This window comes from Gossypium hirsutum, chromosome A11 (genome assembly GCF_007990345.1).
Source record: "Gossypium hirsutum isolate 1008001.06 chromosome A11, Gossypium_hirsutum_v2.1, whole genome shotgun sequence".
NCBI classification, from domain to species: domain Eukaryota; kingdom Viridiplantae; phylum Streptophyta; class Magnoliopsida; order Malvales; family Malvaceae; genus Gossypium; species Gossypium hirsutum.
In genome coordinates, this window is record NC_053434.1 from 8840646 (window position 1) to 8963982 (window position 123337).

The 123337-nt window shown below is 32.3% G+C and overlaps 9 protein-coding genes across 17 annotated transcripts; 4 read left to right on the forward strand and 5 right to left on the reverse strand.

Moving 5' to 3' along the window:
* Positions 1 to 15768: 15768 nt before the first annotated feature.
* LOC107922943 (AT-rich interactive domain-containing protein 2) lies at positions 15769 to 21930 on the reverse strand. 3 transcript variants are annotated; one of them, XR_005904809.1, is made up of 3 exons: positions 21688 to 21920; positions 18876 to 19049; positions 15769 to 16003 (listed from the first exon to the last, which is right to left on the reverse strand). XR_005904809.1 is itself a non-coding variant. In XM_041080950.1 (2 exons), the coding sequence occupies exon 2, from the start codon at positions 19035 to 19037 to the stop codon at positions 18027 to 18029; it is 1011 nt and encodes a 336-aa protein (XP_040936884.1). In that variant the 5' UTR covers positions 19038 to 19049; positions 21688 to 21926; the 3' UTR covers positions 15980 to 18026. The 3 variants fall into 3 exon arrangements, 1 of the variants encoding a protein (XP_040936884.1); XR_001691475.2 differs by lacking the exon at positions 18876 to 19049 and having other exon boundaries at positions 21688 to 21930; XM_041080950.1 differs by having other exon boundaries at positions 15980 to 19049; positions 21688 to 21926.
* Positions 21931 to 26512: 4582 nt separating this feature from the next.
* LOC121209719 (probable E3 ubiquitin-protein ligase RHB1A) lies at positions 26513 to 30396 on the reverse strand. Its single transcript, XM_041080951.1, has 5 exons — positions 30103 to 30396; positions 28907 to 29026; positions 27739 to 28102; positions 27462 to 27571; positions 26513 to 27115 (listed from the first exon to the last, which is right to left on the reverse strand). The coding sequence occupies exons 2-5, from the start codon at positions 28967 to 28969 to the stop codon at positions 27083 to 27085; spliced, it is 570 nt and encodes a 189-aa protein (XP_040936885.1). The 5' UTR covers positions 28970 to 29026; positions 30103 to 30396; the 3' UTR covers positions 26513 to 27082.
* A 1017-nt stretch (positions 30397 to 31413) lies between these two features.
* LOC107923912 (pentatricopeptide repeat-containing protein At2g46050, mitochondrial) lies at positions 31414 to 33643 on the forward strand. Of its 4 annotated transcripts, none has more exons than XM_041080954.1 (2): positions 31414 to 32843; positions 32936 to 33643. In XM_041080954.1, the coding sequence occupies exons 1-2, from the start codon at positions 31579 to 31581 to the stop codon at positions 32946 to 32948; spliced, it is 1278 nt and encodes a 425-aa protein (XP_040936888.1). In that variant the 5' UTR covers positions 31414 to 31578; the 3' UTR covers positions 32949 to 33643. The 4 variants fall into 4 exon arrangements, with proteins under 4 accessions (XP_040936888.1, XP_040936889.1, XP_016709590.2 ...); XM_041080955.1 differs by having other exon boundaries at positions 31414 to 32729; XM_016854101.2 differs by having other exon boundaries at positions 31414 to 32729; positions 32975 to 33116.
* LOC107923914 (calmodulin-binding receptor-like cytoplasmic kinase 2) lies at positions 31935 to 38964 on the forward strand. 3 transcript variants are annotated; one of them, XM_016854103.2, is made up of 7 exons: positions 35460 to 35786; positions 36301 to 36521; positions 36617 to 36785; positions 36871 to 36960; positions 37052 to 37353; positions 37451 to 37721; positions 38461 to 38964. In XM_016854103.2, the coding sequence occupies exons 1-6, from the start codon at positions 35540 to 35542 to the stop codon at positions 37712 to 37714; spliced, it is 1293 nt and encodes a 430-aa protein (XP_016709592.1). In that variant the 5' UTR covers positions 35460 to 35539; the 3' UTR covers positions 37715 to 37721; positions 38461 to 38964. The 3 variants fall into 3 exon arrangements, with proteins under 3 accessions (XP_016709593.1, XP_016709592.1, XP_016709591.1); XM_016854102.2 differs by lacking the exon at positions 38461 to 38964 and adding an exon at positions 38043 to 38206; XM_016854104.2 differs by lacking the exon at positions 38461 to 38964 and having other exon boundaries at positions 31935 to 35786; positions 37451 to 37936.
* On the reverse strand, positions 37984 to 44144 carry LOC121203030 (uncharacterized). Of its 2 annotated transcripts, none has more exons than XM_041080952.1 (14): positions 43733 to 44144; positions 43123 to 43181; positions 42870 to 42972; positions 42657 to 42760; positions 42344 to 42412; positions 41599 to 42192; positions 40455 to 40984; positions 40231 to 40295; positions 39933 to 40012; positions 39641 to 39745; positions 39327 to 39466; positions 39107 to 39235; positions 38584 to 38733; positions 37984 to 38502 (listed from the first exon to the last, which is right to left on the reverse strand). In XM_041080952.1, the coding sequence occupies exons 1-14, from the start codon at positions 43914 to 43916 to the stop codon at positions 38364 to 38366; spliced, it is 2451 nt and encodes an 816-aa protein (XP_040936886.1). In that variant the 5' UTR covers positions 43917 to 44144; the 3' UTR covers positions 37984 to 38363. The 2 variants fall into 2 exon arrangements, with proteins under 2 accessions (XP_040936886.1, XP_040936887.1); XM_041080953.1 differs by having other exon boundaries at positions 40231 to 40277; positions 43733 to 44104.
* Positions 44145 to 45915: 1771 nt separating this feature from the next.
* On the forward strand, positions 45916 to 54264 carry LOC121209720 (syntaxin-71). Its single transcript, XM_041080956.1, has 9 exons — positions 45916 to 46367; positions 46495 to 46620; positions 46746 to 46914; positions 47004 to 47089; positions 47317 to 47385; positions 47485 to 47529; positions 53189 to 53251; positions 53331 to 53407; positions 53916 to 54264. The coding sequence occupies exons 1-9, from the start codon at positions 46212 to 46214 to the stop codon at positions 53926 to 53928; spliced, it is 804 nt and encodes a 267-aa protein (XP_040936890.1). The 5' UTR covers positions 45916 to 46211; the 3' UTR covers positions 53929 to 54264.
* Positions 54265 to 68320: 14056 nt separating this feature from the next.
* Positions 68321 to 70362, forward strand: LOC107923139 (46 kDa FK506-binding nuclear protein). Its single transcript, XM_016853353.2, has 3 exons — positions 68321 to 68799; positions 69146 to 69210; positions 69415 to 70362. Exons 1-3 carry the CDS (start codon positions 68650 to 68652, stop codon positions 69977 to 69979), a joined length of 780 nt encoding a protein of 259 aa, XP_016708842.1. The 5' UTR covers positions 68321 to 68649; the 3' UTR covers positions 69980 to 70362.
* Positions 70363 to 72480: 2118 nt separating this feature from the next.
* On the reverse strand, positions 72481 to 73521 carry LOC121209721 (brassinosteroid-responsive RING protein 1). The gene has a single exon (XM_041080957.1). The coding sequence runs from the start codon at positions 73154 to 73156 to the stop codon at positions 72650 to 72652; it is 507 nt and encodes a 168-aa protein (XP_040936891.1). The 5' UTR covers positions 73157 to 73521; the 3' UTR covers positions 72481 to 72649.
* A 35028-nt stretch (positions 73522 to 108549) lies between these two features.
* Positions 108550 to 112782, reverse strand: LOC107923096 (ferric reduction oxidase 2). Its single transcript, XM_016853305.2, has 8 exons — positions 112415 to 112782; positions 112219 to 112321; positions 111930 to 112121; positions 111589 to 111823; positions 110185 to 110512; positions 109838 to 110075; positions 109050 to 109753; positions 108550 to 108931 (listed from the first exon to the last, which is right to left on the reverse strand). Exons 1-8 carry the CDS (start codon positions 112572 to 112574, stop codon positions 108792 to 108794), a joined length of 2100 nt encoding a protein of 699 aa, XP_016708794.2. The 5' UTR covers positions 112575 to 112782; the 3' UTR covers positions 108550 to 108791.
* Positions 112783 to 123337: the final 10555 nt, after the last annotated feature.

Below are 123337 nucleotides of genomic sequence, written 5' to 3' on the forward strand. Positions count from 1 at the left end.
ACTCTCGAACCGGTTTTCTATTTTCGCAGACCAAAATCGTCGTTTTGAAAATTTTATTTATTTATTAAAAACGTCCGTATTTTGAGGTGATCCAATCACACCCTATTAAAAACGATTGGTGGCGACTCCCAACTTTTCGTTTTCAAAAGTCGATTTCCCGTTTTCAAAAAAATGGTTTCGAAAGCTTGGCGACTCCACTGGGGACATCAGAGAGTCAAGCTGTAAATTGATTGTTTTTTGCCTTTTTGTCAAAAATTGGAAATTTGGTTTTTAAATCTACGATCCTCTCATTACATTTTTTGTGTCTTTATCAGATTTTATCATGTGGGTTTTACTTTATTTGTCGAGTCTTTCGATATATTCTTGCATCATATTGCATGACCGTTGTGGTCGCACCTTTTAATTGGGAGTGAGGAACTATGCCTTCGTGAGGTTTTCACCTTTGCATGGGCTAGGGGATCGCTTCCGGGATACATCCATACCTATGTCTTCATGAGGTTTTCACCTCCGCATGGCCATAGAGAAATGTATCCCCCTGAACCGAACTTGGTCCATATGAGCCTATAATGAGTGAGTATTGAGGAATCTGTTGGTTCAGGTACCCCTTTCTTTAGAACTGAACCACATATAGTAAACCCTAGGAGCCTACCCTAGTTAGGGCTACGTCAAACCTTAGTGGTTACCCATATAGGTGTTCTAGGTTGTTTATTTCTCCTGTACTAACGTGTTTCATTTTGTTTATGTTTGCATCACATTGCATAGCATTTTCATCATAAAAAGGAGGTGTCGATTCACGGTTCGGTTACTAATAGAAAGTTTTGCCATGGAGAGTGAATTCCTTGATAAAGTGGAGAATAATGTGGTTATCCGGAAATGGTCAGAGAGCACACGATCAGAAAAGGGCGACAGAATTGGAGAAGGCACTACACCAGCATCGTAGCCGCAACTCGGTAATGGAATTTAGCGTCAAGCCATATATGTAATCCACTTTATGTAAAAGATTTTATTTTCAGTAAAGTTTTCTAAATGGAATTGAATCAGAGTCGACGTCTTCTTTTGCATTCATCTCATGCATTTGTATTACATCACATCATATGCATTAATTAAAAAAAGAACCCTATTAACTAGAGGTTATTTCTAGTTACCCTGGAACATTGCTATTACACTCGAAGAAAGACAAAAGTCATGGATCAGAGGTTGGAAAAATTAGAACAGATGTAAAAGGAAATACAAGAGCAGCTGTATTTACAGATGCAGGAACAGTTCGCCAGGATCCAACAAGAAATAAGGGATCAGATGCTAGAATCTCAGATAAGCATACTAGAATCTCAGAACAACATGATAAGTCAGTTGATAGCTGTTTAGGGGAGGGTCTGACAAAGGAAAAGGCCCAATGGTTGATACTGGGAATGACAACGAAGACTCTGCTTGTCTTACAAGCTTTGCCCCAATGAACATGCAAGCCTAGCCACCAAGGGTGTCTGTTAGCGTTAAACCCCTGTATCAAACCGGCACTTCAGCACCGGTAAATTTCTCAATAGGTTCAATTTCATACCCTGGAGACCATCCTGTAACCCTCGATGTCCCCGACTTCGAAGATGCAGCAGAAGAGGAAAAAGCAAAAGCTGAGCTCTCAAAACAGTTTGAAGATCGATGCAAATGGTTGAAGGAGAAGTTCAAAGCATTGGAAAGCGCTGATTACCAATGCGGAGTGGATGCTAAGGAATTGAGTTTGGTCCCAGATTTGGTACTCCCTCTAAAGTTCAAGATGACAGGGTTCGAAAGATACAACAGGATCAACTGCCCCGAGGCCCATATTACAATGTTCTGTCGAAGAATGACAGGATATGTCAACAACGACCAATTGTTGATTCACTATTTTCAAGATAGTTTGACTGGGGCCGCGACTAAATTGTACAATCAATTGAGTCGGGCTCAAGTCAAATCATGGAAGGACTTAGCACAGGCCTTCATGAAGCAGTATGGTCATATAATGGATATAGCGCCCGACAGGATTACACTCCAGAATGGAGAAGAAATCAAGCGAAAGTTTTCACCAGTACGCTCAAATGTGGAGGGAGGTCACTACACAAGTCCAACCACCGTTGCTAGAAAAAAAAACCATGCACTTCATCAATACCTTGAAGGCACCTTTCATCAATCACACGTTGGGGAGCGCAACTAAGAGCTTCGCAGATATAGTGATGTCTGGTGAAATGATTGAGAATGCAATAAGGTGCGAAAAAATAGAGGCTAGAGAAAGCACGAGGGGGTCAGCTCTGAAGAAGAGAGAAAATGAAGTAAGTAATGTGAGCTCAAGATATTCAAAGCCTTTCATTGTTAATCAATCGAGAACGGTAGTCACAGGCCAGCAAGTTGTACCAAGGCAGGAGCTCAGCACAAAGAGAAATATGGAGATGATACAGTTTACCTCTATCCCAGTGACATATAAGGAGCTATACAAAAGATTATTTGATGCACATGTTGTAGCACCGTTCTACTCAAAAGCCGTGCAACCTCCATACCCTAAGTGGTACAATGAAAACGCCCAATGCGAATACCACGCGAGAATCACGGGGCAGTCGATAGAAAATTGCATCCCTTTTAAGAAGTTAATCGAAAGGCTTGTTGAAATGGGTATTATGAAGTTCGACAACAGGTGTGGCGTAGAAAATCTATTACCCAACCATGTTGATGAGGGGGTAAACGCAATAATCAATGATGCGGAGAAAAGAATTTGACAGGTATTCACCTTTGCATACTTGGGAGTGTTTTAAATGATGGGACGGTGGAAGAGATCCCTGTAATTTTTTAGGACTAATCTAGAGACATATTCAAAACACATTTGTTGCTTTAAGCCTAGAGGCAATAAGAATCCTTTTGTGAAATAGGCTTATGTCTAGCGTGTAACGACCCGAATTTTACCGTTACCGAAAAAGTGTATTTTCGGGTCTCCATTTCTGAAAAATGGATTCGTAAATATTTATTAAAAATATTTACGAAGTCAATTGAGTGGTTAATTAGAGTTTAATTAAGTAAATTTAGTTCAATTAAGAGTATTTAGGAAAAATGACTAAATTGAATAAAGGATGAAAGTTGAATTGTAGAATAAAAGAAAATGAAGAGGACCAAAATGGCAATTATGCCATTTGTCCTAAGTGAGGCGGCATAAACATAAAAATCTGAGATTTTTTATGTGTTAAAAAATATATATTAAATTAGTATTATATTATAGTATATTATATTATATATTATATTAAATAAATAAGTAAAGAAACATAAGAAACAGAATGAAAGCAAACGAAACAGAGAAGAAACAGGGGAGAAAGAAAGAAAGAAAAAGAAAAAGGAAAATTTGGGTTTCAAGGCTCAAAGTTTAATTTGGTAAGTGAATTAAGTCATTTCTTCTTAAATTTTGATGTTTTAGAAGCTTTAGAACAAAGTTTTGATGAAATTAAGTTGATATTTTGAGAGTTTATAGATTTTCAAGTATAGTTCATGTTGAATAAAATAGTGAATTAAGGGTTTAATTGAGTAAATTTCAAGCTAGAATTGATAATAGGATCAAATTGTAAAGTAAGTTATAAGTTTTATGTTGTAGGGACTAAATTGATGAAAATTTGAAATTAGGAAAGTATGCTGGAAATTTAATATTTAAATGAGAGTATGGATGAAATTTGAATAGAAATAAAGTATGAATTAAGATAGAAAAGTAAGTTATATGTTGGTTAATTCTGCATGATATGGTGATAAATTATAAGCAGAAGTATAATATGTTGCAAGATCAAGATGATGAAATGTTTTGTTGAATCAGAGAAGATTGAGCTAATTGTCTATTGTGATATTGAACATGCCAACACAGATATATGCCGGAAAGGGGTCATGGTATTTACCTTGTTTATGTATTGAATATTAAAATATTTAAGTTAAGGTTTAAATCAGTGGCAATAGTGCAAGAGAATTCTAATGTGTTTCCAGAAGAGTTACCCGGACTACTGTTGATTTAAGAAGTTGAATGTGCTATAGATTTTGTAACTGAAATGATAGTGAAAAATATATTTGAAATCAGAGGTTTTCTAAAACTAGTCGGTTATTATAGAAAGATGTGGATTTGGAATGATCTGATAGACGTTAGCAAGGTTCTGATTAGTTGAAAGCTCTGTTAACTGAAGCACTAGTTCTGGTTCAGTCTAAAATCCGATAAAGAAACTTGTGGTTTACAGGGATAGCAGTGTTTTGGTGCAAAAAAAATAAAAAATGAAGTAATGGTTTATGTTACGAAATGTTAGAATCACATGGGAAGAATTATTTGATACCTGATTCGGAAGTGGTAGTTATTGTTCTTGTATTAAAAGATCATGATATGATAATTAATTATCATCCGAAAAGACAATGAATGTATGTATATTCAAGTTGAAAGCTTTGTTTTGTGTTATGAGCTATGAACATCTGACTGTTATCATTTGAAGATGGTTCAATTTTGGTAGAGATAAAAAAATTAAACCGACTTCTTTACAGCAGATTTGCGAAGCTCAGAAATGTGGTAATGAGTTATCGATTAAATGGATATAGTATACAGATTTCTGATTAAACATTTCAGATTGGATATGATGGTTGTTTGCTATTTAGAAATAAAAGCTGAACAGAGAGATTCAGAACTTATACAGGAGAATTTGCATGAAATTATAGTAGTACTATGTCTATGCATTTTGGAAGAATAAGATGTACAGTGATTTGAGGAAGATGTGTTGAAGACTGGGAAAGAAAAGTAGTACTTTGAAATTGTATATCAATGTTTATATCAGATACAGATATCTTCAGAACTGTTACAGCTAGAAAGGATATCAAAATGGAAGTAGGATATAATTTCTATGGGTTTGAATTGGAATTATCTCGATCTTTGAAAAAGAAAGACGGTATTTGAGTAATCATCGAAGGTATGGTGAAGCTTGTATATTCTATTCTAGTATGAATAAGTTTCTTACTCAATAATTGTTTGAAATCTAGGTTTCTGAGATTATCAGATTACATGGTATGGTGGTTTCTATTATTTCTGATTGAGATACGTGGTTTATACTCTGATTATAGAACAAGTACAAGAAGTTCTGGGTGCGTAATAATAGTTTTCAACACTGTATGAAGTTCTGAATAATGATTGATGTAAAACTGCATGGGATTTGATTAAATACAGTGAGAAAATGAATATGCAGAGTTGTTTAATTCTGAAATTGAAGAAAAGTGGAAGTGATTCGAGATAGATTGAAAGTAATTTTGACAGATAAGAATCATATGTGGACTTGAAACGTTGGGATATTGAGTATTTAATTAGTGATATGATATTTCTTAAAGATCCACCTTGGAAGAAAATTTTAAAGATCAGGTTGAAAAAGAAATTGAGTTCTTGTTCTGTTGGGCTATGTGAAGTTGTAGAAAAGTCAAATTGGTAAAATATTACTTGGTTTTGCTTCTAAAGTTACAGAAAGTTTATGATAATTTTTCATGATTTGAAGCTCAGAAGATTATAGAGATCAAATCTCTTGCATGTTATACCGACAAAGGATATTGAGATTTGATGTAATCTATAGTATGAAAAAGAGCCGGTTGAGATACTAGCCCGAGCGGTAATGTCATAATATTGAAGAAGCAATATGAGAACCGAGAGGAACAGCGAGATCTTTGTACTTATACCCCCACCTCTCTCAGGTAAATTTCGAGGACGAAATTATAAAAGGGGGGAGAATTGTAACGACCCGAATTTTACAGTTACCGAAAAAGTGTATTTTCGAGTCTCCGTTTCTGAAAAATGGATTCGTAAATATTTATTAAAAATATTTACGAAGTCAATTGAGTGGTTAATTAGAGTTTAATTAAGTAAATTTAGTTCAATTAAGAGTAATTAGGAAAAATGACTAAATTGATTAAAGGATGAAAGTTGAATTGTAGAATAAAAGAAAATGAAGAGGACCAAAATGGCAATTATGCCATTTGTCCTAAGTGAGGCGGCATAAACATAAAAATCTGAGATTTTTTATGTGTTAAAATATATATATTAAATTAGTATTATATTATAGTATATTATATTATATATTATATTATACAAATAAGTAAAGAAACATAAGAAACAGAATGAAAGCAAACGAAACAGAGAAGAAACAGGGGAGAAAGAAAGAAAGAAAAAGAAAAAGAAAAATTTGGGTTTCAAGGCTCAAAGTTTAATTTGGTAAGTCAATTAAGTCATTTCTTCTTAAATTTTGATGTTTTAGAAGCTTTAGAACAAAGTTTTGATGAAATTATGTTGATATTTTGAGAGTTTATAGATTTTCAAGTATAGTTCATGTTGAATAAAATAGTGAATTAAGGGTTTAATTGAGTAAATTTCAAGCTAGAATTGATAATAGGATCAAATTGTAAAGTAAGTTATAAGTTTTATGTTGTAGGGACTAAATTGATGAAATTTTGAAATTAGGAAAGTATGCTGGAAATTTAATATTTAAATGAGAGTATGGATGAAATTTGAATAGAAATAAAGTATGAATTAAGATAGAAAAGTAAGTGAATTTAGTTAGAATTAAATTGAAATTAAAGTAAATCAACATTTTGTACTAAGACTATTTTGGACAGCAGCAGTAGTCTAAGTTTGAAAAATCACCAAAAATTGTAGAAATTGAATTAGAGGATGAATAAAATATGAAATTAAATATTATTGAGTCTATTTTCATTAGAAAGCAACGAGAATGTTATCCGAGTTCTGTACTGTGAGATAATTAATTTTTAGTGAAGAAGAGACGAAACTGTCAGACAGCAGAATAGGGGTGAATTTAAAGAATAAACTGTACTTAATGGCTAAACCAAAAATTCTGAAAATTTTATTGTAAGAAGATTTGTGAGTCTATTTTCAGGAAAAATTAGCGGATCTTAATTTAGAATTCTATAACTCAAGATATGAATTAGTAATGTATTAATGATTATAAATTGTATTAATTTCGTAGTCAATGTGGTACCAGAAATCTCGGCTAAGAAAGGACAAGACAAAGTCAACGGGAGTTAGCTCGAAAATTACGATTTGTATTTCTATAATCCGAACCTAATACTTAATTGTTGAATTTATTTCTTAATATGTATATTAAGTGTTTTGAAGTAAGAATTATTGTGTTTTGCAAATGAAATGGATTGCTATAGTATGTGATGAAATTATTGAATTTATATTGATTGAATTGGCGTATATATATAGATATATATATTGAATATTGAATATATATTGATTATTTGAATTGAATTGAAATATAAATTGTTTGAAAATTTTAAATATGAGATTTGTGATATTTGGATATTTGTTATTGAAAAGTGAATTGAATTGTATTGAATTATGAATTTATGTGATTAATTAAAATGTGTATTGATTGAAAAAAATTGAAAGTGAATTGAATATCCTATTAACAGTATCGGACTGAGTCGGATATAGTTGGCATGCCATAGGATTGGAAGTGTTCAGGGATTCTTCGACCTCGAGTCGATGAGACACTGGGTGTCACTATATTTCTTCGGATAGATTCGATGAGCTACTGGGTACCAACTTTACTTCGGCTAGGCCGATGAGACACTGGGTGTCAAATATTGCTTCGAACTATCCGATGAAGCACTGGGTGCCATATTGGTGTGTTTGGTTGGATCCGTGTATCCGCCAAGGTCCGAGTCTTGTTAATAGGGGTAAATAAGTGAAAAGCTAAGTCGAGTGAATTTGATTGATTGAGCTATTGGAATGAAATGAGAAATTGAATTGAGAATTGAAATTGAGATATGAGATTGAAAACATGAACCAAAAGGATCATGAAATGAGTGAAGTTCAAATGGATGATGATTGATGTTAGAATGAATTAAAATGGTATATTGTTAAGAAATAAAGTGTGAAAACAAGTGAATTGTGAATATATTGTATAGAATTTATACGGTAAGTAAATGAAAAGAATTGAACAAATATGTTATTGTGTTTGTTATATGACTTGTATAGAATTTATATGGTAAGTAATTGAAAATTTATCTATAAAACAAATAAATGAATACTTATAATTGTTATTGTGATTTTAAGTTTAATTGTTATATTATTAAGTGTTCGGATTATGGAAATACCACTGAGTATACCATACTCAGCGTACGGTTTGTTTCCGTGCGCAGGTTTAGTAAAGATAGAACGTTGAATCAGTATCCCAGTTCGATCCCGAATTCATTAAGGTAAACTGTGTTAATTATTGGTAATGGCATGTACCTAGGATGTTTTATAAGAGTCATTTAGGTTGTAGATGTACTCATGAAATGAGTAAATTATGGTTGGCAACGGTATGTAGTATGAATTTTGAAATTTACTAAAAATTCGTAGTGATTCTAAATTAGTCCCGAATTGAATTTACTGTTCATATTGGACCGCGATGGCCCATTAAAGGGACGACATCTTAAAACTAGGATGTGTGTAAATATTTATTTTAATTAATGACCGAAATTGGACTGTAATGACTGGTAATGTCTCGTAACCCTGTTTCGATGACGGTATAGGGTTAGGGGGCGTTACATTTAGTGGTATCAGAGCTATTCAGGTTTAGCCGATTCTCGGTCTAAATCGAACTCGGAATTGAGTCTAGGGGTACATGCCATAATTGAGTCGAAATTGAGTTGGGATCGGATGCTGATATATTTGTTTGGTACTGTTTTATAGTAAAAATGTTAGACAAAAATATCGATGGTATTGATTATGAAATGTATACTGGAGACGAATAGTCTCGTGAATTAGATGAAAACTGAATCAACAACACTGGGTATAAACTCAATGGGTAATTAATTACTGAATAATGACTGATGAAATAATAGAAAAAAAATGATACATAATTATTTAGAATTATAACTGATGTTTTTCAGTGAATAGAAGAAATTGTATTTGTTATGATATCTACCCCTCCTGTTTCTCAATCGGTTCCCGAAGTGCTTCAAGGTATAGAGCTTGTCTGAACGGGTAAGTTATCTGCTGTTAATGATCTGGACATGTATATATATGGTGTGGATGAATTGAGAATTACAGTTGAGAATGATCTTGAAAGAAACTGAAACCTGGTTAGAGAATATTATCGGGATTGTAAATGAATTGTTCTGTTCACCGATTAAATGTTAGAAGGGTATGATATTTCTGTTAAAAGATTTAGGTTATCAGTGGTAGAAAAATTGATTATGTTGTGATTAAGAAAGGGTTATTTGGAAATTTTCTGAGATGAGTTCTGAAAGAAAGATATATATATATCAGTCAGAGATTTCTTGATCAAAAACGTACAGAATTCTTGAAGCTTAAACAGGATCATATAACTGCAACTGTGTATGAAGGGAATTTGTTTGATTAAATAAATATATCAGAGGGTATATTCCGATAGAAACTGTAAGGTACAAATGGTTTGAAGATGGTTTAAAAGAAGATAAAAAGTTGAGGAATGTAGAATAAAGAGTGGCATATGTGATTAGATATGATTCTTCTGATTATTATCTTAGTGATTGCTTGAAGAAAATTGAAAAAGACATTATTCAGAGTTCAAGACCGAGTAATGTAGTTAACAGAGGTAGGTTACCCTGTAATCTCAGAAATACGAGTGAAAGCCGAAGTGTGACAAATGACTTCACTGTAAAATCTGGAGAATGAACATCAGCCAGGGTATATGTTAATTGTATATAAGAAGATATTTCTCTACCGGATGTCATTACAGGTACTTTCTTCTTTATCGACACTAATATGATTATTTTAAATTGATCTTGGTTTGACTGTTCCTATGATTACATAAGTTCAGTATCTATTAAAGATTTGCCTGTTGGGTTTGCTGAAATTTTTGGGTTGAAGCATTAAATTTTTCAGATTAGTATTTATGGGCTGATAAGATCTGCAGGAACTGTTTGATAATGATACTACTATTTTCTGAACGATTTGATGTTCTTACTGTTTGATATAATCTCAATAATGGAATGGTTAATTCTGCATGATATGGTGGTAAATTATAAGCAGAAGTATAATATGTTGCAAGATCAAGATGATGAAATGTTTTGTTGAATCAGAGAAGATTGAGCTAATTGTCTATTGTGATATTGAACATGCCAACACAGATATATGCCGGAAAGGGGTCATGGTATTTACATTGTTTATGTATTGAATATTAAAATATTTAAGTTAAGGTTTAAATCAGTGGCAATAGTGCAAGAGAATTCTAATGTGTTTCCAGAAGAGTTACCCGAACTACTGTTGATTGAAGAAGTTGAATGTGCTATAGAATTTGTAACTGAAATGATAGTGAAAAATATATTTGAAATCAGAGGTTTTCTAAAACTAGTCGGTTATTATAGAAAGATGTGGAATTGGAATGATCTGATAGACGTTAGCAAGGTTCTGATCAGTTGAAAGCTCTGTTAACTGAAGCACTAGTTCTGGTTCAGTCTGAAATCCGATAAAGAAACTTGTGGTTTACAGGGATAGCAGTGTTTTGATGCAAAAAAAATAAAAAATGAAGTAATGGTTTATGTTACGAAATGTTAGAATCACATGGGAAGAATTATTTGATACCTGATTCGGAAGTGGTAGTTATTGTTCTTGTATTAAAAGATCACGATATGATAATTAATTATCATCCGAAAAGACAATGAATGTATGTATATTCAAGTTGAAAGCTTTGTTTTGTGTTATGAGCTATGAACATCTGACTGTTATCATTTGAAGATGGTTCAATTTTGGTAGAGATAAAAAAATTAAACCGACTTCTTTACAGCAGATTTGCGAAGCTCAGAAATGTGGTAATGAGTTATCGATTAAATGGATATAGTATACAGATTTCTGATTAAACATTTCAGATTGGATATGATGGTTGTTTGCTATTTAGAAATAAAAGCTGAACAGAGAGATTCAGAACTTATACAGGAGAATTTGCATGAAATTATAGTAGTACTATGTCTATGCATTTTGGAAGAATAAGATGTACAGTGATTTGAGGAAGATGTGTTGAAGACTGGGAAAAAAAGTAGTACTTTGAAATTGTATATAAATGTTTATATCAGATACAGATATCTTCAGAACTGTTACAGCTAGAAAGGATATCAAAATGGAAGTGGGATATAATTTCTATGGGTTTGAATTGGAATTATCTCGATCTTTGAAAAAGAAAGACGGTATTTGAGTAATCATCGAAGGTATGGTGAAGCTTGTATATTCTATTCTAGTATGAATAAGTTTCTTACTCAATAATTGTTTGAAATCTAGGTTTCTGAGATTATCAGATTACATGGTATGGTGGTTTCTATTATTTCTGATTGAGATACGTGGTTTATACTCTGATTATAGAACAAGTACAAGAAGTTCTGGGTGCGTAATAATAGTTTTCAACACTGTATGAAGTTCTGAATAATGATTGATGTAAAACTGCATGGGATTTGATTAAATACAGTGAGAAAATGAATATGCAGAGTTGTTTAATTCTGAAATTGAAGAAAAGTGGAAGTGATTCGAGATAGATTGAAAGTAATTTTGACAGATAAGAATCATATGTGGACTTGAAACGTTGGGATATTGAGTATTTAATTAGTGATATGATATTTCTTAAAGATCCACCTTGGAAGAAAATTTTAAAGATCAGGTTGAAAAAGAAATTGAGTTCTTGTTCTGTTGGGCTATGTGAAGTTGTAGAAAAGTCAAATTGGTAAAATATTGCTTGGTTTTGCTTCTAAAGTTACAGAAAGTTTATGATAATTTTTCATGATTTGAAGCTCAGAAGATTATAGAGATCAAATCTCTTGCATGTTATACCGACAAAGGATATTGAGATTTGATGTAATCTATAGTATGAAAAAGAGCCGGTTGAGATACTAGCCCGAGCGGTAATGTCATAATATTGAAGAAGCAATATGAGAACCGAGAGGAACAGCGAGATCTTTGTACTTATACCCCCACCTCTCTCAGGTAAATTTCGAGAACGAAATTATAAAAGGGGGAGAATTGTAACGACCCGAATTTTACCGTTACCGAAAAAGTGTATTTTCGGGTCTCCGTTTCTGAAAAATGGATTCGTAAATATTTATTAAAAATATTTACGAAGTCAATTGAGTGGTTAATTAGAGTTTAATTAAGTAAATTTAGTTCAATTAAGAGTAATTAGGAAAAATGACTAAATTGAATAAAGGATGAAAGTTGAATTGTAGAATAAAAGAAAATGAAGAGGACCAAAATGGCAATTATGCCATTTGTCCTAAGTGAGGCGGCATAAACATAAAAATCTGATATTTTTTATGTGTTAAAATATATATATTAAATTAGTATTATATTATAGTATATTATATTATATATTATATTATATAAATAAGTAAAGAAACGTAAGAAACAGAATGAAAGCAAACGAAACAGAGAAGAAACAGGGGAGAAAGAAAGAAAGAAAAAGAAAAAGGAAAATTTGGGTTTCAAGGCTCAAAGTTTAATTTGGTAAGTGAATTAAGTCATTTCTTCTTAAATTTTGATGTTTTAGAAGCTTTAGAACAAAGTTTTGATGAAATTAAGTTGATATTTTGAGAGTTTATAGATTTTCAAGTATAGTTCATGTTGAATAAAATAGTGAATTAAGGGTTTAATTGAGTAAATTTCAAGCTAGAATTGATAATAGGATCAAATTGTAAAGTAGGTTATAAGTTTTATGTTGTAGGGACTAAATTGATGAAATTTTGAAATTAGGAAAGTATGCTGGAAATTTAATATTTAAATGAGAGTATGGATGAAATTTGAATAGAAATAAAGTATGAATTAAGATAGAAAAGTAAGTGAATTTAGTTAGAATTAAATTAAAATTAAAGTAAATCAATATTTTGTACTAAGACTATTTTGGACAGCAGCAGTAGTCTAAGTTTTAAAAATCACCAAAAATTGTAGAAATTGAATTAGAGGATGAATAAAATATGAAATTAAATATTATTGAGTCTATTTTCATTAGAAAGCAACGAGAATGTTATCCGAGTTCTGTACTGTGAGATAATTAATTTTTAGTGAAGAAGAGACGAAACTGTCAGACAGCAGAATAGGGGTGAATTTAAAGAATAAACTATACTTAATGGCTAAACCAAAAATTCTGAAAATTTTATTGTAAGAATATTTGTTAGTCTATTTTCAGGAAAAATTAGCGGATCTTAATTTAGAATTCTATAACTCAAGATATGAATTAGTAATGTATTAATGATTATAAATTGTATTAATTTCGTAGTCAATGTGGTACCAGAAATCTCGGCTAAGAAATGACAAGACAAAGTCAACGGGAGTTAGCTCGAAAATTACGGTTTGTATTTCTATAATCCGAACCTAATACTTGATTGTTGAATTTATTTCTTAATATGTATATTAAGTGTTTTGAAGTAAGAATTATTGTGTTTTGCATATGAAATGGATTGATATAGTATGTGATGAAATTATTGAATTTATATTGATTGAATTGGCGTATATATATAGATATATATATTGAATATTGAATATATATTGATTATTTGAATTGAATTGAAATATAAATTGTTTGAAAATTTTAAATATGAGATTTGTGATATTTGGATATTTATTATTGAAAAGTGAATTGAATTGTATTGAATTATGAATTTATGTGATTATTTAAAATGTGTATTGATTGAAAAAAATTGAAAGTGAATTGAATACCCTATTAACAGTATCGGACTGAGTCGGATATAGTTGGCATGCCATAGGATTGGAAGTGTTCAGGGATTCTTCGACCTCGAGTCGATGAGACACTGGGTGTCACTATATTTCTTCGGATAGATTCGATGAGGTACTGGGTACCAACTTTACTTCGGCTAGGCCGATGAGACACTGGGTGTCAAATATTGCTTCGAACTATCCGATGAGGCACTGGGTGCCATATTGGTGTGTTTGGTTGGATCCGTGTATCCGCCAAGGTCCGAGTCTTGTTAATAGGGGTAAATAAGTGAAAAGCTAAGTCGAGTGAATTTAATTGATTGAGCTATTGGAATGAAATGAGAAATTGAATTGAGAATTGAAATTGAGATATGAGATTGAAAACATGAACCAAAAGGATCATGAAATGAGTGAAGTTCAAATGGATGATGATTGATGTTAGAATGAATTAAAATGGTATATTGTTAAGAAATAAAGTGTGAAAACAAGTGAATTGTGAATATATTGTATAGAATTTATACGGTAAGTAAATGAAAAGAATTGAACAAATATGTTATTGTGTTTGTTATATGACTTGTATAGAATTTATATGGTAAGTAATTGAAAATTTATCTATAAAACAAATAAATGAATACTTATAATTGTTATTGTGATTTTAAGTTTAATTGTTATATTATTAAGTGTTCGGATTATGGAAATACCACTGAGTATACCATACTCAGCGTACGGTTTGTTTCCGTGCGCAGGTTTAGTAAAGATAGAACGTTGAATCAGCATCCCAGTTCGATCCCGAATTCATTAAGGTAAAGTGTGTTAATTATTGGTAATGACATGTACCTAGGATGTTTTATGAGAGTCATTTAGGTTGTAGATGTACTCATGAAATGAGTAAATTATGGTTGGCAACGGTATGTAGTATGAATTTTGAAATTTACTAAAAATTCGTAGTGATTCTAAATTAGTCCCGAATTGAAGTTACTGTTCATATTGGACCGCGATGGCCCATTAAAGGGACGACATCTTAAAACTAGGATGTGTGTAAATATTTATTTTAATTAATGACCGAAATTGGACTGTACTGACTGGTAATGTCTTGTAACCCTGTTCCAATGACGGTATAGGGTTAGGGGGCGTTACATAGCGTCTTTATTTTAATGAAATACATTCTTTTGTTTCTTATTTCAAACATCTGTTCTTTACTATTTATTCATGATCATACCACACGAGTAAATATTCTTGGTTTCTCTTGTTCTTCAAATTTTCTTTCATCCTTATAACAGGTCTCTAGATATCAATGATATGAGTGACACTGTTGCTAACTTAGAATCTCCTGATCTGTTGATGAAGGTGAACAAGATGATGTTGAAAAGAATCAGTGAAACCCATAATCTTCTTCTATATGGGGCATGTGTGCCGTTAGGCTAATTTCGCCAAAAGCCTCTGACGAGTATAGATTTTCCCTTAACCGATGTTTTGTCCCATTAGGTTTTCCTAGTAAGATTTTAATGAGGCAACATATTATATATATTATAGATATGTGTACTCTTTTTCATTCACTAGGATTTTTTTTCCATATGATTTTTACCCTAGTAAGATTTAACGAGACACATTATCTACAAATAGACATTCAATGAGGAGTGTTATGAATATTTTAAGTGGATGTCTATCAAGATTTAGATAAGTTTTGATATACTTTAAATTCTAATAGTAATTAGAAGTAGAGTTCTATTTCATTTATACTTTTTATATTTATAATTATAAATTTTAAAAAAAAGCATTGTAAATTATTCAAATCGATCAATAAAATACGCTCTCTATTTGCCTCTGTTTTTCATTTTATAATAGAAACATCAAAATAAATTGCATGAGAAAAGAGAGAAAGAAACACTCCTTCTGCCCCTATTGAATATCCTTTATTCTTTTACCCTATCTAACTTCAAGTTCTTAATATAGGAAACAAAAATTTTGAAATTTTATTTTCCCTTTTTTTAATGCAATTTACTTTTATCTTTATTGTTGTGCATTAAATACGACAAAGAAATCACATTAGATTTACTCGAGGAGATAGAAACAATGAATTAGAACTTAAAGAAAATCTTAAATTAAGGTGAGAAAATGTTAATTAGATCATCATCAAAAGGATTTATGTTCAACCAAAACACTTAAACATCAACATTAAAAAAGTTGTTCATTGTTGTTGCTCCTCCTTCGTAGATTTGTTGTATTTTTACATTTGTTTCTTGTATACTTGCATGGCTTCATTTGCTTTCGTATTCCTCTCATTTTTTCATCGATCTCAATAACTAGAGCATGCTGGCAAAAAAAACACACAAAAAAAAAATCACACTATTGCTAGCAAAGGGGAACGTTGGCACAAAAAAACAATTTTTTTTAAAATTTTGAACCAGTATCAGCCACTTAAACACTAACACCTATTAAAATATTATTTTTTCTTAAAGCATGGAATATCATATTTTTTAAAGACATTTCAAAAATATACATACAAATGTCGAAGAATACAATGTTGGCACCAAAAACTATTTTTTGTTAAAGGGGACAATTGTTAGGGCATGATGAGCACCAAAGTGCTTTGTAGATTTCAAATCATTTTCATAAATAATAAAATTTTCCGAATCACTTTTGAAAAAAAGCCTGGTCAAACTCTAGTAAAATCATCACTAACATCATTTCCCCTCCACTCTTTATCACGTGTTTAGACACCAAAGTCAACACTTAATTCATTAATTCATTTAACACAATGGTACAATCCTTTTGTTGGGGCCATGATTCTCTTAAACGAGGATTACACCTCTATAGGTGGGAGAAAATATGTAGACCTATGCAACTCGGTGGTCTCAAAATTCACTATTCTCAGACAATGAATGAAACCTTTTTAGCCAAGGAAGCAAGCATGGTGAAGGCTTACTAATCTACGAGGTTTTATGCAGAGGACCAATGGTGGAGCTAAGGGGCTGGCAAGGGCCCCAACCCTCCAAAAATGAAAAATTTTACATTTAAATCCTTTATAATTTATAAAATTTTAAATTAGTAATGATAAATTTACACTTTATCCTCTAAAAAATGATAAAATTTTGATTTAATCCGTCAGAAAACATAAAGATATAGACTATTAAAATGAGAAAATTGTATTTTTACTATCATAAAAATATACAATTTAATCCTTTTGGCAAAATGCTGCACGAAGCAAAACATTTTGCAAGTATTAGCCAAATCAACTGATTCTTGAACTTGGAAGAGTATCTTGTAAGGACGAGACATGCGAGGCTTGGATATTCAAATATAGAATGAAGATATTATCTATTTCCTTCCAATTAAATAAAAAATAATACAAAAGATAACGAACATTAACAACATATGCTCGCTATGCCATGTTGAGCAGGAAACTATAGGCCATCTATTTCGTGCATGCATATTTGCACTTGCAACCTAATTTGGGTCAAATCATGGCATACGAGTTGATAGAGTTATCATTCCACAATACATGGAATGGGTCATACAGTGGTTACTAAACTAGACTGCCAACAAAATGAACTGGATCTTGTGAAGAAAAAAGTTATCATAATCCGACAAATATGGGAGCACATAAATAAGGATTGTTTCTCTAGTGAACAATCGGATCCCATCAAAGTATTAAAATGTTTGACTTATTTATAAAATTAATTTTTATACATATTTTAAATAGTTAATATAAATAAGAGTATTTTGATAACTTTCACTTCCAAATACAAAAGTTAAAAACACCTAATTTCAAGCTTTTGCATTTGGGTGAAAAAATACTTTTCAACTACAATTTTAATCCTAAAAGCCAAGTGTTCTTCATTACTTCTATGGTGAAAAAACACTTTTGGAATCCCAAACACAATAAAGAATATTGCCTCAATAGGCAACTTCCTGGTTTGGTTCTAAGCACCTTTGAACAACAAAAACCCTTTTATTTAGCATTGCTTTTGCTATTAAAAAGTACTTATTAACAACCAAAAACAATGCTAACCGCACCTTTGGGACTACTTAGGAATAGATTGAAAAATTGTTTTAATAAGCACCTAGCTCTTTTGTTTGGCTCTAAAATGCACTTGATGGAAAAGAAAAACCTTTTGATAAGCATTGCTTTTACCGTCAAAAAGTACTTTTGAGCAACTAAAAGCAATGTTAAACACACACTAAAAGGCATAAATTTTCATTTAAAAGCTTAATGAAGAAAAATATGACAAAAATACATATGAAGTTTACAAGTAATGAAAAAAGACATGACATAGAGAAAGAGCGCTTGAAAACAAAAAAGCATGGACCAAAAATCTTCAAAAGCATCTAACTACTAGAGATAAAAGGTGTGATCAATTTTTCGATTCTTCCTTTTTAAGTTGTTGCATAAAACAAAATCTTCACCATTAGAAGATCTGTTTCCAGATATCTCTTTAAACAAACTTCCACTTTTCCATCTTTTGTCAAAGTGCTCCGTACTAAATTGAGGAAGAGCATCTTTTGACTTCTTTTGTAACTTCCTTAAAGGAATTAAGATGGAAGTGTAAGATTTAGGCCCAATGCCTTTACCAATTGATTCTGGTCCTAATTCAACTTCCTCATCATCGTGGGTAATGCTATTGGGAGCGATTCGATTCTGGTATGCTCTATGTTGTAAAAGAAAGGCATTGAAATAATAGCAAACAAGTTCTTCCCTACTTTTGTCATAAAAATGCTTGTATATCTCATCCCAAAAACATTTTCCTAATGGAGGATTCGACTTCACTATTGATGAAAACATATCTTTTTCTTTCTCATTCCAACCAAATGCAACTTCTTCACCCATCTTATCAAATTTCCATTGGTTGAAAGCTAGTCCCAACTCGCGCTTTACTTCCAACCTTTTCTCAGCAACATGAAATTTTACACATTGTAGAGAATTTTGAATTTGACAAGCACATGAATCTTGTCTTCCTTTTCCAATTCGGTCCATTTCAATCAAAAAACTATTTTCCTTTTTTTCCAATGGCCAAATAAGAGTCCCCAACCATTTCGCATCACTTTCTAAAGCTACCCCAGTCCACTCTAGTACTTTAGCTTGAAAAAGTGGCCCAATAGGAACTTGTATGTCAACATTATAATTGAACATTAGACTTGAAGTTGTAAAGTCACTACATTCACGCAATTTTTTGTCAACACTTACTATAGAATTGTCCAAGTGGCTATGATTCCCAAAAGAAGAAGATTGTGACCAATCAAGACCCTTTGATGCCATTTTCCCTAAATGGAGTTGCTTCATGCTACTCGACCTTTCTTTGAGATTATACCTAAATTTAGGGTGATCATTATACATGCTTGAATGCATCTTCTGATTTTTCTACAAAGTGTGAACATCAAGCAATCATTATAACATAAATAAGAAAGGAAAAGAATTAAAACACATAACAAAAGTATCAAAAAGTAAATGATGTTTATGGAACAAATAATAGTACAATACATAACCAATAAGAAATTATAAGTAAAGTTTCAAGATTATCTTACTTCTTAAGCTAAGATATGTTAGAAGTAGTAAAGCACAAAACATTTTACTTGCATTTTAATCATTACGACAGCTACAATAAACTTGATTAAAATAAAAATTACTCATTTGAGCAAACAGATTCTGATATTAACACTAGAGTTGCATAGGCTTAACATAGTTAATATAGACTTATCCCTTGATTTAAGGACATAAAGTAGAATAAGATGTTGCAATTGAATATATATGCCTACCAATTGGATTGGATAGAACTTGCAAGATCATTTTTCTACAAAAAACAATCTCTCAAAACAATAAAACCTATTTCCAAAGTTTTTCACTTCCAAGACTTCCACTTTAACCCCTCAGATATTTAACCAACCCTAAGGTTACATGAATCATTTGCCATCCCAATAACCTAATTAAGCATTCCTCATGATGAATCTCATTTCGTCTTATGCAATGATATTTTTTCATTTATGTTATTCAAATCCATAATCATAACATCATCAATATCATCACTCTTGATACATATTTTACATTCAAGACATTCCTCTAAAAGTGTATCTTTATACTTATCAACATCAATGCACTTTTGTCACCAGATGAACCAACCATCACATTGTTTAAATCCTCATCATTATGCAATTTTTAACTTTTCAACTTCATCAATATGCTTAGCTTTTTCACCTTTTACACATTTCTTTCTACATGGCAATATTCCATATCCTTGTTATCTGGTTCCAATAAAAAAAATACCCCTTAACCTTACCTTCCAAATCCAAACCATTGAAACTCATTTCAATATACGAGTCATTGCTTTAAACAATTCTCTCCAACCATCTCTCTAATGAAACTAAGTACTTACTATAAACCAACTTAACTAAGATATTATATCTAAACCCAACCCAAGCTATTTAGCAACCAACTTCCATAAACCACTTTCCTAAGCAGATTGCATCCCCCTTTCTCTTACAACCAAGAAAACTTAAACAAATCCACAAGTTATCCATCTCCAAGCATCGGAGGAAGAGGCCAAAAATAACCTTGGGCACATGTCTCCTTTGAAAACAACATTGAGGAACTTATTAACCTATAACCTAAGGTTATTAGATTCAGATTTCAAAAAATAAACCATTGAAATGGATTCAAGGATAATCAAATAACCAATTGGGTCAAGCTTTTGTGGATAATTCTTGCAAACCAGTAAAGACCCATCAACCCTCATTGGCCATCCTCTCATGGATTTCAAATTCAAAACTTAAAAACAAACAATTATATAATCTTTCATTCTTCGACATAACAAATAATGAAGACCGGAGACCAAATTGATAAACAATTAAAATAAGTATAGAAAAACTTATTGCTTCATTTCAAACTTTAGATTTATGTTAAATATATCTTATTCTTTTTCTAATTCTACATGATGGTCGGAAAGCACAAATTTATCCCTTATATTATAAGAATTATCTCTTAATTCAATTATTTTGTATTTTTGTGTTGTGTTATATAATTTTTTTCATGCTCTAGTGAAATTCAAGATATCATTTTCACATGTAATTGTGGTTTTTTTTTAATTTGTTGTAGTTTAATTATTTTTCTATATTGTATTTGTATAATTATGTTATAAAAAAAATGTTGTGTCGCCTATCATCGCATTTGTATATTTTTTTTGTCTTTAAAGTAATATATATTTATATAAATTTTAATATTTTTTATATAGATTTTCACTTCTATTAATGACATTAATTTTTTTTTGTTGTTGTTGTTGTGTTTAGTTTATTGAATATTGGCTTAATACATCACAAATTAAATAAAAAGGTAAAGATTTGATGTAAATCCAAACCCAAATCATAAGCTTGACCTTAAAATTTTCAATTCTCCCAAACAAACAATTTTGATTCCATAAATTTAAAAATTACAAATCTAAATTCAAATTTAACCTTCTAAACACACAAGAGAACCGATTAAATATATGAGTTTTGCATTTTAGAAAATGGATTTTGGGCAAGAAAGGCTATAGTAATTGAAAATTAAAAGGAAAATCTTTTCATTTTGTCCCTGCCAGAAAGTTTTTTTAGGCGCCAAAATTAATAATAAACTACAGGTAAAGTTAAATCCTAAGGTTTCCATCTACGAACTTCTATTTCAAAAAAATAATTTAAATCTTAGAAACAAGATAATTTATATGATAAATGCATTTAAGTATAAGCTTTTACGATTATTTTTAAGATTCCTAATTTTGTTAAATGTTTATTTAGTCATCAATTCAAAATTCCAATCAATAATCATAAATTTGAAATTCATAATTTTGAAATATATAATCTTTTTGAATCTTAATTAATTCATATATGCACGCGAGTTAAGCAAATAGAATCAAAATCCAAAATTTTAAATTGTTGTTCTCTGCGACTAAACATTCATAGATAATTCCAATGGGTTTTTCTTTTCAATTTTTATACTAAGAATAAAAAAGAGAGAGAAAAGAAAAACATACCTTTTTAATAATTTTTTACTGTGTAATAGAATGAGGTTTTGATGAGACTCTATTTGCCTCTCAGAATTTCCTTGTCTTTTCTCTTCTCGACCGTACCTTTTGTTCTTGCCTTAAATAATTACTTATTTTAGGGTTTCTTTTAAGCCCCTTCTTGTTTCCCACTCTCTTTTTGATGGGCTCTTTGCAAGAGAGATTTCCAAGAACAAATATAAAAGAGAAGGAAAATGTTTTTCTAGGGTTTCAAACTATACCCCAAACCCTCCAATTTATACTAGTTGGCATGATGGGTTAACTTAGGTTATTTATTAACCATGGTTGATAAATATTAGGGTATTATAGGGATAGTTTAATTATTTATGAGATGTTGGATTATGACATGTTGGAAAAACGGCTTTCGAAAATGAACAGAAAATAAGTTAGAAAACTATGAGTTTTAATTTTTTTTCCAAAAATAATAATTTTGTTGTGATATATAAAATAATAAACACTTAATCAAAATTGTACCTTTTCAATTCAATTTCTCTATATACGCTTCGACTGAGTAGTCTTATGAAATAATTTATGTAAGAACTAATAATCCAAGTCTCTCTTTAAATATGGAGAGATCAGAGAGTTCAACTATAATCAAATTTAATTAGTTTAATATTAAATTAAATTTAATATTAAGATAATTATTTTAATATTAAATTAATAAAATACTATCAGGATAAGTATTAAATAAATTTAATATTCAATTATTAAAATAATATTATTTTTTGATTAGTTCATCTAAAATCAAATTATCCGATAGAGTTCTAGTAGGAGTGTGATTATTCCACTGCTCAATCGCTGAAAAATTGACACCGCCAACCATCCATCGGCCACCAAATTGCCACTGTCGCGATCGTCAATATTGTCATGCTTGATGGTGTAGGCACGACACCTTGAGTCGGTTTGGCTGCTGTCAGTTTGATCTGAGCCAGTGACGGCCTGACCGGTCTGAGCCAACCATCGGTTGGACCATCGATTTGATTTCACATACCGATCCCGATTCGACCAGTTTTGGGTCTCAGTATCTATTTTTTGTTCTTGTTTCCAATATTTGATCTCAAGTCCAATTTTCAAATTCAATTACTTATTGGGTTAATTGTCTAACTTAAAATTTAATTTTCAAAAATATCATGTTTATTTTAATTAATATGATTAGTTTGATTTACTTAATTTAATTTTGTTTTTGATCAAAATTAATTCTTCCAAAAATCACTAAGATTTTCCAAAAATTTTTTTTAAAAATTATTAAATTAAATTTCTAGTTGAACAATTCTCACGACCGTCCAATTTAATTCCACATCAAATAAATTATTCAATTAAATTATTTCCAAAGTCGTAGAATTCTATTATGATTCAAATAAATTCGATCGAGTTTTTGTTGAGCTAGTAGAGAGACTAATCAAACATATACAATTAAGCTCTAGTAATTGCAATTATGTCTAAAAGCATTGTTATGATAATTCACAATTTATTTAATCATGAAATCAGTCCACAAGAAGTACCATGATTGACTCCTTATTTTATACTATTTATGAAAACAATTCACCCAACTACTTTGTCCAATGACCTCGTCATGTGTGTTTTACCATTATATGGTACTATTGATTCCTTTTAGTCAAATTTGTTCACTCAATACAATCACATTCTCTTTCACTATAACAATTGTATCTTCTTAATGATTAATATAATCACTATCAAAAAATGACTGTGATAAATTGCTTGTTTGAGAATAAATAACCCGTGACCATGTTCCATATTTATTAATCCACACAATGTCAATGAGAGGATATCATTAACTTTTTAATCGAGCTATGAATTCCATTGTTGCTAGAAAAATCATGTCATACACAAGTCGTGTACCCAATATATCGGCTATAGGCTTGATCATCTTTAGAGAATAAGCCTCCACTTATATCAAAGCACATGAGTTACATACGCATGGTCAGTGGCGAAGTCAGGATTTAGGTAAATCGTACCATGAACGTCAGCACCATAAATGTCACAAGTGAATTAATTTACAAACGGATTCAGAATTAATTTAACTTGGATTCAGCCCAATATATTATTCTTCCAATGAGTATATTTATGTCTCTACCTGTGGAGTCAACTGCTCTGATAATCAAGACTAGCCATCTCCTCAATTGGAATTGTAGATGACATAATAATCCTTCTAAGTATTTGAATAAACGCTCCCTTTGATTCTTTTACGAGATTACGGACTTGTTTAGATTATCTACTAAAATAAATTATCTTTCTCGCAATATAAATGTTCTTACAGTACCACTCATAATCAATTTGAACTTGAAAATCAATGAGGTAATATTTGTTTGTGACAATTTTGCTATGTATGCAAAACTTGAAAGACAAAATCACAAAAGATATAACAATGAAATGTGAAATTAGCTTTATTTATTTATCATTTAAATACATAGAAAATAATTACATGTTTACTACAATATGGTACATTTCCCAACATGAGATCCATTCAATGTAAACGAAAAATGATCATGCAAAAAATATATTTATATCAAAATTTATGTAAAAGATAAATAAAGTTTTTGTTGAAATAATAAGGTTGAGACTTTGAAAAGTTACAAAATAATCATCTAGTTGGTTAATGGAAAGATGACGTGATAACTTTTAAATTGGCATGACTGTAACTTTAGCCCTTAATATTTATACACTGTGTCAATTTAGTTTTGATTCTAAAATAATTAACTTTCAACATTTACACTTTTTTTTAGAATCAATATTAAATTGACACAGTGTATGAATATTGAGAGTTAAAATTGTTATTATTTCAACTTTAAAAACTTTTGCATCATCTTTCCATTAACCATTTAACGGTTAGTGATAAAAAAAATCGACATGTTGAGTGGTTATTTTGTAACTTTTTATAGTTAAGTGACAAAAAAAGAAGAAGAATAAATTTACTAATATGTTTGGTAACTACCAGCATAGTTTATGCAAAATTATAATGTTCTAAATTTAAATTTCACCGTATATTATTTTTAGTTTAAGTTTATTTTTATAAAATATAGGGAAAAAAATAGACATGACAATAATTGTTATTTTGTAAAAAAAATTAATTTTTTAGTCGTTTCTCAATTGAGTTGGTATTTAATTCACTCGTGATGCCAATTTAGATACGAACAAAAGTATAGTATGAAATAACAATATGCATACTCGCCATGTAAGAAAAACATAAAAATAATATAAAAATAAGGAAAATAAAAAAGACAAGCTTAATTAATAATTACTTTTTTTAACATTAATCTCATTATAGTATATTATTATATTTGTTCTTTTTTATACAATGCCTAGAACTATTTATAGCTCATCCCCAACCCCAACCCTTAAATAGGAGAATAACATATTTCAGCACACTCGAACCTATATCCTCTGGCAACAATGCCGATGTCAATAAAAGCTAAGACTCAATTGACAATTAATGATTACTTTTAAAATAACTAATGACTGTTAATAGAGATATAAAAAGCATAATTTCAAAATTTGCCTTTAATGTTTGTATCTTTTGTCAATTTGGCCATTATTCTTTTTTAGGATAAATATCAAAATTATACATTAACTTTAATTTGGAGCAATCATACACATGAAACTTAAAATGTGATTCATATGTATACATGAAACTTTGATTTTGATTTAATTGTACACATTTAAAGAAATAAGTACATACATTTATTTTTATATTGGATTAATATTATTGTTTGTGTATACGTAAAATGGTGCTATTTTGATAATATTGTTAGTGATTTATAAAAATTGGATCAAATTAAAAATTCATGTATAAAATCGTACAAAATCAATATATATAATATTACACATTTGATCAAAATTCATGTATAACTTTATATTTATCTTTTTTTCAATCTAAATTTCACCTTTAACATTTTGAAAAGAGTTGAATCTAATCAATAATCTTTCAGGAAAATTCCACTATATCAACGAATACGTTCAATCACTACACCGCAAGCCAAATATTGAGTAAGGGTCTCCAAAGAGAGGAGCATTTACTTCCAACAATAATGGTCTCTGGACAGTATCTCAAACATTATACTTCTTTCTTAAAATACGGACCCAAAAAGCATCCACATTGGTAAGGTATTAAACCCAAGTTTGAGTAGGGAAACTTTGTTTTGTTATTGTTTTTTCTTTAGCCCAAGACTACTAGTATCAAGCGGCATACAACAATTTTCCTAATTAATCAAAAGCAAACTTTCTATTTCCTGAACCCCAAAAGTCTCGTGCTAGTTCCTTGATTTCATTGTATATATTTGGTAGACAATTTGGTAATGATGATAATCACTCCACTCTTAGATATAGACGGGCATTAATGCTCGTTTCTGGAGGAGTCTGGTTTGGGGAACTGGAATTTTTACTGGGCCATGAGACTGTTCTACTGTCCTTGGTACTTCGGCCTGATGGCCTTTGAATGAATTCTCTTTTCGACAGAAAGAAAAAAAAAATGAGAACATTTGAGCTTCTTCTACTGGGCCGATTCATGCTAAGACTCCAACCTTTTTCAGCGTCTATTTGATAGTAAATGATAACATTTGATTCTATCTAAAAAGAGGAAGAAAAGGAGAAAAAAGAGAGAACAGTTGAGGTATAACTTGCATGGTATATTCTGCCAGCACTGTCTGCAATAATAACACCAGGCTCTTTCTTGAGCAAGTAGTTATAGGATTGTGGGGGCACAAAGGTAACAAGCAAAACAGGCTCCCAATAGGAAAAACACAGGTACAGGAATAAAGACTAGAGAATTCGCTTGATCTAAAATTCTAAATTCATGTGAAGTGTACATTTCTATTAAAACATTGAACATCCTCCATCATAAATCCATTTAAATAGGAAAAGCATATACATATTTACAATGCCATTGCAAAAGAGAGGTAGCATAAAGCATTCAATTTCAAAATAAAACAAAAAAAGAGGAGGAGATGACAGAAAATATGAACAAGTAGAATCATTCTGTTCTGCAAACAAAGCTCCATAGAAATTGATTCTGATCGCTTCAATTACCTCGTAGCTTACACTATCCTTCCCCCCGCTGATCTAAAAGCTAACACAATATTCAACCATATAGAAGAGGAGCATCACATCCCAAGTTGCGCTATAACACTCTGTCAACTTGATTCTTTGCTCTAATAAGTCACAAACTTGAAGAATTGATGAAAATATTCACAGCATAAATACATGCAGCCTTTTACGTATCAAAGGTAAAATTCAATCTTCCAGGTAACACAGTCTGACCAGCTGCAGAAAAAACTAATATATATCGGCAGCATCCTGAGTGGAAAGCTTTACTCTCAAACAACAACGAAATTCCATCTTGAATCAAGAGTTACTGATCAAAAGTCTGCTCGAATATCATTTCCTGTAATATTAAAATAGTACAACATATCACTAGTTTGTAGACATAGTCGTAAACATATATCTGCAAGGTTATGCAAAGTGCAGGATTTGACATAGGGAATTAGAAGACTGCAGATCTGTGAGAGTTACTATTAAAATACTACACTATAATTTCCTTTTCTTTTCCTGCACCATCCACGAGATAGACAAAATTTGAATTCATTTGTTGGCAGACTAAATTGCATCCAACAAGCATGACTGTAAGCCTTGTCCCAAATTAATCTCTCTACAAGACCATAACCAGGCTAATCTTATGCAGGTAATCAACTATTAGTCTAAAGTCGATAGGAATCTGAAAGAGGCAAAACCTGAGCGCATATAGGGCAGGTGTCACTTCTTTCCATCCATTCCAAAATGCAAGATAGGTGAAAATGATGTTCACATTTTGTTGAAAGTTTTGGATTCTCTGCGTCATACTCTGCATGCCCAAGTACCATAGACAAGCCATCACTTATGAGCTGCTAAAGATATTAAATTAACAAGGGAATTGGGATTGTTTTCAACATAAGTGATCAGGTTGCAGAAAACATGGCTTTTAGAGCTTACACTAGCAATTAATGCATCTGGCAATAAGAATAGACCTACCTTCAAGACAAATAGGACAGGCATCCTCTTCCTCTGTTGCTGATTTCTTAGATTCAATTAAGTTTGTGACCTCTGGTTTTCTTGGCGAAAGAAGCAAAGAACTAGACTGTGTTCTGGAGTCTGACTCCTCAAGATCTTCAAATGTAGGCAGGGTCTCAAAACTTCCCCCACTGACAGTTTCCCTGAAAGACTCTGAATCAGCTGAATGTGGACATCCAAAGACCACATCATATGGCAAAGGTGCTGGAGGTGCCCTAAATGTATCAGGTACTTCTAGATCCAAATTAACCAGAACAGCAGTCATTGCAGAGGCTGATCCACGATGAGGTGTTAAAGACTCATTCTCTTCCAAAGCTGGTGGACACTGTGGAAAGGGATTTTAAAATTCAAAGAATAATACATAAAAGACAGGGATTCTCAAGAACCCTTTTATCAAGGTAGCAGCTAAAGGGATATCTCCACCTAAAGAAATTAGAAATCACCAGGTAAGCTACTATATTAGCACAATGGCCAAAACAAACAACACAAGGGCTTCATCCTTCACCCACATATAAACACTCAATCTCCCGTTAAGTTTTTTATGGTGTACTTGGCGGAGATTCTCATGTTAGGAGAATCGATAGATTCATATACCCAACCTCTAGTTTTGTTTTCCCTTTTGCTATTCATCAATATTAAAAAGAAAGAAAGAAATAGCAAAATACAATGAAGAATCAGAGACTAGCTGAAGCAGGAAATCACAATAAAAACAGTCTCCACAAATCTGAGCATGCATACAAACAGATATCTCTATTCAGATGATTAAAGAAGACCCTGGGGTCAGTAAAAAGTTCCAACATTAATCAGATAAAAAATTTCAGTTGCAGATCACAGGTTCTACAACTGGTTCAAGTGAAAGAAGGAACAAAAGGGATTAAAAAGAATGTCAATTTCATGGAATAACCAATTACAAAAAGAGTGAACTAATGGCATTAAAAATATTCTTCTTTTCATTCTCATTTGCTTCTTCCTTTCCATTCGTTTTCCAACCTGTTATTGTGGATTATTGTGAGTGAATACTCCCAATATTCCAAACAAACATGCTCCATTTCTTAAGTATGAAATAAGAAAAAATCCTATATGATAATAAAGGCATTAGACATATTCATAAGATGAGCATATTACTAACATAATAATATACAGGTGTCCCATGCAGATGAGGTTTCCGGGAAGAACAACAGCAGCCTCCCATATCCCACAGTTATCTTTGTTATCCACTCAAAGCAAATGTAGTTTGGTGCATTTTCCCCTGTTATTCGACATCAAAGGACAAGTAGAATATAATAGTTTCAAACACAAGGAGAGGGAAAAAACCAACTTACAAGCTGGGAAAAAACATGTAACATGCTAGAAAATAGCATCAAGCTTTGACAAGCATGAACAAACAAAGTAAATAAATCCTTACTAATCATGCTAAACAGAATTGGGAATATAAAAAAATAAATCATCCCCATATATAGACAACTTATATACAAATACACTAAAACATTAATAAGACCATGATCATAATGAGGCTCAGTATAAAACTTCATAAATATGTTGTCAAGGTGATTATCTTTCTTTCTAGAAAGAACAAAGCCGTAGACTAAGTTATCTGACAAATATAATACGCAGATCATGCTGAGAAGTAAAATACTTGAGACATCATCATTTCAATACATACCAATTCTTCGTTTAGTTGGGGATAACAAGTTAACAGCTTCTGGTGTATACATTACAACCATACAGCTCAAAACGATAGGTGTATCCACAAGCACACCATGCACGACTAAAGAAGGAAAACAAAATATAAGAAATGATGACATGCATACAGAGCATGACTTAAGTGGCCATGTCATCCAAAGTGTTTAGCCTTTGAAAGGAATTTCTTTTTATGAATAAGCTGGAAAATGAGATCCAACCGCTTAGAGCCCCACATGCTCTGATTATCCAAAAATGGAATATAAAAAGCCTTGAAAATCCCCCAAAAGCAGACACTAAAGAACTCAAATTAGCAAATTTCATACTTTTGAAATCTTCTATAAAGGCAATCCAACTTATAACTATAGAAGCTAACACCGAAACCTTAAAGTTAAACTTACATCGCAATACAGTTCATATTAAAAAATCCGAGATTAATCAATGATTAACTGGAATACCAACAAACGATGAAACTATCCATATAATAATGAAAAAAAACTGGAAGTCATACCAATTTCATAAACCCTAATTTGAGAAATATGGAAGAGACAAGGGGGAAAGTGACATGTATCCGAAAGGAAAAAGTTTTAATGAACAAAAATAAAGTTAAACGATTAAGGGGAAAAAAAGAAGAGAATATTTTACCTTTTGAAGCGGCGGCGGAGAGAAAGAGGCGAAGAATTTCCAGCCAAAAATTCCAACTTGGAAGCGTTTATAAGAAATTGAAGAAGAGATCTCTTTCTGAGGGGAAAAAAAAAGAAGAAGAAAAAAACACTTACGGTTTTTCTTCTTCTTTTTATTTTTTCTTGTATTTTAATTTTTGTCTGTAGTTATGTAGTTACTTCGACAGTCTGCGCTGCACTTAGCTCTCTTTCATGATTTTTTTTTTTTAATTGGGTGCAATGATTTCATTGGCGGCAATACCGCACAAAGATTTTCTTTCTAACGTAAATTAAGCCAAATCCGGGGTTATTATACTGGAATGAATTTCATGATCACTAAGGAAAAAGAAAAAACCTTTGCTAAATTTAATGAAAATTATAAATTTTCTTTATTCGATATATATATACATACAACATTTCTAATTTGACTAAATAATATTTTTACAGAAGCTTCTTAACATAAATTAATTATTATTTAAAACAAAATACTTGTTAAAATAAAGATTTTTAACATAAACTAAATAATCCAACATTTTTAATACTTAACAAAAACTTTTTTAAAACTTCCTAAAAATTCAGCATTTTTGCTAAGAAGTATTTTTGAGATAAAAATATTACTCAATAATATATTTTTTAAATTTTTCAAATGTACTTACTAAAAAAAAGGTATTTTAAATTTTAATTGATTTTTGACTAAAGACATTTTCGAGAAACAATATTAAACTTTCAATACAGATTATGAGTACATTAATATCAATTCAATTTTAAAAAAATTATTATAAATGCATTATATTTTTCAATAATTCTATTAATTTTGATACAGATCAAGTTAAATTGATAAATTTAAAATTTTTTATTATACAAGTATTTGATAAGAGTTTAAGTTATAATTTTAAAAAATAATTTTAATTTTTAATTAAATAACTTCAAAAAAATGGATGAATTAAATTGAGATATTTATGTTTCTTTGGAGTGGGTTTCAACCTTTGTATTATTGTATATATTTAGATATAATTTTTTCCTCAAAGGGTAATTTTTAGAGAAAGAAAATCTGTTATAGGGTATGAATACTTTTTTTAAAATAATAAAAAACATAAAATTTAATCAATTTAGGGTAAGTAAAAATAGTGATAGCTATGAGATCAGATATTATAGTGATATTATAATAATACTGTAATGTGATATAAAAATTAAATTAAACGCATCACACTGCACACAATCGCCAATCTAAATTCACTCAACATTAATTAATTGTATATAATAGCTAAAGCAAAATATGGTGAAGGAAATAAAGAGAAATTGTATAAATTGCAAGTCCATCACACCGTCTAAATATCACCAAATTTGTTTTAAGAAAAATTTTAATAATTATAGTTTATTCGGCTAAATTTCTACCGTTCATTTCATTCTATGTCGGCTTTGGTCTCGTATAACGGTCTTCCCCGCAGTCTCTGATCCTATGCATTCGGAATGCGGTACTCCTTTGATCTCCACCGTCCATTTCATTCTATGTCGGCTTTGGTCTCGTATAACGGTCTTCCCCGCAGTCTCTGATTCTATGCATTCGAAATGCGGTACTCCTTTGATCTCCACCGTCCATTTCAAACGACAGTTATCTTCTTCACCGACATTCCCTCGAGAAACTACCCAATTACGCGCGCTGAAGCTGAAACCCAATCCATCTCTCTCGTTGAGTACACTCGGAAACACGGTGTCGGCGCTGCAACCCGGGTTGACCGGCTTCTACCCCCACGCCCTTAAAGTCTCAGCCAAATTGGGTCTCCTTAAGGAAGGGAAACAACTCCATTCACGCATGATAAAACTAGGGTTCAATAATGTACTGCCTCTGCAGACTCAAATGCTTAATTTATACGTTAAATGCAAACAATTTTCCGACGCGGAGAAATTGTTCGATCAAATGCGTGTTCGAAACTTGGTGACGTGGAACACTATGATTTGTAAGTCGAATCTTTGTTTGGGTTTTTCTTATTTCAAGAAAATGTTGATAAACAAGGTAGGTTTTGATCATATAACTTTGAATACTTTGCTCCATGCTTCCTCTGAGGTAAAGGGCGTTGTTTTTGGTAGAGAATTGCATTGCTTTATAGTGAAATGTGGGTTTTTGTATGATTCTTTTGTGAGCAGTGCTCTTGTTCATTTATATGGGGAATGTGGTCTGGTTGAAGAAGCGAGGTGGGTTTTCGATCAAGTATTTTGTAGAGATTTGGTGTTGTGGAATGTGATGGTTTCTTGTTATGCTTTGAATTCTTTAACAAAAGAGGCTTTTGTGGTTTTCGATTTGATGAAGAAGGAAGGTGTTAAAGGGGATGGTTATACGTTTTGTTCTTTGCTTAAATCTTGCTGTATCTGGGGATTTTATGAACTTGGAAGGCAGGTTCATGGTCTCATCATTAAACTTTGTTTTGATTTAGATGTTCCTGTGGCGAGTGCACTTGTCGATATGTACATAACGAATGGCAATTTGTATGATGCTCAGAAAGCCTTTGATGGAATGACGGCTAGAAATGTTGTGTCTTGGAACACTCTGATCGTGGGTTATGCACAGAGGGGAGATATGGAGAAGGTTATGGAGCTTCTTAGAGAAATGAGGTTACAAAATTTCTGTCCAGATGAATTAACTATGGCTAGCATATTTCAATCTTGTGGTGTTTCATCCAGCTCTGCTGAATTGTTGCAAGTCCACACTTATGTGATTAAAAATGGGTTTGAGTCCTTTTTATCTGTTACAAATGCTTTAATACATGCGTACTCCAAGTGTGGTAACATTGATGTTGCATTACAATATTTTGTTTCAGTTTCAGAGCCTGATCTTGTTACTTGGACATCGATTATAGGTGCTTATTCGTTCCTTGGTCATTCAAAAGGAAGTGTTATAGCTTTTGAGGAAATGTTAGTTGCTGGTGTAAAGCCAGATCAAATTGCCTTTCTTGCTATTCTTTCCGCATGTAGCCATGGGGGGCTAGTAAATGAGGGGCTTCATTATTTCAATATAATGATGAATGACTATCGAATTATTCCAGATTCAAAGCACTATACTTGCCTCGTTGATCTGCTTGGTCGAGCTGGCCTTCTCAATGAGGCTTTTAGTTTTATAACATCTCATCCCGTTGCATGTACACCAGACACCTTGGGAGCATTCACTGGGGCATGTAGCATGCATGGCAACATAACATTGGCCAAGTGGGCCGCAGAAAAGCTTGTTGTCTTGGAGCCTTACAAACCTGTAAATTATACTCTTATCTCTAACATATATGCCTCTAAAGGAAGATGGTTAGATGTGGAACGTGTTAGGAAAATGATGACAGACTATTGTGATTACAAAATTCCTGGTTGTAGCTGGGTGTAACTTGCTGCTCATGTTAATGTGTTTGTCTCAAGTGATAATCTCACCTGAAACTTTGGACATGTAACCAATATTACCTGTTCCAATGAAGCAGGAATATAACACATCAGCTGGTCAGGACATGTGCCTCAGCAATATTATGACTGTGCTCTTTAAATAATTCTCTTGTTGTTTCTAGTAAGGATTTGCCTGCTCTAACTGAACCTGCATGCCCCATTAACCCTGAGGTAAGTCTTTTGATAATGAGTAAAACTCTTACTATGGTATGATTTCGAATAATCTATCTTGAAGTGCATTTTATATAGCATTTTTTTATCCAATTGATGAACAATTTTATGCTGATTGGTAGATGTCAATAGCTTTTTTGTGATGATGGAATTGAATGAATACATCTCTTTAACTTCTTTTAAATGTTTTAGTAATAACAATAGGTCTAATACTAGTCTATTTAAGTGTCCTCTAAGCTGATTGGAAGGTTTGCTTGAAAGTCTGGCAACTTTGAAGTAACTATAGAACTTTGTCAATTTTCTCTCCATCTATACCACAAATCATTGGTTTAAACCCACACAATTTTTATTCTCACTGCACTTGATAGTTGATTGACTTCTAATCTAAGGGCATATGCAATTACTCCTAGTGGAATCTAGGGAGAACACTTTCCTCTTCTACGTTGTATGTTGATGAATGAGGAAGCATTGCTGCTTGCAAATGGGTATGGAAACTATATTATCGAATTTATCATATCCTAGACTGTTGTGGTTGTTGGTTTTTTAATTTAATAATAAATATATATATTTAATTCACATGGTAAAAGTGTGGTGTATAAATGGCTAGAGGGGTGCCTGAAGAGCTTTACGGTCTCCATCCAGAAAATGAAGTGTAAGGGTGGAGCATTAGAGGACATCTGGTGAGATCTATTTGTTGAGCTTCAAAGAACCAGGAAGATTTGAGGCCAGTTTCATAAATGCCTGATTCCACTGCTATTACCATCTAGTCTCGGACATCAAGATCCATTTCGATTAACATGCGACTCTTTCCGAATTTACAAAATCTGTTTGAACCAGTCCACAGTTGGATGAGAATGGTTGTTCTTGATGTTGCTTGTGTTATATGTTGTCTTATATCTGCAGACATGAAGTGGATCCATCAATGTTAATCCGGGTTTTAAGTAGTGGGGGAGTTTGAGCTAACTTGTCAAGTACCAGCCCTATTTTTGTTCAGACGTTGCTGTTTTCAGGTAGTAGTAGCTTGCAAGAAAGCATCCCTGTTGGAACCTACCCTTATACTTGATTTTGTAGTTAATTTGATTCAGACATTTGAATTGATCAAATCAAGTGTAGCTTAGGTTAGAGCCAAGTTCCCCTTTTTGGCCGTTCCCTTTCTTTGTTTTATTTGGCCTTTGACTATGACCATAGAAAATACTCTTCCACAAAGGGGACCGTTATATGAACACACAATATTAGTCAATCACAAAATCCGAGAATGGTCTTTAAAATTATCACGTAAATTAAATTATTCATGTTAACATTCTTTATTTATCTTTTAATATAAGTTGGATGATTTTGAATACAAAATGAAAATACTATATTTAAAGATGAATTTATCCGTAATATATTTTTATTTTTAATATTTTAGATTCAGGAATTGACAGTAGTTTTTTATTAGGAGAGTTGTGATAATTACTATATTTATTGGGAAATTAGTAGGATAAACAATCTCATAAACTTTGATTAATTTTTTCAAATATTATAAAAAAAAACAAAAAACAAAAAGGCAGCAAACGAACAAGTGAAGACAAGACGCGTTCATCCAGCTAGCAAGAAAGAAAGAAAGATCTTGTTTTTGTTTTATCGAAACGGCGGGGTAATGGTTTTAATGTTGCCAACAAACTTCGCTTTTAATAAGCTGAGCCTAACAGGCGCATGTTAGCCTCATTCGCTTTTATAAAGTAATTAATTCAAAAGTCGTCTCTTTAATACTATCTTCCCCGCTACTATCTACCATTTCTAAGGTCATCACCTACACAAATAATTTTCCTTTCCCTCTCTTTCTCGTGATGACCAGTTCCACAAGCAGTTCGAGAAGCCGGAACCCTAGTTCAGGCATAAGGTCAACACCGGACCGATCCGCTTTCTCTCCTAGCTTTTCTTCCTACACTGCATCAACTGCCTCTCGTTTAGGGCGGAATCCAGTAAAGGTTGCGGCCCGGTCCATCGCTGGAGCTTTTGTCGCGTGTTTTACACCTCCCGAGACTGACGACAGCAATAATTTAAAAGTGTCCAATGAGTTTGGAGCTCCTTCTGGTATGCATGTTTCTCGTTTTAGTTTAAACGATGATGACGTGGTAGATATTTTTTAATTTTCCGGATTTAAGCAAGTCGTTAACTTCCCTACAAAACTTTTGCCGAGATTCTCAGATCTTAGAAAACGATAAAAATCCAGTTTTTACGTGTTATCTGAAAGTCTTCAGTGTTTAAAAAAAAACAACCCCCTTACTGATTTTTTTTCTGCTTTGACATTTTCTCCGCAACCAAACAACCTCCCTGCTCTCAGGCTCTGCTACCAATTACTTGTTAAAGGTAGAGCTTCGTATTAAAAGAACTTAAAAAAGAACCCAAAATTTTTTATTTGATCGATTTTAGAAAGTATGTATAGTTACTTTGAACTAGTCATAAGTTTTAAGTTCAGAGAAGTTAATCAAGATTTTATTTATAGTGAAAACCCACATTGTCGATCAACTTTCCAATAATCAAGTAACAAAAAAGGAATTGGATGAGTTTAAACTATCGCATAAAGTTTTAGTTGTTTAACTTGTAGCTGATTCGGAAACGTCAAGAATGAGGGGTCCGAATCGAGGGATTTATTCCAATTCAACAAAGGAGAGAGCGCCTGGGAGCATGAAATTCACGATGGAGGAAATTTTTAAGGCCACAAGGAACTTCTCCCCTGCTTTCAAGATCGGGCAGGGTGGATTCGGAACAGTTTATAAGGGAAAACTTGATGATGGAACTTTGGTCGCTATCAAACGAGCTAAAAAGGTTTGGATTTGGAACGATGAGGTTCTTATCTTTGATTAAAATTTATGGGTTCAAGTTTAACTAAGAAATGGATCAACATTTTGATTGTTTTGTAGAGTGTATATGATAAGCATTTGGGTGTGGAATTCCAAAGTGAAGTAACAACACTGGCACAAGTGGAACATTTGAATTTGGTTAGGTTTTATGGGTACTTAGAGCATGGAGATGAAAGAGTTGTGGTTGTCGAGTATGTCCCCAATGGAACTCTAAGGGAACACTTGGATGGTGAGTTCTTGTTGTTTCTTCTTCCTCTTTATTCTGGAATTTCCAGACTTAAAATAATCAAAATATGAGAAAAAATTTGCTGCAGGTGTTAATGGAAAAGAACTTGACTTTGCTTCGAGGCTTGATATAGCCATTGATGTGGCCCATGCAATCACCTATCTTCATATGTATACAGGTTTGCTTTTTTTTTATTTCTGGGGTTTCAAAAACAAGAGCTTTGATCTTCTTTGATGAATTAATTAGATCATGAATTGAATTTTATGTAGATCACCCAATTATCCACAGAGATATAAAGTCTTCCAACATTCTCCTTACCGAAAAGCTCCGAGCCAAGGTCACTGACTTTGGCTTCGCTAGGCTGGCCGCAGATACGGACTCTGGTGCAACCCATGTGTCAACCCAGGTAAAAGGCACTGCCGGCTACCTGGACCCAGAATACCTAAGAACCTATCAACTTACAGAAAAGAGTGATGTTTATTCATTTGGAGTATTGTTAGTTGAACTAGTCACAGGCAGGCGCCCCATTGAACCAAAACGGGAAATCAAAGAGCGGATAACACCAAAATGGGTGTGCATTGAAACCCTTTCCCTTCTCTCTTGATATCTTCAATCATCCTTTTCATGAATGAAGTTACTGATGCATTTTTTTTTTTTTGTAATTCCAGGCAATGAAGAAGTTTACAGACGGTGATGCCATATCAACTTTGGACCCTAGGCTAGAACTGACTGCTGGGATTAATTTAGCCCTCGAAAAGATTCTTGAACTAGCCTTGCAATGCCTGGCTCCCCGTAGGCAGAGTCGGCCTAGTATGAGGAGGTGTGGGGAGGTTTTATGGAGCATCCGTAAGGATTTTAGAGAACAATCAGCTTTAGACTTTCGCTCTCTTTCATCAAACTCTCAAAGAAGTGCTTCAGTTAAAGAGCAATAAACAAAAGGTATGATTTACTTGCATAACCTAGTACGAATCGTCCTTTGTGCTGTTTGTACCAGTATTTTTAAAGCTAAATCTTCAAGGTAACTGCAACATTATTGCATCTTGAGGTTTGGCTTTGTGTAAAAGTGTGTATATACACTATAATGCGTACGCTTAAATTTTTTTAATTCTTTTTTATATATTGGGAAAATATATATATCCCTTATTCGTGTTTGAGCTCAGGTGGACACAAAATATTGATATATCTAAAGCACTTTATCATATTGATAAATAAAAATTAATTATGAAAAATATTGAAAAAAAATCCAAATACTTTTTACAGTTGCAAGATAGAAAAACCTGCATCTATTGCTCACATTTTGCTTTCCCCAAAGGCTAAAAGATTTTGGGTCACATTGCCAAGCTGCTTCAGTTCTTTACCCGACCTATTGGTGTATACATTATATACACAGGAGAAGATCATCCTGGAAAAAGGTGGTAAATAGGCCAATTTACCAAAAAAAGGGAAAGCTATTGAAGAGGTCGAATATTATTTTGGGTCTACAAATTACTATATTGCCAGATGAAACTTTTTTCCTGCATGTTTTGATAGTAACTTATTTCCTTATGTGAACTTTAATTCTCTGAAAATTCTTCCTTCTTCCTATGCACCTTGAGAGAGAGAATCCTGCTGAGTCAACTGATAGTTTGCGTCGGTGGGTGTTCTGTTCCCACTATTTATGGTTATTACTTTTGAACAGAGGAAGAAGAAAGAAGATGAATATATGGCAACATGCCAAACACTGCATGGAAACAGTCAAACATGGGAGAGAGTGTGAGAGATCTAAGCAATTTATATACCGAAAAGAAGGAAGACAACTAACCTGTGCCAAATCCAGTAACTTTGACTGCTTTCAAGATTCCAGCTTATTGCTGCCATGGCTAGTGCAATAAAACCAGCAAGCACAAATCCCCATCTAAATCGTTTCATTACAGTGTTTACAAGATTCTGCAGCCATTCTCTGCTCGGCCATCTACAGTTTAACAATTCATCTTGTAAATGCAATGCATTATATTCGGGTTTTGTTAGTCCATACAGTCTATCTACCAAGTAGTGCTTCTATAATGTTAATACAGCTATAGGATCATGTTTCTCTAATGACAAAGCATGGCTTCCTGTGTATTTAAGAAAACTACCAAGTAGTCCCTTGACCAACTCAAGCGATAGTTAGCACAATTTAAAATGATAAAAGATCCTATTCTCACAGTGCTACGTACTATTTACTAATAACTAAAGGCAGTTTATGTGCTACCGTACAGAACCCTGAGTATGCATTTTACTCTCTCGACTTTAATTTCATGCAGTTTATGCGTAGTACTTCATGATGGTACAAAAAAGAAACCCACCTTTCAAGTCTGTTCAAACATAAATCCATTGAACAGGAAAGTGACCGATACTTGGTAGAGAACTCTATCAACCACCCAACAAGAAGACCAAATGCTCCGATTCCCATCACAAGGATAATATTGGATGACCTGCACAGCTTAGCTTAGGCAAACACCTTCCATTGTTGCTAGAACTGGGTCATATATTGCAATTAAAACAAATGTCACCAGATCCATATACCTGGTTGCCTTAGTTATGGCCATCAGGGCAGTAAGGATAGCCACAGCTGTGTGGATTGCCCTTTTAAAGACTTCATCAATTGTTGTGAGGTATATAAAAGTGCTCACTACAGCCATGAAAGAGAGCCAAAAGTCCATAAACTGAAACACTTCCGAAGTTACCAGTCAATATTAGTTCAAACCAGTAACTAAAATAGGATAGTGAACTTTTATGCAAGTTAGATTCATGTTTTCCAAATGTATTTCAACCATGATCTTTCCAAGTTTTTCATGACGAATAATGAATCATTCTTAGGAAATCGTACCAACAAGTACCTGTAAAACACCAAAGGACAATACACACCAGGTACCCACATCACATGCATGATATAATCCACTTGAAATTCCACTCACTGTGTAGACCACCCATTCTGCGAATGCCTGCATGTAAACAGGTAATTTAGTCTTTGACAAAATACAGATATCAAAGAATGATGGTTAGTTATGTCATTGACATGGCTGAAAATTTCGAGAAACCTCCAATGTTTCATCACAAAAGGTTGGCACTCTTTGCCATCAGAAATCAGAAACATCTGCAAGTGAGTCCACGAAATAAATGGAGATTTACCTTCTGCCGGAGAGCCCAAAAAGCAGGAAGCACAGCTGCAGCATTAGATGCGATTAATGCAATTGATTGCCATAAGTGTCCTGCATCAGTTTCCAAGCAGACAAGAGGCTAAATTTGTTTTGTAGCATTATAATAATACCAAGTCCTGGAATTTATTTCAAATGCTAATAAACCTGAAGGCTAGCCTAAAAGGAAGGAAGAAATGGCTACTTTGGAACCATAAGCAATTACTGTTTATGAAAACAAGTGGCAGGAATGGCATCCATATTTTTGCATTCAACTCCTGAAAGGAATTTACCTTGATGGGATACAATCTCAATGCTACAGTCAAAACCTCCATGGTTCCTATCACAGGCACAAAAGCTGAGAAAAAGGAAATAGTACAATGACAAGGCAAAAAATGCATTTTAGACCTTCATCCAATCCTATATGCTTAGCTATAACAAATAAAATTATTATAAAAATTGGAAATCAGAAGAAAAAATGTTATAGAAAAGAAAGAATAGCTGAAAAATATAATACCTGTACGAAGTTAATCCACTTGCATCAAGAGCAGATTTACAAGCACCATGATAGGAGCATCTTTTAGGGCATCTTTCAAGTGAAATAGACATAGTAGTCTGGCCATCGGAAATGTCACCAGTGCTGTTTAGATGCCTTAGCGCAATATTCCAGATTCCTTCCTTAACATATAAGATGTAAAAATCGACCTTTTCATCACTTGAATTGTACAATACAAAAAACACGGAGTCACCACTGCTGCTTGTCTTGTTTACATAATAATAGTCCCAGTTAATAAGTGATGGCAATCCACCATTTCTAGCATATATTTCATAATTCATCTTTCTATCTGACATTAGCCGGACATGGAGATTTCCACCAGCTGCACCTCGAGGAACATCCAGAAGAAAATAAGTCCAGGTGTCCAGTCCTCCAACTGAGTAGTTGCTTAAAAGGGGCCCAAGATGAAAATTAGCAGCATCTGATATCACATCCCCACCATCTGGCAAATAATAGGATTCAAAAGGGGTCGAATATTTCCTGAGAACCGTCTGCAGACAACCATTCTCAGCTCATCAATAAATTACTCCTGCGAATGAGTTTCTTCAAGCATCAACAGAAAGAAAAGGGAGTACGGGAATAAAGTTGTTCACAAATCTACTTAAAAAAGAACTAAAACTAAAAAAAATTAAAAAGTGTAAGTGAACACTTTGAAGCCAAATCTTCCAAACTGAAATTTGGTCCTATTTGCGTCAAAACGATTACATCTTTTAACATGAATCTCTTCAGGTTTAAGGAAATTTCACCCTCGGTCCTCTGGAGAAGATTCTCAAGACATGGTGTCCAGTTACCCACAAATAAAGTTCACACTGTCATCTTCTCATCCTTCATATAAAAGCCTGTTTCTAAGCCACAACTAACAAGCAAGTAATCACTTTCTCCTACACCTGATATCTGCTTTATCCTCGCAAATGTGGATGTGTAAATATTATTTAAGGCATTGAATTTCAAATAGGCAAATAATTTACTAATAGCATCAAATTTTAAAACTAAAACTTACTGACATGCACCAAGCATAATGTAAAAATAAAAATGAATTGATGAAATTTATAAAGTTGGAAGCGATACAGAAAACAAATGTAACATGTATGTTGACAATGACCACCTGAAGCATGTATCTTTCAGACGAACAGTTTGGCCCGGCCTTTCCCAAAGGACATTCAAGTTCTTGCACTTCCAAGGAATAACAAACTTTTGAAACATTACTCAGGGCCCCACCAATTTCCTTTGCAAGATGAAGGGCTAGAATAGAAACATACCACTGGCCAACCTTTGGGAAGCGAATGACCAAAGGGGATTGGTTTAAGTCACCAGAATAATCATGCAGAGTAGCCAATGGCATTGCACCATAACGAGCAAAGCACATTAAATAAATTCTGCTACTATTCCCAATGCTGTCCAGAGGTCTTAACCTTAGATTTTGTACAGAAATTGTTAAGGATTCAGTTATCCGTAGTATCTCGAAGGAGTATATTTTCATTTCTCCATCCCCATGGCAGGAGGTCTCAAAATTGTTCCTGCACAAAACCATGCTTTGATTGAAGAACCCAGATACTGAACCATGTCCTGAACTATTACCAGATCGAGCACAAGAAAGCAGTTCAAGAGTTTGGTTGCAGTACTGTCCTTGCATTGTTGGGGTTGTACATCCTTCCACGCTAATATTAGCTGCAAAGGAGTAAGCACGGTTCCTAACAATCTGCAACACATAGCAGTAGTGAAGAACAACAATGAGATGAATAGGAACAAAAGCAACCATTCTTTAAACAAGGATTTGATTTCCAGCAGATATCCACAAGCCTAAATGCAAGTGGAGAACAAGGTGCAAAATAGTAGAGCTAGTAATTTACCATCTTTGACTGTGTTCTTGTAGGCCCAACACCATTGAAAAGACCAAAATACAAAACCCTGGCTGATATCTGAACAGATTTTCAAGTTATAGTGCCAATAGTTGAGTTTCTAATAGAACATAAAAGAAAATAAAAGGATGCTGTGGGCTAAAAAATTTTACCCCTGATTGTGGGTTAAAAAATGCCAAATGGATAATATAGTGTAATACTCACCTAAGAATTCAGTTAAACAAACTACATGCGAATATGAATTTTTTAAGACCAAAAGCATGACATGTCTTCCAGATAAAAACATTTGATAAAGACAGCAAACCTGCTCATTCGTCAACTTCATTGTCATATTTCTTGGCACAGGATAGCACTGCTCCATATTTTGAAGTACTTGTTTTCCATCAAGAGATCTGTTAGATAGTGCAACTAGTGCACCAGCAAGAGAAAACGTCTTAAAACTACTAACATTCATTCTGGTTCAAGAATTCTGTGATTGAAAGAAAGAAATAGTATCTGACATTTGCTAGCAGGATACCTTCTAATGAAGTGCTTGAGACATCTGGCAATGGGAGGCTGCCATCTCTGAAGCATATCATCGGCAGCACACTTTTAGGAACTTTTTCAGCACTTTTAATGTCCTGCAAGCATTTTCAAGTATAAACAAAAGAGATGAGCAAACAATAAAAAGTTTAACTAATAGTATGAGCAAACAAGAGAAATTCAAGAAACAGCATAGTAAGAAAATGTGATAAACTAAAAGCCTAATTAACTTGGACAAGCATACTTACAAGATTGACACTCGACTTCAATGCTATCGACATTGAAGAGAACCATGGGGGTAAATCAACTGGAACAAGCAAATAGTAAACCCAGTGAGACACTAATACATCGAATCTAATTACCATTTTCTTTTAACCTTCCTGTTTTCCGGGAAATTCATTTCCAGGAAAACAGGAATGAAGTAGCTTTCCATAAAAGGAAACAATCTAATAATTATGAAGACAGAGAGAAACAGCTTCAAACTTGATGTCTCCCATAACTAATTTGCCTTATTCTGCTGCTGAAACAGTGTTAAATGTAATTCTTTAAGGTTTTTATTCTTTTTTAAAGTTAAACTAACGATGAATCTTTGTATCGGAAAAATTCTAATTGCTTTCCTCATTATAATAGACAAAAAGAATAAAATTAGTCTTGAAATCGAAATTAATTAATAGAAAGGGAAAGAAAAAAGCACAAAACAGAAACAACGATCCATTCACATGAAAATATTTCATGCATTAATTGGTAAAGTTTAAATTTTTTAACACCACTCATTACTTAAGAGCAGTCCACAATTAAATAATCATTAAAAAAACCCTGAAATGACAAATTGAAAACCATAAAATTAGTTCTCCGTACCTCTTATATAACGCATGTCAAAAGGTCTGATCTGGGTTTCTGGGTATTTGAAGCTTGAAATAGTAAAGGTATCATATCCACCAAGTTGCTCCACCGAATTACAATGCCCAAATAAACAACAAAAGAGAATGAAAATGCTGAGAATCAAACTGGAAACCGAGCAAAGAATCGAATTTTCTGCCATTTTGGGAGGTGATTCTAAGAAGGAGCCAACAGATAATTAATAGTAATAAAGAAAGAGATAATATATATATAAAGGAATTAAAAGCATAAAGGTTTTTGGTTTAGTGGGTGATTAAAAACGTGTTAAAGATCTAATTTGCGGACTGTTCTGAAGTCCTTAATTCAGTGGACTGTGTTGAATGATGATGATGATTATTTTTTATAAATATCCTTAAAATGGCTATTTGTTGACTACTGCTACAGTGCGAGTCAACATAAGCAAAGGATGTAGAAAACATGAAAACAAGGCCACGCTCACGCAAGAGGAACGTGTAGGAAACGCGTCACCGACGTTCTTAAGAAAGAATAAGGTAAAACTACTTCAAAAATCCCGTAATAAATCTCAGATTACTTTTTTTTATTGGAAAATAAATAAATTTAAAAGTAATTTGATCTTTTATATTGAAATTTTTATTTACTTTATTGTTAAAAATTAACGTAGTTAATAAAATAATAAGACAGTTTCACATGATGTGTTATATTTTATCTTATACTAATATATAAATACTAATTTTTAACGGTAAAAATATATAATTTTTTATATAAAAATTAATTTATTCTTTGGCCTAATACAAATGGATTGTTTTACTAATCTTTTTAATAAAAAGATAAAATATAATCTAACTTTTTTGTCATAGTTTAGTTTACAATTTTTTTTATACAATGTTTAAAATTATTCATAATCTCTTCTTAACCCATAAAAAAGAGGGTAATGTGCTTGAGTATATCCAAATCTACATTCTCTTATATTAACAAAAATATTGATACCAATTTAATTAAGATTTAATTGACGATTTAATTTACTAAATTAAATCTAACTTTTGAGTATAAAAAGCTAATGCAAATTTAGTTTTAGTTAAATTTACTCAATTAAATTTGTTAATCAAACTGAAAGCAAAATAAATGCTGATTTTAGCATTCAAGCTTAATTTAAAATAATTTCTGAATTATTTCACGATTTTAATCTAAAATTGAATAAATTCAATTAAACTCAGGAGCTATTACTCTCAGCTCGTTTAATAGTTCAAAATATACGAATTCCAACTCAATAATGAGGGAGTTAAATCCTATTTTCTTGCAACTCTTAACCAATAACTCATCCTTTTGCCGCTTTTTTTTTTCTCTTGAGATTATAGCTTATAAAACTGCAGTTAAATTTAGTTTTCGTGTTTATATTATTATGTCTAGTGTTTTATATTTTAATATTTGATTTTTATAATATTATTAGTTAATAAGAATATTTTAAATAATATTAACATGAATTTTTAACATGTTTCTTTTAGAATTAGGAATTGTTTTTTTGGTATTGAATCCTGCCTCACAACATTATATTCTTATCATTAGGTTAAAAAGTTGTTGTTAAATTTAAGTCCATTAATAATATTATTTTTTGTTTCAAGATTATTAAATAAGTATTTTTTTAATATTAATATGTTATACCAACAAATTTAATAAAAGAACATGTAAATTATTACATAGATGACATTTCAACATTTAATTAATTAAAAAAATTAAATATGTTAAAATTTTATTTAAATTTTAACATATCATCTACGAGTATATCATATCAACTAAATTGAAAACATTAAATTTTTTATCATCCGTATTAAGATGATTGGTAAAAAATGTAAATTTAAAATTAAAAAAATAAAATATTAAATAAATGAATAAAAGTAAAAAAAATTGAGGGTAAAAATAAATTATTATGTTTTTCTAATCTAAAAACAATACATTATTGTAAATAAAAACATAAACACCAAATTTCAAATATAAAAGAAAAATACATTGTCCTAAGAGAACATCTAATTTTAATGTTATTCGAATGTTTTGTTATTTATTTTACGTTTGTTGATGTGAAAAAAGCCTCTTCCTTTGAAGGAATAGAATAAAATTTATTTATGTCTTTAAGCGAACATGTTTTGGTAATATACTCTTGAAGAAGATTAGGGGAGGCGCAATCTCCTGCATCTGGGATCATTTCAATCCATCTCTCATAACCGTAAGATATTAATAAGTCACAGTTGGCAAGGATCCAACGTCAGCATTCGTTTCCCTCTCGTCCTTTTTAGTATTTTAATTATGCTTTTGACTCTCGCTCGCTGTCTCCGTCCACCGTTTGTCTCTCTCTATTCTTCAAGTTCAAAACTCCGAAAACAGAAACTGAAGGAACAGATTCTTCGCTTGAAAACGTGGAAAGGAACTTCCAGAGAAAACAGCGAGAAACGGCGTAGGTTTAAAAAAGGGAAGGGAAAAGGAGATGACGGTGATAGACTTGATCACTAGAGTTGACGCGATTTGCAAGAAGTACGACAAGTACGACATCGATAAGCAAAAGGCGGTTAACGTCGCCGGCGATGACGCTTTCGCTCGCCTTTACGGCGTCGTTGACTCCGAAATCGATGCCGCTCTCCAGGTGTAATCTTCTTCCTTTCCTCTTCTCTAGGGCTTTTCTTAACTGACTCTTTTTTTTTTTGCTTCAAACAAAAAAATTCTTACTTTCTTTTGCCTTTTGTTTTATGATTTTTTTTTAAATCCCGTAGAAATCTGAAGCTGCTGCAACGGAAAAGAATAGGGCTACAGCGGTTGCTATGAATGCGGAAATTCGAAGAACCAAAGCTCGATTGCTTGAAGAACTCCCCAAATTACAACGACTCGCTCTCAAAAAGGTCTTTTCCTTTGTTTTTTTTTTCTCTTTTGCTTGATTAGTTGTCAAAGTTTCTAATTGGTTTACCTTAATAGTAATTAGACTAAGAATTTGTTAACCGGTAGTATTAATTTGTGGGGGTTATAGGTGAAGGGGATTTCGAAAGAAGAGCTTGAAGCTCGAAACGATTTGGTTTATTCACTGAAAGATAGGATTGATTCAATACCAGATGGATCATCAACTGCAACTAAGCAAAGTACTGGTGGTTGGGCAACTTCAACTTCCTCCACTGGCATTAAATTTGATTCATCTTCAGGTAATAGTAACTTATTTGTTGGAATTTTTTATTTTCAAGATATCAATATAATCAAACGTTGTGAATGTTCGGGAATTGGATTGAATCAGATGAGAGATTCACAAGTGAGTACTTTCAACAAACTGAAGAGTCTGACCGCTTTAGGCAAGAATATGAAATGCGCAGAATGAGACAGGTTGTAATTCCCTTTCTTGTTGTTGATGTTATTGTTTGCTTTACCAATGCTATGAGATTTTCCACTTCGCTTTGCTTGCTTGCTACGCCAATGCTCCGTCTCTTGTTCCATTATGTTAAACATTTATAATTTTCATGGTGGTAATGTTTTGTAGGATTATAGTAAATTCATCTTCCTTTCTACCTGAATTTAATAATATTCAAGACCATTAGTTTTTTTTAGTGTAGGATCAAGGTTTGGAGGTTATAGCTGAAGGTTTAGACACCTTGAAGGATATGGCTCATGATATGAATGAGGTTAGTTTGCACAATATTGCGGTTTTCCTTGTGTATAAATCATATTAAACAGTGCCTTAGTTATTCAAGTCCTTTAATTACCATCTTGCCTTATGACAGGAATTGGACAGACAAGTGCCACTAATGGATGAAATAGATGACAAGGTGATTCACTATTTTAGTTATCCTTCTTTGCTTGTCATGGACATGGAGAATTCTATTAGTCTGCTCATAGCATTCTAGGAAATATTAAATTCAGATATGAACCATTTAATAGTTAATCATATATTTTGAGATGAACTGTAAAGCATGGCAATTTACATCAGAAAGACCCTTCTTTTTTTTATAAATATCCGAAATTTGGGAACTAGTTATTAATGTTTGGTCGTCGGTGATGTTCCAATAGGGTCGGAAGCGTGTAAATTATTGTACTAAAAAAATCACACAAAGTTCAATTCCCAGGGAAGAGAGGTGGATCACAAGGATCTCTTAAATACCAAGTCTTTCCTTAGTCAGAATATCCCTTCTATAGTAATTTAATAGCACAATTAAATACTACTATTATACCTTCAAATATTGAAAGAAAAATAGGACAAAAAAAAGAACACAAGAGTTTTAACGAGGTTCGGTAAATTATACCTACGTCCTCGGGCACTAACACCAGATGATAACTTTACTATCTCCAAAGTATTACAAACAAATAGAATTCCTTAAGAATTCTCAAATGGGAGAAGAGAGAAAACTAAAAGAGAAAGATTGGTTAGGATAATTGAAATGAGAAATGAGAAGGCCTATTTATAGTTGAGGTTTAAGGACCAAACAATAAATAGCCCATTATCTCAAGGACCAAAAAAAAATTATCCCATGCCACTTTTTCAAAGTCAACTTTAGGGTGCTAAACTTGCACCACTTTGTATTGTTTGCCATTAATGTTGTCTCCCATTAATGTTAACAATCTCCACCTTGAAGATTTGATTAGGATAATCACATTTTCACACACTTCCTTCAACTCCCCAAATTCGATAAAGCTATCTTTTGTAGTGCCTACAAATGCACTCTTGAGCGCCATACACCTGAAGGTGCTCAAATTCTTAGGATGTTAATCAAGTTCAAACAATAATTAAACTTGATTGTTGTTACCACCTTGGTCATCATATCTGCGGGATTATCTGCAGTCGGAATCTTCTGAAGTAGTTCCTTTTTCAAAGACTTCCCGCACAAAGTGATATCTTACGTCGATATGCTTGGTTCTTGAATGATAGACTTGATTTTTCGCTAAATGAATAGCGCTCTGACTGTCACAATATAAACTTATGTGACTTTGAACAACTCCTAAGTCTTTCAACAATTCATTAAGCCAAATAGCCTCCTTAACAGCTTCTGTAACTGTCATATATTCTGCCTCTGTAGTAGACACAGCTACTGTAGACTGTAAGGTAGACTTCCAACTCACTGAGGCTTTCGCAAGAGTAAACAGATACCCCGTAGTTGAACGACGTTTATCTAAATCACCAGCAAAGTCGGAATCAACATATCCAACTACAAACTGACCAAGTGCTTCATCCTGTTCAAAAATTAAACCAACATCTACGGTTTTTCGAAGATACCGTAGAATCCATTTCACAGCTTGCCAATGTCCTTTTCCAGGATCATGCATATACCTGCTCACAACTCCAACAGCTTGTGAAATGTCAGGCCTCGTACACACCATCGCATACATCAAACTCCCAACTGCATTAGCATATGGGACTTTCGCCATATATTCTCTTTCATCTTCAGTCTTCGGAGATAATTGAGCACTAAGTTTCAAATGAGAAGCAAGTGGGATACTTACATGTTTTGTGTTTTCATTTACACCAAAACATTGTAATACCTTTTTCAGATATTGCTTCTGATTTAAACAGAGCTTGTCTCTCGGTCTATCTCTACTTATCTCCATGCCGAGAATCTTCTTGGCCTCACCTAGATCTTTCATCTCGAACTCTTGATTCAACTGAGCCTTCAGCTTATCTATCTCATTTTGGCTCTTCGAAGCGATTAACATATCATCAACATACAAGAGTAGATAAATGAAAGATCCGTCATGCAGCTTCTGCAAATATACACAATTGTCATATTTGCTTCTTGTGTACTTCTGCCTTCTCATAAAGCTATCAAATCGCTTGTACCACTGCCTCGGGGATTGCTTCAATCCATATAGCGATTTGTTCAGCTTACAAACCCAATTTCTACCACCAGCATCTGTGTATCCTTCTGGCTGAGTCATATAGATCTCCTCTTCTAACTCACCATGCAAGAAAGCCGTCTTAACATCAAGTTGAGCTAGCTCCAAATTCAACTGTGCTACCAAGGCCAACAAAATTCTAATGGAGGAATGCTTCACAACAGGGGAAAATACATTATTGTAGTCAATTCCCTTCTTCTGAGCGTAGCCTTTAGCTACCAATCTTGCCTTGTAGCGAATATCCTTCTTGCTAGGAGATCCATCTTTCTTTGCGAATACCCACTTGCATCCGATTGCCCTTTTATCTTTCGGTAATTGCGCCAACTCCCAAGTATTATTCTTCCGGAGAGACTGCATTTCTTCATCCATGGCGCTTTTCCATTTATCACTTTCTAAGCTTTGCATTGCTTCTTGATAAGTGATAGGAATATCATCAACAACGGGAAGGGCGTAGGCCACCATATCAGTAAATCGAGCAGGTTTACGAATTTCTCTTCGTGGCCTTGCAACTGCAACTGGTTCTGGTGTACTTAGTGGTTCTTGGGTCAGAACCTCTTTAACCTCTAATTCCTCCATTGTGGCTGGAGAATTAGACTTATTAACTGGGCAAATCCCCATCTGCTCAAACTCCACCTGTTTTGGAGTACACTCCACCTGCTGTGGAGTATTGCTCGTCTGAATATCTTTATCTGCTACCTTTTTCAATGTGGCAGATTCATCAAAGGTAACATCTCTGCTACAGATCATTTTCTTTGTGCTTAAGCACCAAAGACGAAATCCCTTCACTCCAGAAGTGATTCCCATAAAGAGAGCTTTCTTTGCCATCGGATCTAACTTTGACTCCTTCACATGGTAATATGCAGTGGTTCCAAACACATGTAAGGAATCATAATCTGTAGCCGGTTTTTCAGACCATACCTCCATAGAAGTTTTTCTTTCTAATGCAGATGATGGCAAACGATTAACAAGATGGCCAGTGTATGTCACAGCCTCAGCCCAAAATTGCTTGCCTAACCCAGCATTGGACAACATACATCGAACTTTCTCCAGCAATGTTCGATTCATACGCTCTGCCAATCCATTCTGCTGTGGTGTATCCCTAACTGTGAAGTGTCGAACAATACCATACTCTTGGCACACATCGAAGAATGGATCACTTTTATATTCCCCTCCATTGTCCGTCCTAAGCCGCTTGATTTTCTTGTCAGTCTGGTTTTCGATCATAGTTTTCCATTTAAGAAAAACTCTAAGCACTTCATCCTTAGTTCTCATGGTATACACCCAAACTCTTCTGGAAAAGTCATCAACAAAAGTAACAAAGTAGTGTTTTCCTCCCAATGAAGGTGTCTTGGAAGGCCCCCACACATCTGAGTGAACATATTTCAAAATACCTTTTGTATTATGGATAGCAGTACCGAATTTCACTCTCTTTTGCTTTCCCAGAACACAATGCTCGCAAAATTTTAATTTGTAAGCCTTTGCACCTTTCAACAATCCTTGCTTTGCCAGAATTTGCAAGGATTTTTCGCTGGCATGTCCCAACTTCATATGCCACAACTGTATTGAGTCCAATTCTTTGTTGCTGGAAGCTGCAGCGACTGCTCCAATAACTGTACTACCTTGGTAGTAATACAAGTTATTTTTCCTGATGCCCTTCAATATCACAAGTGCGCCAGATGTCACTTTCAAAACCCAATTTCTCATAGTAACAACTGAACCATTTGATTCCAAGACTCCCAATGAGATGAGATTTTTCTTCAAACTGGGCACGTACCGAACATCAGTCAGAACTCTGGTTGATCCATCTTTATTCTTTAATTGGATTGAACCTATCCCAACAGTTTTACAGGCATTGACATTGCCTATATAAACAACTCCTCCATTTAGTTCTACTAAATCAGAGAACCACTCCCGGTTAGGGGACATTGATAGGTACAACCCGAATCTAATATCCACTCATCTGAATGGAACGACGATGATGATGCAACCAGTGATAGTTTAGAGTCACTAGTATCATGCTTAGCAACACAAGCATCTACAGCAGCTTTTCCCTTATTCTTCAGCTTTGGACAATTTTTCTTCCAGTGGCCTTTCTCATGACAAAAAGCACATTCATCTTTCCCGAATCTGGATTTTGACTTTGATCTCCCCTTTTGAGTTTTCTTCTGAGTGTATGAACGACCTCGGACTACTAAAGCTTCTATATCTCTGATTGAGTTTTTCTGTTTGTCCTTCTTTCTCTGTTCATAACTGTATAAGGCCGCACAGACTTCGCTCAGAGATATATCACTCCTACCATGAAGTAGAGTAGTTGTTAGGAACTCAAACTCCTCAGGAAGTAACCCCAACAGCATCAAAGCCAAATCTTCATCTTTGAATGTCTCATCCATATTCACCAAATCAATGACTAACTGATTAAATTTGGTGATGTGATCATTCATTTTGGTACTTGGGACGTAAGTGAAGCGAAACAGTCTTTTATTCAAGTGGAGCTTATTTTGACTGTTTTTCTTTAAAAAATTTTCTTCAAGTGCCACCCACAACTTATTTGCAGAAGTCTCCTTTGAAAAAGCATACCTCTGCTCTTGAGAAAGGCATGATCGAATTGTGCCACATGCTAACCGATTGATCGCCTTCCAATCTTTCTCTTGTACATCATCTGGTTTTTCTTCATCAATGGCAATGTCTAGACCCTGCTGAAAAATGGCATCTAGAACCTCACTTTGCCACATACCAAAATGGCCCGTGCCATCAAAGATCTCCACGGCCGATCTTGCATTTGCAATTGTCGGTCTTGTCCACATGGACGATGTTGAAGCTCCTACACCGACCGTTTTCTCCATAATCTTTCAATATACCTAAGGAAATCTTTTCTGATGTGGAAGATCAGTTTAAACTGCAACCACAGAGCATACTACGATTAACCTTCGGCTCTGATACCACTTGTTCCAATAGGGTCGAAAGCGTGTAAATTATTGTATTAAAAAAATCACACAAAGTTCAATTCCCAGGGAAGAGAGGTGGATCACAAGGATCTCTTAAATACCAAGTCTTTCCTTAGTTAGAATATCCCTTCTATAGTAATTTAATAGCACAATTAAATACTACTATCATACCCTCAAATATTGAAAGAAAAATAGGACAAAAAAGAACACAAGAGTTTTAACGAGGTTCGGTAAATTATACCTACGTCCTCGGGCACTAACACCAGATTATAACTTTACTATCTCCAAGGTATTACAAACAAATAGAATTCCTTAAGAATTCTCAAATGGGAAAAGAGAGAACTAAGAGAGAAAGATTGGTTGGGATAATTGAAATGAGAAATAAGAAGGCCTATTTATAGTTGAGGTTTAAGGACCACACAATAAATAGCCCATTATCTCAAGGACTAAAAAAAAATTATCCCATGCCACTTTTTCAAAGTCAATTTTAGGGTGCTAAACTTGCACCACTTTGTATTGTTTGCCATTAATGTTGTCTCCCATTAATGTTAACAGTCGGGAGGTAAAAAGGTAAGCTTGAAACATCGTCCTTTTCCATCTGAAAGTTTCTGCAGCTTAGAAATTCAATCTTGACACTGTTTTTGGTATCTTCCAGGTAGACAGGGCAACCTCTGATTTGAAAAGCACGAATGTGAGACTTAAGGATACTGTACACAAGGTAATTATATTGACTTTTTTGGATGGAAGCTGCTTTCTATATCTTAATTTCTATTAATGTGTATTTTAATATTGTTTAGCTGAGGTCAAGTCGCAACTTCTGCATTGATATCATCCTCTTATGTATAATTCTTGGAATCGCTGCCTATTTATACAAGTAAGTTTCCCTAATTTTCTTCAATTCTATGGTAAGAAACATTTAGTATCCGAGTATTGCAGTTCTATGTTCTGAAAATTGTTGCATGTCGGCTCAGAGCATGTAGGGAAGTAAAATAACATCGTTTATATGGTTTGCTAATATTCAACTAAAATCTTTCAAACTATGTGGGATTGACTACAATGTCTTTTACTTCATTTTCGAACTCTATTTGGTCTAAGCATGATTCAGAAGCTCAATACCTACCATTCTTCAACTTCGCCAAAATGATATTCACCTTTGCTCCTGTAATTGTGATTTTCCGACCCATTTCATTTTTCTTGTGCTGCGTTGTTCTGTTCTGATTCTTACTCGTATTCAGACATGACTATGGTTTATAACTCTTTAAATTTATGGCTTATTTTTTTTCTAATTCGAGGATACCATATCCAACAGTTGTATTCTAGTTCGTGTAACATCTATTATTACTCTTACAAAAAATTTTGAGATTGACTGTTCTCTGGTGCAGTGCGTTGAAATGAGACAAATAGTTCTACATAACCACGAGGATTATGCTCTTCTATTATGGCATGGCATGGGGTAGGAGTTTGTATGGGTTTTGAATAAACTCCCCTCTTTAAGAGTGTGTACGGATTATGAGACAAATATTTGTTGTACGTAATTATATATATATTTGTACGTAATGTTTGTAGCTATGTATTGTACTTTCCAGTGTTAAATACGAGTATTAACAAACGTAGTTCCATGAAGTGGTACAACGGAAGGGACCCAACTGTTGTTTGCGAGTGTTCTGTGATGTTGATGTCTACCTCTATTTATTCCAAGTAATTAAAAATAAAAATAAAAATTATTGTGTCTACTGTACTGCCATTCATAACGGGGTTCATGTCATGAATACTCCAAAGTCAAAAGGATCTTCATTATTTTACTCCATTCTCATATCCTTAGTAATGAGAATGAATGTATTTAAATAATTAGATGCTAGTGTCATGGGTTGCGCGTCGGTGCTCGCAACCATGACAAACTGGTGCGATCCATCGTGTTCGAGGGAGGTCATTTAGCCTAACCAAACTGGCCCAACCAAACTGGCCCGGTGATTTGAAAGATTAAAAGCCCATCTCAAGAGCCTGATAGAAATGGGAAGTGTTCTAGAAGATATAATTATGGAATCTTAGAGTTCTATTTGTATATAGCTGGTTATGTAAGCTTAGAGTTCTAATTGTATTCAGCTTTTAATTATAGTTATTGATATACTGTGAGGCTCAACTATAAATAGAGACATCTTTGCTCATTGTATATTCATTGAGTTATTAATAAGAATTTTGAGAGTATTCACTCAAACTTTTCTCTCAAGTGTTCTTGCTTTTGTTCATCTTTCAAGGCTCGTTCTTACTTCGTTCTTCTGTTGTTCTTCGTGAAAATCTTAAGGGAATTCTATTGAATCCTTTATTGTTGCAAGTGAAGTTGACTTGGGCGTTTTTGCTGCTGAATCTTTTTTTGTTACAAGTTAGGCTGACTTAGGCGTTTTGAGCAGAGAAACTGCCTAAGGCCGCACGGATCGCGTGGGAAAACTCTAAGTCCGTGACAGTTGGTATCCGAGCTAAGGTTCGAAGCCACCGTTGAAAGATGTCAAAAGAAGTTGAGGGAGTGGAGACCCGTGGGAGGGCTAGGAAAGCCAGTCGCTCAAGGGACATGTTGTTAGCTTTAGAGGATCGCGTCGTCACTCTCGAGAGTTCAATGGGGGATATCAAGGAGAGGGTTGAAGACGTTGATGATAGGCTCCATGATGGACTGCAGTCCATGCAGGAGCAGCTTAAAGAGTATGTGACGGATAATATGAAACAGTTGACTGGTAGAGATGATGCCATTGAGGCTATGGTGGTGGCCTTGAAGGGAGAGATTGCGGAGCTCAAGGGTGAACTCACAATCTACAAGGTTGCCTTGGGCAATGGTGGGTTAGCGGCTGCCGCACCCAAGCCCAATGTTGATGTTCCCAAGCCAAAAGAGTTTAAGGGAACAAGGTCCGCAAGAGATGTGGACAACTTTTTGTGGGGAAACGAGCAATACTTCTGTGCCAAAGGCATCACGGAGGATGTCACTAAGGTAACTACTGCTGCGATGTATTTATCTGACGTTGCTTTGTTGTGGTGGCGTCGTGGGTCCACTGATGTGAGACGTGGTGGGTCTGAAATCGAAACATGGGAGGAGTTTCGATGTGAGTTCAAAGCACAGTTTTACCCAGAGTATGCCGAGGATGAGGCTCGGGCAAGGTTGCGTCGGCTTGCGCAACAAGGCACTGTGAGGGAGTATGTACAGGAGTTTAGTGAGCTTATGCTCCAAATCTCAGATATGGGGGAGAAAGAGGCATTCTTTTTCTTTATGGACGGATTAAAACCGTGGGCGAAGCAAGAGTTGCAGCGCCGAGAAGTTTAAGAGCTCACCAAGGCTATGTCAGTAGCAGAATCACTTGCTGAATTTGGTGGGAGGAAAGACAATTCCAATTCTTCTAAACCCAGATTAAAGGGTAATAGTGGGGGAGATAAAGAAAGGCCCACTAGGAACGGCGATGGTAAGAAACCTTGGGACAAGAGAAAGAGTGGGCCTATAAGGTGCTTCCACTGTGAGGGTCCACATATGATCAAGGACTGTCCAAAGAAGGCCGCTCTCAAGGCTATGGAAGCAAAGGGGGAGTCCGATGTGGAGGATAACAACCTTGGATCGATACTAGGGGGTGTCGAAGATAGAATGAGCCATGGTTTGATGTTTGTAGACATCATTGTGGCCGGTAGAAAATTGAATGCGCTCGTCGACACAGGCGCTTCTGATTTATTCATGTCTGAGGAGGCTGCTTGTAAACTAGGCCTCAAGATAGATAATGAAGGGGGTCGGATCAAAACAGTGAACTCGAAAAGTATTCCAATCAAGGGGGTTGCAAAGGGAGTGGATCTTCAGCTGGGCAATTGGTCAGGGAAGGTATCCATTAAGGTAATACCACTTGATGACTATGATTTTGTGGTGGGACTAAGCTTCCTTGATCAGGTTAAAGCTCTTATTGCCCCTTCGAGCAATTACATGGTGATTTCAGATGCGAAACATCAATGCATGGTGAAAGTGACAAGGAAGAGAAGCTTTGAGGGAAAAACACTATCAGCAATTCAGTTTGTTAAAGGTGTACAGAGAAATGAAGTCTCATATTTAGCCACCTTGAAGATCGAAGAGACCGCTGAGTTTGTTAGTAAGACCCCGAAAGAAGTGGGACAATTGCTACAATTATTTCGAGATGTAATGCCTGCTCAGTTGCCAAAAAGTTTGCCACCCAAGAGGGAGGTGGACCACAAAATTGAGTTAGTATCCAATGTGGTGCCGCCAGCAAGGGCCCCCTATCGTATGTCTCCGCCAGAATTAGAAGAGTTGCGGAAACAATTGAAGGAACTTTTGGATGCGGGATTCATTAGACCATCCAAATCCCCATATGGTGCGCCAGTGTTGTTCCAAAAGAAACGCGATGGGTCCTTAAGAATGTGCATCGATTATCGAGCTCTAAACAAGATCACCGTGAAGAATAGGTATCCTATTCCTCTTATCGCAGATTTGTTCGACCAGCTTGGTAGTGCAAGATGGTTTACCAAGTTAGATTTGAGATCGGGGTATCATCAAGTTCAGATAGTCGAGGGGGACGAACCAAAGACAGCTTGTGTGACACGGTACGGTTCGTATGAGTTCCTTGTGATGCCTTTTGGACTCACGAATGCTCCAGCTACATTCTGCACCCTAATGAATAAGGTACTTCAACCCTTTCTTGATCGTTTTGTGGTTGTTTACCTTGACGATATTGTGGTCTATAGCAAGTCGCTTGAAGAGCACGTAAGACACTTGAGGGAGGTGTTCCAGACTTTGAGGGAAAATGAGCTGTTCGTCAAGGAGGAGAAATGCTCATTTGCCCAACAAGAGGTGTCATTCTTAGGCCACATTGTGGGAGGCGGTAAGATCCGAATGGATAAAAATAAGATTCGAGCCATTTCAGAGTGGGAGCCTCCAACCAAGGTAACAGAGTTGAGATCTTTCCTTGGATTGACAAATTACTATCGCCGCTTTGTCGAAGGCTACTCCAAAATTACCACTCCCTTGACGGACATGTTGAAGAAGGGGAAGGTATGGGATTGGAATCCAGAATGAGAGAAGGCCTTCAACCAATTGAAGTAAGAAATGACGAGGGAGCCCGTACTTGTCTTGCCGGATTTTACGAAGCCTTACGAGGTACGTACAGATGCATCAGATTATGCTATTGGGGGAGTACTGATGCAAGATGGACACCCAATTGCTTTCGAGAGTCGAAAGCTTAACGAGACGGAACGTAGATATACGGTCCAAGAGAAAGAGATGACTGCGGTAGTACACTGCTTGCGCACATGGAGACTATTTATTGGGTTCCAGATTCGTGGTCCTTACCGACAATGTTGCCAATAGTTACTTTCTAACCCAGAAAAAGTTGTCTCCCAAGCAGGCTCGTTGGCATGTTTTACTAGCAGAGTTTGATTTCACAATGGAATATAAACCAGAAAGTGCCAACAATGTTGCTGATGCACTTAGTCGAAAGATGGAATTCGCAGCAATCAGTCAACTTGATGGCTCTTTGTTGGAACGCATTCGAGAGGGATTGTCCCATGATCCTACGGCCAAAAATTTGATTGAGCTTGCCAAGGAGGGAAAAACAAGAAGATTTTGGCTTGATGGGGAGCTAGTATACACTCATGGACACCGCCTCTATGTGCCCCGTTATGGGAAACTCCGTAAAGAAGTCATGAAGGAATGTCATGACTCGAAATGGGCAGGCCATCCAGGGATGCATCGCACTTTGGCCCTTTTGGAGGATCGCTATTATTGGCCTCACATGGGTGCTGATGTGGAAACCTATGTGAAAACTTGTCTAGTGTGCCAACAAGACAAGGTTGAGTTAAAGACTCCAGCCGGCTTGCTTCAACCCCTGCCAGTCCTAGAAAGGCCATGGGAGAGTTTATCCATGGATTTTATTATTGGTTTGCCTAAGTCTGACGGGTTTGCCAGTATTCTTGTTGTGGTGGACAGGTTTTCAAAGTATGCGACTTTTATTCCGGCGACCAAAGAGTGCCCTGCTGAGGAAGCAGCTCGGTTATTCCTTAGACACATGGTGAAATATTGGGGAGTGCCACTATCTATTATCAGCGATCGAGATGGTCGATTTACTGGTCGGTTCTGGACAGAGTTGTTCAAGTCAATGGGCTCAGATTTGAACTTCTCCACGAGCATGCATCCACAAACCGATGGGCAAACTGAACGAGTAAATGCACTGTTGGAGACGTATCTTCGGCACTATGTGAGTGCCACACAAAGGAATTGGCCAAAGTTGCTGGATGTGGCCCAATTTTCATATAACTTGCAGCAAAGTGGGACCACGAATCAAAGTCCATTTGAAATAGTGACGGGTCAACAGCCACTCACACCCAACGCTGTTGTGACCCATTACACAGGACCAAATCCGGCAGCCTATAGATTCGCAAAAGATTGGCAAGAGAAGAATGACTTGGCTAGAGCTTGTTTACACAAGGCAAGTAAGCGTAGCAAGAAGTGGGCCGATCAGAACCGAAGGGATGTACAATTTCAAGTGGGTGACTCAGTCCTTGCTAAACTACACTTGATTTTACGATATACTGGTTTGCACAAGGGTCTTGTGCGAAGGTATGAAGGGCCGTTTAAAGTTGTGAAGAGAGTGGGCAAGGTGGCCTACACGCTGGAGTTGCCACCAAAACTTAAAGTACACCCAGTCTTCCATGTAAGCATGCTTAAGCCGTTTCATGAGGATCAAGAAGATCCGAATCGAGGCAAGTCCGAACGAGCACCGATGGGGGTAAAAGTCTCGTATGATCGTGAAGTAGAAAACATTGAGGCAGATCGGGTAATTAGACGAAAGTACCACCGACCACAGCATGAGTACTTAGTTCGATGGAAGGGACTTCCTGATAGCGAAGCAAGTTGGGAACCTGCTGAGGCATTGTGGCAGTTCCAAGGAAAGATTGACCAGTTCCATAAGGAGGATGCGACGAGGGCGTCGCTAGAACAAGTGGTGGAGAATGTCATGGGTTGCGCGTCGGTGCTCGCAACCATGACAAACTGGTGCGATCCATCGTGTTCGAGGGAGGTCATTTAGCCCAACCAAACTGGCCCAACCAAATTGGCCCGGTGATTTGAAAGATTAAAAGCCCATCTCAAGAGCCTGATAGAAATGGGAAGTGTTCTAGAAGATATAATTATGGAATCTTAGAGTCCTATTTGTATATAGCTGGTTATGTAAGCTTAGAGTTCTAATTGTATTCAGCTTTTAATTATAGCTATTGATATACTGTGAGGCTCAACTATAAATAGAGACCTCTTTGCTCATTGTATATTCATTGAGTTATTAATAAGAATTTTGAGAGTATTCACTCAAACTTTTCTCTCAAGTGTTCTTGCTTTTGTTCATCTTTCAAGGCTCGTTCTTTCTTCGTTCTTCTGTTGTTCTTCGTGAAAATCTTAAGGGAATTCTATTGAATCCTTTATTGTTGCAAGTGAAGTTGACTTGGGCGTTTTTGCTGCTGAATCTTTTTTTGTTACAAGTTAGGCTGACTTAGGCGTTTTGAGCAGAGAAACTGCCTAAGGCCGCACGGATCGCGTGGAAAAACTCTAAGTCCGTGGCACTAGAGCAAAGTTGATTCTCCATTTACTTATCATCTCTACTCAGTAAAAATATGCGAATAAAGGAAATGATATAACCCAACCCCCAAATTTGAATTTAATTAAAATGTAATGTCATTATCAGAAAGTCCAAAAATAAATATATGCTCCACTTGCAGCAGTAAAGCCTTAGAGATGTATTGAAATTGCTAAGCAAGTCGGATGTTGCTGTAATTGTCACATCAAAATTTCTATTTTAATAAATCACTTGTTTGGCTTAAAAAGAATACCTAATAAGTACTTTTACGTTATGATTGCCTTTTTTTTAAATAAAAAATATCACAGTGATAAGTTTCACATTCTTAAAAGAAAACTCACTACACAAATCAGATTATTATATTATTCTCCTTCTCTGGACATGAAAATGAAGTAAATAAAAATAAAATCATAATTCGTTGATTTTCGATGAATCATGAGTGCCATAAATATATAATCCTAAAAGCTCTAGAAGAGCAGAAAAAATATAATAATAAAATGAGAGAGAGAGATCCATTAAGTGTCAGAATAAGAGTGTCTCTCGGGGCATACGAACAAAGGGTCATAAAAACTAGCGCTCCCTCGTCGGTTGTGCGATCACTACTCCATGTTCAGTTCAATCGTTCCACAACCATCCCATTTTAATATTATATTTAATAAAATGTATAAGAAACGCTTCTTTCCATTTTACCTTCTTCCTCTCTTTACAACTCTGAAAATCATTTTGAGGACAATAAAAATGCTAAGAAGGTTAAGCAAGAAAAAGTGGTAGAGGTGCAGCAATGGTGGCTCAAATTTAAAAGAGGCATAAAATCAGATAAGGTCAGTTTCAAACACATAAAGTTTTACTGTTTCTTTCACTGCTAAATGCTTTTCTCTTCTTCTGTTTTTTCACCACTCGCATCCCATAAATATATATATCCTTTGGTCTGAATAATGGTAGAGGTGTATGTATTTGGTTATTCTTGACCGTACTCGATCTCCACACCGCCGCAAACTTAGAGTGGCTGGAAACGATATATCAACTCAGACAAGAAAGACTTTGCAGCTGAAGAAGCATATGATAATGCTTGATTTCATTGTGTAGTTCATTTTCTCCCTTTTTCCCAGTTTCAGTTCAATTTTTGTTTCGAATTTTTAGCTGATAATGGAACTCCGTCTCAGAGCTTCTTCTTCTCCATATCCTTTTTTCCCACTTGTTGGCAGTATTATCTCACCGTTTCTAGGTTTAGGATTCAAGAGTTAACTCCATTTTTAATTAATTTGGTCATTATTTACTTAAACAAGTGCTTCAATCTTTTTAAATATTGGTTTGTATGATCCACAGATTTTATGCGATGATAAAGATATATACATACATATATTATTTAGGGTTTCCTGTAGCCATGGGTCCTTCACCGCCTACTTCCATTCATATATCTGCTTATCAACTTTAATACACAAACGGTAAAGTTAATTAATAAAGTTAAATGCAGTGATTAGAGAGGTTGATAATGGTGGAAAAGAAAATAGTCTGGTAGATATATATGTCGACAAAGGCATTACCCAACATTTTAATTTTATTATTTTATTTAGAAACATCTCCCCATTTCATTCAAATTAATAATACGCAATCATGCATGCCATATACCACACCTTAAAGTAATTTGACAGAAAATGCTTAACCTCAAGCCCTCTTTTTTTCAACTGTCGTTTCATGTCATTGCAAACCCCAAATAATTTTTATACAAAACTTTTGTCAAGTTTTATGCTTTTGAGTTATTAGAAACCTATCGGCTATCAACCTCAACAGCTACAAAATCACCTAGCAAGATCAAATGCAGATTTAGAGTTTTTTAAATCGTTATTTTTAATCTTGCTTAAAGTAAACGCACCGTATTTGCATGAAATTTGGATTATACGGATGTGAGTGAGGAAAGTGTGGGCGATTGAAAATGACCCCCGAGTTAGAAAATATAATTACAAAATGGCTTTGCCAAAGAGGGAGGGGGGAAAGCAAGAGATGCTTTGCCTTTCATCAACATTTCTGCTTTCTTTTTAATTACAAGAAAAAAAATGGCTGCCCCACATCAATATTCGTGTTTAGTCATTTTTATACATTGTTTTTTATCATGCAAATAGAGCCAGCCCCTGTTTCTATACTTTTATTGTTATTATTATTATTATTATTATTATTATATTGTGTTTTTTATTTTACTTTTAATGATAAGTGAAAAAAAAATGTGTTGTAACTTTGTTTAAATCTGGTATGAGTATGTTTAAAATGGGTAGACCAGTTGTAACGCATCATGTGTCTCTTGTGCGGGAGAGTGGACATATGGATTTAGGTTTTTGCAGCCACTGTTATTCACCGTGTAATTAAATTTATTATTAATTTATTTATTAATCTTTTTATATACACATTAAATTTTTTGCTGGCTTCAATTATCTTTTTATTCTTATTTGAAATTAAAAATATATTAAATATAGAAAATATAATTTTTAAAAATAAAATGTGAAATTGATACCCAAGGCAAATCTAGGGGGTGGCAGGGGCCTTGGTCGTTTAAAAATTTCAATTAATAAAGATAAAATTATACTTTACTCCCTCCTAAAAATAATAAAATTTTGATTTAATCTTTTAAAATTATATTTTTACTATCTTAAAAATTATAATTTAATTTCAGCTCCCTTAACAAAATTTTCTGACTTTGCCCCTGTTGATACTGTTGTTGCCACCTTGGTCATCATATCTGCGGGATTATCTGCAGTCTTAATCTTCTGAAGGTAAATTTTCCCCTCATCAATAATTTACCGCACAAAGTGGAAACGTACATCGATATGCTTTGTACGTGCATGATAGACTTGATTCTTTGCTAAATGAATAGCACTTTGACTATCACAATACACATTAATATGCTCCTGGACCAATCCTAAGGTTTTAACCATACCTTGTAACCAAATAGCTTCCTTTACAGCCTCTGTTACAGCCATGTATTCAACTTCTGTGGTTGACAACGCAACTGTAGACTGCAGTGTAGACTTCCAACTTATTGGTCCTCCAGCAAGAGTAAACACATAACCAGTGGTTGATCTTCGTTTGTCCAAATCACCGGCATAATCAGAATCAACGTACCCAACAACACCTTTACCAAGTGTAGTATCCTGCTTGAACAGTAATCTAATATCCATGGTCTTATGAATATACCGTAGAATCCATTTCACAGCTTGCCAATGTCCTTTTCCAGGATTATGCATATACCTGCTCACTATACTAACTGCCTGTGAAATGTCGGGTCTTGTACACACCATTGCATACATCAAGCTACTTACTGCATTAGAATACGGAACTTGCAACATGTATTCTCGTTCCGTATTCGTCGAAGGAGATAGTTGTGCAGAAAGCTTGAAATGAGAAGCCAACGAGGTACTTACAGGTTTTGTCTGCTCGTTCATGCCAAACTGCTGTAGTACCTTTTTCAAATACTGCTTCTAAGACAAGCTAACTCTATCATGAGCTCTATCTCTCCATATTTCCATGCCGAGAATCTTTTTAGCTTCTCCTAGATCTTTCATCTCAAACTCGAGATTGAGTTGAGTCTTCAATCTTTCAATCTCAACTTTGCTCTTAGATGCTATTAGCATATCATCAACATATAAGAGCAAATATATGAAAGTTCCTTCTTGTAGCTTCTGAAAATACACGCAATGATCAAATTTACTTCTTGTGTACCTTTGCCCTTTCATGAACTGATCAAATCGCTTGTACCACTGCCTCGGAGATTGCTTCAATCCATAAAGCGACTTTGTCAGTTTGCAAACCCAATTTTCTTTTCCAGCAACCTTGAATCCATCTGGCTGAGTCATATAGATTTCCTCTTCCAAATCACCGTGTAAAAACGCGGTCTTCACATCAAGCTGAACTAGTTCAAGATCATATTGCGCAACTAAGGCTAGCAAAATCCGAATAGACGAATGCTTCACAACTGGAGAAAACACTTCATTGTAGTCTATTCCTTCTTTCTGAGCGTAACCCTTTGCTACTAATCTAGCCTTGTATCGAATTTCATTTTTATCAGGAAATCCTTCCTTCTTTGCATATACCCATTTGCATCCAATTGTCTTCTTTCCCTTGGGTAGTGTCACTAACTCCCGGGTCTTATTTTTATGAAGAGACTGCATTTCTTCATTCATTGCTTGCTTCCACTTTACACCATCAGGGTTACTTATTACTTCTGTGTAAGTAGAAGGAACATCATCATCTGTAATTGGAAGTGCATAGGCCACTATATCATCAAAGCGAGCAGGCTTACGAATCTCTCTTCTTGGCCTTCTATATGCAATTGAATCTTGTTGCTGTAGAGATTCTTGGGTAGGAACCTCTTCATCATTTGTCCCTTCAATATTAGCTGGATCATCGTTAACCTTTTCAAGCTCCACTTGCTGCAAAGTACTACTGGTTTTGTCATCCTTTTGTGAATCCTTGTACTTCAACATGGTTGATTCATCAAAAGTCACATCTCTACTGAAAACAATCTTCCTTGTATCAGGACACCAGAGACGATATCCTTTTACTCCATCAGTTATACCCAAGAATAATGCTTTCTTTGCTCTTGGGTCTAACTTAGATTCTTTTACATGATAATATGCAGTGGAACCAAATACATGCAAAGAATCATAATCAGTAGCAGATTTACCAGTCCACATCTCCATAGGAGTTTTTCCATTTATTGCAGCTGATGGCAAACGGTTAATTAGATGGCACGTATATGTAACTGCCTCAGCCCAAAATTCTTTGCCCAATCCAGCATTGGACAACATACATCGAACTTTCTCCAGTATAGTTCGATTCATTCGTTCTGCCACCCCATTTTGCTGTGGTGTATCCCGAACAGTGAAGTGTCGCACAATGCCCTCATCTTGGCATACTTGTAGAAATGGATCGTTTTTGTACTCAGTACCATTATCTGATCGAAGTCGTTTGACCTTTCGAACAGTCTGAGTCTCCACCATCTTCTTCCATTTCAGAAATGCATCCAAAACTTCACTTTTTCTTTTCATTAGATACACCCATACTTTTCTTGAATAATCATCAACAAAAGTAACAAAATAGTGCATACCTCCCAAAGAAGCTACTTTGGTAGGTCCCCACACATCACTATGAACGTAGTCCAGAATTCCTTTCGTATTGTGAATTGCTGGACCAAATTTTACCCTCTTCTGCTTGCCCAGAACACAATGTTCACAGAATTCCATTTTGCAAGAATTTGTACCTTTCAATAAGCCTTGCTTCACCAATGTCTACAAAGCTTTTTCACCAGCATGTCCCAATCGCATATGCCATTATCTGGTAGCCTCTAAATCTACATCTTTTGTAGAAATTGTTGATGTTGATCCAATAACTGTACTTCCATTTAAAAAATACAAGTTATTTCTTCTTGTGCCTTTCATCACCGTTAGTTGCCCAGCTACTACTTTTAGTAATCCATCTCTCAAAGTGATTGTGAGCCCTTTAGATTCTAGGGCACCTAATGAGATGAGATTTTTCTTCAGGCTAGGTACGTAGCGAACATCTGTCAAGGCTTGGATTAAGCCGTCGTGATTCTTCAATTGGACTGTACCCACTCCCATTGTCTTGCAAGGACTATCATTTCCCATAAGAACAATTCCACCTTCTAGCTCTTTAAGACTAGAAAACCAGTCCTTATTAGGACACATATGGTAAGTACATCCTGAATCCAAAATCCACTCATCCGTTTGACATGCCATTGCCATGCCAACCAAGCTAAAGTCTGACTCCTCATCATGCTCCGCTACACATGCATCAGAAATAGTTTTACCCTTTTGTAACTTAGGACAATTCTTTTTCCAATGCCCTTTCTCACGACAAAAAGCACATTCATCTTTGGCAGGTCTCCCTTTGGACTTACTCCTTCTACCAGATTTGTTGCTGCGCGAACGACTTCTTACTGTTAAGACTTCTGTAGTTGTATCTCTGTGATCTTTTTTATCTTTCTTTTGAGTCTCAGATCTATACAACGCACTACAGACTGCATCAAATGTGATTGTATCCTTCCCATGAAGCAATGTGGTGGTAAGATGATCATATTCATCAGGAAGAGAATTCAACAACAGTAATGCATTGTCTTCATCTTCAAATTTCTCATCCAAATTTAGCAAGTCTGCTAAAATTTTATTGAATGAGTTCACATGGTCATTCATCGACATACCGGGTACATACGTGAATCGATAAAGTTTTTTTTTCATATAAAGCCTATTTTCAAGACTTTTTGTTAGAAACTTTTCTTCCAGTGTATCCCACAACTTCTTCGCTGATGTCTCCCTCATGACAGAGTACTTCTGCTCTTTGGCCAAACATAGGCGAATTGTTCCACATGCCTGTCTATTGATCTTGGCCCACTCCTTGTCATCCATCTTGTCAGGTTTTTCTTCAAGGGCTATATCCAGCTCTTGCTGACATAAGACATCCAGGATCTCACATTGCCACATACCAAAATTATTGGTACCATCAAATTTCTCTACTTTAAATTTCGCATTGGTCACAGTAGTCTTTGACGATGACTTTTCCATTTTTTTCTCCTCAATCCCAACTATAGTACGTGAACAGTGCCGTGAACGATCGTATTCCCCAAGTACGAATCTAGCTCTGATACCAATTATTGTGCGGAAGCGTGTAAAAGAGTAAAATTATTGTACTAAAAAATCACACTAAGTTCAATTCCCAGGAAAGAGAGGTGGATCGCAAGGATCGCTTAAGTACCAGGTCTTTCCTAGCCAGAATATCCCTCAATCGTAATTTAATAGCACAATAAATCACTACAATCACACACACAATTCATGCAGAATAATACAATAAAGAACACAAGAATTTAACGAGGTTCAGCAAATTTTGCCTACGTCCTCGGGCACTACCAAATATATTTCACTCCAAAATACAAGTGAGAATTTACAAAGAGAGAGAGAGAAAACAATGCCTTAAGTAGAGAATGGCAAGTTTGAGATACAGAATGAGAGATGGTTATGCCTATTTATAGTTGAGGTTCAGGGATCAACTTGCAAAGTCACTTTACAATTTAGGGACCATATATTGCAAATATCTCAGATTTTATTATGCCAATATCTCGATACCCATATCTTTGACTTTCCAATATTTGATACCCATATCTTTGACTTTCCAATATTTGATACCCATATCTTTGACTTTTCATTATTTGATACCCATATCTTTGATTTTCCATAAATATGGATAATTCCCAATAAATACCAATAGAAATACTTTATTGTATCATCAATAATTTAATTCAATAGTAAACATAAAAAATCATTACTATTTATTGTTAACAGAAGATTCAGCATGAATAAAAGAATTCAGACATTTTTTTGGTTTGTTGTTAAAGATAATTTAAGGCGAAATTGAAAGAAGAAGAAGAAGAAGAAGAAATGGTTTAATGTGTGTAAATCCTAATGAATCAAGTAATTAAGGTAAGTTAATTAATTTCTCCATTGAAAATAAGCAGCAAACTGACACGTAGGGCTGGTAGTTAGGTCTTTCCAATTAACTGTGGCTGTTATTTATAGTTTTCTATATAATTATAAAACCTACCACTAAATACTAAGAATTTATGGGGCATCACATCCTCTGCTTTTCACTTTCCTTGAAGAGTTTTGGACTCTTTAATCACAGCCCTCCAATCTAGAGCGGGACCCGCTAAAGTACAATCATCAAATCCAAATTTCTCGTGGGCCACACGTGTTTGCCACTTCTCACACCCGCACGTCGATTGGAGCGCGTTTGATTCACGCTCGCTCAACATTGTCTCCCTATCTCGGTCTTTGTTTTAGTAACTAAAAAGATGTATGGTTTTTATCTGTTTAATCACCTTTTTTATAAGAAAAGATCTTAAAAGACGCAAATAGCCCCAAGGGTTGAAGTACTAATCATGTAATGAGGCAAGTGCTAAATGCACTGTTTTAATTATATTTTAATAGAATTGTGAAAGTATTAGTTAAATGGTAGAGACCCCACCGGAGACAAATGTGGAATAAACTGTACACGATAATTAACGTCCTCCCAATATACTAGAATAAAAAATAAACTTTTGGACAACTATCATGACGTGTAATAGCGGCAGCTTTTTTTTCCTGCGGAAGGTTTTTGGAAAATAAATAAAAACCTAGGGACAAAGTGGAGAAAGGAAAAATAAAATCGAAACATATGAAGGGCCGAGAAAGCAACAGAAAGTTAAGAAAACCCTGATTATCGAGTTCTGTGAGATCTGCAAAAAAACACCATAGCACCACGAAACCAAAGCCCCCCCCCCCTCCTCTTTCTCAAGAGAAACAAAACAAGGGATAAATAAACACACCCTTTTTGGATCTAAATATTTCTCGTTTCTTTTCTTGGCTCTCTCACTTGGTATTTTATCTTTTCAGTTCCCTCCTCCATCACCTATAATTTGCTGTCTCTTTTTTTTCTCGTATTTGTTCGCTTATTTTTAATTGATACCCGATACAACAACATGAGGATTCGGAAGAACGCGAAGCTATCATCGCTGATACACTCCGAGGGTTCAAGGGCTGAGAGTGTGCACGTGTGCGAGCTGAACCAGTCGCCATGGGATGTGATTTCCTTCGCTCAAGACCCATACCCATCGTATCTTCATCACCAGGTAACCAACTCTTTTGCTCTCTCTTTATTCCTTCTTTTCTTCCCTTCGAAATAAATTGGTTCGTTCCTTAAGGCAGATCTACTTACTCCTCCTTCACCCTTGCCTCCATTTTGTATTTCTTTGTCTGACATTTCATCTACACATCCCTCATTTCTTTTAGGGTTTTTCCCGTTTTAGGGTTTCCACAAAACCCTAAATTATCTCCTTGTTATCGTGTATTTTCTTCGAAATAGTCGATTTAGGTTAATGGGTGTTTGTCATTTCTGCGTATTATTTCTGGTTCGAGTTTTCAGTCGTTTGCTAGCTTCGTTTATTGTTTTCTTTCTTTCTTTAAAAAAAAACGCAGTTCGAAGCAGAAGATAGTTTTAATGGAAATGGGAGCTTAGGCGATTCTATTGGTGCTGTCGAGAGGTAATACACTCCCTACTTGTTCGATCCGATTGCTTTTTATCAATTGCTGCCGTGGTATTCTATTAGGGTTTTTTGCTATTCGTCTCTTAAATAATGGGAATAATTATCCAAAAATTTGATGATGGGTTGGCGAGTTAATGAAAAACCCAGTTTGTGTTATTCCGCGGGTCTTGAAAAATGTTGCGGTTATTACTCGAAACGCAGCGTAGCGTCGATGATGGAGATTGAAGATAAAGCGATAATGAAAGTGGAAGGCATGGTTATCGACGATAACGACGAGGTGAAATTTGGGTTTCAGACCCAATGCGAAGAGGAAGAAGAGGGATCCAAGCAAGAGCGTGTGCTGAAATCTTGCAGCAACGATAGCGGAAATAATCCCAGCAAGAAATCGGACAAGAATAATTACCAGCTAACCGGTAACCGCCGCGGACGAGCCCGAGCCGCCAAGAAAGGGTCGTCGTCAGCTTCGAACCCGTACGAATTTTACTATTATTCGGGGTTCGGGCCGTCGTGGGGAAGGAGAAGAGGCGGCGAAATGAGGAAGAATATTATCGAGGGTAAAGAAGTTGAAAACAACAGCAGCGCTGTCACGGCTCAAAACAATACGACGCCGTCGTCGTCTTCGCAATTCGATAATAATGAAGAATTTGATTATGTGGATGATGAGGATGATGAATATGATGATGACGAGGAGGACGAGAACGTAGATAGTGGCAAGAAACGGATGAGGAAACCTATTAAAGCAAGATCATTAAAGTCCTTAATGTGAAGACCATCACATAAAAAAAATATAAAAAAAGGGTTTTGGCCTTTTTTTGGCTTAAATGTGTTGAAAATTGTTGTACTTTTTTTCATTTGCGTTTCTCTTTTTAATGGGTATGTTTTTTGTCTTTATTTTTTTTGCTTCTAGGGTTTTATTTATTATTAAGTAAATTTAAATTTTAAAGATTTTATTTTACTTTTGGGTTGTTTTATATGATGTTGGGTTTTGTCGCGGGTAAGACTAGAATTTGCTCTACCAACTTGTCAGTAGAGGAGATATTGTACGGTGTGACTCGCGTGGACCAAATGGAGGGTAGGTTAGTCAATGTTGCAAAACTCAATGCCGTTTTTGTAATTTCAACTCTTTTTATCTTTATCTTTTTCTTTTTTCACCTGGCTTGCTTACTGGTTGACGTGGCTAAACGACGAGTTTTGTGCATTTTTATTGTTTTCACTACTACCACACATTCTTCTAAATTAAGCTGGCCAATATTTGGGATTTGTAATTTTTATAGGCTTCTGCTTTTTTTTTTTGCAATTCAATAAATGTTGATTTATCTTATATTTATTGTAATTTTTAAGATTGAAATACAATTTCCATATTCGAAGTTGTTGAATAATCAATCTAAAACTTTAGATCAACGGAAGTGTATCTAATATCTGAAACTGGAAGACCATTGTTTCAGTGGTGGGAAGTTGTTTTGTGTGAAGTAAAGCCGGTTGGAACCAGGACATTGGCATATATGGGTGCCAGCCCCTGCTACTGCTCCGGTTGAAAACGAAATGGACACACCCACCACAACCCACTGTCACATTTGTACTAACATTACTGCTTCCCCGATGAGGTATTCGAATCTGCAATGATTTGTACTTTTTTTTTCTTGTTGTTGTAAAGTGCAACAACACATTGGCAAACAGATACTTCTATCAACCAGCTTTGTTTTTTCAACTATAGAATCATAATCTTCTCGTATATAATTAACAGGAGACTGAATCCCCTGTACCCTTATTCTTAGGTTGTCAAATGTTGATGCCCCTGTATGTTTCAATTATAAAGAGATGCAACCTGAAACTTTCCTTACATTAACCAGGCAGGTCTTGTTTACAATAAATAAACGGAAAGAGAATCAAATGAAAATGAAAAAGGGTAGGATGAAAGTTGAAAGTTGAAAGTTGAAAGTTGAAAGTTGAGGTGTTGCGTTTTTTTGTTGGAATAGGACCCAAACAACAACGAGATGGCTAGGAACGGTAGATAGAAACTTATATTCCACAGTTATCAAGAGATGGAAAGAGGAACAGACTATGTTTAGTTGATTTCACATTCAGTTTCTTTGTTTTCAAGTAATGTGGAGAATCGTGGAAGAGCCTCTGGGTTTAAGCAAAAAGGGCATGAGGTAGGGATTTGAAACTACCATTACCCAGTGTTGACTGAAAAATTACATACGTTGGGTTCGTGTCCTTGTTCTTCCATGAAAGCTTTGGTTCTGAAAGTAACACATCATTAGTAATTAATTATATGCAATGTCAAGTCAGATAATGACGACGACATATCATTAAAAATTCTTAAGATTAAATTCATGTATCATCATTTTATTCACATAGAATTAGTTAAATTATGTTGAAGTTTTTGTTGGTCACTGTGACACCCAACCCTTGGGAAGTCCAAGAATGTATGGCTGTAGCGTGTAGGTATCAAAGGAAGTATGCAAAATCACAACACTTCAACTTAACCGGGTTTGCAGCCGACATAATATTGGGAGCCCAACATTTCCCAGCTTATGGGAAGCCCAAGAGCAAATACGCAGCTGCTTTTATCGGTTTCAACATTTAGAAAAGCAGAGACCCACTTGGTAGGCGGTAGGAACTAGGAATAGGAAAAGCAAAAAATAAATAAAAGTAGACAATCAGAATCGCTATCACATTGATGTTTAGGCACTGGGACTGAGCTTTGGGGTTATAGATAAAAGAAAGTTAACCATTTCACTTAGGATCCTTTAAATTCCTTCTTTTTGTCTCCTTAAAAAGTTGAAACAGAAAGGTGAGGCAGCAAGGGGACTTTGGTAGAATTTTCAGATTTCATTGCTAAATTACCAATGCAAACTTCTTTTTAGCGTTTGAGAGCTAGCTTGGGATTTAAAGTTCTGGGCTAACACAGCGCCTGAAAATAGAGATGGGTCAAGCACAGAATCCAAGTTCATTAATACCACCATTTGAAGAAGCAATGAGAAAGCAAGAAAATAAAATAAAATCAACGCGCCCCCACCAAAACTTTCTGCAATTAACAACTTGTTCAAAAATGCCCTAAACTAAAACCTGGATTCATCTGTTTCGTGTTCACTGTTCAGTAACAAGGCAGCCCATTCATGTTTACTAAAATAGCCTCACAAACTTTAACTCCTTGAAACAAAATTGAAATTTGACTGTAGATTGAATAATACCAATTACTCGATTTCAGAAACAATTAAAACAAAGCATGTTATGCAACATTCAAACTATAAGAACTTAATATGGAAAACTTTTCCTTTTCTTTTTTTTTTCAAATCTTTTTCTGACTTAATTATGCACCAAATTGTGATGTACTGATGTTTAATATATACAATTTTCACCAAGCTCATTACAAAAGAAGCCATTGGATAAGAAACATCAAGGGCCCCCTCTTTTTTTTAAAAAAAAATTCCTACAATCCCGGAACCGAAACGTACTCACTGTGTAAATCACCGACACCGGAAGCAGCCCAGAGTCTTTGATTGAACTCGTCCTGCAACTCGTCGGGCACAAACGGTGTCCTACAGAGCGGACATGTTTTCTGCTCATGGTCCATCCAACGGTCCAAACACGCCCGATGGAAAACGTGCCTACAGTTCCTCAACCACCTGATCTCTTCACCTCCTTCGAACTCGTACAAGCAAACGGCACAACTCTCCGGTGGATCCCCCACGACAACGAGCTCCTCGAACTTTATGACGGGAAGGATTTCACGGATCAGAAGAGCTGATACGGGCGGGTTCTCGGGTGTAATTCGGGTCCGGTTATCCTGCCAAACAGTGTCTGGTTCGAGGAAATCGGAGAGACCGAGGTAGCTAAAAAGAGTAACAATTAGACATCGGATGAAACCCAGAAACCAAAGCATGTGGACGAAGAGTTTCGGTAAGAAAACTTCGGTGTAACCAACTGGAAACCCCATGAAGAAATTAAGATGAAAATGAATTATAATTAAAGAGAAAGGTTTTGTTTACGTGATTATACAGACAGTGTATGTGTGTGTGTGTGTGTGTGTGTGTGTGTGTGTGAGGAGTGAGGGAGAAGAGGAAGGCTTGTAGTTTCAGCTATTGGGGGTTGGCTTATGGGAAATTGGAAATTAATATAGTAGTAGTTTGAAAATTGTGAGTGATTGGTGACATGGAGGGATGGTTATGATTGGAGGGTGAGGTAAGGGGTGTGGGTGAAATTAAAATTAGGAGTGAATGGAAGTCTGAGTGAGCCGCTGATCATCATTGGCAAATTCAGTATTCAATTCTCCATCATTTCTTTTCTTAATTATCTCCAATAGAGCCACTAGATTTTAGGACAGTTTATTTATTTTATAGATTTGGTTAACTCATTAATCCATTATCATTACAACCTTTTTACTCTTTTTATACTGCTTTTTTTTTCATTTTTTAAAATTATCTTTTACTTTTATTTACCTTCACCCATATCTATTCTTTTTTCTCATAGTTATAAACCACCCAAAAAAAAAACTTAATTCATAGTTTAACCTCTATAGTATACTCATTTTTCATTTTGATACTTCAATTTTTTTTGTCCCAATTTAATATCTCAAGTATCAATTTTATCTATTTTTAGTACATTTTGTTACGGACATTAAGAAAATTTATTAGGCAAATTTAACCAATGAAAAAGAATTATGTAACATATTTTGACTAATGAAAAAATATCATGTGGTAATCAAGTTTATTTAAAATAAAATTATTAAATTTAAATTTTAAAAAATGAAAAATCATAATATTATTTATTTAAATATTAAAAAATAATTTTGACTTTGATGACCATTTATCGATCATTGGCTGACATTGATCAGTCACATGACACTATTAGAACATGCCACGTGTCCCTTTGTTTTTTTTTTAGTATTTTATATATTGAATAAAATTGTAAAAAAATAATATATAATATATATTTTTAAAAGTTTAAAATATCTTTTTTATAAAATTCTAAAATGTATAATTATTGATTTTAAAAAATCAATTTAATATATAAAAAACAAAATTTTATTTAAATTTCAAGTAATTGCAAAAGAAAACTTTTAAATTTAAAAATTTTTAAAATTTTAGAATTGTAAAAAAATATATTTTTAAACCTTTTTTTATTTTTTTATTTTTTTACAATTTTTTTACATTTTTGTAATAATATTATTAATTTCAACTATTTTTTTTCAATTATAGTATTCTTTTGTAAATTTTATTTTTATAATTTATATGTTTTCTTTCTAGATTATATATATTTTGAATTTTTATATATTTTTCCTTTTTTATATTTTTTAATGTGTATATAAATTTAATAAAATAAAATATTTTTTTACATAAATACGCTACATGGAGCTCTGTGATTGGCTATAAGAATATTTTTAAAATATAATAGAGGCATATATTAGGTATCAAATTGAGAATTTACGTGTACTTTAAGTATCAATTTGGGACAAAAAACGATTAGATATCAAAATGGGAAATTTTGTATACTTTAAAAATCAAATCGTGAATTAAGCTAAAAGAAAAAGCTTGACCTACAAATTGCTACCTAAACTGTATCAATTTATTCTTTTTAATTTTGTTGTCTAAACTTTTTTTATAACAAATGATACGTACATTATTTTTTTCTTGAATTAATATCTCTATTTGTTCAACTATTAGTCAAATTATTAAATTTATTTAAAATAATAATAATCAATAAAAAATTATCATGTCGTGAAAAAGAGAAAATATTTTGTCTTTATATACGATTTTAATATCATATTTTACTTTTATATCGTCTCACCACTTATTTATTTAAAAAAAATAGTTTTAATATAAAATATTTTCTTTAATCGAATTTATGATTTCCACACCTATAGCTATGATTAAATTTTTTTTGTATTTCTTAAACTCTTGGTAAATTCCAAAACCCATAGGTAGTTTGATATTCTTATGCCTGCTGCTTTGACCTATAGTCGTAGATTGGGTAAAACTGCATGGGAGCCATAGCTTGAGCGCTATAAAAACTATTGCATATATTTTTAACCGAATGAATACTTAATTGTTTTTAAAATATAATTTTTATCTGAAATAACTCAGTAAGTCACATAATAATTTATTTGGTTGTTTAATTTTATTAAAAAATATTTTTTATTATGAATATTTTATTAAAATCAAGATAAATATATTTGAATTTGTGTTTTTTTAAATCACCTTAAAATAGATGAAAAATTAATTATTTTTTTTGTTGATGTGATATACACATGAATAACCACATGGATAACACATAAGCATTTAATTATTTTTTAAAATTTTAAAAATTAAAAATAATTATAAAAAATATTTAAAATACTGACATGTTATATATGTGACAATCCATATGTATACCACATAGCAAAGTAAACAAACAATAATTATTTCATCAAATTTTGAGTGGTTTGACAAAAAATGCAAGGTCAAGAGCTAAAAAGAGACTAAAAATTAAATGAATGACTAAAATAATTTTTTTATAAAATTAGAGAGCTAAAAAACTTTATTTTTTTAATAATTTCATTATAAGTTCTAATTATATAGATTCTTTTTTATACAATATCTAAAACTATCTCTAAATAGAAGTATAATGCGTTTAAATGCACTTAAACCCACATTCTTTTTTTATATTGACAATAATATTTATGTCAATAACTCAATCGACAAAAATAAAACATTTATTAAGAGTTGAATAAATATTAATTATGGGGATCTGAATTGATGAAAAGTATAGTAGTACTACAACCTGAATCAACAATTTTTTGATAACAGCTGTTATATTTAACAAGTTGGAATGATGAAGTATTAAATGGAGCTCCAAGCACAAACCTACCGGAGCCTTCAATTATAAATGAATATGGAAAGTAATTTTTGTTTTTCGTTTCTATTTAAAACAAAAATAGAAATCCAGCACTTAAAATATGGCAAAAGCAACAAAGATTTAATATTTTGTGGGAATATAGGATTTAATATTTAAAGTTGAAAAGCACAGGTACTTTACTATTTTTTTTTAATCAATTGGACACTGTTCATCCCCATTACCCATCATTAATGTTTCCGTGCATCACCTCTTAATTATAACCATTTCTTATTCATCTTTCTCTCACACTTGTGTTCAAAATATTAATGCGTATTTAGTGATCCTCAGTGCTGCATTGTTTCATTATTTTTCAAATCATACACGATTTGCGTTTGCACGAGAAGTGGTGCGAAAGGAATGAATTATGGGTTGTAATTGTCGTATTTTGGATGGACTAACCATTTTACATATTAGAAAGTGAATTGACAGTCTAAAAATGATTTAAGTTATTTAAAAGAAAACTTCAACAAACTCGAATCTAGCTTTGGTTAAGGGGATTCGAAGCTATTACATAATAAAGAGTATTGAAGAGTAAGATACATTCTCAAAGAGACTAATTATGTTGTTGATCAAATTACCAATATGATTTTTACTGATTTGGAAGGGGTACAAATTTTGAAAAGAGTTCCTATGAATTTACTTGAAACCCTCGATAGTGATAAGGCTAATGGTGCCTTCGACATTGTTAATGTAGCTTAATTCTTTATGGTTTTTGTAATTTTTAACCGAAAAATATTAAGTTATGATAGCATTTGGGATAAAGATGGGATATAAGTGTAGTAAACTTTTTGGTAAGTTTATCGACTTTCAATCAACAAAATAATCTCTTATTTTTGTTTATTTAATATAGTTAGAGAGCTTATTGTTGAATGAAAGAAGAGGAGAGGTTAATTCAAAGCAAACTTTATTCTTATCTAATCTTTTTTAGTGTATTTGAAGTTGATGTGAGAATAATTTATTAAGGCTTTTATAAGATAACTATTTAAAATAATTGTGCTATTAGAAACCACCCATTCAAAGATAAGTTTTTAACATGTCAACTTAATGTTTAACTGAATGGAGCTTAGAAAAAGGTTGATTGTTTTAAATTAAGTAATTTTTTTAATGTCTTATTAATTTATTGTTTTGTTATTCAAGTTGAGTTTTTTTTTTTACCTTTTTAGGTATTTATTGGAAAGATTTTTATTATTTGCATGTGAAGATATTTGCGATAGTGGTTTATAATAATTTGGATTGACTTTAGGGTTGCTAATATCTGTCAGTGTAAGTATAGTTTGGGCTTACGTCGAAGTTGTACCAGATAAAATGTTGAGTAAAATCTTTCTTTAAACGAGGCTCCGCGAACGTAAGATTATTGATCCGAATTATGTTTCCAACCTATATTAAAACATCAGTTGAGATATCGAATTAAAACAGTTAATAAATTGAAAAAATTTTCAATGTTGATGAAAATGATACATTAAAATTAATTTATGAACTTATTTTTAAAATTTAAAGAAAGTAATGTTTTAAATTTTAATTTAATCTAACTAAACAACAATAAATATATTTATTTATTCACTATAAACATTAGTTAAGCAAAATAGAGGGGCAAAATAGGCGAACGACCGTCGTACAAGTTGAATCCGTATAAAACTATACTTCTTCTATTAGACATTGATTATTACATGTTTTTTAACCCTTAAATAGATGTAGTCGAACTCCTCTTGTATTGTATGTTTTTCAGCATAGTGAATTTCTCTTCCTCTGCCCGTGGTGTTTTCCCGATAAGGGTTTTTCGTGTAAAATATATGTGTTCTTACTTTTCTTTCTTATAAATTTACGATCATTCCTACTGCCATTATCAACGTTTATTATAACAAGTAATTATATTATATTTTAATTAAATTCAAAATCAAATAATTTCAAACCGACAAAAAAAAATCTTTATTTCTATATTTACAAAACTTAAATACGATATATATTTTTGTTTAGCACAATGATATCTTATTTAAATAATACCAAACTCCATGATGTACATATTTTCAACGTAGATTACTCTTATTTTATAAGAGTATCAATCATTTCTCTTATTTTTGCACCTTTTATTTTTGAAGGGCGAGAAGAGAAATACAAATATGCCTATTGATCTCACAATTATTTGAGAAGTGTTGTCTTTGTTAAATCATTGCATAATCCCATATTTAAATGCGAACTAGATTTCGAATTTGAATATTTGCATAAATCAAACTCCTTTCTTATAAATTCGGTTAATATTTAAATTTGAATATTGGAGTTATTATATGTGACGATTAAGAGTAGTTATAAATAGATATTTTTTATATCTATTATTAGAATCTATATTGCTTATTTGAATAGCATACTTAGGTATCTAAACTTGAATTTCGAATCTATATCAAAATTGCACAGTCGAATTAACATATTTGAATTAGTTGGTTACAATATTATATAGGGATGTTTGATTCAAAGCTATAATTAATACATTACATTTCAATTTTGTTCTTTTAGCACGAATGTAAGATCTTGATGCTTTGTTGACGGAATGTAAAATTATCTAGAAGCACATTTTATTAAAGGGATAAATCTCAAAATTATACACGAACTTTGATTTAATTTACAATTGTATACATGAACTTTAATTTTGTGTAATTATACATGTGAAACTCTAATTTTGGTTCAAATATATACTTGAAACTTTAATTTTGTTTTAACCATACACATTTAAATAAATAAATACATCAATTTATTTTTATGTTGGATAAATACACATTTAAGCACATCTACTATTTCACTATTAAACGAAAGGAGAGTCTTTTGTTTTTAATTAGACTTATATTTCAATTGAAAAAACAAAAAATTAAACATTAAATTTATATTTTCAGCTATTAAACAAATGGGTTTCAAATTAATTATTTATAATTAAACACGGTATAATTAAAAATCCATATAGCGGACCTATATTGCTAATTATATATCTATACTTATTATAAAATTCATAATCGAATTAGTGTCATGGATTAGTCAGATACAAATTCAATTAGAAAAATTTTAATATACCATTTCTTTTAAATAATGACTAATATTATTATAATAATAATTTTTCCTATTTATATTTTATTATAATATTTAAATAAAAAATATATTCAAGAATTCTAACACATATTTGATAAAATTTATATACACCTTTTTAATAACTTTACCTATAATCATTGTTACATAATTTTTATTAAAAATTTTATATAAAACGTTTTCATTCATCCATGTTAAAATGGCATGGCATAATATAATATTATTAACCATTTTGACATTTTAGCATTTTAGTAAATGCTTACTAAAGTAATAAAGTGTGTTAAATTAAAAATGCTTTATACGCTTTCAAGTCTTCGGCTCACAAAATCTAAAGATCGTTGGATAGTTCCCTCATGGACTGAAGTTGGGTGTATTTGAATATGGATTGTTGAGTGAGGCAGGACGATGAATTTGCTGTAGCAGGAGGGTTAGTGTGTGGGACCAAAATGGTAGATGGATTATTGTGTTTAACATATATTTGGGTAATTGTATAATGACATAGGCTAAGCTTTGAAGCATCTTAGATAAGTTAAAGTTGATATTAGGCAGAGGATTCAAAATGGTCTTAATTCAAATAAATAGTCTTGAGACTGCTATTGCTATTCAGGAGGGAGTCTCTAGAATTTCAAACTCAACTCTACTTCAAAAAATTGAACAGATCCTGACAAAGGTAAAGCAATGGAGGATTCAACATATTCCCCGGGAGGAGAATACTGTTGCGGATAGTCTAGTCAAGAAGGTTCGAGACAGAATTCCAAGTTTAAGATTGTTTGATGGTGGGTCCTCCTTTGAGGGTCTAGTTATTTGAGTTTGTATTTTTTTTATTCACCAAAAAAAAATACAAAACCATGGCTAATTGAGTTTTAGTTTGATTGATATCGATATTATTGTTAATGTAAGAGAATATGGATTAGAGCACGTAGAAGCACATTTATCTTATTATTTAATGGTTTGAGGGATACAAATAATTTTAGGCATTGTATAAAAAAAAATATAATATAAACTTATGATTGTTTTGAATGGACAAAATTAATTAATTATTATATTTTATATAATCATAAAATACATATAAATTAAACAAAATCAATTTAATTTGAAGTTTTTATTATTAATAACATTAATAAATTATAGAGAAAAATATTTTAATTACGTTAAAGCACTTATATTCAAATGAAGTGTTTTGAAGATATTAATTAAAAATTAAAAAATTAGATGGGATTGATTAATTTTACAAGAGGTTGGTCCATGGAAGCTTTAGACGTGGGTGGTGGTGGTAGGGGCGGCAGTGAAATGAAGTAGACACGAAACAAAAATAGTGGGAGGCAGGACGCGAACCCTGACCAACCAACAAGATACCATGGCTGGTTTAGAAGAGCGTCCTTTCGAAAGTGAAATCAATACAAGGGTGCGGCCATTAACGTGAAGACCTCCCAACGTCTGATTGCAATGCCCAACTCTTAGGTGTACCTTCTCGTCTGCAGTGGACGAGACATCCATGGCCCAACTGTCTCCTTCACCTCTCTCCATTCTTTGGGCTAAAAAAAAAAAACCTTTGAATATGATGTAATTATAAACTACCAATATGAATGATATAAATATATATATTCACGACATTTCGATTGGGACGATTCATAAAAAGTTTGCATGGACCACATCATTGTTGATGTAAAGATTGTTAGACTGTGTTTGCAATGTGATATACTTGTTAGTTTCATAGTTAAAAAGATTTTATTCAATTTTAAATAACGTAAAATGATACATTATAAGAAAAATATGTTCAATTCTTGGTTAGTTGACTCTTCAATATTAATTTAAGGATTAATTGGTTGGGTTTTAGCTAATTTAAAATTATTGTTAATGCTAAGGAAGATATGAGATCAAATGTATTTATACATACGTTTTTTTTAATTTAAAGGTTAGTGACGAGTTATGAATAAATAAATAAATAATTATATAAAAACGCACAAACGAAATATTAGATTATGGCTCTATTATATATATTAAAAACCGAGTTCTTCTCGTAAAACTTATTTTTTTCAATGAATTAAATCTTACATAGTGTTTGGGGATGTGAGTTTATTTTATTTTGATAGATAAGATTAGTAAATGAAAGTAAAATAAATCAATTTTTGTTTGGGTATACTAAAAGTAAAAAAAGTGCTTATAATAAATTTTTAATAGAATAAAAATGTAATTCCACATATTAAAAGAAACCTTAATTTTTATTTACACTAATTTAGATAAATAAAAATCAAGTAGTTAAACTCTCCTTACTTTTTCTTGCTTAAATAAAAAAAAATTATTAAAACTATGAGAGTTAGGGTTTTTCCTACCTTAATTAGTGGTTAAGGATTCAATCATCGCCTTAGTTATGGAGTAACTTTAAAACTTGTGGTCAGCATATATTCTTTTAATGGACCTACAAAATGTGAAAGATTAATAATTGGACTTACTCCAATAGATACATTGAAAAAAAAAACTATCAAAACAATGAAAAATGTTTATTTTCTTTTCATTTCTTTTTATTTTAGTGCAATTTAAACACGGAGCTAATGATAGACTTCACTCAGAAATATATAATTACAAGCGTAATTTAAAAATATTTGAAATAACAAGTATAAAAATAAAAGTATAGATACAGAAATTAAAAAAAAAAGAAGAAAGTATAATTACATTGAGAAATTGTTGATTTATTAAAGGAAAGTAGATGGGGATGGTGATGGGTGAGGAAATTATACATACAGATAAGATTGGAAGTTGAAAGTATGAACATAAATACAAGGGAGACTAAATAATTAATTGAGAACAGTAAGCGATGTCGTTGAAACACGGATAAAAGGGACAAAAACGAAGGGTAAAGCAATGGTTAAAAGGTTAAGCAAACATGTTGTCAAGGGACCCAAAGGAAAGCCCAAAATGTTGGATCTATGTTTGGGTCACCACCTATGGAGATGTTAGAAGCGACAAAAAGCATAGGAATTAAAGGGGACCTCAATTATAAATCTTATCTTGTGGGCTTTCCATTTGCTTTTGACTCTTCATTTGGATTTGTCCCCAATCCGCAACTGCAATGCCACTTTCGGTGGTTTTCATCCGCTCTTCTGTCTCTTTCTCTCTTTCCTTTCCTTTTGTTCACAATATATCCATATGCCGTTCTGTTTTTTGATTTCAACATGTCTCTGTTTATGTATCCTTTCAACAACACCGCACGCCTGCTCCCTCTTCTCTTGCATATACTTCTTCAACTTAATTATACGAGTAATCCCATTATAATTTCTAATTATATCTAATTTTTTTTATATAATATTTAAAATTACTCATAATTTCTTCCTAACCCATAAATAGGAGGATAATGCACTTCAGCGCACTCGAACCCACATCCTCCTGCATTAGCAACAAGACCCATGCTAATCGAGTTAAGACTCAATCAATTATACCAAATTTTTTTAAAATAAAGAATTATTAATTTTATATAATTTCTTTTATATGGCAGGCTTTTTAAAAACATTATTGAAAAAGAATAGTTATACAAAGCAGTTCTAATTGTTGGATTGGATAATTACTTAATGAAAATTAATAAATTATATTTAAAAAATTACGTTTTATCATTCAATTTCAAAAAGTTACAAATTCATTGTTAAATTACTCGAAAGTTATCACTAACCCATTCAGCTCTTAATGGATGTTAGATGCGAGAACGGATAAATTTATAATTTGATCACTCAAGTATTAAAAAATTTACAAATTAATCACTCTCAGGATAATTTAATATTTTAAATTGAAACAATTAAATAAAAAATGTTATTAAATTATTTTATATTCTCTCATAAATTTATCTTTAAATTCTATTCAACTAAACAAAAAAAATGATCATACTCAATAGTAAGGGCGAAGTCAGAAATTTTTTTTAAGGGAGCCGAAATTAAATTGTAATTTTTACGATAGTATAAGTACAATTTCACCATTTTAATAGCCTCTATCTTTATAATTTTTAAATGATTAAATCAAATTTTTTTTCATTTTTAGGGGGGCCAAAGTACAAATTTACCTTTACTAATTTAAAATTTTAAAAATTTAAAAAGACCTAAATGAAAATTTTTTCCATTTTAGGGGGGCTGGTGCCCCTGCCTACCCCCTAGTTTCGCCCTTGCTCAGTAGTGTGTTAACTAATGTAATATAGCTCTAAATATTATATAGAAATAGTTGAAGGAAATTAACAAATCTGTCCCTACATCTAATGTGCCTTAGGAACTTAATACATTAATCAGCAAACTTTCAAATAGTTTAGTAACCAATTTGTAACTTTTTAAAGTTGAATAATTAAAATATAAATCTTCTAATAATTTAGTAACTTTGAATATAGTTTATCATTACATTAAAAATAAAATCAATAAATTAAAGACACAAAACAACTTACATATAATATTAGGATAGAAAATGGATAAAGCGTTTGATGAACAGTTCATGCAGTTCGATTTTTGTTCGTTTATTAAGCTAAATAAACAAACATGAACATGATTTTTAGGCTCGTTTATGTTCGTTTAAAGCTTGTTTAATAAATAATTTAAAGTTCGTTTATTGTTTCATTAGTATAAGTAAAATTATTATGGTTCGTGTGCTTATTTTTTATTTATAATATACTTATTAATATTTATATTCGACTATTTTATATTTAAAAATAATATATATGTTTATTTATTGTTTATTTGGTTATTATTCATATAACATCCCAAAAAAAATTTCTGGACTCTTTTACAGTGATAAATATATAATAAATTAGTCGAAATTTTTAGAAAAGTCAAAAATTGGAAATTTAAAAAGTCATGAGACATAAAAGATAGGCATAAGATATTTGGAAAAGTACAAATATTAATATAAATTTATTTGGAAAAATTATTAAATTAATGGAAAGTATTAGGACAAGGTGAGAAAATCAGGTGTTGAAGGATTAAATTAAATTGATGAAAAAGGAGAAAAGACCATAGGTGAAAATATACCAAAAGGAACTAGGACATATGGGTAAAATGGTAAATGATTTGAAAAGATAATTATGGAAGGTAATGATTACGTATAAATAGTAAAAAGTGTGAATAGTGAGGATAAAATGATAAATAAAATAAAAAGAGATATTTTTAATGGAAGAAACTAGAAAAATGGAGAAAGAAAAGAATATAAAAGAAAAGAGCTATAAAAGCCATGGTCATTGTGCTTCATGTCAGCCACTATTTTTCCACCATTTTAATTTTTATTTTTCTTTCAACTTAGTCCCTCTCACCAAATACAAATCAATTAAGCTAATTTTTTCTAAATTTCTTCATGATTTGTGAGTGAGACCAATGGGAGTTATGGAAGAGAGAGAAAACAAATATTAGACTTGAATATAAGTGTTTGAGGTAAGAACTATTAATCTCTCGAAATACATGTTAGTTTTGATTAGAAAACATGAATTATGATATGTGAACATAATTTTTAATGTAAAAATAGTGTATTTTGATATGAAAAATTGAAGAAAAAGTGAAGGAAGTTGATAAACAAATAGAGAAATAAAGCAAGGAACTGGACAAAGGATGAAGGAGGAGGAGAAAGTTGATTTCAATCTTAAAGTTGTAAGTACAACTAGATTCTTACTTGTTTTGATTATGAAGCTAATTGTTAGAATGAATATAATTTTAATATGGTATTTAATTACAAATTTATAAGTTGAATAAGTGAAGAATAAGGCTTGATAATGATTAAATATAATAAATAATAAATTGATTGTATTTATTAAGTAATATGTGATAAAGAAATTGAAAGAGATGTGAGAAAAGATTTAAAGTGCATAAAAAAATACTAAATTATAGAGGATGTAAAAGTTGATGGAACTATATATTTATGTAAGTAAATGTGAAGAGAAATATCTGAACTAATAATATGTGAAATTATATATAGATGTTTGATAAAAAAAATGAAATACAAGGATTAGTGTGTTAAAAACGTAAAATAACATGAAAAAGAAAGAATTAAGAAAAGATTAGTGATGAATTATAGAAATTATATTAATTGGTGAAACATGTTACATGTATTAAAAGAATTACAAATTCTATTTGTGGATTTGATGCCTCAAAGACAAAATTTAGGAAAAAAAAATGAAAATGACATGTGAATGTGATAAGAAATTATGATGGAATATGGAAGTTAAATAGAGAAATGAAATATGTTATATACGAAATTGAAAGAAAAAGATATTGTTACATGAAATGTCATGATGAGGTATAAATTGTAAAATAAGTAAAAAGTGATAGGTGAAATGTATAATAAGAATTATTAGTAGAATTAGGAAGATTATTAAATATTGAGACAAGTTACATGTGTTAATGAAAAAGGAAGATATAATTATACGAAGTATTGTTATAAGGATTAAATGGTAAAAAGTGTAAAAGTGATGTGTGTATATTATGACTTGCCCAAGTAGATGAGATAAAAACTATTGGGATATTAGTGGCATGCCATTAAGGAACCTTAGCACGCTCTCTAATTATTAGCATGTTAGTGCTCTCTGATTATTATCACGTCAGTGCTCTTCGATTTGCACATCTGTGCTCTTTGTTTATCCGTTTCGATGGTATTCTGTTCTGTTCCGTATATCTTGTGTGTTCTATTAATTCTACTGGGCCTCTAAAAAGGGTATATAACTATTTTAGTGATTATTGAGTCATATAGATTATATGTGTTGAAAAGTTATGAAATTGGAAAAAAATTATATATATATAGTTGAAATAAGTAAATTAAATTATCAGAAATTTTAGCTAAATGGAGTAAATGGGAATTTAAAATAAATCATGTGATTCCAATATTGTATAGAGATAATTAAGTCAATATGTTTAGTTGGTGTTTAATAAGCAAATAATAAATGTGGACCTAATTATAAAAAAATAAGTGAATTGATTGGTAAATTATGTATGATGAATATAAACAAGTCATTTAAATGATTCTATGTAGTGATAATAAATAAGTTATAAGTTATAATATAGATTATGACCTAAATAATAGTTGTAATTACTAAGCTAGCAATAGCTTAACGGGTGTTTATGCGCGTAGGTTAAAAGTAGAGGGAAAATGGGTCTTTAAAGATTGAAGGCACCTTATTTCATCACATCAATGGATTCGAGAAAGGAGTAAAGTATTAATTTATGTTGTTTTAGTAAATGACATGTACCTAGGTGTGTGTATTAAAGTTGAATGTGATGGGACTTAAATGTGATACTCGATGTTTGCTTAATTCATATGAAATAATTTATGTAATGACCCAAATTTTACGGTTATCGGGAAAGTGAATTTTCGGGTCTACGTTTCTGAAAAATGGTATATTAAGGAAAGAATTATTGAATTGAGAAAGTGAATTATAATTGATACTGAACTAAGATAGAAATTATACTGAAAAGTGAGTTAAATACCCTATTAACTAGTCGGGCTAGTCGAATATAGTTAGCATGCCATAGGATATAAAAGAGTACGTGTTTTTGCCGGCTTACTGATCAGGCACTTATGTGCCGACTACTGTTACTGTTACCGTTACTGTTACCGATTCGGCACTTTGTGTGTCGAATATTGTTACTGTTACCGTTATCGATTCAACACTTTGTGTGTTGAATACTGTTACTGTTACTGTTCCGGATTTGTTTCGATGAGGTACTCTGTGTACCGTATTGCTACTGTTACTATTACTGTTTCGGCTTCGGCCGATGAGGCACTATGTGCCGTACTGGTGTGTTGGTTGGATTCGTGTATCCGTCTGAGTTCGAGTCATGTTAATAGGGGTAAATAAAGGTATAAAATAACTGATTATTACTGAAAAATTGACTGTTACCGAATAATTGACTGTTACAAGATAATAGACTGTTATTGAATAACTGAATATTACTGAATAATTGATCATTACTGAATAACTGATTGTCACTGAATAAATGACTGTTACTGAATAACTTAATTGCTATTGAATATCTGATTTTACTAAATAATTGACTGTTACTAGATAACCGATCAATTGATCGATACTGAATAACTGGTTATTATTGAATAATTGATTGTTACCGAATAAGTAACTATTACTGAATAAATAATTGTTCTGATTGTTAATGAACATTACTGATTGATTAATTGCTAGTGAAATTAATAAATGATTTGAAATTTAAAGTAGACCAAAACAATGGTTGGAAAGTGAATGTTTGAATACTCATTGAGTTTGAATAGTTCAATATATATAAATTAATAAGTTTTATAATTGTTTAAGTATTCGGATTATAGAAATACCACTGAGTGTATACTCAGCGTACGGTTTGTTTTCGTGCGCAGGTTAAGTTAAGGCTAGATTGTTAAATCAGCATCCCAGGCCGATCCCGAATTCAATGAGGTAAAGTATGTTGAGTATTGATAATAGCATGTACCTAGGATGTTTAATGAGAGTCATTTAGGTTGTAAAAGTATTGATGAAATAAGTAAATTATGGTTGGCAACGGTATATAATATGAACTTTGAAATTTATTAAAAATTCGTAGTGATTCTAAATTAGTTCCAAATTGAATTTACTGTTCATATTGGATCGCGAGGGCCCATTAATAGAAAGACATCTTAAAACTAGGATGAATGTGAATATTTATTTTAATTAATGACCGGAATTGGACTATACTGATTGGTAATGTCTCGTAACCCTGTTCTGACGACGGTATAGGGTTAGGGGACGTTACAATTTAAATGTTAATTAAGTGATATAAGAAAATTAGATTTTAGAATGCTTAATTATGATTTATATTTGAATTAAATTGGCTTAAAATTTGAGATGTGAACAATGGTTAAACTAGGTAAACTTTAGGAATTAATTTGGCAAATTATCCCTTGAATTTCAAATTTAAATATAGTTACTGAAATCCACACAGTCACGTTCCCTACTTTTTTTAATGGCCCTTCTTTCACTTTAGTATATTGTTCTAAATGTAAAAATAGTTGAAAATTTTTATTTCGGCTTATCTCGAATACCAATAAACAATATACTAGAACAATGAAATTAATATGTACAAATTATAATGATATTTTTTATGAAGATATTATTATTAGAGTTTCTAAAAACTAATGTAGCACTTCTATACTTGACCCTGTAATCAGGTTGGGTATAGGGGTGTTACATTTAGTAGTATCAGAGCCTAGGATTTTTGATTCTCGAGCTAAAAACAAGTCTAATTGTACATGCCATTTGATATACTGATGTGATGAGATGTGAATTTTATAGAGTGTGGTTTAAATCTTTTCTAATTAGGTAAAGATTTTTGGAGTAATCAATACTAATGGATATGAAATATAGATTTGAGAGATAAATAAAGTTCAAACTCATAATATTGAATGATTGATGAGGAAAAGTTAATGATATACTATTAAAAAGTTTATGTTTTAAAATGAAGTGTGAGGACTATAAAGTTTAATATTTTATTAAGAAAAATAAGTTGAAAAGTGAATAAATTTAAACCATTAATATAAGTAACAGGAAGGTTTAAGATATTAGAGTTGAGAAAAAACTTAACTAGTTCATTTAATGGGGAAATGAAAGGCGTTAGGATTGTGAATGTTTAAAAGAAGATGAACTCTGATCGCTAACAGTTACCTCAAGGTTCTATTGTCGTTGCAAAGTCAATGAAACCAAGAGGGAAGGACCAGGAGACGTCACTCCAGTCAGAACTAGATAGGGATCTGAGGATTCTTTTAAAAACATTCATTGAGCCTAACATTTTTCCGAAATGGTGTAAATGAAAATAGTGATGGAAATAGTATAGTATAAAATAAATTAAAAATGTAAAAGAAGTGTGATAAAGCTTGATAAAATAATAATAATGATAACTTAAGGATATGAAGGTGTAATGATTGGACATCAAAGATATGAATGAGAAGATATAATAAGTAAAAGAGAAATGTCTTTTAGGAATGAAAGGTTATGGAATAATGATAAGGTTTATGAAACAAGTAAGAAACAAAGCAATTTATATGTTATTAATTAGTTTAGTATAGAGATTAGAAAGATATTTGAGTCATAAAAGAAATGAAAGAGAAAGAATAGAATTTGAATGTATGATAAAAGACAGGAATGAAAATATGAGAAATAATTGTGATAATAAATCACGAAATAGATTAAAAAAATGAATTGATCATAGGGAAAGTAGAGTAAGTACTTTAGAGAATATGAAAAAGTGGTGATTAGATTTTAAGGATTAGTAAATAAAAAATGAGTACAAGTTTGAGGGATGAAGTGAAAATAAGAAGAGTAGAAAGGAAAAATTACAAACTGTGTAATAAAAGAGGCAAACTTTGACTATTGACAACGGTCGGGCTAATATATTTCTACGAGGTGTGGATTAAGAGGAATAACTTTGATCCGTAATTGGGATAATCTTTGTTTGCCTTTTAAAAAAAGAATAAGAAGAAGATGAATGTGAATGTGAATGTAAATAGAAAAATAATTAATGGTGTATTAATTATAAAGGAAGTGTAGAGAAACATTGTGAGTATTTAGAAAAAAAGCATTACAGGTTTATGAGAAAAGAAAAATAATTTACAATGAGGGTCAAGAATGGTGAGTCCAAGTTTTAAATATATAAGTGAAAGGATGTAAGTGTTATAAGAGATGTAAAGGCCAAGTAGTTACAATTAAATAAAGAATTAGCATGAGTAAGATTAAAGAGATAAATTTAAAGGAAGTGAGAAGAAATGAAATGATACAAGTATTTAGAGATAAAAAAAACGGTTTACAAGAAATCAAAAGGTAATAAGTATGATAATTAAATAAGGGAAATAAAAACGAGTATAAAGATTGATTAAAGTACTCTAGAAACTAGAAATGCGATAGAGAATAACCGAAGATTTGGTAAAGTTAATAAGATCGAGAGGAAAATGAGTTGCAAAGTTGGAAAAGACTAGTTTGTATTTAGTATTTGAGATAATATGAGTAAGTAGTAAAGTTGACAGTTGACATGAAATGATAAATATATAGTATATGTTTAAGAATAGATCAAGAAAAGAAGAGAGCAAATCAAGTTTAGGTGAAACTATAAGGGTCTAAAATGGAAAATTTTGAAATGTAGCAATGTTAACAAGTTTATTTCAAAAATAAATATATAAAATTAGAAAGATGAAAGAAGATACAAGGAGTTCCTTAAGTAATGGTATAGGAAGATGAAAAAGAATTATATAATGGTAATAGAGAGTTAGAATATCTTATATTGGAAGTATAGCAAGTTATATGTAATTGAAGAAATGTAAAATAAATGAAGTGCATATTTAAGTCAAATAATAGAAGATAAGATTTAAGTCAAGAATTAAAAGGATGATATGAAGGTTATAGATAACTAATGGATTGAGAATATATATACAAAAATACATAAATTCGTGAAGCAGTGATACGATAAGATAAACTAAGTGAGAAGTAAATGGGGTAGGCATACATTACATGTTAAAGAGTGAATTAAGTAAGGGAGGATGATAAGTGAAATTAGAAGGAAATTGTAACGACCCGAATTTTACGGTTATCGAAAAATATATTTTCAGGTCTCTATTTCTGAAAAATAAATTCGTAAATCTTTATTAAAAATATTTATAAAGTTAATTGAGTGGTTAATAGGTAAATCTACCAAGTCCTATAAATGAGGTGGCATAAGTATGATAAAATCTTAGATTTTCTTTTTAATGTTTTAAATATATTATTTAATTATAAAATATATTATATTATATTATATTATTATTTAATATTTAACTAAATCTTAACAAATGTATGGTAAAATTTGTGACATGTGTAATACTAGTATACATATATTTGTAAAATAAGTATATGTTTACTTATTATATAAGTATATTATTAAATTATATTATTATAATATTATTATAAATCAAATGAAATAAAAAGAAATAAATAAATAGAAAAGAAACAAAGTAACAGAATATGAAATGAAAATAGGGGAGAAAAGAAGGAAAGAAAGGGAAAAAGAAACAAAAAGGAGAAATTGAGGTTTTGAAGCTTTAAACTTTAATAGGTAAGTTAATTTAGTCCTTTTTACTTACTTTTAATGTTTTAGAAGCCTTGGAATAAGATTTTGGTGAAATTAAGTGGATATTTTGAAAGATATTAGATTTCTAGATATGGTTCATGTTGAATAAATTGAAGAACTAAGGGTTAAATTGATAGAATTTCAAGTTAGAAGTGAAGTAAGGATTGAATAATTAAGAAAATTATAAGTTTTGAATAGTAGGGACTAAATTGAAAGAATTTCAAAATTATGATTTTATGGTGAAATTAGAGCGTTGAAGTTAGTTTAAAGTGCGAATTGAATGAAAGTATTGAGTTAAATGTGAATAATAAAAGTTAGTTTCGGTTTAGTGACTAAATTGGAATTTAGACAAAAGTTGAATAAAAAAATTAAAATATTCAATGTGAAATTAAATAATAGTGTATTGATAATTTTTAATTGATTTTTGTAGCTAGGCTTTTTTACTAAAATAAATTTAAAAAAATTATTTATCAAAATAGGTTGTCAGCCCGATTATATACGAAAATGGGGTGTTTTTTTCATTCACGCCTATCTGACAGGCGCAAATGATTATTTTATATTAAAATTTTTTAAATAAAATATTATTTTTTATTTTTTGGGTCAGTATGACCCGCGTATAAATACGAATACAGTTTGCGCCTAATTGAGAGGCGCGACTAATCGAGCCTTTCTCTGAGGCGCAAATGATTGTACCTATCTCAGAGGCACAAATGGTTGTGCCTATCCCAAAGGCGCAATGGTGGGGCCCACACGTACTTACCTTTTCCCTTATATATACTCCCGAAAATCAAATGAACACATACACAAAATTTAGCATAGCAAGTTGAACGGAAATAAGAAGATAGGGAGAAGAAAAAAAAGAAAGAAGAAGAAAATAAGGAGGAGGATGAGGTATTTTAGTATATTTTTTTGTAAATAGAATGTAAAGTTTTGTTAGTAATTTTATTATTTGAAAGCTATTTTGTTAGGTTATTAATTTTGTTAGCTTATGAATGAAATTTTTTGCATTAAAAATTTTATGTATTTTTTTTGCTATTTGAAACTGTTTTGAAAATTTTAAAATTTTTTAACAGATCTAGTATTGAAGATGGAGAATCAATTTTTCGTATGTGTTTTTTTCGATGGAGAAATTTTGACAACAACCGTGGGATGTATATTTGAATGTCGCAAACAAGTAGCAATGAGATTTAATAAAAATATCTCGTTTGATGATATGAAGGAAAAAAATAGTGAAAAAATTTATAGACGTTGTGGAAGAAGGATGTCAAAACTTTTCTACAAGTTTCCAGTTTCGACGGATCCCATAAAATTCACCGAAATGGAACTCGTAGACGATGAAGACGTGGAGACAATGATCGCTCTTTATTGTGGGACTCGAAGCAACCAAAATGCACCGATTCAGTTTTTGCTGAGTTAGCTGGTATAGAGACAACTGAAGATCCCACTTCATTAGGTGAAGAAGATAGAGCTCAAGAGCCGTGTATGGTGGTTTTGATATCGTACGTTGATAGTCAATTAACTATACACGAGATCGACATTGATCTTAATGCTGCACCCGAGACTGATGTGGTTGGTGATGATGTATACCATAGTAGTGATCCTTCTTATCACGAAGTCGATAGTGAGAGTGATCCTGACGTAGACGAGGTCCCAGATGATATTGATGACGAAGGCGTGAATGATGATAGAAACGTTAACTCGTCTTCAGTCGGGAACCAGATTCGTCGTATTGTGATACACAATAATCCTGGGGTACACATGTCTCGGATAGACCCCAATGTAGCGTACGCAGCTGAGTTTCCGTAGTACCCTGAAATACTACCACTCACCGGATGGCTGTATATTTTGATCCTAAGGAGTTGTTCGTGGGCCAAAGATTCGAAAGTAAGGAAGAATTAGTTTTTGCCATTAACCGGTATAGCATGAATATATCAGTAGACTATAAAGTTGTAACGTCTAAACCGACATTATACATTAGAGAGTGTTAGAGGTTGGCAGAAGGCTGCAATTGGCGGATACGAGCTGCATTTATCCAGAAGTCGTAGATGTGGGAGATACGAAAATTTTTTGGGCCGCACACATGCACTTCAACATGTATGACAGAAGATCATCGAAAACTTGATTCCAAAACTATCTGTACGTGCATCATGCCAATGGTGAAAGACATGCCTACCATTAAAGTTTCGGTACTGATTGTTGAAATACAGGCACGATTCCAATGTCGAGTATCATACCGAAAGGCATGGATAGCTAAACAAATGGTAATAGAACAATTGTACGGAGATTTCGATACATCGTACAATGAGTTATAGGGATGGATAACCGCTATGAGGGAGTACGTGCCGGGGACCGTCATTAAGTTGCAGACACGACCTTATTACGAGCCAGATGACCAACTATAATCGAGAAAAAGAATTTTTCATCGAATGTTCTGGACGTTTGATCCATGTATGCGCACATTTCCCCACTGCAAGCCGTTTGTGCAAGTAGATGAGACCTAGCTATATGGAAAATATACACAGATCCTACTTCTTACGGTTGCTCAAGACAACAACAGGAACGTGCTCTCGATAGCATTTGCCATCGTCGATAAGGAGAACATAGAATCATGGGAATTCTTCCTTACCAACTTACGGAGGTATGTTATTAGCAACGATAATATTTGCATCATCACTGATAGAGGGAAAATGATTAATTGCTGCCATTAGGCGTTCCAGTGTGCCATCGCGGCTAACTTCCAGCGAGATTATAAGAATGCAGACTGGAAGAAACAAGTTGTGAGAATGGGTAAAGGATTACCTTATCTTTTCAATATAAGTTTTAATGTTTTAGGGCAGTGTTGTAACTTATATTTTCTTAATACATATGCAGCGCACGAGTTAGAGCCACACATTTTTCGCCAAAGAATGACTCGACTTGAGAGCGACATGGAGGGTCAAACAAACATATATTTTCGACAGTGGTTGGGTACTATGGAGCCGTGGCAATAGGCTCAAAGTTTTGACGAGGGCTTTCGTTATGGTCAAATGACCACAAACTTGGTGGAGGGGATCAACACTGTGTTGTTAAAAATACAATATCTTCCAATTTCATCTGTCTTCTCAGCTACATTCTACAGGTTGGCTACCTTGATGCCAAGAATGTGTCAACAACAAGTTAACCAAATGGAGGCGGGACACGTGTTTGTAGAAGATGTCAAGGATGCAATTGCTGCAAACCGTCGGATGGCAAGGTCAATGACTGTAGAAGTATATTCACGATGTAATGAAATGTTTCGAGTTACTGAGACTATCGGTTGTCGACCCGGTATACCACCTAGATCCTACGGAGTTGATCTTCGAAATAGACGATGCGATTGCAGGAGATTTCAAACATTTCATTATCCATGTGCACATGTTGTGGTAGTTAATCTAATTTGACTTACATAGTTAGTATAAAGTTTATTTATTTAAATAATAAATAAAAAAACCATAAAATTGATAAATAAAATGGCAAAAAAGTCAATACATAAATATAAAGTTAACTATTTAAATTGCAAAAAAATTAAATTGTTAATTAAAATGCTAAAAAATTCATTACATAAATAAATATGAAGTTATTTATATTACAAAACCCCCTAAAATTGATGGTTTGATGGTGTCGTTCTAGGGGTATATTTTTGTGGAGCTCGACGTTTACGTTGTAGGCGATTAAGACGATCAACATTCTCTTCATCCGTATGTGGGGGTGTGTGAAACATAAATGAAAAATCATATGTCTCAAACGCCATCGATGATCTTGAGTCGGGAGGAGTGGAGTACGGCGATTGATACGAGCCGAGAGGAGTGGAGTACGATGGTGGATACGGGCCGGAAGGAGCAAAGTACTGAGGTAGAATGAGCCAGGATGACTAGAGTACTGATATGGTAGTGGGCTGAAGATATCAAACTCTAAATGATATCTGTGGCCTAACGAGCCTGGGAAATAGTCATTGCCCCCTAAATCTGGATTATAAGAATTATCTCAAGAGTGTAGTTCTGGCTCTGGCTCTGGTGCGTGATGCGAATCTAAAAACGATTGCCCAATTCGTGTCGTATGCGGAGGGACTACCATCGAGCGCCCACCAAATAAAAATGGTTTCCCTATCTCACAGTACCACTGTATGTACTCTAACAAGGGCTGCAGATCCAAAGCACGATCCATTTGAGGTACCCTCCCTAATCGGTTGTTCCACATCGTAATATATTCTTCATGCACTTCTCCTCAATTATTTCTATACGCCCCCTCTTGCTCATCCTATGGATATCCCCCGATTGTACTTGCAGTGTCGGGATATACTGTATGCAACCGAACTGCCGGAGTACTCAATCGCCATGATACCACTCCACTATACGAAAATCGATAATAGGTGCGCTAATGCACCATAGTTTGAGTGGACGTGGGCAGATGAGGGAATAACCGCCATAATTTCTGGAACGAAATACGACATTCAAACAAACTACACAGTTAATAACATTTTTATATTAATGCGGGTCGAGTGAGATAAAATAATAAAATTAAGTTTATATTGGAAAAACTTACCCCCTCTCCAGCATGATTCTCAATCATCAGACGGTATATCGAAACCATGTATGACCTCCCGATACCCGGATTACTGCTCCATCTAAGGAAAACAAATTGTTAGAACAATATAATTCGAAAAAAATTCAACTAATTCTTATAACGAGTAAAAATTCATCACCTATTAACGAGTGGAAATATATATGATTAATGACTAATGGATGCCAAGAATGGCATCCGGTAAAGTGACTACGACTGCTGCAGTATGAGGCATCCTCCTATGTCCATCGTAGAAGGATTTGTCGTCCGACAAAGTTCGCGGTATAGCATGGCTAACACTGCGGACCCTCAACTGTAAGAACGGGTGTTATGCAAATTGGATAATAGGGGTAAGTACATCAAGTGAACCATACTGCAGTTTGCATCCGGCATGAGTACACCCCCTATAAAGTGCATAATGTAAGATCGAGCGGCCTGCATCACCTCCCATTCATTGGCAGTACTCGACAAATGCTCAAAATTGGCCTTTAGCCATGAAAACCTCAAACTGGTAAATTTCCCATCACTTGACGAGCGTCCATGTAATTCATAGCAAAGGGTAGCCGGCCTAGAGATCAAACTTACGCCCGTGACCACATTCCCATCGATGGGAAGCCCGAGCTATAGTGCAACATCTTCTAGAGTGATGGTACACTCCCCGCATGGCAAATGAAACGTGTGGGTCTCCGGACGCCATCGCTCGACTAAAGCGAAAATCAAGTCATATCGCAGATCAAAAGTCCGGATCAATGCCGTTGATCCGAAGCCGGCTAATTCCAAGTATGGTATTAGGCGTTCATCTGGCAGAAACCCTACACTATTAACACGGCCCCTCAATACGCGGTACTGGCCCTGACATTATTAAATTTGCAAAATAGTTAATACAATATAATTTAATTTCGCAAATAACATGAGTATCAAATAAAAATTTTATTACCATCTCATTAATAGTACTTGATATGTGATTATTATTATTAATCAAAGAACCCATTTGCTACAAATTTGCAATTAAAACAATGAATTCATTTAATTTGTTTCAAAAAATATAATAAATTATTTCAAATTTCATAAATAAAACACGAAAAATATCTAATAATTTCCCATAATTTACCTACAATAAAAAAAATTATATTAGATTACAATAATAATATAATTAAAATTAATATAAACTATATAAACATAAAAACATACGAATTAAAAAATAAAAAATAGAAATAGAAACATACCTGATTATTTTCTTTCAAACAAACAACCTATAAAAGTAACAACAAATTTAATCAATATTTTAATAAATCAATAAAAATTGTCAAATAAATGAAAAATAAAATAAAATTACACTGCATAACAAATACTTTATAACTTTTTCAAATATTGTATTGAAAAATTAAACATATATAATAGTGATTTGAATTAAGATCTTATAATTTTTTCTAATACCAGTAATTCTCAAATCCTTAAATCAAATGATAATTTTATAAATTTAGAGGTTTTTAATTAGACGGCATATAAATGAAGTATTTGTTATGCTCCTATAATTGGTGAATACAATATCAATATTCTAGATTTTGTAGCAGGTGAAAGTTACCAATCGTATTGTTTCTTTTATGGTCCCAATCATATTGAATGTATATGCTATAGTTTTAAAAAAATAGGTTTGTATAATTTTTAACTTGATTTTCAAATAAATAAAAATAATAATCATTCTTTACGGGCTCGATATTTGTTTAAATATGTGAGTCGATATTATGCTTCTTCAATAATCAGACTTAATTTTGATGGTTTATTTATCTACTTTTTGATGTAATAAAGATGTGCCCTTATCTAGAAAAAAAGAATAAAAAGATTAGAAATATTGCTGACTATAATTACATGTGGTAGACTTTGTAAATTGAGAGTGGAAAAATATGAAATAAGAATTTTTTAACATAATTATTATTTTTATTGAATTTGAATAAGCTGGTTCGATTCCCATAAAGTAGAAATTAGAGAATAAATTTGAGATAAATCTTAAAATGTATAATTTAATATATAAATTTTGATTTAATATGTAATCTGATACATATTCAAATATTATATGAAGATATGATTTTTTAAATATATAAAAATCTTGAATACATTTTGTATCAAATATGTACATAAAGATAAAATTAAAGATTTTAATTTTAAAGATGTTTACGGATCAAATAGCTTGATTTACTTTGAGCCTAGTTTAGATTTACGCTTTTTGACTTAGTTACATTTTATATGATATCTTAATAGAGTATTTTTAAATAATATTTGCAAGATAGAGTAAGCAAGCATCCACATCTGCTTAGGCTAAATATGAATTTTCATTGTTTGGTCTAAAATCAAATAATAACATACCAATACTTAATAATAACTTAAAAAATTTAAATGATCTTAAACATCATTTGTCCAAATTCATTTTCAAAATGAAATGATTTTTATTTTTTTTATAAACTTATATGTTAAACTCACCAAATACTAAACTAAACACAACAATTTATAACTTAATCCTAAATTACTAATACATTAATTTTAAAATAATTACAAACACAAAAAATTTTAACATAATCCTAAATTACTAACAAATTAATTTTAAAATAATTATAAAAAATAAAAAAATTACATTCATTCAAAATATTAATCCAAAACTATAAACACTAAACATAAATATTTTATAATTAATAATTAATAACAAAAAAAATCACAATATCTTAATTAAACTCTTTAAATTATAAACAAAATTATTTACTAAAAAATATATTACCTTTTTTTTCTGTTTTCTTTCTTCTTCTTCTTCTTCTTCTTCTCTCCTCCTCCTTTTTTTCTTCTCCTTTCTCTCTTTTTTTTCTCTCTTCCGGTGTGTGGATAGGGTTTGAGGGACCATACTTATAAGGTCCCCCATTTGCAACTTTTTCCCATTGAAGGGACTAAACGGCAGCATGGGCAGCAACAGTTGTTGGTCTGTGGAGCTGGGGAGGGGGGCATGCATGCAGAGGCTGTAGGGAGGGACTGTTCGGGCAGCAGGGCCAGCACCATGGGCAGCATGCAGCAGCTGGAGGGGCACTGTTCAGGCTACCCATTTGCGCCTATCTACTAGGCGCGATTAATCGTGCCTATCCGACAGGCACGACCCCTTTTTACCCGTATTTTGACTCGTTAAACTTTATTTTTACCCGTATATATATTTAAATATTTTTAATAAAAATTAAAAAATAATATTTTATTTAAAAAACAGAAAAAAAATAATATAAAATAATCATTTGCGCCTGTCAGATAGGCGTGAATGAAAAAAACACCTCATTTTCGTATATAATCAGGCTGACAACCTATTTTGATAAATAATTTTTTTAATTTATTTTAGTAAAAAAGCCCTGTAGCTAACATTGTGCCGGAAACCTCGGCTAAACAAGGAAAAAGGCAAAGTCGACGGGGGTTAGCTCAAAAATTATGGTTTGTATTTCTATAATCCGAATTTAATTATTAATTGTTATATTTTAATCTAAATGTTTATGGTAAGAAAATTAAGGTAAGTGTAGTATATTTGATATTGAATTGAGTATTTGTGAAATTATAATTTATATGATATTTGAGCATTGGTATTGAATTTAAATTGAATTGGTAATTAATCTGAATTTTAATTACTAACAGTTATATTTTGGTTTATATGTTATTGTAAGAAATTAAGGTAAGTATTAGTAATTGTTATTGAATTGAATTTATATGGATATATATGGATGATATGAAAATTGAATATTGGATGTATGTTATATTTGAAAAATATATTGATTGGGAATGTGATGAAATTAATTATGAATATGTGATTATTGTGAAATGTAAATATTTGTTATTGAAAAGTAAAGTGAATTGTATTTATTTGAGAATACATGTGATTAATTGAAATGTATATTGGCTAAAAAAAATTGAAAGTGAAATTGAAAAACCTATTAACAATATTTGGGCTAAGTCGTATATATTTGGCATGCCATAAGATTGGAAGTGTTCAGGGATACTTCGACCTTGAGTCGATGAGGCACTATAAGTGTCGTACTGTTACTTCGACTTCGAGTCGATGAGGCACCTTGTGTGCCGTACTGTTATTGTTACTTCGGATTATTCTGATGAGGTACTCTGTACCGTACTGCAACTGTTTACTTTGGCTTGGTCGATAAAGCACTATGTGCCGTACTGTACTGGTGTGATGGTTGGATCCGTGTATCCGTCAGTGTCCGATTCATGTTAATAAGGGTAAATAAAAGTACTGAATGACTGACTGTTACTGAATAATTGATCGTTACTGAATAACTGAATGCTACTGAGCAAATGATTGTTACTGAATAACTAATTGCTACTAAATAATTGAATGTTACTAAATGAAACTGATAAATTGAATGACACTGAAAAATATTGACTGATATTGAGCTTGGATTATACGGGTTACTGAATGAAATGTAATAGTTGAATATTATTTACTGAAATTGAATAGTGAACAGAAGTGTAAGTGAGACATATGAATGAAAAATATTATTGTTTTAAATGATTTGTGAATTTATTTTGAAAAGCTAATTGGGTTAATAGATGATAAAGATTGAATGAGTTATAAAGAATTTATCCATGAAATGAATAATTGAATATTTATAATTATTATATGATTTTAAGTGTATGTTATGTTATTAAGTGTTCAGATTATAGAAATACTACTGAGTTCATACTCAGTGTACGGTTTATTTCCGTGCGCAGGATAAGTTAAAAAGTCAAATCGTTCAATCAGCATCCTAGGCCGATCCCAAACTGTAAGTGGAGATTTATGTAAATTATTGGTAATGGCATGTACCTAGGATGTCAAAGTGGTCATTTTAGAAAAACTATTGTAAATGTTGTTATAAATGATAATGGTTGAGCACATAGCTTAATTAAGTTTGGTATAAAGATGCAAATTTGGGAATAATTATAAATAGGTTTGATTAGTAAATTATCGCTAGGTTTTGTTGATAAAAATTGTGGTACCAACGAAGGTACATTGGTTAGACACTTAAGATGGTCGATTTAATATGTTTTAGATGTGTTTGATCGTAATTTGAGTAAGTTAAAAGATTAGAAATTAGGTTGTTTATGGTTTATGATTTGCAAGGTTGATAAACTTGAATTGCAAGACTCATTTTAAGTCCACACGGCTTGGCACACGGGCGTGTGTCTTGGCTGTGTGAAACTAATTTGTTCATAAGTAATAAGTCAGAGAGTTATACGGGTAAAGGACACGGGTGTGTGCCATAGACACACGAGCGTGTGGGTATTGTTCGATAGGAATTTTTTGAAATTTTGAGAAAAATTCTTAGTGATTTTAAATTAGTCCCGAATTGATTTTATTGTTCATATTGGACTTCGATGGCCCATTAAAGGGACGATACATTAAATTTAGGATAAGTGTAAACAATTATATTAATTAATGTCTGTAACTGAACTGTATTGATTGGTAATGCCCCGTAATCCTGTTCCGAGGACGGATAAGGGTTTGGGGGTGTTACAGAAATAATGAAGAGTATAATGAAGAGTATATTCAGGTAAAAAGTTGCATGTTCACAATAAGAGTTTGAAGAATGACAAGAGAGTTATAGGTCATTGATGAATTAAAAATATATATACATAAGTATATGAAATCGAAGGGATGATTTTAAGATAATTAGATTATGCAATTTTGAATAAGTAAAATAAAAGGATATAAGAAAATAATATTATCGTACACGAGGTACAAAAATTTATAAGAATTTAGGATATTCAAGATAAGATTGGATAAAAGAAAATAAATGATAAGAAAATGCAAAGTGATGTTATATGAATAAGAGGGTACGATAAGTAAAATTGTGAAAAAAAATCGAATTGAGAGAGTTGCAATAATAAAGTGATCATAAAGTTCATGGTCAAGAAAATCAAGGAAATTTCAAGGATGAAATTTATTTTAAAGGGAGGAGAAATGTAAGATCCCAAAAGAAATTTCTAGAGTCTTGAATAGTGATAAATATATAATAAATTAGTTAAAATTTTGAGAAAAGTCGGAAATTGAAAATTTAAAAAGTTACAAGACATAAAAGATAGGCATAAGATATTTGGAAAAGTATAAATATTAATATAAATTTATTTGGGGAAATGATTAAATTAATGAAAAGTATTGGGACAAGGTGAGAAAATTGAATGTTGAAAGATTAAATTAAATTGATGAAAAATGAGGAAAGCCTAGAGGTGAAAATATACCAAAAGGAATTAGGACATATGGGTAGTATTATAAAAAAAGTGGAGGGGTAAAATGGTAAACGAATTGAAAAGATAATTATGGAAGGTAATGATTAAGGATAGATAGTAAAAAAGTGTAAATAGTAAGGATAAAATGGTAAATAAAATAAAAAAAGATATTTTTAATGGAAGAAACTAGAAAAATGGAGAAAGAAAAGGATAAAAAAGAAAAGAAAAGAAGAAGCTATAAAAGCCATAGTCATGGTGCTTCATGTCAGTGACTATTTTTCTACCATTTTAATTTTAATTTTTCTTTCAACTTAGTCTCTCTCACCAAATACAAACCAATTAAGTTATTTTTTCCTAAATTTCTTCATGATTTGTGAGTGAGATCAATGGAGAGAAATAATAGTTACACTAATTTCATGAGAAGAGCATTCAAGGGAGTTTTGGAGGAGAGAGAAAATAAAGATTAGACTTGAATATAAGTGTTTGAGGTAAGAACTATTAACTTCTCTTGAAATACATGTTAGTTTTGATTAAAAAACATGAATTATGATATGTGAACATGATTTTTAATGTGAAAATATTGTGTATCTTGATACGAAAATTTGAAGAAAAAGTGAAGAAAGTTGATAAACAAATAGAGAAATAAAGCAAGGAACTGGACAAAGGATGAAGGAGAAGAAGAAAGTTGACTTTAAACTTAAAGTTGTTAGAATAAAGTTAATTGTTAGAATGAATATAATTTTAATATGGTATTTAATTACTGGTTTTGATTATGAAGTTGATTGTTAGAATGAATATAATTTTTTTTGGTGATAAAAAAAACCGAACTAATTACAAAGTATTGTTCTAAAAAGAAAAAATATTCTTCATCTAATCCAAATCTATTAACTTGTGCGTCATCGGATGAGGAGGATCGAACACTTGCAATATATCAGGTCCGGACAAAGCCTGTTTAGCTAGACAATTTGCAACTTGATTTTAATTACAAATTTATAAGTTGAATAAGTGAAGAATAAGGCTTGATAATGATTAAATATAATAAATAATGAATTGATTGTATTTATTAAGTAATACGTGATAAAGAAATTGAAAGAGATGTGAAAAGATTTAAAGTGCATAAAAAAATACTAAATTATAGAGGATGTAAAAGTTGATGGAACTATATATTTATGTAAGTAAATGTGAAGAGAAATATCTGAAATAATGATACGTGAAATAATATACAGATGTTTGATAAAAAAAATGAAAGACAAGGATTAGTGTGTTAAAAATGTAAAATAACATGAAAAAGAAAGAATTAACAAAGATTAGTGATGAATTATGGAAATTATATTAATTGGTGAAACATGTTACATGTATTAAAAGAATTATAAATTCTATTTGTAGATTTGATGCCTCAAGGACAGAATTTAGAAAAAAAAAATGAAAATGACACTCGAATGTGATAAGAAATTATGGTGGAATATGAAAGTTAAATAGAGAAATGAAATATGTTATATACGAAATTGAAAGAAAAAGATATTGTTACATGAAATGTCATGATGAGGTATAAATTGTAAAATAAGTAAAAAGTGATGGTGAAATGTATAATAAGAATTATTAGTAGAATTAGGAAGATTATTAAATATTGAGACAAGTTCCATGTGTTAATGAAAAAGGAAGACATAATTATACGAAGTATTGTTATAAGGATTAAATGGTAAAAAGTGTACAAGTGACGTGTGTCTATTATGACTTGCCCAATTAGATGAGATAAGAACTATTGGGATATTAGTGGCATGCTATTAAGAAACCTTAGCGCACTCTCTGATTATTAGCACGTTAGTGCTCTTTGATTATTAGCACGTCAGTGCTCTCTGATTCGCACATTTGTGCTCTCTGTTTATTGGTTTCGGTGGTGTTCTGTTCTGTTATGTATGTCGTGTGTGTTTTATTAAGTCTACTGGGCTTCTGAAAAAGGTACATAATTATTTTAGTGATTATTAAATCATATAGATTATATGTGTTGAAAAGTTATGAAATTGAAATATATATATGGTTGAAATAAGTAAAGTAAATTATCAGAAATTTTAGCTAAATGGAGTAAATGAGAATTTAAAATAAATTCATGTGATTCTAATATTGTATAGATGATAATTAAGTCAATATGTTTAGTTGGTGTTTAATGAGCAAATAATAAATGTGGACCTAATTATAAAAAAATAAGTGAATTGATTGGTAAATTATGTATGATGAATACAAACAGGTCATTTAAATGATTTTCTGTAGCGATAATAAATAAGTTATAATTTATAATATAGATTATGATCTAAATAATAGTTGTACTTACTAAGCTAGCAATAGTTTAACGCATGTTTATATGCGTAGGTTAAAAATAGAGGAAAAATGGATCTTTGAAGATTGAAGGCACCTCATCTCATCACATCAGTGGATCTGAGAGAGTATTAATTTTTTATTTCAGTAAATGGCATGTACCTAGGTGTGTGTATTAAGGTTGAATGTGATGGGACTTAAATGTGATACTCGATGTTTGCTTAATTTATATGAAATAATTTAAATGTTAATTAAGTGATATAAGAAAATTAAATTTTAGAATGCTTAATTACGATTTATATTTGAATTAAATTGGCTTAAAATTTGATATGTGAACAAGGGTTAAACTAGGTAAACTTTAGGAATTAATTTGGCAAATTATGCCTTGAATTACAAATTTAAACATGGTTACTAAAATCCACACAGTCACGTTCCTTATTATTATTATTATTTTTACAATGACCCTTCTTTTCACTTTAATATATTGTTCTAAATGTAAAAATGGTTGAAAATTTTTATTTTGGCTTATCTTGAATACCAATAATCAATATACTAGAACAACGAAACTAATATGTACAGATTATAATGATATTTTTTTATTAAGATATTATTATTAGAGTTTCTAAAAACCAATGTAGCACTTCTATACTTGATCCGGTAATCAAGTTGGGTATAGGGGTGTTACAATTCATGAACACTACTCGTGAAAATATTCAATTTCAAATAAAATAACATGAATTTTTTTTAAAAAAATTTTAACAAACACGAACGAGCTTAAAAATAAATAGAGAAACATGAACTAAGGTTCATTTGTTCAAGCTTGGTTGATTTATACCCTAAATAATATATGAAAAAAATCAACATTTATACTATTAACAAAATCCTTAACTGAGTTGGCGTTGCGAGTCAACTAGGCACCAACTCAGTTGAGAAATTAAAAAAATGGTCATCCGTTTTTTAAACAAGGTATATTATTCAATGATATTTTATTCCTTTTATTAAAAAATAAAAATAAAAATATGCATACGATAGAATTTAAATCCACATCAACTTTTTTTTATTACTATTTTCAGACATTTAATTTTATTATGCACACTTTATTACTAATAATGTATTTGATTGAATTGATGTCATAAATTAACTCAACACTGACTCAAGATTACAACAACATGATAAACAATTTAAACTAATCTTTTTTTTTCATTTTAATATCATACATATTTCATGTGTTATTATTACTATTAAATAATTTCAAACCATACATTTCATTATTTATTTACTGTATTAAGTACACATTTGTATTCAAAATTTATGGTTTTCACACGTATATGCGTGTGATAAGATTTCTTATTAATAATGTATTTGATTGAGTTGGTATCACAAGATAACTAGCCACCGACTAAAGATTGATAACAACATTCTGATAAACAATTTAATCTAAATTTTTATTTAAATATCGTACATATTTTATGTGTTATTATTAATTATTTTTAAACCATACATTTCATTATTTATTATATATTAATTTTAAACACACATTATATTCTAAATTTATAGTTTCCACATATATATACGCGTGTGATAAGATTTTTAGTAAACCTAATAATAATCCTTTCCATTTACTAGTCATATAAACCTGAGTGTCGACCCTTTTGGCACTCAAAAAATCCAGCTCAAAACATCTATATCTTTAAGTAGGGGGAGAAATTCACTAATATAGATATAAAATTAAAATACTTTTATCTCCTTTGATATTTTTTTATACGATTAATATTTTAATGATTCAATCTTCATATGTTATATTTCATTCATATAATCTTACAAGTCAAATTTGATTTAAACTAAAAACTTTTAACTATTTCTTTTATGTAAAAGATTTTCAAATGTTCAGTATATATATATAGTATTTTAGATCGACATTATAGATATATTGAACCCTTTGAAATTTTACTTGCATGTCAAGTACAACTATATCGATAAATTTAATAGTTGAATTATTAAATAATTATACGAAGAGATATGAAAGAGAGTACAACTACTTTCATTTTACATCGGTGTAAGTGGAATTATCCTTCATAAACCTTTCAATTCCTAAACTAATTAATTTGTAATTAAATTTATTATTGGAAATATAATTAAATAAAAAAAGTACATACTTAAATGCATTAAAATAATTTTAAATTAATTTAACAATAATAATGTCAATTAAACTAGTGCTCAATCTTAGAATGTTAGTAATTTATTTTGTCTAAAAAATAAAATGAAATCAATCCATTGTTTTGCAAAGCTCATAAAATAAAAATAGAAACTATATTACATGTGTATGTGTGTAGAAATCACATATTTAAAAATATATATAGTTTAAAATTAATAATAACAATATATATGAAATTAAAATGAATTTTTAAATTTAAATCATGAATAAATAAAAAAATTAAATAAGAAAATATATGAGATTAAAAATATTGTATCATTTTTCTATAACATGTGAAAATATTATTGATGAAGGGAAAATTGAATACCAAAGAAATGATTAGAAAAATTTAATATTAATTTGAAAGCACCAATTTTATATCATAAAAATAAGGTTTAATTCACAATTAAGCAGTTAAAGTATACCTATTTTTTCATTTTGGTAAGTTAATTTTTTTTGTTCCAATTTAATATTTAAAGTATCAATCACTTCCCAAATTGATACCTAAAGTATGTCTCTATTACATTCTTTAGTCGATTTGTTGACAAATATAAAAAAATCATATAGCCAATCACAAAGCACCCCATGGCATCTTTATGTAAAAAAACATTTTCTTTTATTAAATGTATCCATATTAAAAATATAAAAAAATGAAAATAAATATATATAAAATTCAGAAAAATATATATAATTAAAAAAATTATAAATCATAAAAATAAATTTGGAAAAAAATATGATAATTAAAAATAAATTAGTTGAAATTAATAATATTATTACAAAAAATGTAAAAAAATATAAAAACTTAATTTAAGAAAGTTTAAAAATAATTTTTTATAAAATTCTAAAATATATATTGTAAAAAATATTATATTGATTAAAAATGTAAAAAAATAGATAATATATAAAAATAAAAAAATTATAAAATTCTTATATGTAATTATAAAATTTTAAATTTCAAAATGATATATAAAAATTGGAAAATTTTATAAAAATTAAAAATATATTTGAAATTCAAGTAATTGCAAAAAAAAATTGAAATTTAAATGCTTTCTTAAAAACTTATAATTATTTATTTTAGAATTTTATAAAAAAAGGTATTTTTGAACTTTTTAAAAAAAATTATGATTTTTCATAATTTTTACAATTTTTATAATATTATTAATTTCAACTAATTTATTTTCAATTATAATTTTTTTTTGTAAATTTCATTTTTGTACAATTTTTTGTAATTTATCTGTTTTTTTCTTGATTATATAAATTTTTCTTAATTTTTATGTATTTATTTCTATTTTTTATATTTTTACTGTATATATATATTTAATAAAAAATTATTTATTTTTCTATATAAAGACATCAGTTAGTGCTTTGTGATTGGCTATAAAATTTTTTTACTGTCTGTCAGACATCAGACATTAGGTACCAAATTAGAAAACTATTGACATTTTTTAAGTATCAAATTGAAAAAAAAATTAATTCCAAATGAGAAAATTGGTATACTCAGGAGCCAAATCGTGAATTAAGACTGAAAATAACGACCATTCTTCTCCTGCTATTTTCTTTTCGTCTTTTTTTGGTGTTTTTGCTGATTGAACCCCTTTTTTTCGTTAAAATGGGTATTTTGCAGAGCAGGTTGGGTGCTGAATTCTTCTTGGCTCGTATGTACTCTGTCAAGTTGAAGGAGTGAATAGTAGTCCTTGCTACTCTTTTAAGACAATCCGAGGTATATAAATTTCTTTGCATCACTGATGATTGTTTGAATTTTAGCATCACTGATGTGTCCCTCTTTGAAGATGGGTGGGTCGTAAGATACGAGTCTCATCATTTAATAAGTTATAACCCTTCTGTAGAAAATAGCAAGTGGAATTTCTATACATCTTCAGTTAAGTGAAAATGATTCGTTAACCTGAAAGAAAAAAAAAAACCCAAATCCGGCGTTTTTAGATGTTACAGTTCAGCCTATTCTGTGGGACCGCAGGAAAACATGTGATGGTTTTTGAGTAAGTGGAGAAGATGACAGAATTGCTTACTTTTAAACCGTCACCATACAAAGGGGAAATTTTACAAGCTATATTCATCGGTTTATTTAATTATATTAGGATCTCGTACTGTTATGCAGCTACATAATTTGCATAAAATATCAAATATAAACAGCAGAAACTGCGCACTTGAACAAATGATGGGTGCCAAAACCACTCTGCCACTCCACGCACTTGTTTTTTCCTCTGCTTTCTAAACAGTAATCACCAGCTGAAACTGATAGACTCAAAATGCAGATTATCTGCCAGACCAGAAGAACAAATTGCTGCAACATCATGCCTCAATTTCTTTGGACCGCAAACAAGAACCCCCACGCTTTCTTCTCTACGTTCAAAAAGCATTCCTGCAACCCCAAACCATCAAAAAAGAAAAAAAAAAGCAGAGAAAAGGTTTGAGGTGAATTCTAGTTGCTGCAAAACAGGCACTTAGTTAAGCCATTAGACAAATTGAAAGTAACTTACTCTTCAAGTCAGGTCTCCCTCCATGGTGAACTTTGGTAGCTTGTGCAAGAGATTGGTGAGGGAGGCTTTCCAATTCTCTATCACCATTATAAGCCCTCAAGTTTGGTGATCCTAATGGGGTTTGTCCTTCAATGTTTTGTACGTGCGTCGCTTCCCTGGAATACTGTCTCTTGTTCCAAAAAACAGCTGCACTAGCTGTTGCAGCTATGGAGACACATATAGCCAAAACATTCAACACAGCTTTTGTGGAGGCTGAGAATTCGTTTTTGTTGTGATCCCTTGGGTAAATATAGAACCGGGTGATGATCCCAATTAAGATAAGGAACATGATGAAGGAAGATGATATTATGGCGGCAAGCCAGAACCAGCTGTTGGGGCCTAAAATGGGTGCCATAGGTTTATCTGTTGGAAGGGGCTTGAACAATATGGAACGAACTCGTTTTGAGTTATCAGTTGTTGGTTCTTTTTCCTTGGTCACGTAAGCTTCAATGTGAAGCTTCAGGTTAGAAAGTTCAGATCGGGAACCAGTCATAGGTAGCAACAGGTCTAGCATCGTGAGATCCAAAGAGCTTTTGAATACAGCAATTAGGATCATATCTGGTGTCTTACATTGAGATATTTTGCTCCTGAAAATGAGCTCTCGGATTATGGATATAAAAGGAGTAATTCCACTGCCTCCACTCACCATCACAATCGTGTCATGCCTGAAAAATATTTGTACAGTTCAATATTTTTTTAACAAACTTAGAAGAAACAATGTTTTCAGTTGGTAGGATTTGCTTGCAAACCTTAGGAAATGGTTAGATTGAGGTCCGTAAGGTCCTTCAATGGAAACATCAAGACGTTCAATTGGAGATGAAAGCATTTGATAGAGCTTGGTCGACCAACTTCCTTCGCTTTTAATGATCACACTAATTTTATCAGGCTCCATATTACTGTTCGAACTAACTGTAAATGGATGCCATTGCAACTTTGAAATGCTGGGCACGTTCACAAACATAATACTTGTCGGATTATAGGTCAAACCTAGTTTTAAACAAATATATTAACAAATCAAGTGGGGTAAAAAAAAGGGTTAAACTAAAATTTATATGAAAAAAAAAAACTCGATTTAAGTTATTGGGTTAATGATTACCATGGGTTTTTGCGAAATTAAGCTCCACAACATTACAAGGTAAAAGTCGAGCTGAAAGTAAGCGAACAGAGGTTCGAGATTGCAAGAATCTGAGGTAACGGTCGACGGTGAAGAGGTAAAATCCAGGAAGCATAATGAAGGTGTAACCAATGCCAACATGGAGGATGAAGAAGAATACAAAGATGATGTAGAGATGATGGGCATAAAAGAAGAGCTCAAAGGTTTTTCGCCTTATTTGAGGAAAAGTTGCAGCCCACAAGCCTAGGCCACCCAGCAATGCTATTTCTCCAGCCACGTTTGAAATATCCGAATGACTCCATTTTAGCATCTGAATTATTCACATCAACATTATAGCTTAAAGTTTGAAGATTTCAAGAAACAAGGAATGGGTACACATTGTTAAAAGTAGTATTAGATTGGTTTTTAGTATTAATAATATATTTGTCTATCCAAGTCAAACAAAAAATAAAACTCTCACCATATTATATTTAAAAGATTCTCACCACCTTGGTAATGTAATCTATCATTGACTATGACGGTTCCTATCGGTAGAGAAGAAAGAAAGGGTAGTAGCTTTAAGTGCTCCACTATACGCCTCATACAATACGAAACGCTAGATACATCTTCACCTTTATTTTTTCATTTGCTTTTCGTGGTCAAAAACAGCATCGATGTTAAAGGCACCCCATAGATAGTTGACAAATGGGTCAGGTCCAGATACCCCTACACGTCTCACCTAGATCAGATCCTTATACTCTTAAGTCAAATCCCCCATCAAAATCTTATCTTAACCGCTAGAATTTTGGACATTACCGGTTAGTGTGCACCAATAATTCCCATAGGATAATAAATTTTAGTTTTGATTTCAGTGTAAATCTTGCTCGGTACTAATCATATTAATGTATTTGTACTTAACGGCTTGAAAGTTCAAACCAATTTTATTTGTGCATGAAAAACAGGTGTCATTTGAATAGAACAAGGGGAAAAAATCAGAATAAATGAAGAAAAAAGTTGGCGAAATACCACAACCAAAAGACGAAAATAAAATTGAACTACAACTATTGTTTGGGACCCTACAATCTCAAAGATTCCTTTGATTAAGACACCCATATTTTATGGTTCTTCTTGTATGTAGTATGGAACGTATCATGACAATGATTTTCATATAAAATGAGTGGAGAGCTATTAATGGAACTAAATACCCGAGTTTTATCTTTGATTGGAGTCTCTTTTACGTCATTTTCATAACAGAGTTTCTTAAAACCTTCTTTTCATATACTTACGTGCAATCTTAGAACAAGACTGAAAAAGGAAGACCAAAAAAAGATGAAGAAAAAAGAGAGTAAGCTAAGATTCCCTTTTCAAATTTTGTCTAGTTATTATGTAATAAAGAACATTAATTACCTCAGATATGTTGCCTGTAACGGCCCAATCAATGATATAGCAAATGCCGTGAATTGTGAAAAGAACCATGGTCATGTGTCCAAGCCATATATGGTACTTGATGCTGCCCTCCGAGGTTAGACCTAACAGCGGCAGCACCGATGAGCCACGAGCCACTGGGTAGAACAGAAATGCTAAACACACATTCCCCGTAAGCCCTATCCACAACGCTATATCGAATAACTTCATTTCCCATCTGCCAAAAAACACCAAATTATATTCGAATTTCGAAGTGTTTTCCCTTTTTTTGAATGAATTAACGTTCATTTGTGGTATCAATGAATTGATTAATTGGATCTTACACTTTGACTCCTTCTTTTGCAGCTGCTTTTGGAGTGATGGTATGTAACCTACGTAAATAAGTTACCAGTGTCCAAACCAGGAGTGCAATAAACATGATCAACAAGGCTAACTCTATCCCCGAAACTATCCCAAGGGGACCTTTCACTAAAACGGGCTTCCTCCATAACGCCTGCCTATGATTTTTCTCATTGCTGTTCATCAGAAATAATTAGCCATTAAAATTGGGTTTTTGATCTTTTTATATATATGTTTAACATATCTGTAACAAACTGAAAATCCTGGTTCTACCTTTGTGAAGCATTTTGATTCAAGTTCTTTCCCAAGTGAAGGTACAAAGAGCCCAAAGAAGCAACGAAGAGGACGGGGAATGTCCAAATCAGCATATTGGGAGCTGTAACCATGATGATACAATATAATACAATGTAAACTTCGGAACTTAACTTGTTATATATCGATAAAATATATATATCATCAGCAAAATTACCTTGGGTTCCAAAATATGTGGAAACAACCTTTTTGGAGATGCTAGGTTTCCATTTTTGCTTGTAAGTGTTTGTGGGTGCCATGATCCACATCATACAAATCCCAAGAAAGATGACAGTCAAGAGGAGCCTTATTGTTGCCCTTACGAACCTGGAATCCATTGCTTGATTTCTGGGGTATTATTAGTTGGTAGCTTTTTCGAGAGAAAGAGATATACTATGAGAGAATCTCTGGGGAGAATGTTAAAGGAATGATGATGTACATATAGGGAAGTACATATTTATAATTAAATACTCAATCTAGATTACAATTTGGAATTAGGGAATATTAAATATAAGGAAAAGAATTCTCCTAAAATGATATATCTCTATAATATTCTTTATAGAAGTGAGAAATAAAAAGCATGATTCACGTCTTGGGAATTGTACTCAAGATTGTGATAATTGATATTTTTAAGGAAAAAAAAACAATGTGTGGCAAAAATCAGGGTGGGAGTAGCAAGTTGAAGCCTTGAGGAGATCCAAAAGTCAACTCTTAGGCACGTGGATGAATCTACGTCCCTCCAATTGCAAGCTTCATGCAACATCCATTATTACCTATTTCACTAACGCCTAAACTATTTAATTAGTGACCCAATCTTTAGGTTAGTTTTATTTTTGTCATCTAAAATAAAAATAAAAAGTAAATCCTTTCAGATCACTTAACTTTTTTATTTTAATCATCCAATCATTAAATCTCTATCTACAGTTAACTACACACACTACATTATGTTTACACTTTCATTTTGATCATGTAATTTTTAAGTTGTTTTTATTTTGATTAAAAAAAAAACCCTTTTCTAATGCATTTATTGGGGCAAAATAATTAAGGATAAAGTGAAAAAAAAGTAAAAACTAAAACAAATTATTAAAAATTGTTAAATTATACTTGTTTATCACATTGCCGAAATTTTTTTTTTCAATATTGAAAATTTAAATTTCAAACCATAAAAATCAATTAAATAAATTGTTGAAATTTTTTTATCCCTCGATAATATTAACTGATTTGTTATTGTAATATTGAAGTTAAATAATTTAATCTCCTTCTAAATTTTAAAATTTTATTTCATGTTTCCATATTATTCTTAATGAAATCAACTATACAACTCATATTTAATAATTTCTACGAAACTTAAATTTATTTTGATTATATAATCTCCAATCTTTCATATATATTAAACTAAAAGAAAAAAAAAATCAGTGCAATATATATTTTAATTGCTTGTTCTTCATTTGGGTAAAAAAGTTATGAAAAAATTATGGGTTTTGTTTGGAGATTAATTAATTAAATTAATTGTAAGGATATTTCTTCACTTTTAGCTTACTATGAAAGACTAGAGATCATATAATCAAAAGAAATTTGAGTTTTATATACAATTATTAAAGATAATTTATTTAAATCGATTTTAATTTGGAAACATAAAATAAAATTTTAAGATCTAAAAGGAGACTAAATTAATTAATTTAAATAATTTAAATATTATATTGACAAATAGGTTGACACTATCAAGGGATAAAATATTTTTAATAACTTATTTTAATTAATTTTGATGCATTGAAATTTAAATTCTCAATATTGAAAAAGAAATTTAGAACTTTCAGCAAATAGGTAAACAAGTACAATTTGACATTTTTAAAGCATTATTTTAGTTTCTACTGCTTTTTTACTTTAATTCTTAATGTTTTTTACCTTGATGAATATTAAAAAAAATCGAGTGATCAAAATGAAAGCGACTTAGAAATTTGGTGACTAAAATAAAAGTATGAACATGATGTAGTATGTACAAGTTAATTGTCGTTAAAAATTTAATGGCTGAACAATTAAAATGAAAATACCCTAAAAGTTGAATGATGAAATTGAACAACTTTTAATTTAAAGGACTAAAATAAAAACATACTAAAAATTTAATGAGAAACCGATAATTTATCTTTCTTTAATATATATTGTGCTTTTTTGAGTAAAATATTATATGAAATGATTTGGAAGAGAGAAGCAGTTGAAAAGACAAATTACGTGTGCCTTTCTTTATGAACTTAAAAAAGGCTTGATGTTAAATGTATAAAAAGTCAGTACTGAAGAGTGTATGCATTAATTTCAGTATCTTCGTTTGAACCCAAATTGAGAAAAATAGAGAATGAAGAGGGCGGTGCAATCCCACGACTTCGGTACAGAAAAGGAAAGTAAGGGTAATATTTGAGGGTTAGATGATGTGGTGATGAAATGAAAATACAAATATAATGCATCAAGCCTCGTGTCCCTACTTTGGTGTTGATGCGTTTATTGCGTGTCTTTGGTGTGCCCACTTGCTGACCTGTAACCTTGCCTTTAATTAGCTGGACCCCTTTCCTTAATTGCCTGATTAGCTGGGATTCTGTCACCTTAGCGGCTTTTTTTCATAACTATCTCAAATAAATTGATTTTTTTACGAAAATGATTCAAATTTAAAATTTTGTATGAAAATAACATGTTTTTCGTAGTGCATGTTGGTACTAACCATCTTGCTGTCAGCACCACCCTTTATCATACTTTAATAATTATCCGAAAATTGCTCGGTTTATGAAAAATAATTTTTTAGTGTCGTCATTGTATTTGTCAGCACTTAAAAAATATAAATATTCTAGGATGAAAAAAATAAAAAAATTAATAGGTGTCGGTGTTTTCATTTTTTGCACTGATCTAAATTTTAAAAAATAATTTTTTGCTTTTTTGATGCCGATGTTCACGTTGTCGGCACTGATTCAAATTAGAAAAAATTGATTTTTTACTCTCTTTTTTTATGTTGGCATTCTTTTTACCAGTACTGGTGTGGTTTTTGATTTTTTATTATACCGGTGTGCTTTGGTTGCGAGGATTGGTGAGAAGAAAAGAGGAAGTTAAGAAATTGAAGACAAAGTGTTTTAATTAAGGGTAAATAAGAAATTGAAGACAAAGTGTTTTAATTAAGGGTAAACTAAAAAATAGTCACTTTTGTTTGCCTCAGATTACATTTTAGTTACTTATGTGTGAAATGTTACGTTTTAGTCACTTACGTTTTTGTTTTGTTATGAAGTGGTCACTCTATCGTTAAACTCCATTACTTCCCTAACGACAGGCCAAATGGGTTTTAAATGTCAACTTGGATGTCCAGTTGCTGGGATGAAAATAGGTTTTTGGATTGCCACTTAGGACATCCAAGTTGACATTTAAAACCCAATTGGTGTGCCACATACGACCGTCGTTAGGGAGGTAACGGAGCTTAACGGTAGAGTGACTACTTTGTAGCAAAACGATGTAAGTGACTAAAACGTAACATTTCAAATATAAGTGACGTTAATTTACATAAATAATATAAAAAATTAATTTCTGAAATGGATTGCCAGTGGGATTAATTATGAAAATGGTATGTCTTTTAGGTGGAGCCTTTCTCATAGGCGCCACCACCTTTTTTTATAATATTTTTTTTTGTTTTTATAAAGAAACACTTTTTTAAAAATATATATATTTATACGAGTCAAAATACGATCAACGGGTCAGAATACGAGTTATAAATACCTGTGAGTGTGGCGCCACCTAGACTGGCGGCACCAGTCGCGCCTATCAGATAGGCGGCACTGGTGCTGACCAGTCCCATCTGCCTCGCCCCTGCACTGTTGCTGCGCCAAACGGCAGCCTTCCCCCTGCCTGCTGTGCACATTGCTAAGCAGTGTTATGTCCTTTCAATGGGAAAATTTTTTTGAATGGGGGACTTTATAAGCAACATGGTCCCCAGTAATATGAATGCACTGGGGAGAAAAGAAGGAAAGAAAGGAGGAGGAGGAGAAGAAGAAAGAAAGAAAGAAAGAAAGAAAAAAGTATGTATAATTTTAGTAAATAATTTGTCTTTTAATTTAAAGAGTTTGATTAATACATGAAAAAAAATTGTTATTAATTATTATTATATATAAATTGTTTATGTTTAGTGTTTATGGTTTTGGTTTAATAATTTTTATGAATGTATTTTTTTTATAATTGTTTTAAAGTTGTTTTGTTAGTAATTTAGGATTATGTTATAAATTGTTGTGTTTAGTTTAGTATTTTGTGATTTTTTATTAATATAAAATTATTATGTTAACTATTTTGTTAGTAATTTATGATTAGATTATAAATTGTTGGTGTTTTGTGTTTTCTGATTTTTTATTAATGTAAAATTATTTTATTAATTATTTTGTTAGTAATTTATGATTAGTTTATAAATTGTTACTGTTTTGTGTTTTGTGATTTATTAGTAATGTAAATTCTTTTTTTAAAAATATTATAATTATTTTGTTAGTAATTTATGATTAGTTTAGAAATTTTTAGTGTTTAGTTTAGGGTTTTGTGATTTTTCATTAATGTAATTTTTAAAAAAAATTATAGTTATTTTGTTAGTAATTTATTATTAGGTTATATAAATTGTTAGTGTTTTGTGTTTTGTGATTTATGAGTAATGTAAATTCTTTTTAAAAAAATGTTATAGTTATTTTGTCAGTAATTTATGATTAGTTTATAAATTGTTAGTATTTAGTTTAGGGTTTTATGATTTTTTTAGTAATGTAATTTTTTTCAAAAATAATTTTATAGTTATTTTATTACTAATTTATGATTAGGTTATATAAATTATTAGTGTTTAGTTTAGTGTTTTGTGATTTTTTATTAATCTAATTTTTTTATAATGTAATTTTATTTTATTTTTATTTATTTAACATTTTTATTGATTTATTAAAATGTTGATTAAATTTGTTTTTATATAATTTTATAGGTTGTTTGAAAGAAACTAAACAAGTATGTTTCTAGTTTTATTTTATTTGATTCATATGTTTTTTATGTTTAGATAGTATATATTTATTTTATTTATATTATTATTATAAACTAATATAAATTTTTTTATTGTAGGTAAATTATGAGAAATTATGAGATATTTACTGTGCTTTTCTGTTTCTAAAATTTCAATTTATTTACTGTGTTTTTTACAACAAATTAAATAAATTCATTTTTTTAATTGCATGTTTGCAACTAATGAGTTATTTGATTAAGAATGACCATAACATATCAAGTACTATTAATGAGATGGTAATGAAATTGTTATTTGATACTCACATCATTTGCGAAATTAAATTAGATTGTATTAACTATTTTGCTAATTTAATAATGTCAGGGTCCATACTGCGCATTGAGGGGTCGTGTTAATAATGTAGGGTTTTTGCTAGATGAATGCCTAATGCCATACTTGGAGTTAACCGAATTTGGATCAGTGGCATTGATCCAGACCTTTGATTTCCGATACGACTTGATTTTCACTTCAGTCAAGTCGGATACCCACACATTTCATTTGTCGTGCGGGGAGTGCACTATCACTCTACTTGCACTGCATCTCGGGCTTCCCATCGACGGGAATGCGGTTATGGGCGTAAGTTCAATCTCTAGGCCGGCTGCCCTCTGCTATGACTTACTTGGACAATGCCTAGTGAGAGAAAATTTGCGGGTTTGAAGTTTTCATGGCTAAAGGCCAATTTTAAGCATTTATCGAGTACTGCCAATGAATGGAGGGTGATGCAGGCCGTTCGAGCTTACATTATGCACCTTATGGGGGTGTACTTATGTTGAATGCAAAATGGCAATAGAGTCTACTTGATGTACTTACCCATATTATCTAATTTTTATAACACTCGTTCGTACAGTTGGGGATCCGCAGTGTTAGCCATATTGTATCGCGAACTTTGTCGGACGACAGATCATTCTGCGATGGACATAGGCAAATGCTTCATATTGCTGCAGTCGTAGGCGCTTTACCGAATGTCATTCTTGGCATCCATTACTCACCAATCATATGTATTTTCACTTGTTAATAGGTGATGAATTTTTATTCGTTATAACAATTAGTTGACTTTTTTTCGGATTATATTATTATAACAATTTGTTTTCGTGGATGAAGCACTAATCTGGGTATCGAGAGGTCATACACGGTTCCGATATACCGTTTGACTATCAATAAACATGCTAGAGAGGGGGTAAGTTTTTCAATTATCAACTTAATTTTATTATTTTCTCTCACTCGACCCGCGTTAATATAACAATGTTATTAACTGTGCAGTTTATTTGGATTTCATATTCTGTTCTAGAAATTATGACGATTATTCTCTCGTCTGCCCACGTCCAGTCAAACCTATGGTGTATTAGTGCACTCGTTGTCAATTTTCAAACAGTGGAGTGGTATCATGGTGATCGAGTACTCCAGCAGGTCGGTTGCATACAATAAATCACGACACTACCAGTATGGTTGGAAGAGATCCATGGGATCAACAAGAGGGGGGATATGAAAATGATTGGGAAGAAGTGCATGAAGAATATATTATAATGTGGAACAACCGGTTATGGAGGGTACCTTAGATAGATCGTGCTTTAGATCCACAACGCTCATTAGAGTACATACAATGGTACTCTGATATAGGGAAACCATTTTTGTTTGGTGGGCGATCGATTGTAGTCCCTCTGTATATGACCCGACTTGGGAAACCCCTTCTAAATCCGCATCATACACCAGAGCTGGAACTACACTTAGGGGATAGTTCTTATCATCCAGATTTGGTAGGCGATGACTATTTCCTGGGCTCGTCAGGCCACGAATATCATTCAAAGTTTGATACCTTCAGCCCACTACCATCTTAATACTCTAGTCATCCCGGCTCGTATCCACCTCAGTACCCCACTCATTTCGATCTGTATCTACAGCCGTACTCCACTACTTCTGGCTCAAATTCAACGATGGCGTTTGAGACATGATTTTTTGTTTATGTTTCGTGCATCCCCATATGCGAGTGAAGAGAACGTTAATCGCTGCAATCACCCGCAACATGAACGTCGAGCTCCACAAAAATATACCCCTAGAACCACACCATCAAACCATCAATTTTAGGTGGTTTTGTAATTTAAATAACTTCATATTTATATAATGACATTTTCACCATTTAAGTTATTAATTTTATAGGTTCTTTTTGCAATTTAAATAGTCAGCTTTGTATTTATGTAATGACTTTTTTGGCAATTTAATTATTAATTTTATAAGTTTTTTTTTTGCAATTTAAATAGTCAACTTTGTATTTATGTAATGACTTTTTCGTTATTTCAGTTATTAATTTTAGGAGTTTTTTACAATTTAAATAATAAACTTTGTATTATTTATATAGAAACTTTATTTAATTCAACAAAAATATAAACACAACAAGTTTTACACTAACTTTGTAAATCAAATTAGATTTTTTGCAAAAATTTGAGACAAATTTTAGATTCAATCCTCTCTACATGTAATGAACAACATCTCAATTTCTACCCAATCGCGACGACTGTCCAATATGGTAGTTTCGGAGATTGTATGATATTCAACGGGTTTTAAATATTTATAAATGAATCGTTCTTGAGACTAACTTATTATCACGCTTAAGACAAGTGTACCTATCGAACAGTAGTATAGTTCAGCAAGACCGGATTGTCGAACCCAAAGGAACTACGAGTACTAGTATTTACTTCCTTTTTATTATCTAGCCTAAAAATTAAAAGGTTTGGTTATCTAAACTAATTATTAACTAAGAATGCACAGAAAGTAAACTTGGGAAAATACTTTTGGGAAAATTCGATTGATTGGGACAATACCTAAGGAAAAATCCACCTAGACTTCACTTGTTATTTGCCTCTAAATCAGACGATTTATTCATTTGACTTGATCCGTAGAAATCCTTAAATTATATTGTTATCCCTCTCGAGATTAATAACGTCTAACTCTAGGTTGAATAATTGAAATCTCTTTCTAATTAACACCCTAGAATTGCATTAACTCGATCTATGGATTCCCTTATTAGGTTTCACCCTAATCCGGTAAAATCTTGTCACCCTATCTCTAGGCGCGCAATCAACTCCGCTTAACTATGACAATTTTACTCTTAGACTGGGTCTATTCCTCCTCTGAATAAGAGCGTTAACTTGAACAATATCCTGGAATATTAAAACAATAATTAAAAATACATAATTAAAAACAAGTCAAATATTTATCTTTCAATTCAGATAATAATAACAAGATATGTCTTAGGTTTCATTCCCCTTAGGTATTTAGGGGGTTTAGTTCATATTTATGAAAGAAAACATCTCAAAAGCATAAAGATAATAAAACATAAGAAAACCCAAAACTCCTAAAGGAACTTGAAGGGAGATCTTCAGTCTTGATGATGAATCCAGCTCTTGATGTAATACCCCGAAAATTTTTACAGCAAAATATTATCTGTAATATAGTAAAATAAGGAAATAAAGCGACAAAAAGGGAAATTTTGAGTTATGTCAATATTGAGAAGTATATTATGATATATTAATTCAAGAAAGGACCAAATTGCAAAGATGAGAAAAGTCTTGTTGTACAAGAGTAAATACTCAAAATTTAAGGGGTTGAAGGGTAATTATAAAAAAGTTGAAGGACTAATGGTGCAAATATTTTAAGGGTGGAATGATTTCGAAACCAAGAAAAATTGATGAATTAGGACCAAATTGAATAGGTGACAAATTATGAAGGGACTAAATTGCAATTTTACCAAATTAAGTGATGACTCAAGGATGGAATTCTAAAAGATCATGAAGGGAAAAATGGTCAATTAAGTAAGAGAGAGAATTCTAGAATGTAATGATTATGTTAATAATATTTTAAATTAATTAATTAGATAAATATTATTTTATTAATATTTTTATGATATATTTATTATTATTATATTATTATTTATTTAGTATAAAAGGAAGGAAAGATGAAAAATTATCATCACCTTTCCTTTCCCATGCAAACCCACGTAAGAGAAGAAGAAGAAAAGAAGTTTTCTTTCTATACAATTTAGTCCTTCCACCAAAAATTCATTATTTTCACCTAAAAATTGAAAGAATTTCCATAGCCATCAAGAGAGAAAGATAGCAAGGAAATGATGGGGAGTAAGAATATCAAGTTGGATTCAAGAAATAGAAGCTGGAGGAGAGAGAAAAATCAAGTTAAAGATTGAAGTCAATAAGAAAAGGTAAGAACATCAAGATTTCAATATATTTTTAAGTTTAATATTGTTGAAAAAGCATGGAATTGATGTTGATTTAGACTTTTCTTATATATGGTCTTATGTTCTTGTCATGTTAGTGAAGAGAAAATAAGAGAAAGTGATGAGAAATAGTGTAGAAAAAGAAAATAAGGGTGTTATAAACATGGTAATTAATATCTTGCACTAAAATAGTTCTAGACAGCAGCAGTAGTCTAATTTTTAAAAATCATAAAAAAATTTAGAAATCGAATTATAGGATGAATAAAATATGAAATTAAATATTATTGAGTATAGTTTCTTATAGAAGAATTTATGTAAGCAATGGAATTGTAAATCATGAGATATAATAAATTTTGTGAGACAAGGTCAGAATGATTTTAGGTTCCCCTGTTCTGACTTTGTAAAATCATAAAAAATTGGATAAAAATGATTAGGGGCTTAAATTTATATGTTTAGAATCCTAAATGAGTCTAGTTTCAAGAAAAATAAACGAGAATATCATTCGAATTCTGTACGAGGAGATAATTAATTTTTAGTAAAGAAGGGTCAGAACTTTTAGACAGCAGAACAGGGGTAACTTTAAAGAATAAACTGTACTTATTGGCTAAACCAAAAATTATGAAAATTTTATGGTAAGAATATATATGAGTCTAGTTTCAGGAAAAATTATCAGATCTTAATTTGGAGTTCTATAGCTCCAGATATAAATAATTTAGTGACTATGACACATATGGACAACTTGAATATTCATAAAAGTAAATAATAAAGATTATAGATAATGTTACTTACAAGTGTGTTATATACGTTAAGGATGTGGAATGGAGAGGAGGAAGAGGAAAATATATATGAATATTCAGCTAGCATGGCTAATTTGCATGTTTTAGGCTTAAGGGCTAAATTGAATAAAGAAAAACTTCAGGGGGCAATTTTGGTAAAGTGTCAAAATGACCAAAATGAAGGGAATGAATTTTTTTATTATCTAAATTAATAAATTGAATGAAATTGTCAATTTAAGATCGGGTGAAAATTGGAAAAATGGTAAATTACCAAAATGTCCCTGAATCTTGATATTTCTGCAATTTCGCTAGGTAAGTTCATATAACTTGAATTATATTCTTAAATGCTTGAAATGTATGTTTTTTATTTGAATATGATTTGAATGTTCATTGTATGAAAATTGATGAAACATTAACATATTTGATAAAAAGGGGAAGAAATCTCGGTTGAATGAAAGGAAAATTCGATGGATCTCTGAAAAGGAATTGACGGTAAAAAGGATCTAGCCTGGACCGGTGATCCTATCCTAATATAGCCCTCCCGAAGAATACGTGTAAATGGATTTAGCTCGGACGGGTAATCTGAATTAGGGTCTGAATTTAGCCTGGACTGGTAATTCAGATCCAAGCTCATTAGAGTAATTGTCGTTGCAGGGGATTTAGCCTGGACTGGTAACACTACAGCAAAACTGATTTTTAGCGGCGTTTTTTTAGGCCTTTAGCGGCGCTTTTAAACACCACTAAAACTATTCGTGGTGCTTTTGCAAGCGCCGCAAAAAACGTCGCTATAGATGGCGCCGCTAAATTTTGTGGCGTTTATTTAAATTTTGTGGCGCTTTTCCCACAAACGCCGCTAAAGGTCATAAAAATTAAAAAAAAATATTATAAAAAAGTCCTGAAAATATAAAAAAATTAAAATTCATTATCAAAAATTGAGAAGAAGAATAATCTATGATATAAATACATCTCGCCAAACAAAATACCGCACTTATCATACTACACCAGAAATCTAACAAAATACAAATAGAACAAAATAATGATAGAATGCACACTTTA

Bases quoted from the DNA above. Each gene is read 5' to 3' on its own strand.
- LOC107922943 (XM_041080950.1), bottom strand. From the start codon at position 19,037: ATGCATTCAAGCATGTATAATGATCACCCTAAATTTAGGTATAATCTC.
- LOC121209719 (XM_041080951.1), bottom strand. From the start codon at position 28,969: ATGGGAGGCTGCTGTTGTTCTTCCCGGAAACCTCATCTGCATGGGACA. The intron at 28,103-28,906 runs GTTAGTAATATG...CCCTTTCCACAG, and splicing joins GGACACCTGTATATTATTAT to TGTCCACCAGCTTTGGAAGA. The intron at 27,572-27,738 runs GTAGGTCTATTC...TTGGGCATGCAG, and splicing joins CTGTCCTATTTGTCTTGAAG to AGTATGACGCAGAGAATCCA.
- LOC107923912 (XM_016854100.2), top strand. From the start codon at position 31,579: ATGCATTCGGAATGCGGTACTCCTTTGATCTCCACCGTCCATTTCATT. The intron at 32,078-32,551 runs GTAAGTCGAATC...GTTTTGATTTAG, and splicing joins GACGTGGAACACTATGATTT to ATGTTCCTGTGGCGAGTGCA.
- LOC107923914 (XM_016854104.2), top strand. From the start codon at position 35,540: ATGACCAGTTCCACAAGCAGTTCGAGAAGCCGGAACCCTAGTTCAGGC. The intron at 36,786-36,870 runs GTGAGTTCTTGT...AATTTGCTGCAG, and splicing joins TCTAAGGGAACACTTGGATG to GTGTTAATGGAAAAGAACTT. The intron at 37,354-37,450 runs GTGTGCATTGAA...TTGTAATTCCAG, and splicing joins AGCGGATAACACCAAAATGG to GCAATGAAGAAGTTTACAGA.
- LOC121203030 (XM_041080952.1), bottom strand. From the start codon at position 43,916: ATGGCAGAAAATTCGATTCTTTGCTCGGTTTCCAGTTTGATTCTCAGC. The intron at 42,973-43,122 runs GTAAGTATGCTT...AAATGCTTGCAG, and splicing joins TGAAGTCGAGTGTCAATCTT to GACATTAAAAGTGCTGAAAA. The intron at 38,734-39,106 runs GTGGGTTTCTTT...GTTAAACTGTAG, and splicing joins TGTTTGAACAGACTTGAAAG to ATGGCCGAGCAGAGAATGGC.
- LOC121209720 (XM_041080956.1), top strand. From the start codon at position 46,212: ATGACGGTGATAGACTTGATCACTAGAGTTGACGCGATTTGCAAGAAG. The intron at 47,386-47,484 runs GTTAGTTTGCAC...GCCTTATGACAG, and splicing joins TGGCTCATGATATGAATGAG to GAATTGGACAGACAAGTGCC. The intron at 53,252-53,330 runs GTAATTATATTG...AATATTGTTTAG, and splicing joins TTAAGGATACTGTACACAAG to CTGAGGTCAAGTCGCAACTT.
- LOC107923139 (XM_016853353.2), top strand. From the start codon at position 68,650: ATGAGGATTCGGAAGAACGCGAAGCTATCATCGCTGATACACTCCGAG. The intron at 68,800-69,145 runs GTAACCAACTCT...AAAAAAACGCAG, and splicing joins CATCGTATCTTCATCACCAG to TTCGAAGCAGAAGATAGTTT. The intron at 69,211-69,414 runs GTAATACACTCC...CTCGAAACGCAG, and splicing joins TCTATTGGTGCTGTCGAGAG to CGTAGCGTCGATGATGGAGA.
- LOC121209721 (XM_041080957.1), bottom strand. From the start codon at position 73,156: ATGGGGTTTCCAGTTGGTTACACCGAAGTTTTCTTACCGAAACTCTTC.
- LOC107923096 (XM_016853305.2), bottom strand. From the start codon at position 112,574: ATGGATTCCAGGTTCGTAAGGGCAACAATAAGGCTCCTCTTGACTGTC. The intron at 110,076-110,184 runs GTAATCATTAAC...GTTTAAAACTAG, and splicing joins TAATTTCGCAAAAACCCATG to GTTTGACCTATAATCCGACA. The intron at 108,932-109,049 runs GTAAGTTACTTT...TTGGGGTTGCAG, and splicing joins AGGGAGACCTGACTTGAAGA to GAATGCTTTTTGAACGTAGA.